Genomic DNA, 144,179 nt, shown 5'->3' with positions numbered 1-144,179 from the left:
ATGTGTGGAAGTTTGCCTTTAGCCAGCGGATAGTTGATTGCTGGAACAGACTTCCATCTGTTGTTGTGGAAGTTGATAGCTTAAATAAATTTAAGGCTGAACTAGACAAACATTTGGAGGGATCGGATGAATGAAATGAGAAGGGCTTCTTTTTTTGGCTGATGCTGTATAAGCTTGATTTCTTGCATAATATGCCTCAACTAATGCTAATTGTATGCTAGGCACTCCAAATATAGTGAATACGTTATCCAGGCTGCCTTTCATGGATAAAAGATATATCGCCCATGTCCTTGTTTAAAAATTGGAAAAGAGGTGATTGGACTGTAGGAAAAGGGAAGCAAATTTTCTGCTTCATTCACTTTTCCAATTTTTAAACAAGGGCATATTCATTATATTCACTATATCCGAATAAAGTGAATAAGATATTCAAACATACCTGTTTATGGTTTATGTTTGTATGATTTCTGTTTCTACACTAGAATTTGTGAAGAAAACTTTCCTAAAATTATGAAATAAATAAATAAATAACTTTTTTCATTCTTAATTGTTGATTTTTACAAATAACCTTCATCATCCTTTATGCCAAAATGAATTTGCAAATGTAAGGAAATTACCCTATTAGACTGGTAAAAGTCGGAAATAAAGTAAAAAGTGTTAATATTTCAGGCTTTTATCAACACAAACTGGTATATTCTGGGGATAACGTATGTAGGATTTGCTGAATTTCAGGCTTTTACAGTAACACATACAATAATTTCAAAACCTGAGTATAGCACTGGGTTTTCTATGATCTGTGGAAGCTTGAATTTATGTTCTTTCAGCGAAAACATAATACTCACATGTCATATGATAAAAAGTCATATAAAGTCATATAATAATATAATTATTATACTATAAAAGCATGATATCTGGTAAATCTGATGTTTTAATCAATGTGCCTTCTCACTAGAAACAATGTTTTATTATTTAATTTATATATTTTTTTTTTACCATAGAAGGAGACAAAGACCTCTGAAATAGATGGTTGTTTAATGTATCAATAAATTTATTAATCTTAATTATGAAAATACAATTCAGTGTAGTATAGCATGTTTATTTATCATATTGTTTATCGCTATTCACCATTATGTTCTTCAACTCCTATGTTTAAAGAAAGTCACATAACAACAGAAAAGGCTAAAATCTATTTACATCAAATTAAACCAATCTCCTCAAAGACATGTTCATGCTAACCCACTACATTCCAAGTTGTAAGCCACAAAACAGAAATTAACCACCTCTCCAAATAGTTTGCTCAGACCAGTAATATGAGGAAAAGGAAAGATGAGCAATCACAATTCTTTAAATCCATCAATGATGAATGAGTAACCTCGTAATATTACCAGCAATGGAGGGATATTTCAAACTTTTCAAAGAAAATGAGCAGTTTCCTTTGCAGACCACCAAGTTCAGATATTCCCATTAGTCAATGGAAGTGGCAAAAATTATGGTACTGTACTAATTTTTTTTCATGTTTCGCTTCACTTATTTTAACCCAACATCAAATTTCTGGACATTATAACTTTGCCAGATGAATAAAGAAGAGGATTTTAAAACCAACTAATGCAGTATTTGGTATATCTTTCCAAATTCAAGATCCCGTCAGGAAATACTTCAGAAAAGAAGCTAAAATTCTTAAGATCATCATCAAAAGTGACTAAAGATGATTTATAAGTAAGGACCTAAATAAAACAAACCAAATCTTTATGACTTAAGAATACCAAATCACCACAGATACTAAACAAATGTCAAACAGTTCATTCCAATGTGAGAAGTATGCTGATACTGTTTTTCAAGACTGGCAGAACTGCACATTTTTCTTCAAGAGGAGTGTTTCCATTTACGATAGGTTTCCTCAGCCTACAAGTTATTTTTTGGTAGGAATTTTTTCCTGCCATAAAGTTCAGGGTGTCTTGGTCAGTTAAACTTTGGGCTGTCATGCACTCCCATATTCCATCGATCCCTGTCCTCCTAGGTCTTCCTGGAGATATCCATTCCAGTATAGCCTTTGGATATCTGGTTTCTTATATCTGTTTTATATGTCCATACCATGTTAAACACTTTCGATGTGCATACACATCTGATGCATAGTATGCAAACTATGTTTACATAGTTAGCATATAAACTATGTTTATAGTATACAAACTATGCATCAGATGTAAACTATGAATCAGCACAAAAATATTTTGTGGCATTCCAGATATGATGGTCTAGAGATTGGTTTCTCCAACATTATGCTCCTGCTTACTCTGTTTTGCTTACACAAGTATTTCTGGAAGAAAACTGCATAGTTGTTGTCCCTTACTGTCCATATTCTGCAGATTAAACAGTCTGTATTGGTCATAGGAGAATGTCTTTGAAGGTTACACACATAACAGCAGCTAAATCCAGTGAGTACAAAGAAAAGCACATAGTCATAAATATTTTCACCACACTTCATACGAAGAGTGTTGCTACTGATCTCATTCCTATAACACTTTTAGTGTTACAGGAGTCACTACGAATGAGTTCAGTAGCATATTATAGAGGAGTGACTAACAAAGACTCAAAAAAAGAGACGCAAACAGAAACTCAACAGCACATAGTCATAAATATTTTCACCACACTTCATACGAAGAGTGTTGCTACTGATCTCATTCCTATAACACTTTTAGTATTACAGGAGTCACTACGAATGAGTTCAGTAGCATATTATAGAGGAGTGACTAACAAAGACCCAAAAAGAGAGACGCAAACAGAAACTCAACAGCACACTGCTTTTTCCTGTATCATCTTCATTCTTCTTTGAAACAGATATCATGACTAAATATTGTAAAATTTCAATAAACAATCATGTTTACAACTTAATAACCATTACTATAGTTAATGAACTTACAATAACGAAGGAAACTTATATAGCATTAACCAAAAAAAAGGGGGGGGGAAAACCTATGTACCTTCTTCCTTAAATTTATTCAAACTACTTACTTCCATAACACCAGATGGAAGTTTGTTCACATATCCAATCACTCTCTGGCTGAAAGCAAATTCTCACATCTATTTCCCAACCATCCTTTTTCATATTAAATTTATATTCCCCTTATGTGTGTCAGTTGAGAAAGGATATGGATGCCATCAGCATCATTTTACTCAATCCATAACACCTTAAACAGCTCAAGGCAAGTCTACCCTGAACTGTCTTGAAGTTTACAACCACATTTTCCACTTTACAACCAACTTTTCCTAATTAAGAGTACCATTTTGTCCTTGACTAATCTTGCTCCTCTCTGCACTCGTTCAAATGCACCAACATCCTTCTTGAAATTAGGCTTTCAGACCAACATGCAGCCTAATCACTGTTTTACATAACAAGGCAATTACTTGCCTGTTCCTGCTGAAAAAATTCCTGAATTTCACTGACAGAACCTATGAGCTATTCTAGCAGCTTGTCTACACTACTCAGAAAACTGACTGTACAATTCCCATAGGTTTCTTTTGTCTTCTAATACCTTGAGTGCAACTCAATATCATCTGCAAACTTAGACAACAGGCTTGATATGCCTTCATCAATATCATTGATAAATATGGAAAACAGTAAGGAGCCAAGAAAGCAGTGCCCATTTGTGACCACCCCATCTTCTGCCACTCATCCATCTATTTTTTCATAGCAATAACTTGCTCCCGATGCACACTATTCCACATAAAAAAGCCTTACATTTGAATGAAATTCAAAATTCACACTATTATTCAATTCTCCCAACATCAGTGCATGAATCACAAAAATTAATGTACACCATGCCAGACTTGTGTTACTTGTTGCTGTAGGCAATTCCAGCTCCATTTCTTTGTTACCTAAATAATATTCATTTAGCTTCAAACAATGTAATGTGTACATATCTTCTGTCAATAATGCAATGATCTGATGTTTGCTTCTCCCTTATGCATGTGTTTTTGTAATTAGTATATGCAGCGTATCGTAAATTTTATGTCACTGTTCATTTTAAAAAATGACCACAACAAAAAGAAGATAAGTCAACAAATACAGATTTACTTTGATGATTTCAGTAGATGAGGAAATGCCTGGATGAGCCATATTCATGGAACTTTGTTCCAATGAAAATGAGACTCTGGTTACAAAGCTTAAGTGAATTATAAAAAGCAATTTTTAATGTCTAAGTTTGCTGATCATACAGAAGTGGACATAGTGTTAATTGTAATGCAGCTCTGGGGAGTTTCCCTCAACTCTGCGATTTGTGATTAATGACAAAAATAAATTATGATAAATTAGGCTGATTGGTAACCACAAATACATAGAAATTGTCTGAGAGGAGAGAGAGAGAGAGAGAGAGAGAGAGAGGTCAGGACAGCTTGAATAGTGCATACCTCACCTTAAGAAGGATGTGAATCTGCTGCAATGGGTGCAGAAAAGAGCAAAAAGATTAATTACCTACTTGGTAATTAATCTCTACCAAAGAGGCCTTGAATTCTGCAAATTGCAACATTTGTAAACTGGGAAATTAAAAAGAGAATGGAATGAAGTATTTTAAATCTTTAAATAGGTCGAATAAACTAAATGTTGATGGTATCCTTATCTTTCTTAGGGAACACAAACATAAATTCAAATTGGAAAAGGATGGCCGCAAAAAAAGATGTACAGAAATATGCCTTCTGGTTCACTGATTGGCAGAAATATATCTTTGGCAATTGGCTTTGAATTGCCAAAGCCAATTCAAATATGTCAAATATGCCTTCAGCCAGATTCACATCAACATATTTGTAATGTACTTTACTTATTTTCTTATGGATTTTAATAAAAAAATAACACAATTCTCATTTCCATTGTGATTAATATAATGAGCAACTAGCAACTCATGATTTATATATTTAGCAAACTGATAACAAAAACATGAGCTCTTCAAAAAGCAATCACTTTTGTATGTGCAATGCACAAACTGAGAACATCTTTTTTATGTGTATCTGTAACATTGCTTATATATTCCTCCAGTCAACACACTTAATTCCAGTACTTACACTATGCAATATATGGGTAACCTGCGAGTGGTTCCTAATCTTTTGTCATACAAGTCAAACTTGAAGTTAAAAGTTCACCTAAATAGTTCCATGAGTATGCATCTGCCACCAAACTCAATAGAGTTCTTCCTAATCTAGCAGCACACTTGAAAAAGTGTTTGGAATATACCACTTGCCAGCGCTCGCTGGTTGGGAACCACTGTTCCATGTGATGGCATTATGAAAAAAAAAAATTAAAGTAATCATTGGTAGATTTCTATTTATGTGATTTAAATAAAATTTAGAATCACATGATGAACCTTTTGAAGAGTGTCAATTATAAACTTGATACGAAAACTGAAAATACAGTCACTAAGAGTCGAGTTGTTAATGGGGATGAAGACTGTAAGCACTTTGTGCATATACAAACACATATAAAAGCAAATAATTACAGAACTGAAAAGCAGTTAACGGCTAAAAAACCTCATATTAAGTGCATTGTCCTTTTGGGGGAGGGAACCCTGTGAATTGCACTGCAGCATGCTTGTGAATTCTACCTTAGTAAAGAGTTATACTGTAATTTGTTAAAATAGACAGTTCCATATTTTTGATTCCAAGATCTCGTTGATACTTTGGAAAAAAAAAAAAAATTTTGGTTTCTGCTGCTGTTGTAGAAAAACAATTATTTATTTTGAGGCCAAATAACACGTAGTTCAAAATAGTTCTAATTTGTAATTTGTCATGTTCTACCCAAGCAGCATGTCAGATACTACTATGAACATGCTTGTAAGCCTTCAAAGAGACAGCCTATAAGCATATTTAGAGTTTACTTACAGTAATACAATTGAATGAATGCAAGATGCAGCGATTGATGGAGTTAACACAGTTCCAATGTGGAATAATAAAAGGGTGGCACACAAGCATTCAGTCTGTATGTGACATTTCAATGACACTGAGGCACCTCCGTAGCCAGGTGGGAAGGAGCAGCAGTGCGTAGCACACGCTTCTTGATTAAACCGGGGTTCGAGCCCATCACCACCAAATACGGAGGATGCAGAAAGGTTAAGGAATGACCACCGCATATCCTGGAGCAATATGGCCTTAGTTGCTAATGCTCCTAAAAACCAAACAACAACGACACTGAAGAATCCCTAGGTCGATGACTGGTTTTATGTGATCTGCAAATGGAAGTGGATTGGTGCAAACCATCACAAAATGATCTGAAATACCTCTGAAAGCTAACAGAATGCAACAGAAGAACCCCACAAAAACTCATCCACTCGGAATGTAGGTTGATGTTGAAGCACACACAGTCCCTCAGTGAGATGATTGGGACACACCAGTACAGTGCACAGAACACTGCATGATATGAGTTACCATGATTGTGCAACAGTCTACGAGCCATTAATCACCATGACTAATTGCAAGATGCTTGGTGTAAAGCCCACCATTCTTGGACAAATGGAAAACTATGCTTTGTTGTGATAAGTCATGGTACATGATCTACCACTCTGACCAATACCAATGCAATGGTCTGGGGCTATTTTTCATGGTTTGGGCCATCATGGTTTTGTAGACAAAACCATGAATTCTAAGGTCTATCTGAACAGAATGCATTATCTACGTTGTGACAACACATTGGGAAAGGCCCATATCTGTATCGTCAGTACAATGCTCCATGTCACACTGCTTGCATTTTGATGGACTGCTCTGCAGACATTACCACAAAAGTTGGATTGCCAGATTTCAGTTGAGCGGGAGCTTGCTCACTTGACTGAATACATTCTGTCAAGTGAGAGAGAGAGAGAGAGAGAGAGAGAGAGAAGACTACTCGAAAAACATAGCTGAATTGGTTGCTGCTTTGAAGGCTGAATATATAGTTGATAGTATGCAATTAACACATTTTTACAAAATATGTTGACTGCATACTATGATCTGAGGTATATATTGCTATTTGTTTATTTTATTAAATCACAGAAGGGCTGTGAAATATGTTGCATTTCAATTTTTATTAAAAATCCAGGAGGAAATAAGTAAAGGACAAATATAAATATTAGTATTAGTAGTGCCAAACAGTGCAAGAAAGCAAGCTCATATAGCATCAGCCAAAAAATAAAATAATACCCCCATGACCTGTCCATCCCCTCTAACAGTTTATCCAGTCCTTCCATGAATTTATCCAAACTACTGATTTCTACATCAGATGGAAGTTTGTTACAATCAATCACTTGCTGACTGAAAGAAAAACTTCTTTCCTCGATCTGAATTTCTGCTCCCTAGTACGTATTCCAAGCAAGAGGAAGGATTCCATCAGCTTAAGCTTACTCAATACATTCAGAGCCTTAAACAATTCAATAAGATCTCCTCACAGGAACTTAGTATCCAGATGCTTCAATTGGCAGAACCAAAGCCTTTTCTGGTAAGAGCACTCTTTTGTTCCTCACACTAATCTCATTGCTCTTCTCTGCACCCATTCCAACTGATCCACATACTTCCTACACTGAAACTTCCAGACTTGTACACAGTACTCAAGATGTAGCCTAAGCATTGATTTATACAACAGGATAATTGCTTCAATATCCATGCTGGAAAATTCCTGTATATCACTGACAAAACCCCATGAGCTATCCTGGCAGCCTGTAGACACTGCTCAGAGAACTTCATATCTGACCACACAATTACCTCCAGATCTTTTTTTGTTCTCCACTACCCTCAGTGTGTTAACCATGCCGTTGGTATGTTAATCTAGTATAACAGCTATCCATATAAAGTACCTTACACAGGCCAATTAAACTCCACTTGCAGTTTCTCAACTCGCCAGCCTAATTTTTTTTAGATCTTGCTGCAGTAGCATACCATGATTACTGTTATAAACTATTCTTTGCATCATCTGCAAACTTAGACATTAAGCTTGGTATGCTTTCATCACTATTATTAAGAAATATTGAAAACAACAATGGATCCAGCACTAAATCCTGGGAGACTCCATTAATAACATTAATCCACAAAATAGCAGTGCCCATTATAACAACTCTCTGTCTGTTCCCACTCAGCTTCAATTCCTTTATCCATAGCAGTAACTTGCCCTTAATGCCCAACTGCTTCAATTTGAAAAGTAGTCTTTTAGATGCAACAGTATCAAAATCTTCCCTGAAATCTAAGTATGTGGTGTCAATTTTTTTTTTTTTTTTTTTTTTTAATCCAGATCCTTTGTTACGGGGTCATAGCATCCAATCACGAGTGGTCAGATAAGATCACCCCCTTAACAAATCCATGCTATGACTGCATTCCTGGCTAGATGGTCCTGCATTACTCTTTAACTAGGAGGCCTCTGTAGCCAAATGGTCAGGAGCGGGAGTACAGTAGCACGTGCTCCTTGAGTAGACTGGGGTTCATGCCCCTGACTGCTAAATACAGTCGATCTGCCAACTTGCACTGAACCAGCACGGCAGATCATGGTCCATTTCCATCAACATGAATTACTGAGGAAGCTTCCATCCTGCAGTGGGTTGATAATGGCAACAATTTACCTTTTTTTTTTTTTTTACCATTATTTTCTCTGGAACAGAATTTAATCTAACAGGTCTGTAATTACTCATGCCACCCTTTGATCTCTCTTTGGGAATTGGCAATATATTTACACATCTCCAGCCCATGGATGCCATAATATTTATGGCTTACAATTTGTTCACCTACTTTAATACACCCCAAAGGCCATTTGTACATTAGCTTCAACAATTTCTCCTTTACTTTCCTCTCAATTATCACAAAATCATTCAGCTAACTATTAGAATGTGATAAACTTTTGGCATCCCTACCCCTAAACAATTCCTCATGCATAATTGTAAGCAAGATACCTATTCAGTTTATCAACAACCTGAGTACTATCATCGACAACTAAACCATTCATATCTAGTGGACCAATGTCATATCTAATGGACTAATCTAATTTATCCCTTCTTTCTAGTGTTTACATAATAAAGTTACTTGTTGATTTTCTTTACACACTCTTTTCCCAGACTTCTCATAATATTCCTTAAACTGCATAACCTCCTTTGTGCCTTGATTGCAGATTAGTTTATATCTACTACAGGTTTCTAAATCATTCAATAATTTATACATATCCCACATATTCTTCTTTTCTGCCTATAGTCTCATCAGTTCATCTGACATCTATTTCAGTCTAAACCTTGAACAGTTATCTCTTAGTTGGTATAAACAGCTAGTAGCTTCTATGATTACTTCACGAATGCTTCCGATTTAGAATTTGCTGATTATAACATCAGTTGGTTCCATTACACAAAATTTAGACCGTTGAGATGACTGTAGCCACCTTTATGAAAGCAAAGTCCTTACCCTTAATGGCAGTTACATCCTTAAATAAATCCCACATCAATACAATGCCACCTTGTAGGTGGTAGATGACTTTCATCAACCGGTGAAATACCACCACTTTGCTTATTGGAGGCTTGAAGTGGTGAAACCCATATTTAGTCTCTAGAGCAAAGTTTCCGGCATCCCCCCATACTTCTCCTTCAACCCATGCACAGTACTAAGTACTATAGGTTCTCATACCTTTCGTGTTTGGGGTTTTCATAAAAAAAAAAAAAAAAAAAAAAAAAAAAAAAAACACTAGTAGGTGTTTTATCTACAGATTCTTAATTATATAATATCGGTGTAAATACAACATAGTTTACCCATAAATTTAATTACATAAGTAGTGGCGTAACGGCATCCTTTGATTTTATCTCATATATTGTGGCTAACTTCATGAGATACCAGGTATTGCACTACTTCGAAAAAATAACGCTTCTCTAGTAGAGGAGACTACTGTTATTTATTCTCAATGGGCGCCACCACCCACACGTGTTTTGGAGCTTGTTGGCTCACTCATCAGTGGGTGGGCAGGTACCCTGATAATGCAGACATGCCATCACGGTTGCAAAGTTAATTCCACAATATGAGAGATGCCAAATAGTGAAGATAATGATAATATTTTGAAGACTAAATGTACAAGGCATAATATGTTATGGGTGAAATTAACTATATAATATCAGTGTAAATACACCATACTTTACGCATAAATTTAACTACATAAGCAGTGTAATGGGATCGTTTGATTTTATCTCATACTGTGGCTACCTTCACAACAATGATACCACAACGTTACACTACTTGTGTAGTTAAATTTATGGGTAAACTAGTGTATTTATACTGATATTATATAGTTAATTTCACCCATAACATATTATGCCTTGTGCATTTAGTCTTCAAAACAGATTCTTAATGCATAAAGAGTCACTGCTGATAATCAGATCAAGAATACTTCATTCTCTCGTTGCCTATCTAACAGTCTGGTGTGGAAAAAATAAATTTACAATGGCCTTGCTAGTGTGTGAGTGACCAACCCACAATTTTCAGCCAATATCTGCAATGTTAAAATTTCACATTATAAGACAATCATATTTACTGGCCTGCTTTATCCTTCATTATACTCATCGTAGTTATTAGGCCTACAACACTCCTACATTCAATTTTTGTTTTTCCAAATGTTACACCAAACTGACTCATAATTGCACTAATCACCCATGTTAACCTGATGCATTGCCTTAAATGCATCCAGTTAACATAACTCACCTCACACCTGTCCTATCAAAGGCAGTACACGCAGTTAACAAAGCTAACAGTTTTCCAAACAACCTAACACTGCCTCAATAGCATTAGCAAATATTCTTGCACCCCTTCTATTTAAGTGTATCTCCTATCTCAGTAAAAACAGGTTGACAAACACAGACCACAAAAAAATTCCACCCCATGAGCCTTTCACAGTTGCTCCAAGGCCGAATCGAGTGGCAATTGTAAATGAAAATTTTAAAAAGTTAAGCATTAGCTAAAAACACTAAAAGTCAAGTTAAGTAATTTTTAATTAATTCATAACAAAACAATTATTTACTTTACACGTCTGTTAATCTAGCAAAGTAGTATCACATGTCCCGACAACCACCGCATGGAAATATTTATTTTTAGTGACTCACTGGTTGGAGATTACTATTTATTTTTTTTTTTTCCTTCTTTTTGGCTCCTTTAAATCTTGTACATGATACTTTTGAACTAATTTATATTGTTCTTCACTGTGTATAAACTGTGAGAGTCTGAGAAGCTTCGCAGTATTGTTAATGTTATTCCATTATGGCTGGCTACATCTAGTTCATCATGTAGTGGAAGGGTTTTTTTTTTTTTCCCATCACAATGGTAAGTTATATATTATCAGTTTTATGTTTGAATTATGATATTAATCCTGCAGTGGCGGTAATACACCTGTGAAGTGTAACTCAAAAATAATGAGTCCATGTTAATAGTTAGCTGAAGCTAAAACTCTATGATTTTCTGTACCTTCCTAAATATAGACAAGTGTTTACTTGGTATGATTTTTAAATTTTTATTTATCATTTCCCAAAGCATGATTGCACCCAGCAAGTAAGAGTCCCACCCCAATACTTTTGTTCCACTTTTAACACAATGTAACTCTCGCATGGGAATCCGACTGCTACTAGTGCTATAAAGCTTAGAATGTGTTTATTTATAGGGCAAATTATTTATAAAACTCTCAACGAGATCTAATGATTACGAACAGTTTCTAATAGTGATAAACCTACTTTTTGAAAGATTCATTTGGAATATTTGTTTAGTTTTGAATAATAAACAAAGAAAGCAATAATCACTTGGGATAGAGAGTTAATTATGAATAATATTCAAATTTTGCACACTTTAAAAAGTGTGGCAAATTTGAAATAAATTTTGAAAAAATTTGAAAATGGAGTGAATAATAGCATCCAGTATATTCATATTTTAAAATAATTTAAAACTAGCTATACATAAAATAAGCAGAAATATATGCACACATTTACATTTTAAATTTTGCATATTTAAATATTTTTTAAAATAGAAAATTGGAAGAGGCTGCCACCTTCATCATTATATTTTTTGCCTATTTTTTTTTTTTTTTTTTTAATTTTCAAGAGAATATTTTTTTTGTTTTTTTTTTTTTAAATAAAAGATGTACAGAACACAGCATTTTTAACTATTTAATTCTGTTACTGAAAAAAATGACCAAAAAATCGATTGTAAGTATTACAATCGATTATTTGGTCCTTTAGGCTGTCGCAGACAACCTCTCAGATATGCCAAATTGTGCCTGCTACCTGAGAGTCAAATGCTGATGGAACTGATATTCAGGTGACACTCAGGTCAAGTGCACCTAACATCGGCAAAGTCCAGTCAGTCTGTGACAGCCAAATCTTCTGCTTATACCTTCACAATGGTGAGACTGTAAGTAACCCTATGTATAACCCCTGAAGTGCAGAACCCACACAACATTGAACAATGCTGTCCCTCTGTGTTACCAGGCAATACAAGGAGGTAGATGACTCTCATCAACCAGTGCAATACCACCACTTTACTTATTGGAGGTTGGAAGTGGTGGAATCCATGTTCAGTCATCAGATAAGAAATGAAAAATGCATGGGATGCATATCGTGGCAGAGAAAAAAATGCATAGGGATGCATATAAATTATCAGGTGATGCAGAAGCCTATGGCAGATATAGGCTAGTCTGTAATCAAGTCACAAAGGAGCTTATGCAAGCAAAGGCAGATTATGAGAAATCTTTTGCAAAGGATGCAATGAAAAACAGCAAAGATTTCTTTACTTATATAAACTCTAGAAGAAAGGGGATGAATCGGGTTGGTCAACTTGATATCGATGGTTCAACTGTTGATAATTCTGCTCAGATAACTGACAAACTGAACAAGTATTTTGATTCTACATTCACACATAAGGAATTCTGTAGGGAAGTGGAAGATAGAAGCTTATTAAACTCTAACAGGGAGCTAAATGATTTTGCAGTAACTGAGAGCAAAGTGGAGGAGAAATTGAAGTTAAACATAAGAAAAAAAACAGGATGGATGGGATTAATCCAATTATATTAAAGGAAGCAGCAAAGGAAGTAAGCAAACCCTTAGCCATCAATTATGAGATCATTGTTGGACTCAGGTAACCACAGACTAGAGATTTGCAAATGCATTACCAATTCACAAAGGGTGACACGAGTAATTACAGACCTGTTAGTTTAACTTCTGTTCCAGGGAAAATAATTGAGTCACTGGTTAAAGAAGCATTGCAGGATCATCTAGACAAGACTCCAGTAATACTTCAGCCGCACGGTTTGTGAAGGGGAGGTCTTGTCTGACCAATTTGATTGGATACTATGATGTTGTCACAAAGGAACTGGATGCAAAAATTAATTTTGATATCATATACTTGGATTTCAGGAAAGTGTTTGATACTGTTGCACACAGAAGACAAATCGGAGCAGTATGGCATTAAAGGCAAGTTGCTACAATGGATGAAACGATGGTTGAGTGGGAGAAGACAGAGGGTAGTAATCAATGGACACTGCTCCTCATGGATTGATGTTATTAGTGGAGTCCCACAGGGTTCGGTGTTGTGACCATTGTTGTTTTCTCTATTTATCAATGCTATTGATGAAGGTATATATCAGGCTTAATGTCCAAGTTTGCAGACGATATGAAGGTAGGTAGGGTTGTTAATGACAGTAAGGATGGGACCCTACTGCAACAGAATCTAGAAATGTTGAGCAGATGGGCTGAGAGGTGGCAACTGAAGTTTCATGTTGACAAATGCAAAGTACTGCATATGGGTAGCAGTAACGTACCAACTGTGCGGTACTACACTCAGGATAGTGGAGAATGAAAAAGACCTAGGGATAATTGTGCAGTCAGATATGAAGTTTTCTGAGCAGTGCAAACAGGCTGCCAGAATTATACAGGAATTTTGCTAGTAGGGAAAATGAGATGATTATCCCGATGATCTTCGGGGGACATTCAAGTCATGCAGACCCAATTTCGGCAAAGTCCAGATAATCTGTGACAGCCAAATCTGCTTGCATCTTCACAATGGTGGGACTGTTAGTAATCCTGGGTATAACCTCCATGCACAAGTACACTGTGGACATGAACCAACATAAGCAGGGTTCGAGCAAACACCACATGAAGGAATGCCACCCTCTGTGTTACCAGGCAATACTAGGTGGTAGATGACTCTCATAAACTGGTGCAATACCAACACTTTGCTTATTGAAGACTTGAAGTGGTGGAACCCATATTTAGTCTCTAGAGCTAAGTTCCGGTCAACCCTTCCCCCATCTCTTTCATCATGCAGTATGACTGCATCATGGCGAGATCCAATCTTCCTTACATTTCGAGGGTACAGCTCTAAAACGGTGTTCGTAGGCCGGCCGCTAGTTAGTACACCGGACCGAGCCAATTGGTAACTCTTTAGGAGACTTCCGGATCAGCTAGTATATAATCTTACTACCTCAACTCTGCCAGATAGTGACTGGAGGGAGTCTGAGTAGTGTGTATGTGGGGGGGGGGTGTTGTTGAGGCCACGTTATGTCAAGGATCTGGGTATATTCTTACCATGTATATGCCATATCCAAAAATTTCATTACTTCATACAGCATGTCTCCTCCCACTTTTTCTTACTATTGAATACACCATGAATTGTCAAACTAATAGAGTACGCTTATCTGCGAAAAGATCTAAACCTCCCAAACACTTCCTAGTTCATTTCACAAATATATGTGGTCTCAATTCTAATCTCGACGATGTCCATTTCCGATTGCAGTCTGCCAAACCCCATGTACTTTTTATGATAGAATCTCAGTTATCGGTTAATTCAACTACTGCTCATCTCAGTTGTCCAAATTATTCACTGTATGATTCCTTTCGCCTCAAAGGTGGTACTTGTGCTTCTGTCCATTTCGATATTCCCTGTCAGACAATTGGTAATTTGGAATCTCCTCTCTTCAATCTTCTCTGGCTTAAAATCTCTTTACCTCACTGTGTCAAATTCATCTGTTGTGTCTACCGTTCTCCCAACTCCACTAATCACTTGGAGCTCTTTGACTTCCTCTCTTTGCAACTTGACCCTTGCTGATTTTAATGTTCACAAGTCCAGCTGGCTTCTGTTTTCTAGTCACACTGACCCAGTTAGTCAAAGTGCTGAGGCTTTTGCAATTTCTAATGACCTTGCACAGATTGTTCATTTATCTAAAAGAATACCGGACAATCCTAACCATACAGCCAACACGCTTGATCTTTTTCTGACAAACAACCCTCCTAAGTACACAGTCGAAGTGAAGTGGTCCTTTAGGTACCTCAGATCACAACTTGGCGATTGTCTCTTCTCCAATAGAGCCTTTATCTCATGGCTATTCCCAACCTCGTATTGTTTGGCATTACAAGAATGCAAAATGGGATGACCTGTGAGATTTCTTTTCCTTGGTCGGACTACTGTTTCAAAACTTCTGATGTCAACGTTTGCTCAGAACGTGTCAGTGAAATTATTCTTGTAGGAATGGAATCCTTTATTCCACACTCCACTCTAAAATCTCGTCCTTTATCTAAACCTTGGTTTTCCAATAAATGTGCTAAGGCTGTTCAAGAGAAAAATGTTGCATATCGTAATTGGCTTGTTTCTAATTCTTCAGTTTCATTTTCTGCCTACACCAAAGCTCACAACAATTGTAAAGCAGTTATTAATCAGTCCAAACTAGAGTTTGAACAGGCTAAGAGTAGAAAACTTGCTTCTTGCCCTAACGGTAGCCGAGCATTCTGGTCTCTTGCCAAAGCTATTGGCCGCAACTTTTGTCCATCTCTGCTCCCACCTTTGTCAAAACCAAATGGTTCTGCTGTCACTTCAGCCAAGGATAGAGCTGACCTCCCAGCATCCCATTTCTTTTCCAACTCATGTATTAATGATCTTGGTAAAATACCTCCCACCATTCCCAACACACCCCATTCAATGCCTCCTGTGATCTTCCATCAAAAGGATGTCAGAAGGATTTTGACAAATCTCAATGATAAGAAAGCTCCAGGTCTTATAATATTTCTCCACTTGTTCTCAAAATCTGTGCTCCTGAACTTACTCCTATTCTTTGCCGCCTTTTTTCACTTTCTTATTCCTTCTGCTTGGAAATTTGCTCATATCCAGCCAGTTCCTAAAAAGGGTGACAAGTCTCTCCCATCCAATTATCATCCCAATGCAATTACTTCTACTCTTTCTAAAGTAATGGAGAAATCAATTAACCGCGAACTCTTAAACTACCTAGAAACCTTCCATCTGATCAACAATCGCCAGTATGGATTCCGTCATTGTCGATCCACTGGTGATATTCTGACTTTTGTTACCCATTTATGGACAAATTCGATGGAAAAGTTTAAGAGTAATGGTAGATGACTCTCTGTCTTCTAACTTCTCCACTAATGCTGGTGTCCCTTAAGGTTCAGTTCTTTCCCCCACTCTTTTCCTCTTGTATATTAATGACCTTCTTCCACTGATTGGAAATCCTATCCATAGATTTGCCGGTGATAGCACATTGCATTCCACTTTCCATTTTGAAAAACCTTGCCCTGCTCAATCAGCTTCAACTTCTCAAATATCCACTGCCAATTCCTTAAATGCCGATCTCCAGGTAATTCTCCAGTGGGGCAAAGGTTGCTTAGTTGATTTCAATTCTTCTAAAACTCAGTCTTGTCTTATATCTCGCAAAAAGGATTCTTCTGCTCCTATGCTTATCTTTGGTGACACTCCGATTTCTAGGCAAAATGATATCCCTTTTGGGGATTACCCCAACTTCTAATCTTTCTTGGCACAAGCACATTACAAATATTGCTTAATCTGCATCTAAAAAACTTTGTTTTCTCTTTCGCTCTCGTCGTTACTTTTCTTCCAAACAGCTGCTGTTCACTCTGTACAAATCGCAAATTCACCCTACCATGGAATATTGTTCCCACATCTTGGGCAATGTCCCCAAAACCTCTCTCAGACTTCTAGATTCCATTCTGATGAGGACAGTTAGGTTAATTAGTGACTCATCTTTAACAGTCTCTCCACTCTGTCTCATTGATGTACTGTTTCTGTTGCATGCCTTTTCTATGGATACTTCCATGGACACTGTTCTTCTGAATTGTCTTCTATAATTTCAGCTCTCTCTCTCTTTCAAAACAGTCCAAACACATGCCGCCACCAGCCAACATCCATTTACTTTTTTTTTTTTTTTTTTTTATGAAAACCCCAAACACGAAAGGTATCAAAACCTATAGTACTTAGTACTGTGCATGGGTTGAAGGAGAAGTATGAGGTAAGGGGATGCTGGAAACGTTGCTCTAGAGACTAAACGGGTTTCACCATTCCAAGCCTCCAATAAGCAAAGTGGTGGATTTCACCAGTTGATGAAAGTCATCTACCACCTTTACTGTCGGCGCCTCCGTAGCCAGGTGGGCAGGAGCAGCAGTGCGTAGCACACGCTTCTTGATTAGACCGGGGTTCGAGCCCGTGATCACCAAATACGGAGGATGCGGAAAGGTCAGAGAATGACCACCGTATATTACCGGAGCAATATGGCCTTAGTTGCTAATGCTCCTAAAAAAAAAAACCAAATAATAACAACAACCTTTACTGTCCAACTTCAAACTCACAGAACCAACTTTTCACCTTCCTTGTTTATTCATTCAACTGCCGTTTCTGGACAACCTTCCTTCATACATGTTTCCTGAAAATTACAGTCTACAGAAGTTTAAGTCTAATATCAACAAATATCTTCTTTCGTCTTCTCAAACTCCAACCCAAGCAAGGTATAAGTACTATAGGTTTTAATACCTCTCGTGTTTGGGGTTTTCATAAAAATAAAAAACTAAGGCAATGGTCATGCCATGCCTTGAGTAGACTGCAGACAGGTCTGGAGGACTCATTTTAGGAAGGATGTAGAGTTGCTTGAACAAGTACAGAGAGAAGGGCAACAAGATTGGTGAGAGGGAAGGGATCCTCTTACCAAGAAAGACTTTTAAGTTCTGCAAATTGCAGTGTCTGGAAACTAGGAACCTGCAAGGTGATCTGACTGAGGTGTGTTAGGCTTTGAAAGATTTCATCACGTTCAATGCTGATGGGATTCTTCTTCTTACTCAGATTAAGAACCTGGGGTGGGCACCTAGGTAGTTTTGAATATTATCTCCCTTTTATTCTTGACTGATAGCAACAGAAATGTCAATCAAAAATTCAAACTGAGGAAGGATGGTTGCATGATGGAAGTTTGTTCCAACAATCGACCACTCACTGGCCTTTAGCCAGTGGGTGGTCGATCGTTGGAACAAACTTCCATCTGTTGTTGTTGTAGACCTGGGTAGTTTAAATGAATTTGAGAAAAATCCAAAAAACTATTGGAGGGAATGGACAGGTCATGTGGGAGGACTTTTTTTTTTTTTTTTTTATAAGCTTGCTTTCTTGCATTGTATGCCCTGTACTGCTACTAATAATAATAATAAAAATACAATAAATTTAAATTAAATTAAATAAGTAACCAATATCATTTGAACATTAATTCAAACCCTCCTTTAACTTTTCAACCTCCACAAGAGTAGGTGAGAGTTTATTCCAACAACCAATTATTCTTTAACTAAAAGAAAATTTTTGGATATCGGTCTACAATCGTTTCCTCTCAATTTAAATTTGATTCCTAATGTACGTCATATGACTAAGAGTAAAAATTCCTTTGGCATTTAGTTTACTCAATGTCTTTCAAGGCTTGAGTAAACTAAATTTACTCACCTTGTTCAGGTCACCCCACACATACATGGTTTACAAACATTCTAGCTTGCAAAACTCATCTTTCTGGATAATTGCAACTCTTTGTGTGCTTAACCAATCTCGTTACACTTCTCTTCCCTTTCCAACAGGCCTGTATCCTTTCTGAAATGGAGTCTCCAAGCCTGTATACAATATTCAAGATGCAACATAACCATTACTTTACCTGAAAGAATCATCACTTCATCTCTACTAGCAAAGTTCCTATATATCACTGCCAAAATTCTATGTGAAAGTCCTTTTAATTATCTAAAATTCTTGAATCTGGTAGTATTCAAGTGGCTCGTTATGCTAGGATCACTGCTCAGATGCAAGACCTTGTATTTTCCAGTATTTAAACCTCAGATGCCATTTTTCAGCCCATCCAACTAATTTATATAAGTATTACTGAAGTAGCATAGCCTGTCGTTAACCAATCTACCCATTTTTGTATCATCGGAAAACTTGAAATGCCTACATCAGTATCATTAATGAATACTAGTAAGATTATGAAAACTAAAGAAGAACCAAATCCTGTGAAGCCCTACTCATAAAATCAAATTCATGACGAGGAATAGCCATTTATAACTACCCTTTTGTAACATCTATCGCTTAATCCACATTATCCATCTATATTATCTTAATCCTATACTACCATATATCAGAATTATAGTATTCCTTTATATCAGTGATTCCCAAAATTTTTTGACTCGTGAACCCCTTTCAACACAATATTTTTAATGCGAACCATTAAGCCTGTATTCTCTGAAATCGTATAATATTTCTGAATTTTTATTATAAAATATTTCCAGTACTACATTTCTATAAGCGACCTTGCGTAATAATCAAAATTATTATTAAGTATTATTTATACTATGTAAAGCAGTTATTAATAAGTACAAACTAGATTTCGAACAGACTAAGAGTAGAAAACTTGCTTCTTGTCCAAATAGTAGCTGAGCATTCTGGTCTCTTGCCAAAGCTAATGGCCCCAATTTTTACCCATCTCTGTTCCCACCACTGTCAAAACCAGATGGTTCTGTTGCCACATCAGCCAAAGATAAAGCTAACCTACTAGCACCTATTTTTCTTCCAACTCATGTATTGATGATCTTGGTAAATCACCTCAAACCTTTCCCAGTTCATTCCATTCAAGGCCCCCTGTGGTTTTCCATCAACAGAATGTCAGAAGCATTTTGATGATGAATCTGATGCTAAGAAAGTGCCAGATCCCGATGATATTTCTCAACTTGTTCTCAAAACCTGTGCCTGCCCCTGAACTTACTCCTGTTCTGTGTTGTCTTGTTTCACTTTCTTCCAAAAGGTATTTTCCTTCTGCTTGGAAGTTTGCTCAAATACAGCCAGTTCCTAAAAATAGTGACAAATCCCTTCTACTCTTTCCAAAGTAATGGAGAAATCAATTAACTGACAACTGTTAAACTGTCTGGAAATCTTTCATCTGATCAACGATTTCAGTATGGATTCCATCAGTAAAGATCCACTGGTGATATTCTGGTTATTTTTATGTTACCCATCTATGTACAAATTCAATGGAAACGTTTGGTGAAACTCAAGTCATTGCTCTTGACATTTCAAAGGCTTTCGATAGTGTTTGGCATAAAGGTCTTCTAAATAAGCTTCCATCCTATGGTTTGCCAGCTGTTCTTTGTAATTGGGTATCCAGTTTTCTCTCTGATCGCTCACTGCAGGTGAGGGCAGACTGCTCTCTGTCTTCCAACTTCTCCACTAATGCTGATGTTCTCCAAGGTTCAGTTCTTTCTCCCACTCATTTCCTCTTGTATAGTAATGACCTTCTTCCATTGACCGGAAATCCTATCTTTTGCTGATGATAGCACATTGCTTTCCACCATCCAGTTTGAGAAATCCTGCCCTGCTCAAACAGCTTCAACTTCGAGTATCCACTGCCAATTCTTAAATGCCAATTTCAAAGTAATTCGACAGTGGGGCAACGAAAACTTACTTCCAATCCTTCCAAAATTCAGTCCTATCTTATATCTCGCAAAGAGGATTCCTTTGCTCCTATGTTTATCTTCAATTACGCTCCGATTTCTAGGCAATATCTTGGGGATTACCCTGACTTCTAATCTCTCTTGTCATAAAACATATTACAAATATTGCTTCCTCTGCATCCAAAAAACTGGGCTTTCTTTCGCGCTCAACGTTACTTTTCTTCCAAACAGCTGACTCTATAGAAATTGCAAATCTGCCCTACCATGAAATTTGTTCCCACCTCTGGGGCGAGGCTGTTCTTCTGAATTGGCTTATATAATTTCCCGCTCTCTTGTTCAAAGCATTCCGAACACGTGCCACAACCAGTGAACATCCTTTTACTGTCCAAGTTCAATCCCACAGAACCACCGTTTCTTCTTCCTCATTTATTCATTCAACTTCTGTTTTCTTGAACAACCTTCCTTCATATGTATTTCCTGAAAATTACAATCTACAGAAGTTCAAATTTAATGTCAACAAGTATCTTCTTTCATCTTTTCAACCTATGCACAGTACTAAGTACTATAGGTTCTAAAAAAAAAAAAAGTACCAATACATAACAATGATCCTTGAGAATAAAAAAAAAAATTAGTATGGAAAACATATTTATTTAAAAAAGGTTGTTTATGCATGGGTAATGCACTTCCATCATTTCTACTACCTAGGTATTATGCATGCATCGGTTGATTATATCTCGCATTACCCTGTAAACAACCTTTTACATACTTTTAGAAATGTAGTCAAGAAGTATATTTAGATTAAACCATGCACACCATCAAGCATCTCTCATATTGTGCAGTTATACTTCATAATTGGACTGTCACTATTGCAACAACAGGGTGCTTGCCCACCCACCGAAGAGGAGCCAATCAGATCTGAAGCGGTGCCGCCTGGGGGGGGGGGTCTTGATGAGGCCCTCATTACCACGAATAGGTAACAACAATCTTCCCTAAATGGGGAAGCATTGACTATTTGGGGGATTCATGAATGTTTGAGTTCAGTGAGTGTGAGGAGTAACTGCTCCTTTCCTCTTCCTCTCCTACTATCACTTTCCTACACCTTTTTCGCTTTCCAAAGTCTAATAGGGAAAGTATGTGGATAACAGAGTATCTTATCCCATACCATTCTTCAAATGGTGCCGTCTGGGAGGTGGTATCCACCGAGAATAAGTGACATTTCTCCACTGGTGAAGCGTTACTTATTCAAAGTAGTACAATACCTCAGCAACTTGTTGTGAAGGTATTCACAATATGAGATGCAATAAAACAATGCATGCATACTACCTGGGTAGTAGAAATGATGGAAGTGCAGTACCCATGCATAAACAACCTTTTTCATACTCTTAGACATTTAGTCAAGAAATAATTTTAGATATTTATTTAACATGACATACTGTAAGACAGTAAAGTAATTATAAGGAATTGTGGGAGATGTGGTTTCTTTTCTTGGCAATTCTTTAATTTTTATTTAATTTTATTTTATTATTAATTATATTTTGTAGTTTACAATAATATACCTATGTAAATCTAAGCAGATGCCATTACAGAATTTTAAAGTGAACCCCCTGGAACACTTTTGCGAACCCCTGAGGGTTCACGAACCACTGGTTGGGAACCCCTGCTCTATACTATAATTCTACTACTACACTATACTACCTTAATACATATTATCTCTTTATCCATAGTTGTTATGCCAGTGTTTTTTGAAGGTCAAAAGGAAAAATTACTCTATTAAAATTGGCAAGAAATAATTCAAAATTGTTCACTTTTTGATACCACCATTATTTTCAATCTGTGAAAAATCCATTCTTTTATATTAAAAAAATATTTTTTCATTTTTGTTTTTTAAATAAACCCCCCTTCTGCAGAGCTTTAGACATGTTTTTTTACCTCCATCCTCTGTTGTTATTTCAGAGTTTTGAATATTATCTCCCTTTTATCTTGACTGATGGCAAGAGAAATGTCAATCAAAAAACTCGTACGCTTCAACAACTGGATGCCAGCCAGACTCTTGGATGACTTGAAGCCAGAGAATATAACAATTAGATGTGCTGTAATAAAAAGTAAAGCGTATTTCAATAACTGCCCATGAGAGATGTCACTAATTTTAAATTCTTGTTTTTCACATGAAGTTATCAAGGATTGGCTTGCTTAACTTGATTGTGCATTTTTTCTGTATGCAGGATAATTAACTGAGATTCAAATAAAACACTTTTTTGAAAGTGTATTGGATGTTTCAACTATAAAGACAGAGTAAACAAAATGCATGAAATAGCTGAAAATTTTGTGGGGTTTTTGAGACCACAGCTTTGGATCTGTGCCACAATGCTCCATTTATATATGTTCATGTGAAAATGTATCAAAAGCTTCACTGATATCTAAGTAAATGATGTCAATGTTATTCCTTCTTTATCCAATTCTTTACTGATAACCTCATAGTGGTTAATTAGATCAGTCAGACATGATCTGCCCATAACCAAGCCATAATATGGTTCCTTTATAATTCCATGCCTATCCAGAAGCTATTGTATTGCATCCTTAACTACGGGCTTCATAATCTTCCCTGGCACAGAAATCAATCTGACAGGTCTGCAGTTGCTCATTTCACCCTTTGAGCTACCTTTGTGAATAAAAAAGACACTGGTATGTATCAAATCTACAGAGATATTGCCTGAATCCAAGGATGCTCTCGTACAACTAAAGGTTTGCTTGCATCTTTTGCTGCTTCCTTCAGTATAACTGGAAAGATTACCAGCTCTTGGTGACTTATTCACTTCTAATTGTTATAACTTTACTCTGGTCCCTTCTCAGTTAACAAAATATATTCAACCCTCAAAGAGTATTAGCTAGACCACTGGCATCCTCAACTTTAAAAATTTCCTCACATTCACATGTGAATGAAAACATTTATTCAGCTTTTTAGCAAACCAGTTCAGGATCATCTATACTGTTACCACAAATATTAAGTAGACCAATATGGGTTGGTGCCATTTCTTTTATTACTAATGCAATCAAAGGAATCTTTGTTGCATCTTTAGTAAAGACTCCTTGTGATCTGCCTTAGCCAGCTTAAGCCCGAGTAGCTTTATTATGGACTAATTTATATTTACTACAGAATTTCATTAGTACCATTGGTAATTTGTAATCACCCTATGTAACTTTCTTTCCTGCCACTAAGGTCATAATTCTTTTGTCATCCATTATGGTCTATACCTAGAGCATACTTTTCTGTTGATATAAAAAGCATACTAGCTATACTTTTCTACAGGGACTGATGTGGTAACTCTTGAAGTAATCCCATGAGGATCACTAAAGCTTACGAAAAAAAAAAAAAAGACACACAGCAAATTCCTGGTGTCTTTTTTTAAGGCTAAACTCGGAATGGTGCAAATCGGCTCCATGTACCAAGTCAGCCTAAGAATAAAATGAAATGAAGTGGAATAAAATAAATAAGATAAAACAAAGCAACACTCACCTCCAGCAGCATGGATGCATGATGCCCATCCCAAGAAGGTACACAGCCACACCCAAAGAATGAGCACCACTTTTTATAAATGAATAAAAATAGAAAGAACTGGGAACCAGAAACACAACCACTTCAAAGGGACATCAGAATTTATGAACTGCTAGAAGGATCATATTTCAGTAAATGTCCACTATCCAACAAAATATCAATGGATGTCCCTATATAATGTGAACCAAATAGTAAATAATAAATAGAACTCAAACTTAAGAAGTAAAAAGTAGGTCGTGGCCACCACCCCACAGGTTAAATAAGCAAACATAGCAAAGTGAATGCAAATTTCAATGTTAACAAATCGAAACCAATTGCAAATTACCACTGAACTAAATCATATAAACAGATTTAACATTACTATATCAAAATCAAATGATTAATTAAGTTTGAGTTCTACCTGTTACTTACTATAGGGTTCTGATCATGTAGGAACATATTTGGACTTTGCTGGATAACAATGACTGAAATACTATCCTTTCTGATGTTCACAAGCACTGATGTTCCCTTCAAGGGGTAGTGCTTATGGATTCCCTGTTCTTTCTATTTTCTATTCATTTACAAAAATTGATGCTCATTCTTGGATGGATATGGGCATGTGACTCCTTGGACTGGAGATTGTATGTTCACTCCACCGGAGATAAGCATTGTTATGTTTTGTCCTTATTTTATTTCAGTTTGTTTCATTTTATTATTAGACCAGAATTGGTACACAGGAACAAAATTGCATCTTTCCTTGAAAAGACAGCAGACTGTAATATAGTTAAAGTTGTAATGTTTATTGTAACATGGTTTAGCATTTCCTTTTTCATAAGTCTTAGCTCATTAACTTCCAGAATAATCTCCATAAACATTTCCCATTTATATTTCTTAAAGTTACCATTTGGTCCGACTGAAACTAACTTGTATAATATCTAAGACCACTGTAATCCCTCTTGTTGAAACAAAAACCCTTCCCTTTATCTTTCACAGTAGTTATTTCTTTAAATGGATCCTTCTCCAATGCAATGTGAACATTACTCCATTAGAAGGTTCTCAATATCTGATATATCCTTACTGAAAACCAGGTTGAGAATATTACTTTTTCATTTGCATCTCTAATAAAATGATGTAAGAAGCAATTATCTAGCAATTCCAGAAATACTAAGTAATGTGACCAACCCACAAGAAGTTACAGTCATCTTTGTTTTACCAATGTTTATATCACGCCACACTTGATTCAATATTTTTATCTATTGCTTATGCTGGTCTTCAATCTATATGCTTGACAATTAAAAGCAATACCCTCCTCCCCTTCAAGTATATCCCACATATACATCACATTATTCAAATTCTGCATTCAGAATATCAGGGCATCATGTTTCTGATATTCCTATATGTCTGCATCTGTTAACTTAACCATTACCTCAAATTTATCAACTACATTCCTAATATTAAGGTGCAAACTCATGAGGATCACTTTTTATGTTCATTGTAACTTCTAACACATCCTATGTAGTTGACAATAGCAGTAATTTCTCCAGAATTTTACTTTCTATTTCAGATTACAATTCATTTAAAACATCACTGCCATCAGAACATCTTTCTGCCACCAGAATGCTCTTTCTCTGCTGCAGGCTCACAAAGAACTTCTGAGGTTGCGTACAAGCAATACTTTGACCATTATCACAGATAAACACATATGTATTACTCTGTTCTCCCACAAATAATCACCAGTTCCCTGAACCATTATAGTCTCCTCAATTATGTTAGCAAAGACCCCTGCACCATCTTTGTTCAAATATATTGTCTTTACAAAGTAATTCCTTCTGTCTACAAGTCTGGACCATGCCGATAAAAATCAACCCCCTCCATCCCTGACGCAAAAAAAATCTTGTCTTGAGTTAATCTACAAGGCTTTCAGCATACAATCTCTCTTATTGTGGCAGGGCAGAACTGCAGATGCTGACTAATGACAGTTTTTCAAGATGGGCTTTCAAAAAGTCACCAGTTTACATGGAATTAATTTTATTTCCCACATGAATAATAATACTGTCTTTATCCCCTCCACCTTAAAAATTGACAGCAGCTTGTTAATTTTAGCTCCTGGTAGACATAACATGCCCTGGTTCTAGTCCAATACTTATTACAAAAAAATTTATCCATTTCCCTAACAATAAAACTAGGTCCTTTTGAACCACGGCAATCTGCACTTGATAATTTCTCCCAGAGGCCTGAATCAGGAGTACAATCATCTTACAGATCACTAGATACTTGAATCCCTGCAAGTCCTTAGTTTTATTTCTCTCTAAGGCATCCACTTGCTTCCCCTGCAATTTCATCTATCAATGCACCAAGTTTTACTTTTAGATCAGTATACTCCTTACCGAGTGGACAGGAGCGGGAGTGCAGTAGCACACGCTCTTTGAGTAGACCGGGGTTCAAGCCCCTGACTGCTGAATACGATCAATCTGCCAACCCGCACTGGACCAGCATGGCAGATTATGGTCCATTTCCCTCAGCATGAATTGTTGAGGAGGCTTCCATCCTGCAGTGGGTTGATAATGGCTGCAATTTACTTTTTTTTTTTTTTTTTTTACTCCTTACATCTAGGATACACAAGACAATGGGTTGAACTGGGAATGTCTACTAGATTTTGAATGAAATACATGCTGTAGGCTGTACAACTGTTGAGCCCATCAGTGATATCATGATTCCATCTGAATTATGATATAGTTGGATGACGTATTCAAAGTCAACCTTGTAACAACCATTACTGAGATAACAATTCAACTTTCAAAATATTACAGAATTCTATAAAACATTTTAGTTGTTAAATTAAAAAAATATTACAGAAGTTAAGTAGATAACAAAAATTAAGTTGCTATTTAAACTAATTTAAGAATTTAAACTTGCAAAATATAAAAAGAAAATATCTTGCAAGAATTAACTTTATAAAGGTAAGATATTAAAATTCACAAAATAACTTTATAATTTCAAAAATTAACTTTATAAGATCCAGAAATTGTATACAAACTGTTTAAATTTCAAATTATACTATTTTCAAACAAATGTGAAAGTCGTTCAATACTAGGGCACAAGTCACTGTGAAAGAAAGTCAGTCCTTTCTGCTATGAACATTAAGCCAATTACTAGGGAGTTTAAATCTTACAGGCCATAAAAAAGTAAATCATAAACGAGAATAGGACAGTCCTTCAAACTCCACAATCAGATTTCAAAACTAAATAGCATTAGCTATTTTATTTTATAATTATTAAATTACTATATATGATGGCAGTTAAATAGAGTTCCAAAGCACTGAAAAATCATCTAAAATTTTAAGGTCAACTAATATAGCAGATATAAAATCCTAAGTTTCCATGAAAGCTTAGGTTAGAAAGATGTGATTTATACCAATATATTTACAATTTATTGCACGCACGCGCACACACACACAAAGGTTATTTATGTGTATGTAAATGTAAAATTTATGTGTATGTGTCAAAGACACATACCAAAGTAAAAAATCATGGAAAAAATACATCTATAAACCTGTAATTGTAAGATAATTACAAGATATTAAAATATAAGGTTATTATAAGATAACATTAAGGTTTATTAATTAAGCAACAACCATTAACCGACCACATTTCTACAATGTCTAGGGTTGTTACTAACATGGACAGGAAATTGCACTCCTGGACAACTTGAATACTAACTATACGTTCTTCATTCATATACTTTTCACTCTCCAATTAATTTTTTCCCCACACTCTGAACTATTAGTTTATACAAGGGCAGTAGTGTCTATTCCTGTCCTAATTTCTTCTTCAGTTAGCTAAACTGCTATACCATTGCCTGTGACCACAACACATAACACGAACACAAAAATGAGTATATACAGTTAATACTACCATGCACCGTCTTTCAACACGATGCAAGATGGGACACTAGAGTAGACCTACTCAATAACAAAACCCATATATGCAGAAAAATTCTTATTAATAACATACATATATATACCCGTATACATACACGCTACCCCACCATTAACATCTAGACACCCCTCCGTTGATAGGTCACATCCTTCTCAAGCACTCCATGTATCAGACACAGCTATAATATACTTTTAAGCCTTTGAGGAGACAGCTGCACAATTGTGAATTCTAGATGTCAGATTCAATAGTTAACAGACTTCCGTGTGGAATGATAATAGGATGCCACATAAGCAATTGGTCAGTACGTGTTAGTTCAACTGCATTAAAGATTCCTAGGTTGACAACTGGTAATGTCATCTGCAAATTGAAGGGAACTGAAACTGTCACAAAAAGACCTAGAAAACCTCAGAGATGATGGAATGTGACAGGAGAGTCCTGCAAAGAATCATCTGTTTGGAATGCAGGTTGACATTTCCATGGCACACACAGCCCTAAGTGAGATGATTGGGACACATTTCAGCATCAGTACAGCATGCAAGACACTGCGTGATATAGGTTACCATGGTCATACAGCCATTCATAAGCAGCCACTAATCAACCCTACTAATGTAATGCCAGATGCCTTCCAACTTGCTATCTGGTCCACCACTCCTGAACCAATGGAAAGTTATGTTTTGGAGTGATGAGTCATAATACATGATTCACCTAACAGTCATGTCCGAGTATGGCAAACACCTAGAGAAATCTACCTGCATGACCGTATCGTCCTGACAATGAAGTTCTAGATTCCATTCAAAAGAGGGCGGTTAGATTAATTAATGACTCGTCCCTAATAAAGTCTCTCCACTCTTCTCATAGACATTCTGTTTCAGCTGCATGCCTTTTCTATAGATACTTCCATGGGCACTGTTCTTCTGAACTGTCTTCTATAATTTGCTGTCTCTCTCTCTCTTTCAAACCAGTATGAACACGTGCTACAACCAGTCAATATCCTTTTACTGTCCAACTTTAAACTGACAGAACCAAATTTTATTTTTTTTCTCGATTTATTAATTCTACTTCCACTTTCTGGAACAAATTCCCTTCATACATATTTCCTGAATAATGCCAACAAGTATTTTCTTTCATCTTCTCAACCTTCAACTCATGCCCGGTACTAAGTACAATAGGTTCTAATACCTCTCATGCTTGGGGGTATCATATAAGAAAAAAAAAAAAAAAAAAAAAGCTTGGCATCTTGCAGTTGAAGAGTATAAACATAAAATTAACACTAACTTTCAAATCTGATATATTTTTTAGGTCAAATAAGTTTTACAATAATTGGCATATACATATATATATACATAAAATCTATAAATTGTAATGTTTATCCAATTATCTTGTAGGAAAAGATACTTTTTCTAGTAAGAGTAGTTAACAGAGATCCCACATCAGACACACATATGGATATCTTCCATGATGCTGATAAAGCAAATTTCCACACTATCCTGCACCTATCCCGCCTCAATTTACACTTCGGCATTAATGACATTAAGAGTAGAAGATCTGTGGACTTACTTAACAAGTATGGGTCAATGTTGAAAAAAAAAAGTTGTGAGTTAGGGTTAAATTTGAAAGTGTCTGCAATTCTGCTCAGACATGATAAGAGGGAGTATATGATGAGAACCTTGTCAATCAATTTGGCCCAGCAGAGATAGTGCAAGGGGTAGAATTTTTCTCAGCATGGTCTGTGCTTGTTAACAGGAAATATTGTTTCTACAGGGATGGGATACACTTAAATAGAAAGGGTGCAAGAATATTGGCTGATGCTATCGAGGCAGGGTTATGTTATCAGAAAACTGCTAGTTTGGGGGATTCACAAACTAATAGATTAACAGTAGCCACAGGCAGAGGTGAAAGTGATTGTTGCAATGCTTCCATTGGAATGAGCAGCAGCCTGCGAAGTGGAGTACTGGGGATTTCAAGAGCTGCCGGGAGAAATCATGGAACAAGTAAATATATGGGTTGTGTTAGGGTAGCTAAGGGTAAGAATAAGTGTATATATAGTTGTATGAACACCAATGCTAGGAGTATAGTAAATAAATTTGATGAATTTGAAGTGCTGGTCAAGACATCAAAAGCGGATACTGTTGGGATATCAGATATGTGATGTCACATGGATATAAGCAGTGCAGAATTAGAATTTGGAAATTACAATGTGTACAGAAAGGATAGACTGGACATGAAGGGAGGAGGGATTATGCTGTTAGTTAAGAAACACATAAAATCTAAGGAAGTGCATCCAGTTGATATTGGTGGACAGTGCAATGTTGAGTCAGTGTGGTATGACATAAGCAATGGGAAAGGGAAAATGAGAGTAGGTGTATGTTATAGGCCTAATAAATCTGATGAGTATAATGAGCAATTGTGCAGAGAAATAGAGTGAGCCAGAAACATGTGGGTTGGTCACTCACACACTAGCAAAACTTTTGTTAATTTATTGGACGACTGTTTTCTACAGCAACATGTTTGAGAGACAACCAGAGGGAGTAATACTCTTGATCTGATTATCAGCAGTGATTCTTCATGCGTTAAGAATCTGCAGATAAAGGAACCACTAGGTACCACTGATCACAGTGTATTGATGTGGGATCAAGGGTAAGGGGAAGGGTTTTTGCTTTCGTAAAGGTGACTACAATGGTCTCAGAGAGGTTTTAAATTCCATACAGTAGGATCAACTGATGATGTTACCAATGGTGAATTCTAAATGGGAAGCCTTCAGGGACTTAATCATGGAGGGTACTAGGCTTTTCATACCAACTAAGAAATACTGTTCAAGTTTAGGCCTAAATGGATATCAGATGAATTAATGCGGCTCGTGGAAATGGAGAAGAAAATGCATGGGATGCATATAAATTATCAGGTGGCATAAAAGCCTATGGCAGATATAAGTTAGTCTGTAATCAAGTCACAAAGGAGGTTAGGTTGGCGACAGGGAATTACGAGAAATCTTTGGCAAAGGATGCAAAGATAAACAGCAGAGTTCTTTACTTATGTAAACTCTAGAAAGAAAGGGATGAATCAGATTGGTCCACTTAACGTAAGATGGTCTGACTACTGATGATCATGCTCAGGTAGCTGATAAATTGAATGAGTATTTAGCATCTACACTCACACATGAGGAGTTATTCAAGAGGGGAATGGCAGAAGTTTATCAAACTTTAACAGGGAGCTAAGTAATTTTGTAATAACTGAGAGCAAAGTGGAGGAGAAATTGTTGAAGAAAAACATAAGGAAGGCACCTGGGGTAGATGGGATCTATCCAGTTATATTAGAGGAAGCAAGGAAAGTAAACAAACCCTTAGCCATAATTTTGAAAGCTTCCTTGGACTTAGGGGAGCTCCCCATGGACTGGAGATGTGCGTGTCCCTAATTCACAAAGGGGGATCAAAGGGTGACACTGGTAATTACAGACCTGTTAGTCTAACTTCTGTTCCAGGAAAAATAATGGAGTCACTGGTTAAGGAAGCGATGCAGGATCATCTAGACAAGACTGCAGCTATAGCTCAGACACAGCATGGGTTTGTTAGGGGGAAGTCTTGTCTGACAAATTTTATTGGATACTATGATGTGGTCACAAAGGAACTGGATGCAAAGAATAATTTTGATATCACATACTTGGATTTCAGGAAAGCTTTTGATACTGTGGCACACAGAAGATTACCGTCCAAATTGGAACAGTATGGCTATGGCATTAAGGGCAAGTTGTTATAATGGATAAAAGGATGGTTGATTGGGAGAAGACAGAGAGGACACTGTCTTCTCCCAATCAACGGACACTGCTCTTCGTGGAGTAATGTTATTGGTGGAGCCCCCCAGGGTTCGGCTCATTGTTGTTTTCAGTATTTATCAATGTTATTGATGAAAGTGTATCATGATTAATGTCTAAGTTTGCAGACGATACAAAGGTTGGCAGGGTTGTTAATGACAGTGATAATACGCTACTGCAACAGGATCTGGAAAAGTTGAGCAGATAGGCTGAGAGGTGGCAACTGAAGTTTACCATTGACAAGTACTGCATATAGGTAGCAGTAACCCCAGAGTAAATATCAACTGGGTGGTACTACACTCAGAGTAGTGGAGAAAAGGAAATAGCGGTAATTGTACAGTCAGATATGAAGTTTTCTGAGCAGTGCAGTCAGGCTGCAAGATTAGCTCATGGTGTCTTGTCAATGATATACAGAAATTTTGCTTGCAGGGATAAAGAGGTGATTGTTCCCTTGTATAAGGCAATGGGTCAAGCCACACCTTGAGTACTGTATACAGGTCTAGAGGCCTCATTTTAGGAAATGAATACAGAGGAGGGCAACGAGATTGGTGAGGAGAACAAAGGGCTGGTGTTACCAAGAAAGGCTTAAGTTCTGCAAATTGCAGTTTCTGAAGACTAGGCACCTGCGAGGTGATCTAATTGAGATGTATAAGGCCTTGTTATCCCACATCTACAAGTTGTTCACAAGGGTCATTACTAACAGATTAGAAAGAATACTTGATGAGAATCAACCAAAAGAGCAAGCTGGCTTTAGGACAGGATTCTCAACTATGGATCACCTTCACGTAATATCACAGCTAATGGAGAAAGCAAATGAATATAAAACACCATTATGCCTGGCTTTTGCGGATTATGAAAAGGCATTTGACTCCATAAGGCAATGTTTCGGGCACTAGAAAGACAAGGCATAGATATCCCACATATTATGATTTTGAAAAAATATATGAGAGTGCTACCTTCTTTATTAGACTAGACAAAGACAGTAGGAAATTTAAAATTGAGAAAGGAGTTTGACAAGGAGACACAATATCTTCAAAGCTGTTTACTGTTGCCCTTGAGGAAGCTTTCAGAAGATTAGACTGGTTGCAGAAAGGAGTCAATGTGAAAGGAGAGTACCTAAACCATTTACGATTTGCAGATGACATTGTAATCATAAGCCACGATCCCAAAGAATTAGAGGAAATCTTAATCGGTTATGCACAGTTAGTAAGGATTTAGGACTAAAGTTGAATATGGCTAAAACAAAAGTAATGATGAACAAGTATGCCACAGAAAGGGAAATAATGATTGAAGAAGCAGTAATTGAAAAGGTGGAGTCATATACTTATCTGGGACAAGTTATTAGCTGTAATAATGATAAATGGCTGGAAGTCAAGAGAAGAATAAATTTTGGATGGATAGCATTCAGGAAATATAGTCACATACTGAAGAGCAATATCCCAGTTTGTCTGAAACGTAAAATAATGAACCAATGTATACTCCCCACCATGACTTATGGAAGTGAAACTTGGGCACTCACCAAAAGAATGGAAGAGAAGCTGAGAACTACACAGTGAAGAATGGAACGAATTACATTGGGAATCAGACTGTTAGATAAGAAGAGAAACACGTGGATTAGGAAGCAAACTCAAGTAAAGGACATTCTTATCAAAACTAAAGAACTAAAATGGTCTTGGGCAGGACACAGCTCGAAGACATGATGACAGATGGACTAAAAAAATAACAGAATGGTACCCAAGAGGAGCTAGAAGAAATCCTGGAAGACAAAGGCAGAGATGGATAGATGAAATTCATGAGTTTGTGGGTAGTAAATGGATGGCCAGTGCTCAAAACAGAAGGAACTAGAAAGTTGCTGGAGAGGCCTTCATCCTGCAGTGGATTGAAAATGGCTGATGATGATGATGAAGGCCTTGAATGGATTGAGCAAGCTCAATGCTAATGTAATTCTTCCTCTTGCTCAGATTACTCACCTGGGGGGACATAAATTCAAAGTGAGAAAGGACAATTGTAGAATAGATTGTGTGGAGATTCACCTTTAGCCGGCAGGTAGTTGATAGTTGGAACAAACTTCCATCCGTTGTAGTGGGGTTAGTAACTTAAGTTCAAGGCAGAACTAGACAAACATTTGGAGTGAATGGATGGATGAAATGGGAAGGGTGTTTTTTTTTTTTTTTTTTTTTTGGCTAATGATATATAATCTTGCTTTCTTGCATCATATGTGCTACTAATGCTAATGCTAATTTAAATTTATGCACCCTTTTGAGTGTTAACTGAGCAGGAGTAAGGATGCCAACACAAATTAGCTTACTCAATCAAACAAATATGTCAATCAGACCCAATTACAGGATACTACAATTAGCAAAACTGAAGTCTTCAATTGTAAGAGTATCCTTTTGTTTCCTCTCACTAATTTCATCGCTGTTCTCTCTACCGATTCCAACAGATTCACATGCTTCCTAAAATAAGGCCTACAGACCTGTATGAGTATTCAAGATGTGGCCTAACCATTGTCTTATACAACATGATAATCACCTCCTTATCCCTACTGGCAAAATTCCTGTGTACCATTGACAAAACCACTATTTGCACTATTAGAAGTTCATGTTTGGGTACACAATCATCCATAGGTCTCTTTCTTTTTCTGCTACTTTGGGTGAGGTATCACATAGTTGGTACTTTATCCAGACATTAAATGTTACCCATATAGAACGATTTGCATTTGTCAAACTTCAGCTGCCACTTCTCAGCCTAGCTTTTTTTTCTGAATCTTGTTGTGGCAGCACACCCCGACTGCTATCATTAATCAACCTGCCAACCTTTTGTATCATTCTCAAATTTAGACATTAAACCTGATAGGCATTCATCAATATCAGTAATAAATATTGAAAACAATGGGTCCAGCACTAAACCCTGAGAGGCACAACTAATAACATTAGTCCAAGAAGAGCAGTGCAACCACCAGCCGACTTAATCAACCATTTATCCATACCAGTAACTTGACCTTAACTCCACACTTCTTCAATTTTTACAGCAGTCTTTTATGTGCAACAGTATCAAAAGCTTTTCTGAAAGCCCAAGTACAAAAACTCCCCGACTTACGTAATACTCAACTTACACAAACTTGACTTTACGTAAGTTTTTGCCGGCTGGTGCAAACTGGAAAAAATATGGAAATGCATTTGGCATCTGTAGGGATAAATGGAGGTATTGTGAAAATATCGTAATGTGAATCCAATAACATATTGTTTTTTTTTTTTCGTTTTTTTTTTGGAATTCGTTCCAAGTCCTTGGAAGTTAAAAATTTTGCTATATTACTAAGCTATTTATCTCTCTAAAAGGTCAATTTTATAATGGAAATAGCACTACACTTTCATTATCTTATGTTCTGTTATAAGAATCAATTTTGAATGCCTTTGCAACATTTTTCTAAAGGACATTTCTGGAGGTCACGACCAAAAAACAATAAAAACAATTTGCACTTTCCAGTTTATGGGGCTTTTCTGTTAGCGCAATCTATTATACATACAGATAGTAAACGCGATCTTATTGCATTTGCAATAATCCCGATAACTGGAATTCTGTGGGTTTTTACGTTACAGTATTATGGCGAAATGTGTTCCTCTTCGCTCAAATCTTCACTCTTCATTCCTATTTACGTATTACAATGATGAAGGGAAGGGGACCAACAGAAAGAGCAAGTGCTAGCACTGCCAGGAAACAAAACAAAATTTATTTAGAAATGAAGATGAAAATGATTAAGAAGTATGAAGCAGGACAAAGTTTGTCATCTATTGCAAGGGAATTAGGTCTCGCGGCTTCAACAGTGAATACCATTTTAAAGAACAGTGAACGTATAAAAGAACATATCAAAGGATCACGCACTTAAGATCAACAGTGTTCAAGTGCTATATCGAAGATGGAACAGCTATTAATAGTATGGGTGGAAAATCAGATTCAGAAGCAAGTGCCCCTGAGTCCAATGGCCATTTAAGCAAAACATACATTGCCAAAGAGGGAAAGACAATGCCAGGTTTCAAAAGATAGGGCCACGCTCTTGCTTGGAGCTAATGCAATGGGAGATTACAGATTAATACCACTGCTTGCGCACCATTCTGGAAACCCTCATTCATTTAAGGGCATCAATAAAGCCACCCAACCTGTGCATATCCGATTGAACAAGAGAGCATGGATAATAATATCTGAGGGTTGGTTTAAATGCTGCTTCATTCCCGAGGTTGAAAAATATTGTAAATAAAACAATGTTCCTTTCAAGATTTTGCTTCTACTAAATAATGCTCTTGGACATCCTACGCATCTAGATGATTTCAATTTGAACGCGAGAGTCATATTTCTACCGCCAAACACGACTTCACTCGTCCAACCTATGGATCAGAGTGTTATTTCGAATTAAAAAGCATACTATTTATGCACAACATTTGCTCAGGCATTGTCTGCAGTAGAGGGTGAGAAAAACTTTACGTTAAGAGACTTTAGGAAATCTTACAATATTTACCACGCCATCTTAAACATTAATAAGGCCTGGGCAGAAATTACTATAAGTTGTTTAAATGGTGCACGGAAGAAAATATCCAGGCATGTAAAAGGCTTAAAAGGGTTTGAAAAAGACAAATCATATGAAGAGATTACAAATAAGATTGTAAAGGTTGCAGAGCTATTTCAGTTGGAGGTTGTTGCCAAAGACGTGGAGGAGTTAATAGAGGAAGAAGAGAAGGAATTATCTAATGAAGAACTTATTGACTTGAAGGAACTAATAGTGAAAAAAGAAAATGCTGACGAAGCTCAGATGAACCAAATGAGGAGCCAAGATGCTTCATCACCAGAGAGAGAAAGATGGCAATGGCATTTTACCAGTGATAATGGAGTCACTGGTTAAAGATGCATTGCAGGATCATCTAGACAAGACTGCAGCAATAATTCAGACACAGCATGGGTTTGTTAAGGGAAAGTCTTGTCTGACAAATTTGATAGGATATTATGATGTGGTTACAAAGGAACTGGATGCAAAAAATAATTTTGATATCATATATTTGGATTTCAGGAAAGCTTTTGACACTGTTGCACATAGAAGACTATTGTACAAATTGGAGCAGAATGGTATTAAGGGTAAGTTGCTACAATGGATAAAAGGATGGTTAAGTGGGAGAAGACAGGGGTGGTAATCAATGGGTGCTGCTCTTCTTGGACTAATGTTATTAGTGGAGTCCCACAGGGTTCGGTGTTAGGTCCACTGTTCTTTTGTATATTTATCAATGATATTGATGAAGGTATATCAAGCTTAATGTCGAAGTTTGCAGATGATACAAAGGTTGGCAGGGTTGTTAATGGCAGTATACTGCAACAGGATCTAGAAAAGCTGGAAAGATGGGCTGAGAAGTGACAGCTGAAGTGTAACATTAACAAATGCAAAGTACTGCATATGAGTAGCAGTAACCCCAGAGAAATGTACCAACTGTGTGGTATTACACTCGGGATTGTGGAGAATGAAAAAGATCTGGGGATAATTATGCAGTCAGATATGAAGTTTTTTGAGCAGTGCAGACAGGCTGCCAGATCAGCTTGTGGGGTCTTGTCAATGATATACAGGAATTTTGCTAGCAGGGATAAGGAGGTAGCAATAGTCAGGACACACCTTGAGTACTGCATACAGGTCTGGTTATCTAATGTTAGGAAGGATGTCCAGTTGCCAGAATGAGTACAGAGAAGGCCAACAAGATTAGTGAGGAGAACGAATGGATTCTCTTACCAAGAAAGGATTAAGTTCTGCAAATTGCAGCATCTGGAGACTAGGCACCTGCAAGGTGATCTGATTGAGGTGTATAAGGCCTTTTTGAGCAGGCTCAATACTGATGGGGTTCTTCCTCTTGTCCAGATTACAAACCTAAGGAGACTTAACTTAAATTGAGGAAAGACAGTTGTAGAATAAATGTGCAGAAATTTGCCTTTAGCCAGCGGGTAGTTGATTGCTGGAAATTCCATCTGTCATTGTGGAAGTCGATAACTTAAATAAATTCAAGGAAGAACTGGACAAACTTTTGAAGTGAATGGAGGGGTGAAACGGGAAGTTTTTTTTTTTTTGGTTGATGCTGTTTAACTTGCTTTCTTGCATCCTATGCCTCTATTAATGCTAATGCTAAAATTCTCTATTATAAGAAAATCTGATTTACTGGCATACTCTCTATCTCTACTGTTGTTTGTTACACTCATCAGGGTCATTAGGCATATAATAGACTAGACCCTACTACTACTACTACTCTCATTTTTGTTTTACCAGTGCTCATGTCACAACAAATGGACCTAATATTGCACTGGCTCTCCATGTTGAACGAGTGCACTGCCTTAGATTCCATGTGCTTCTTAACTAAGAGCACAACTCTTCTCCCACTTCCTGACCTGGCTGTTCACTGTATACTCCCCATATTCAAATTCTTTACTGCTTATGTTTGAGTGATACTATGCCTATGATAATCCTACAATGTTCAAGTTTGATTACTTAATAAGTAATGTAATTAAAATTCATCAAATTTGTTCCTATGTCCCTAGCATTAGTGTGCACACAAGTATACATGCACCTGTTTTTACTGTCAATAATCCTAATATAGCCCATAAATTTGCTTGTTCTACAAGGATCCCACCAGGCCTTGTACTACCAAACATCTTGCTTTCCAGGCTACTGCACATACTAAAAGAAGAAGTGCAAAAATAACTTATATCTGTGCACGAGTTGCTATTAATTTATTAGTCTATGATATCTGTGATATCTATTAATCTACGATATCTGTATCTACCCAGACTAGCACTTTTCCTTCCCCAACCTAACACTGCCTCAATAGCATCAGCAAATATTCTTACATCTATTTAAGCATATCCTATCTCTGCAAAAACAATCTCTCCTGTTAACAAACACAGAGCCTACCCCCATGAGCCTTGCATTGTCTCTCCAGAGCTGAACTGTTTAACAAGGTTCTCATATACTTCCTCCTACAGTGTCTGGACAGAATTGCAGACACTTTAAAATTTAATCCTAACTCAACTTTTTCTCAAATTTGCCCTATGAAGTTCTCAGATCTCTTACTCTTAACATCATTAGTGGCAACATATACAACAGTATCATATTTCATGCCCTTCAAAAAATATCTACTCTGCAACATCTTCATCCTTTGCTGTTGGCAGATATACCTTATTCCACCTATCCTTTCTGTGCAATATATTTCCCATTTCCCTGACAATATTCACCAGCAATAGCTATTTAAGTTATTCCAACTATCACAAACAATCAATGGGCTTCGACAAATTTTTTATGTTTTTATTTTTATTAATAACAAGATACACAACAGGTAACCATTAACAGTGTATTTGAGAGCAGAACAATGAACAGAGTTGATAACAATAATAAGAAATCCAACAGGAAGATAAACATTGATATAGATTCAAACATTAAAATTATATGTACAAAAGAGGAATGCATTAAGTTAAGTTACCAGTAAAACAAATAATAAATTAATTAATTAGGGAATAGAAAAATGATAAAACAAATAATAATAATAAACTACAATAATTAGATGAGAGCTAGTCACTCTGCAGTTCAAGAGAAGAGGCAAACTTGTGAATGGAGTTCAACAGTGATTGGGAGTTGTCAAAAAAGTTAATGAGAGAGTTATTTGCCGATTTTCTGATCCTGCTCAGTGGGCTGAACTTCATAAAGTCAGTGGTAGCAGAGTCAAGGCGAAACAGCATAAGATTTCTGACTTGTCTACAAGGAGCATTGAAATTGATTTTACTAAGGATATTGGATGCTTCATAAGTGATTACTTTGGCTAGAAGGGTGATGTCAGCAATAACTCTTCTAGTGCACAGAGGGCTCAGATGAAAGTAATCACACAGCAATTCATAGTATACTGAGTGATAAAATAGAGGATTATGGAATGTAAGGTAATGGACAAAATTTTTTTTTGGGCTGTTTCAATTTTGTTAAATAAAGTCTTTGTGTGAGGATTCCAGATGGGTGAGCTGAATTTAAGGATTGGCAGTACAAAAGTTTTACAAAGGATAATAGCATACCTGTAGTTTTTGAACTTGTAGGTATTCCGTTTGATAAATCCCAGTGTTTTGAATGTTTTGCTGGTGATTTTAAAGACATGAGCATCAAATTTAGCACTGCTGGAGAAGAGAATCCCCAAGCAGTTAACTTGGTCACACCTTTTGATGATCACAGAGTTAATGGTGTATTCCATATTTATTAGTTGTGGAGATCTGCAAGATGAGAAAGATTACTCTGCACTTCGAGGCCATTCAGAGATAGCCACAGAGAGAATTTATTGAGGGAGCATTGAAGCTGTTGAGAATCCGTAATCTCCTTCACTGCCAAGTAGATCTTAAGATAATCTGCATAGAGAGCAACTTGAAAACTGAACATTGGAGGTGCGGATGAATGAAGGAAGATCATTTATAAAAACAATGAAAAGTAGGGGACCTAGGGTGGAGCCTTGAGGTACTCCCACCAAGTGGTATAAAATGGTCCGAACCCACTGATAACGCTCATGGAACAATGCACAATATAGCTCCATAGCCGTGAGAGCAAAGGGTCACGGATACCATATAGCTTAAGTTTTTCCAGAAGTTGTTCGTATGAGACTTTATAAAATGCCTTAGATATATCTGTGTAAACTGCATCAACTTAAAAAGGTGGGTATCAAGAACTTCAGAAACCATGTTGATTCAGATCAGTGAAAGGACTGAAGAATTGGAAGAGATGTTTGTGTACTACTGCTGTTACAATTATATCATGTAAATTAAGTATATATAATACTGTAAATGAAAAGTTTATTATATTAAACTAAGCTTTCTACAGAAATAAAATTGAAATTAATCTTTATCATATAAAATGAAATATTTGATATTCAAGTTTATTCATGAGCATAATTATGAATAAATTCTCTATTAACAATTTTTTTTTTATTTATATCATACCATTAGTATAAAATTTCAGTATTTCTGTCTGTAACGTTTGTAATACATTTAATGAATTTTTTCTTTTTTTTTTTTTTTACCCTTCAAATTCACAAGTTTATGGTATTTACAAAATCTGTAAGTTAATAACAATGTAAACTGACTAATCGATTTTATATTTTTATTAATCTTACTGGTAGCCTACTGATTTAGTAAATGAGCAGACTTTTTAATGAAGCACCCATCAAGGTTCGTAAGTATGCAATCACAAAAAGTATATTGATAAAAAGTATATCGTAAGTTGCAATATATTTGCTTTTAAGAAAAATTAGCTATTTTCAATCATTTCAAATTTTATCCAAACTGTGCTAAATATCCAACAAGTCTTTTCAAGAGTGTTTCACTCCTACTAAACTAATTATATACGAATCATAAACACATAAGTATCTCACCTTTAAATTCTCAGCATGTTGACAATTTGGTGCAGCTTCTATTATTTTAAGTGCTTACTCATGTTTCAAAGATATGCATCAATTTTTTTTTTTACCTTTGGACACTTTTCAAAATTATTATATAAAATTCTTTATATCAATAATTATTTTCATATAAGCGAGAAAACTAAAACATCTCAAACTATTCAACATTGCACTTAAGGGGAGGGGGAAAAAAAAAAGAGCAAATATTGCATCTTGGGCTATCCATACATGGTGAACTGAGAAAGGAATAACACCTATTTTTATATTAATTTATGCTGGTACATCACAGTTACATTAGATCACTGTTAAAGAAACAGTAACAATAAAAAAAATAATAATAAATAAAAATTATAATTCCGATCAAAATTGTATGGTCCTTTAAGTGGACTTATTATAAAACTTTTATGACCTCAAAAATAAAATGCTTACCTGATTTGTTTTACACACGCTACATATCCAGTCCTCTGTTGGAACCTCTTGTAATGGAGGATCAAGGCACCCAAGGTGATATACAGCTGGGCAGGAGTCACAGCAAAGCAAGTCGCCAAGTTTATGACAAACACGGCAATGATCATCGTGTAATATATTACCTTCATTGGTTATGTTGTCCCTTGCATGTGCAGTAGCCAAAAAATTGTCACACAGAAACTGTAGTACTTTCAATTTATTTTCCACAGTTGTAAAAGGATATTCTATATTTTCTGATAAATTTAAAACACTATAATATTCCGGATCACTTTGTAAGTACATACGTAGTACCGCTGGCCATGTCATACTATCAGTAAAATAAAAGTGAATATTGATGGTATCCCTCAGATCTTGGGGGCCAAAAGTTGTACTACTAGAATCTTCTTCACGAAGAATTGCTTTCAGAAGCATAGTATGTGTCTCAGATAAAAGGGCACACTGTTCATCAGATATCAACGATGTACAAAAATCTTCAAAGCGAAATGGAGTTAACCGCAATATATTTCTGAAGTGTCTCAAGACTTCATAAATTCCAAGGGCTTGCATAAGATATTCTTTGGGTAAAAGTAAATCTTCGGATGATTTGGGAAGGACAAGAAGTGGTATTTCCCTTTCTTGTAAAAAAACAGGTGTTTGAGGTCGACGACTCCATCTTCTTCTCGCAGGCGTGGTACTGGAAATAGTACTAAAGCTGCTTTGAGAGTAAACACTAACATCGTCCGATTCATAACTCGCATCCGATTCATTGGCTTCTTCTTCCTGCTCCTCCTGTTGATACTCACTTTCATTATCACTCGATAGAGTTCCCAAATTGTACTCATCGTCTTCCAAAATATTCTGCAAAAATGTACGTGATTTTTGAGCCTTTTCTCTTAGTCGACTTTTATAATGAACCGATCGCCCAGACGGGCTACCCTCACCTGTTTTAATGGGGGCCGAGGAGCGCGAGCTATGATTACCCGATCCGGCGTACAAATATCGGGGCTTTTTCAATAAATTAAACCTATGCGAAAGAAGTGGTCGTTTCGGCGGCCTTCCCCGACCTCGCCTGCCCCTTGATGACATTATAAATACCCCTTGCAACTTCTGAAATCTCTACCAGTAAAACAACAAATGTTAATTAATTTCACATTTACCTCTGACACATCATTTGTCCCTTGAACTGTCCATGTTGAAAATTTTCGGAAGCCGCCATTGTCGCCATAGGCCTAAATGGTCACGTGACATATAAATGACAACGTCGTTATATTTTCAAAGTTATATGCGGAAACGAAGCGCATATATTCATACATAACTGACGGGAATCCCTCATTATACACAAGTGACACTTTATCATACTTATTTAATATCCTATATATATCCTGTGCGGTAAATATAATCCAACACCGAAATACACCATAGCTTTCGCTTCGGAACCAAACACTACTTCTTGTTAAAATACCAAAGAAACGCTCCCTGCCATTGGACGAATTTCTGCGTCGCCATGACTGCTTCCGTGTAAATATACGTGCTCTTAATAATACTCAAAAATTCCTAATGAAAACCGCTGAATTACACTGAATATCCGGGCACAAAAAATTACCACTTTCCGGTTTATAATCAAAATTAAAGAGTGTCTTCCACGGAACCATACTGCATACACGTTAGCCTCTTCCATTTGTACACCAATCCTAACACGCGTCTCACGTATTCAACCCATTATTCAACCTAAACAATTTGATCGGTTATTCAAAGCTTGGGTTCGAGAGCATTTTGACAACAGAGCAATGTAATCAAATAATCAAAGCAAACAGAATTTACTATCACATTGAACGGATAATGCAATGCTAATAACAGAATCAAATAAATACGGAAAAACCAAAATGGCATACAGTCTTCGGTGTTTGCAATTGCTCAAACCGTAAGGTTAATGGACGTCAACACTGCACTAATGCCCAATTATTAATAAATAAAAATTTTAAAAAAATTCTCATTCAAATAATTAAGAATAAAACAAACTGTAACAAAGCGTGTTACTAATTTCCATATTGATAACTGAAAGATTGACATATTTCCTTTATTGTCCAACTATTCTTTACAATTTGATTATCATCGAATTCACATATTGGCTAATAAACTCAAATACAGAAAACGTACTGGAGCAACCGTGCAGGACAGGTGCCACCGCTTACGGCGACAAATAGTGAAGAAGAAAATTTTATGAGTTACCTAAATGTTGTCAATTAAACATATCCAGTATATTTGGATTACAGCAGAAGAATTAAAGAGTTTGGACAGCGCAAGGCAGAACATAATTACTAACAATATACCAGAGCAATTTGGTATTGAAAAAGAAAAGAAAAAGTGTATCTCAAAGAGAAAATTCTTTCGACTCAAGATTTCAATTATTTATTTGAAAATAGAATGATCCACATGTTTCATTTATGTAATATAACAAACAATATAAAATTAATTTTAAAAATATATACTTATAACTGATTAAACTAACAAATGAAGTTCTACATTTACCTGTGCAACTCTGAACCATTAGTTTGCAATAAGAGCTGAAAATTCTGGGATCTGGGCCGCGAAATTTTTGGACGATATTCCTGTTCTCCTTTGCAACCATACCAAAACACTGATGTACATGCCGCGGGCAGGCCTGATTGTACGGCAATTTCGCCATTGAATAAGAACTATAATAGTAACTAGTATTAGTATTAGTATTACCATTACTAGTGGCAAATGATCAGTGTCGGACGAAGGTATTTCTGCACCCCGGACAGAATGATTGTTCGGCGCCCTTTTTATATATTTTTTCCTAATTGTTCTTGTTTTTGATGCCCCTTAAAGAATAGCACCCAGGGCAAGGACCCTGCTAGCTCGTACTGGTCTGCGCGTGTAGTACAGTGGTATCGTCACTGGGTGAAAAAGGCCTGGGTTCGAAGCCCACTAAAGTTGCGCTTTTTTCACTCTTTAGCTGAGTTAATCAGTCTCAGGCATAGATAGCATATCCCCCCCCCCACAGAAACTGGTGTTTTTTCGTCCAGCAAGACAGGTAAATCGACTAGAGAACACACGCAATTCACAGATACAATTACAGATAACCATAATATCATTTTTTTTTTTTTTTTTTTTTTTTTTTTGGTAGCCCGTGCCTTAATCCAGCACTACAAATGATGCAAGAAAGCAAATTTATACAAAATCAGCCAAAAAAAAAAAAAAAAAAAAAACTTCCCATTTCACCTATCCATTCTCTTCGATAGTCTGTCCAGGTCTTCAGGAGCTCACATCTGGCGAATTTGGGCTTGGCACTCACCCAGGGTTCAGAGCTGGATATCATCCTTCTTCGTTTTCTTGATGATTCCCTTCTCTCGAGCCGAGTTTAAAAGCCAGAAATCCAAAGCGATCAAATCGTACTTTGACAGGACCAGGTGCACCGGAAAGTCCCATATAAGTAGGCTGACCATTTTCAACGGGACAGTGCCATTCTTTGTTTTTTTTTTTATATGTCCCAGCCGTTCCGTCGTTTTAGTAAAACTATCATTTTTGTCCCGTTTAAAAAAAAAATTATAAAAAACGCTTAAATGTTGGCGCAACATAACCTATAGTCGTCATTATATCATAGGATGGCTGCCATCGGAGGTAGTGGTCGTTCGTGTAACCACAGGTAGAGACGCGTCGATCGATTGCCGAAAATTACTTCTACTGGTGGGTACCACCACGACTAAAAGAGACCGACAATTTTTGTCATAGGCCTTTAACATCAGTTCAACAAAGCGATGCGTGTCAGTAGTTAATCTGTAGTCGACATTTGGGTAGAAGTAACCCCAGAAAAAACGTACCAACTGTGTGGTACTATACTTAAGGTGGTAGAAAATGAAAAAGACCTGGGAGTAATTGTACAGTCAGATATGAAGTTATTTCGATTTCAAGAAAGCTTTTGATACTGTTGCACATGGAAGACTATTGTACAAATTGGAGCAGAATGGTATTAAGGGTAAGTTGCTACAATGGATAAAAGGATGGTTGAGTGGGAGAAGACAGAGGGTGGTAATCAATGGGAGCTGCTTTTCGTGGACTAATGTTTTTAGTGGAGTCCCACAGGGTTCGGCGTTGGGTCCACTGTTGTTTTGTATATTTATCAATGATATCATGAAGGTATATCAGGCTTAGTGTCGAAGTTTGCAGATAATACAAAGGTTGGCAGGGTTGTTAATGACAATAATGGCAGTGTGCTGCTGCAACAGGATCTAGAAAATTTGGGTAGATTGGCTAAGAAGTGGCAACTGAAGTTTAACCTTGACAAATGCAAAATGCTGCATATGGGTAGAAGTAAACCAGAGAAACGTACCAACTGTGCATTACTACACTTAAGGTGGTAGAAAATGAAAAAGATCTGGGAATAATTGTGCAGTCAGATATGAAGTTTTCTGACCAATGCAAACAGGCTGCCAGGGCAGGTCATGGGGTTTTGTCAATGATATATAGGAATTTTGTTAGCAGGGAAAAGGAGGTAATTGTCCCACTGTATAAGGCAATGGTCAGGCCACGCCTTAAGTACTGCGTACAGGCCTGGAGGCCTCATTTTAGGAAGGATGTAGATTTGCTTGAGCGTGTACAGAGAAGGGCAACAAGATTGGTGAGGGGAATGAAGGGACTCTCTAACCAAGAGAGGTTTAAGGTCTGCAAATTGCAGTGGCTGGAGACTAGGCGCCTGCGAGGTGATCTGATTGAGGTGTATAAGGCCTTCAATGGGTTGAGCACGCTGAATTCTGATGGGATCCTTCCACTCGTTCAGATTACGAACCTAAGGGGCCATAAATTCAAATTAAGAAAATACAGATGTAGAATAGATGTGCGGAAATTTGCCTTTAGCCAGCGGGTGGTTAATTGCTGGAACAAACTTCCTTCTGTCGTTGCGGAAGTTGATAGGTTAAATAAATTTAAGGAGGAACTGGACAGGCATTTGCCTGGAATGGTGTGATTTTTTTTTTTTTTTTTTGGCTGATGCTGCATAACCTCATACACTTGCTTTCTTGCATCACATGCCACTACTACTACAACTATTTTTTTGGTGTGCTAGTCGCTTGTCGCATACACACACTTGAAAGTTTGTATTTTATAATTTTTAAAGTTTTATGCCTAAAAATTTCAATTGTCAAAAAGGAGAAATTGTACATTTAACGAAAACCTTCTAAAAGAATTCAAATTTATTAAACAATCGGTATAGTGATAAAACAAAAGCCGTTTGTCAACATTGTAATGTTCATTTTTCTGTTGCTCATGGAAGTAAGAGTGACATTAACCAACATCTACGTAGCCAGAAACATAAGGATCCTGAGAAAACTTTAAAATCAGTTCAAAATTAGCTCGTTCATCGTAAGACAGGATTATTATTATTATTATTATTATTATTATTATTATTATTATAATTATTATTATTATTATTATTAGCCATATAGTCAAGGAAGCCTGAGGCTTTTGCTGCACCAGCCAAAAAAAAAAAAATTCTGAGTTACCCTGAGTGAGAGAGAGAGAGAGTCAGAAACAGAAGGGAATCAACAAGATAGAGAAGAATAATGATATCCAGCTCAGTACCCTGGATTTGCCAAGCCCATACCCACCAGATGTGCACCCCTGGGGTTGATGATGGAGAAGGTGATAAAATCTCAGCATGCGAAGCTCTTGTTGCCTATCATACTGTGTGCATCACAATAAGAGTTTTCGTATAAATGACTGGTTGTGAAAATTGATAAAAACGATTTACCCACCGAAATTTTCTTCCGCACGTACAAAATCAGAAGCAATAATTACTAATATTTTATCACTACATATACTGGATGAAGTAATAATGGATTTGTATGAAACTATAAGTATTACAAGAGATGAAACTGTTTCTGATTCTTGTTCGGTACTTTTTGCTAAACTGTGATTTAAAGTTAAAATTATAATTTTACTTCTTTACCTGGTGAAACAACCAAACTACAAAGTATTCTGTTGAAGAAAATAATAGATAAATTCACCTTACAAATCAAAATCGTTGCTCTGTGTGCCGATAATACCAACACAAATTTTGGAGGTTGTAAAAGAGTTGGTAGAAATACTGTATGGAGAAATATTGAAAATGAGTTGGAGCTATACAGTATTGGTTGTGGTGCACACATTATTCACAATTGTCTCCCGTGTGCTGTCTACTGTCTACCAATCGATACTGTTTGTTTTCCAGTTAGAATATTACAAATACTTTTTAATGTACACAGTCAGAATCGAAGAACTTAAAAACTTTTGTGAATTTGTAGGAGACAATTATGCAAAATTGTTGGAACATGGATATACAAGAATTTTGTCCATAGGCCTAATCAATTGACAGAATTTTAAGCATGTTCGACGGACTTCGTTCATATTTCTCTCTCAAGAAAAATATCCTGTTGAAATGTTGAAAAAATTATTTGAAGATCCCTGTTTGAAATTATTGTTTTCATTGGCAAGAGATCAAGTTTCAATATTCCAAACATATATTAGTTTTATTGAAAAAGATAAAATTTCAGCTGCAGAAGTAGCTATGAATATTGAGAATCTTACAAACATATTAGAAGCCAGAAAAAACGAAGTTTTTATAACAACAGCTGTTAAAAATAAACTAAAAATGTTTAATATACGGACGTTAAATTAGGGAGATCAAGTTTTTTGAAGTAGTTAGGAAATTTTTTATGAAACCAGCTTAGAATATGTAAACAAGAGGAATTGCAACTTGGGAAATACTGAAAAATTGAAATGGGTATTACTGAGAAAGGTACTGGATGGAAAGAATTCCAGAACAGCTTCAACGAGGAGCTTATTACATAAACAGGAGCAAAAGAAACTCGCATTTTTGATCAGTGGGCACTTATAAAAGCAATAGTTGTCAGGCAGTTGGACACATGGAATAAAGAAAATATTTCTGTATCTGATAGATGGGCTCAAATATTTTCTGAAATGAGTGAAAAATGTCTAGCTTTCCAAGATTTTAGTAATGATGTGGAATTTTTTTTTCTTTGCCTGCATCGAAGTACAGCTTCCGTGGACAGAATATTTTCCATAATGAATAGCATGTGGTCGAAGGAAAAATCCAGTTTTGTGTTGAAACCTTGAACGCCATGTGGATTATAAAGCAAAATTGTAATATGGAGTGTGATAAGTTTTACGAAAAAATCCAAAATTTGTTACACAAAATACGTTCATCCGAAAAATATTTTTGGTATGAACTTGAATAGGCCACTTGAGAAGGTGAGACCAGCTAATTCACATTTTCGCGGTTATGAAACATCAAATAGCTAAATTTTGATATATGACATAGTGTAAAAAAAATGGAGGTCCTAAAGTCTCTAAACTTTATTAGACAGTTGGACAGTAAACTTGAGTAGGCGAGACCTGCTACCCGGTATGACCTTGATGATGTGCAGTTTCCCTCCAAGTCGATCCTAAAACATTTTGTTGAATACCTTTTTTCTGCCCTTTCCAAACAACATTTCTTTTTCCCGTCCCTTTTTGGCTTCATGGAATTATGCTCAGCCTAACATATAAGGATAGCCCTTCAGTTTCCCTTCACCCATAACTTGATCTCCAAACCGTTTTAGCCAGATGTAGATATTCTTCTCACACTAATTGAAGGAATGCCTAGTCAAGCCAAGGCCAAAAATTCGAACTCCATCATTTGTGAAACACTACAAGCCAATCTCAAAGTCACCCTGCCTGCTGAAGCTGCTGGAAAAATACTGCTGCCGATATTCACCAAACAGATTCCGCCAAACAACCCTGCACAAATTCACTATACACTTCCACACAAATAACTGTGACCAATCTTCTAGAAATTACCAACAGAATCCCCAAAGCCTTCGAAAATAGAGAATAACTAGCAGCCACCTATGTAGACATCGAATCTGCATTCGATACAGTGCACCTCCCATCTCTCCTAAATCTACTAGAGAACCACTATCAGATAGTTTTCACCACTTATCTGATGGTCTTAGCTTTCCTCGCATCTCTGCTGCATAATCGCATAGTGAAACTGTCTGTAGATAACTCCGAATACGGCAAAGTCATCCTCGTTGGAGTCCCGCAAGGGACAGTACTCATTGCTCCATTGGCAATCTGAGAGCTGAATACCCTGGTATATGCCGACGACCTAAAGATACTCACGCCAATTAAGCCAAACCAAGACCATCACCAAACCCAGAAGAGCTAACGTATAGTCTCTCAGCAATATCCTACCTCACGCAATTTGGCCTACGCATCAATTCTGAGAAGTCAGAAACCATGGTATTCTCGCTAAAACAAAAATCCATCCAGCGCGCAAGGGAACTTCCACCCCGATTGTCCAATATCACATTGATCTAGGGATCAGATTCTACCCAAAGCTCTTTTTAGCCAAATATAGATATGCTTCTCACAAAAGCCGCTAGATTGAAATGGATATGCAAGCAGCACCTGCAACATGTAACAGACAAATCCACCACGATCAGATACATTTCAACAATAGTTTATCCTCTGCTACTCTACGGTGCAGAGGTTTAGGCATCTGTATCTCCCTCTGCCACCAAACCAGTGTACTCCTCGGGGTACTGGCTCCTCAGGTGGGCTTGCCACAAGCTACGCCTACTCCTCAGCTCCGAACCACCCCTATAGCCAACACACTCAACATCCCAAGGCTCACATGGCTCATTGATGAAAGGAGACTCGTCATTGCGGTCAAGCGCATGACTGGTCTCATCTATTATCCCTCCTTCTGGGATAATTGTACATGGAAGAACCCAGTGGTGCATCTGTGAGCAACTCCACAGCTCTGCCCTCTTCAGAGGGCAGAGCTGTGGAGTTGCTAAATTAAATGAATATAATTGTGCAATTCGATGTATACCCTTACGTATTTTGTAACTAATGGTCTGTACACTCACTTCATGTTTAGTATATTCAATTTATTTCTGTATTTCTAAATACTTTTTTTTAACTTATTCATTCTTATTTTACTCATTTTTATTTTATTTTATTTTATTCAGGCAACTGTGTCTTTATATTACATTGTTAACCCCAGGGCCATAAAGCACCTTCCAAGGCTTTTGCAGTACTTTGATCCAAGCCCGAGACGGGATTCGAACCCGCGACCTTTGGGTTGCCAGGCAGCCACTTTACCCACCCGGCTAGCCCGGTCGGCAGGAAACTGGGTGAAGATGAGAAAGCAGGAAACGGACTACCTGAGAAGAAGACGATCGAACAGTTCTGGAGAAATATCTGGAACAGTGAAGTAAGACATAACAGCAAAGCACCCTGGATAGAAGTAGAACGGAAGAAAACGAAGGACATACAAGAGATGAGAGAGTGGAAGATTCGAGAAGGAGAAGTAAAACAGTCAATCAGGAACACCCACAACTGGCGAACCCCGGTAATTGATATCATCCACAACTACTGGTACAAGAAGCTCACCTGCACACAAGCATTTAGCAGAGCAGTTCACTCGAATGATAGGGCACCCGGAAACAGTCCGGAAGTTTCTCACTGAAGCAGCCACATATCTGAAGCCTAAAGATGAAGATACAAGAAACCCGGCGAAATACAGGCCAATCACATGCCTCCCAACGATGTACAAGGTTCTGACCAGCTGAATAACTAAGAAGATATCAGACCACTTACAGAGTCAGAACATAATGGCCGAACAGCAGAAAGGAGGCAAGCAGAGGAGCAAAGGATGCAAGGAGCAATTAACCATAGATGCCACTTAGGAGCAGGAAAGGCGAAATGGACTACCACAATTAAGGTCGGGAACATCGCAAACAGGCCAATCCCCATTAGAAAAGGAATTTTTCAGGGAGATGCTCTGAGCCCACTATGGTTGTCTAGCACTCAACCCACTATCCACCATGCTCAACGGCAGCAAGTATGGATATAACCTCAAAGAAGAAAGAAATAAACCTGTACACCCTCACTCACCTGATGTACATGGATGACATCAAACTCTACGCGGCAACCGAGAAGCAACTCCAGCAACTACTCCGGATCACCGAAGAATTCAGCAAGGACATCAGGACGGAATTTGGTCTGGAAAAATGCAAGACCCACACAGTGCACCAGGGAAAATTAGTTTCCCGAAACTACCAGCTGCTGACTGGTAAAGAGATCGAAGCTATGGCAGAAGGAGAGACCTACAAAACCTTAATTTCCTTGTGTTGGAACACAAGGAAATCAAGAAGTGTCTGACCGAAAAATATCATCAGAGACTTAGAAGCCTGCTGAAAGCAAATTTGAACGGAGGGAACACAGTTAAAGCCATAAACACCTATGCAGCTCCAATAATAAAATACACATTCGGGGCCATAGATTGGACTAACACCGAGCTAGAAGATATCATGTGACAGACAAGGACAATCAGGGCCGTGCGGTAGATTTTCTCAGTATGATGCAAGTCTTCGAAATGCTGCCCCTATTTTGATTTCCCGTATTTTGATTTCACTGCTCATGCCGCCCCCTTACGGTGCCGCCTGATGCGGCCACCTCTCTGTATCATAGCACGGCACGGCCCTGAGGACAATGATGACCAAGAGTCGCCAACACCACCCGAAGTCAGCAGTGGAGAGAATAACAATAGCTCGGAAAGAGGGAGGAAGGGGCCTGATAGAGCAATAGAAAACAACGATAGTTAACCTGAAGGATTACTTCGAGAACAACACAGCACCACTCCACCAGGCCATAAGGAAGATAGATAAGTGGTATACCCCTCTCAACCTAAGCGAGGAAACCTCTCCCGCCCAAACGATACAAGAAACGAGGATAGAAAGATGGGCAAAGAAGACACTCCATGGCACACACACACTACAATGAACTCCATCAAGATCACATCGATATCATTGCTTCCAATGCATGGCTCATAAGCGGGACGCTCTTCTCCGAGACTGAAGGATTCATGCTGGCCATCCAAGACCAAGTAATCAACACCAGAAACTATAGAAAATACATCGCAAAGGAGTCCAGAATGTCAGATGATATATGACGATGATGCCACCTGGCCTCAGAAACGATCCAACCCATCACCGTGGGGTGCAAGGTCATCACACAGACTGAGTACACTCATAAACATGACCAGGTAGCTAGGATAATACATCAGAATCTAGCGAGGAAATACCAGTTGATTAAAGAAAGTGTACCATACTACAAGTACGGACCCCAGGCAGTACTAGAGACCCGAACCCACAGGCTGTATTGGGACCGCACCATAATAACGGATAAGCCCATCACGCACAACAGACCAGACATAACCCTGGTGGACAAGATGGAAAAGGCTACCTACCTGATTGACATAGCGGTGCCGAACACTAGCAATGTCCAGAAAACCCATGAGGAAAAAAATTAACAAGTACACGAACCTGAGACATGAGGTCAAGGAGATATGGCATATGCAAGAAGTATCAACCATCCCAATGTTTGATACTTCTTGTTGATACCATACCATACCATACCTTCTGGTTGATACCATACCATACCTTCTGGTTTATACCATAACAACAACCAGTATGGTACCAAAGACTCTACATAGCAGTCTAGTAGCAATAGGTCTCCCAGAGAACACCTACAAGGAACTCCAGAAAGTCGCAATCCTGAACACCTGTAGGATATTCAGAGATTTCCTCGACTGACAGTAATACCAGACATTACAACCACCCTGTGTACTTGATAGCAGTACCCGTCACTGAGTGGAATCCCCCAATCAGGGAGAAATAATATAAGAGCAACAACAACAACAATAATAATAATAATAATAATAATAATAATAATAATAATGGAGGGAATGAATGGGGGAAATGGGAAGTAGGGTTTTGTCTATGGGTTGACACTGACGATTACCATAGTATTAGTCTTAGGATTGGCAAAGCGGCAAGTAAAGAATGACAATTATACCAGCAAAAAGTCCTAAAAACTGAAATCAAACTTACAGAGATGATAATTATCTTGCAGCTGAATCTTCTGGCATTTTCCGATTAATGGGTAACTCAAGATTAAACCACTCATATAAGCAAAATAAGCAGTAGCATAAAATCCACGTGGTGGCAGAAAAGTCACCCTATAGACAATTGAACTTCTCCCACCCATGGGCATCTCTCCTTAATCGAAGGATGACATTGTTGTTGTAGGAGATTAACCACATCAGCAACTCCGGCAACATTTCGCTGTATATAATATTGCGTGTGTTCTGTGATTAGTTTGTTGTTTGCTGAACGAATAATCAGTTTCCTGGAAAAAAAACAAAAAAACAAACGTGAACTTTTGCCTAAGGCCGCCTAACTTATCCACGTTTTGAAAAAGGCCCATAAGAATTTCGCACCCGAAATAACGCGTCATCGATGCTATTCGAACTCAGGTCTTTTCCACCCGATGTGGGATTGACGGTGATTCACTTTGTTGTTAGTGCAAAATATTTATTCAGTTTTCGTCAACAGTATACCATTCATAAGCAGTGGCCCAATGCGGTTTATCCCGTTCCTTCATGTGTTAACATATAAACAATGAATTATTATAATGTACTTTAGCTTACCTAATAACCTTAATGACTTGATTCAGGCTACTCTGCAGTTATGTGCCACTGATCATTTATAACCATAGGGTTTCATGTTTTTTTTTTTTTTTTTTTTCTCTATAATAATGAAGTTTCTGTGTTCCATGAGAATTTATAATGATGCATGGTCATTTATAATGACCATGCATCATCTTCTCGGCTGCTAAGGTCATCTGTTCATCTGACATCAATTTAGGTGTAAACCTTTAACAAGATCTTTTAGTTGGGATGAAAAGCTTATCAGATTCATGTAGGCGAAAATGATTTCATTATCTCTTTGTATGACTGCATTTATCATCATTTTTCATGTCTGGCGACTACACTGAAAAAATTGAGGTAGATCTTCTTGAAATAGTTTAGAGAGGGCGACCAGATTGTTAAGGAGTACTATTCGTTGTCCACATGAAGAAAATGGGGGACCGCAATTAGAACCTTAGAGGGGGGATTTGATAGAGGTATATATGGCCCTGAAGAGAATCAGCGAAATGAATGGGAAGATAAACCTTCACTGCAAAAAATAGAAAGATTAAAGAGTACAAATAAAAAAATTGTTGGATGTCGCAGAGGTCTGCATCTCATGAACTTTATTTTCCAGCAACGTGTTGTTGACCATTGAAATTAATTACCTGCAGTATTGATCAAGGTTGTTAGTTTGTTAAAATTCAAAGCAAATTGGGTAGTTGTCATATTAGGGCTACTCGCACTCGCCAATAACTTTATACAATCGCGTGTATTGTCTGCAACTTGTGCGTGCGTTCCAGGGAGGTTTAACTGTTTTGCTCGATGAAAAACCCCAGTTTTCGGGAGGTGTGTGTGGGGGGGGAATTATTTATGAGGATTACCTGGAAAGTTATTTAAACTATCCATATGTATTGTGTCTGTAAATTTCTCGTGTTCTCTGGACGATTTGCCTGCTTTGCTGGAAAAAAACTTTGCTACCTACGTATGCCTGAGAGCGAAGAAATTTTCACGGTGTAAAACAAAAACCATTAAAGTTCCTCGCGCCCTCGACGAGATTCGAACCCAGGCTTTTCCACCCGGTGTAGGGAGGACGATGACGATACCACTGTGCTATCCCTGCAGATCGGGGGGAGAGGAAACCTTGCTGTCCTCGCCCGAGGCCGACTAACCCAGCGACGGAGTGAAAAAAAAAAAGGTCCGTAAAACATCCTCGCGTCATTGACGTGAATTCTAACTACGGCTTTTCCCAACCGGAGTGAGGAGAAAGGTGATGAAAACCGCGGTACTATCCTCGTGGACAATGCTCTGGACACCAGTTTTGTTCAGAACGTTGCAAAGCAAACATAACAGATGGGATAAATTTCAAAGTGAAAATACCTTTTGAAGTATTAGTGACAGTTCCATAAGGAGTATTATTAGACCAGAGGGCTTACCACAGCTGAAGATGATTACAGCAGCGCATTTTTTCATATTTGACACTGCTTGGGATATCGGTTGTAATGCCAACAATGTTGAAAAAGATTGCATGTCGGATATAAAACTCCCGATAGGTGAGGAAAAGGCCAGGGTGTAGAGTGTTGAGTGATTTTAGTGTCGTAATGTTGAGTGATTTTAGTGTCAAAGTGCGTGTAATATACATTGTGGGTATGAAACAGAACACTGTCAATGCCAGAAGTTTAAAGGTATATGGATTTTGTATATGTGTAGTGTCATGTGCCGTTGTTCCTCTGGTCATTTAACCAATAGTTCCCAACGTTTCCCACACTCCGGCACGTGGAGGTAGACCAGGTACACCAGTATTATAGTTATTTCCTCTGAAAAAAAAAAAAAAAAAACGCTACAGATAGAGGTCAGCCAAAAGGAGTACTGTTTATGCGATTTGATGTTGTTGTTATTAAGTTTTTGGGTGTAGTGCTCAAGCAATTTAGAGAGGATTCGGAAGCTGGTTGTAAGTTCGCCGAGGGGAGGGAGACTGAAGGCTGGGGGAAAAAGACAGAGATAAGGGGTCCGTAGAGAAATGACCCCCCAAAACAATGGAGCAGGCCCATGTCCCACTAGAGGGAAAGAAGGGGCGGCGAGGGGGGGAAGACCAGGGGTAACCACCACCCTGCCCAGGAGTGGAGACAAAGAACCACGCAAGCGAGCATGCGAAGGAAAGCTTAATGGCGTCAGGGTCTGCGCGAGTAGCACAGTGGTATCGTCACCGTCCTCCCCACACCGGGTGGAAAAGGCCTGGGTTCGAATCCCGTCGATGACGCGAAGAACTTTAATAGGGTTTTTTCGCTCCGTGGCTGAGTTAGTTGGTCTCAGGCGTAGATAGCAAGGTTTTTCTCCCCAGCAACTGGGGTTTTTTCGTCCAGCAAAACAGGCAAATCAACCATAGAACATACGCAAATTACAGACACAAAATACGGGTTAATGTATTTAATTATGGGCAACCCTAAAATAATAATTTTTTTTGAATGGCGTCAGGATCTGCACGGTAACACAGTGGTATCGTCACCGTCCCCCCACACTGGTGGAAAAGGCCCGGGGTCGAATCCCGTCGATGACGCGAGGAACTTTAATGGGCTTTTTTCACTCCGTGGCTGAGTTAGTAAGTCTCAGGCGTAAATGGCAAGGTTTTTTCCCCAGAAAACTGGGATTTTTCTTCCAGCAAACAGACAAATCGACCATAGAACACACGCAATTTACAGACACAAATACGGGTTTATATAGTCATTTACAGGAAACCCTATTATAATAATTTTTTTAATGGCAGCAGCTGAACTGTTCTGGTGGATTGTCATACCTGGGACAAAGGTCCCATTCTGTCTTCTTTTTCAGAGTCTGACGAGTCTGAAATGTCAGTACTTGTGGTCACACTTGGGATTGTACATCAAGTGTCCTGTCCAATGTATACTAGTCAGTACGAGTTCGGAGCTTTCAAATCTGCCGGTACTTGAAGGGCATTGGTGTGTGGTTATCACTGGACTGTGTCACTAGCAGGGGTCTTTCCTGGGATTTTTTCCCGTTTGCTAAGTCATAATTAGAGATGTACGTTGACTGCAGTCTGACTTGGGAGTGGCTTCAGGGATCCCGTCCATTTAGTCACTGGGTCAGCAGAGCTGCATAATATCAGAGTTAGTGAAGGGTCTAAATCAGGAAGGTCCAAAACAGTGTTAAGTCATTCATGGGACAGGTGTCCCATCCAAATATTGATGGTAGTCAGGTTGATCGTCGTGCTTGAATTTGGGCAAGATGAGTTAGTCAGGTGTATGTTGTCGTTCCAGTTGTAGGGATCTTTTTGTGAAGAGCTCCTGGCAGTATTGCAAGGCCTTGTACTTTCTGTTGCTGTCCAACAAGTAATGCTCCTGGTGTTTTGAATTAAAGTTAATTCTGGTAATCAGAATGTAGCGAAGGTCCTCATACAAAGGCAGTCATACATTAGGTGACTCCAAATCTACAGCTCTCCGCAGCGGTAGAGGGGGTCATCAATAATTCCAAGACTTTAGAACCTGGCTCTGATGGATCAGTGACCTGTTAGCATGAAAGTTGCATGCAGGCCAGGGGAGAACCATGAAGGAGACGGGATATACCTTGTTGATATGTAGAATAAATTTCCTAGTGATATCTCATTTAGTGGAGTTAGCCCATATATCTTCCCAGATCTGCTGTAAATGGAGGCTAAAGCGCTTCTTTTCAGCCTTCAAGTTGTTAGTGGGATCAATGGTATGGTGCATGAAGGTCACCAATGTGCCCTTTGATAGCTGGTAGAGTAACCCGCATCATATCACCTCCAGGCGCCAAAGGGAGGGCGCCTGCCAGCACCTGAAGGGCATTGGTTCTGACAGTACGGCAGGCCCTGGTAATGGTAAGGAGGAAAAATCTTTGAATAGTTTCGAGCTTCTTTCTATTTACTGCTATTTTTTCTCTCGAATACCATGTCCCTGCAGCATATGTAATCGCCCATAGTAATACTGATCTGTAGAACAGTGAGAGAGTGAGGCGGTTGAGGTCCCAATCCAGCTGCTTAACTCTGGCGACCAAGGAAGTATAGTTCCTTAACTTTTTCTGCAAGTGTTTCACATGTGGGAGGAATGTAAATCCTGATCCAGGATTATTCCTAGATATTTCAATGTCTGCGCGGGTATCAGAGAAAAAGGCGCAAGTTCGAATCCCGTCGATGAGGCGAGGAACTTTAATGGGCTTTTTTCACTCCGTGGCTGAGTTAGTCGGTCTCAGGCGTAGATCGCAAGTTTTCCCCTGGTGTTTTGGCCAGTAAAACAGACAAATCGACCATTGAACACACGCAATAAACAGACATCAGACACACACAGCAGGGATCTGTTTTGGGTCCTATATTTTGGAACATAGTTTTGGATCAGTGGCTGAATAGGCCTAGCGCCTCCAGATGCCTGCAGGTGGCGTACGCGGATGACCTGGTTGTTGGAGTTCCTGGTGGGTCTAGATTGATGCTGGAGCAGAGAATACGAGATGTTCTGGAGGACCTTTCTGAGTGGGCCTCCTTAAACAAATTAAAAATTTCATCTAAGAAAACTAACTTCATGGTGTTTAAAAAACATTTTGATTATAACCGTCCGCCCAGAGTATTGTTAAATGGAAGACAAATTCCTTTTGTGTCTAGCACTAAATACCTAGGAGTTATTCTGGATGATAGGTTGGGATTCCATTTGCACGTATCACACCTCAATGATAAAATCAAGAAATTCACGTCTTCGGTGATTAGAATCTCCAAAAAAGAATGGGGACTTAACAAACGAACGATGTCACTGTATTACAAAACTATCTTCCTGCCGATTGTTGCTTATGCGGCTGGTGTGTGGTCGGGATCAGTGATTAAAGTAAAAATAAAAAACAAACTCCTGTCATTACAAAGATCTATGTTGTTGGCCCTATTGCATGCCCCGAGGACGGTATCTACGGCTGCACTACAGGTAATTGCTGGATCTATTCCTCTTGATCTCTACATTGCATATCGTGGAATGTTATTAGCTATGAGAAAGGAAACCCCTGCTAATTATTTGGATATTTCCATCAACCTGGATACCAGTGTTAAGGAGGAGAAACTTAGAATCTGGAATGAACTAATAGAGATTTGGAGGAATTGGTGGTTTTCGTCGGAGGTGGGAGTAATAACTAGGAATATTATTCCTGCTGCGGACTTTACTACTTCTAAAACAGTTTCGTCATGGTTTTGTCCTTCTATGTTCACCAACTATGTGCTGACAGGACATGGGTCCTTTCGAGACAAATTATGTTCATGGGGTCTGGAGCCAGATCCGTGGTGTTCTTGTGGTGAGGCGGAGACTTGGCTGCATACACTGTTTCATTGCCCATTTTATAATGTTGAGAGGCGTCGTCTTTTCGAACTGATTCCCGATCTAGCTGAAACAACGTGCAGGAGTTTGTGAACGGAGTGTCTAATTTTCAGGCATTGCAGGTTTTTGCTGCTGCAATGTTCTTTAGGAGATCAATTATGAGGAACCTATCAGAAAATGAACTGGCAGTGTATGTTGGGAGTTTTGCTTGATTGCATCTGGGCTTGGGAGCCTCAGACCTGGAAGCTTTATGTCAATAGTATTGCACTTTCTCTTTTGGGTGTAGAAACAGGTTAATGTTTCTAAGTGTTACTGTTAGTTAATGTCATTCTAAGTGTATGTATTTGCTATTTACATGTAAATATTTGTATAATGTTGCTTTTGTCTCAACAAGTATACATTGTTCTTAGTTGGAAAATTTTTTTTTTTTTTTTTTTTTTTCCGCTGGTCTCCAAGTTTGGGCAGCCTTGGGGGCAGGATTGTTGGCACCTACCAGTATAGCACTACTTCCGGTAGGTGCGGGATTTGTGCATTACAGCACACTCCGAGAATGGTTGATCCAGGTGTTGGTTAATCCCTGGTGGCGAAATGGCCTGAAATAACACTCTTTTTCAGGCCTGTTTTGCAGACGTTCTGAGATTTTACAGGAGTAAAAGGTGGAGATGGGCTTATGTCTAGGAGCCACCCTTCTTATCAGGACACACACAATCAAATGTACAGAAAGACTACAGTATATATAAGAGTATGTATATAAATCTGTATATAAATATTGTATATAAATTGATTAATGTATATTAGAGAATGTATATACAGTTGTGTGTTAATAAAAAAAAAAAAAAAAAAAAAACACAGCACATGGCAGATGAATTTAATTATTCGGGTGGCCTAAATATAATAGTTTGTTTTTTGGGTTTTTTTTTAGATATTTCAATTCAGTAGTGAAACGTATTGTGGTCTCGTCTCTCTTAATTTGTGGACGTCTTCTGAGGGAGCCTTTCAGTAAGATGGAATTAGTCTTCATTGGAGAGATTTGAAGATTATGTTTTGTAATATCGGTTGCCCAGTTTTGTAATATCGGGAGAGCCTGAATTGCAGAATTTTCTAGTTGTGTTCTGCAGTCTGCAAACACGGCCAGGATCAGATCATCTGCATATCCCTGTGAGATCACTTAATTCAGGTTAGTGGTAAGGAAGTCATCAATACGACATTCCAAATGGGTGGCCGCAGTACTGAGCCTTGGGGACAGCCCCTTTAAACTGTCGTTTGACTCTCCAGTATGGTGCATTGATATTTATTTCTCTGGTTGTGAGGTAGCTTCTTATAGTGTTATAGAGTTTACCGGGAAGACAGGCACGCGTAGTCGGGTGAGGACGCTTGTTCATACTCACGGAGAATGGAGGGTGCCCCCACCTCCCCGTAGTTTACATTGTCGTGTGATACAGTTCTCTGTAAAGGCCAGAAATTTAAGTGTGTAGATCTTGTGGTGTGTGTGGTGTTGTGAACCCTTGTTCCTCTGGCCATTTAGCCGCCAGACCCATGCTGATGCCAACTTTACCCGCACCTTGCCCCGTGGTGGCAGACCAAGTAACCAGTAGTTTGCATTTTACTCTGGCAGGTCCTGCCACCCAGTTTACTTAGATTTCAGTGGCTAGAACCTAAAAAAAAAAAAAAAAGAAGAAGAAGAGAGAGAGAGAGAGAGAGAGGGGGGGGGGGTTGTGATGATCGCTGGATGGGGAGAACGCTAATATTGAGAGGTCGAAAATGTGGGCGAATTATAATTTACACAAATTTAGATTTTGACGTGTGGGGTACGCTAGCGTGCAGATATAGGGGGGGGGGGAGACTGCAGACTGGCAAAAGAAAGGGATCAATAGTGAAGACAAGGGACAAGGTATTCTTGTGTTGATTGCGGTCTCCAGGGTTACCCGTATATACCGCTGTAGCATCTGTAGGTTGTTTATAGCAGGCAAAGTGTGTGCAAGTGTGTGTGTGTGTGTTGTGATGGTTGTTGTTTGCCGGCCCTGGAGTCTTAGCAGCCGGGAGGCAGGGAGCAAGCTACCTGAGTCCCGACTCCCGTCCCTAGCCACCTGGAGGCGCTCCAGGAACTATCTAAATTACACTAAGTGGGATTCCAACAAGTGGAATCCCGGTTATAATAAATAAGGAATGGGGAGGAGAAAGTGGAAGAAAAGAAAGAAAGTAGAAGAAGAAAAGAGAGCAAAACACTCTCTCAGGAAAAAGAAGAAATAGGAAAGAGGAAAACACTAGTTGGAAAATCTAACAAGCGAGAGAGCTTGAAGAGGTAAAATTTTGAAGCCCGAATGCTTGTAATTTTGAAAGAAAGATTCCCCAAGCCGGGAAGGAAGCCCAACCTGCACCGACAAGGGGAGAAAGAAAAGTCTCAAGGAAAGAACATAGGTAATGTTCTTTCCTTGAGACTTTTCTTTCTTCCCTTGTCAATATAGGTGAAACATAGCAGTAAACATATTAAAAAAATTACACTGCATAAGCAGAGAGTAAAATATACAATATTTACAAAATAAGTAATTAAAATCTTAGCTGAAAAACCAGTCAACCAAGAAATTAACAAAAATAGTCAACCAGAAGAAATGCAAAAACATATATACAAAACACAAAGAGACAATTAATTACAAGCAACAATAATTCAACAAACAGAACTCACCCAAGGCAAAACCAATAAATACTGTACAAATAAATTAGTTAACCGAATCAAAAGCAATTCTAAATTTAAATCTAAGTATAACAAATCTAAATCAAAATAATAAGTTAAGTATTAAATAATAATTAAGGAATATGCAGAGAAAATGTCTCTGCACAAAGTAATCTAATCTATTACATATGTACATAACCAGCAAGTGTAAAGCTGCTACACAAGCTGCGAAAAACAAAACTGTCTCAAATAACAAGGACAGGCAGTATTAACAATAATGCATAGATAAGCATTAAAAAACAATTCAATCTGCAGGCTGAACAAAAGCTAAAACTATACATTTCCACTGCAACTGGCAGTAGAAAAGAAAAATAATAGCAAGACTGGAGGAGAAGAACAACGCCTCCAACCAGTCAGCCAACAAAGCAATTGGATCTGAGAGGGCAGGGAGAGGTCCATCCCACCTCTCAGAACCAAAAACCCATTTACAACTAAAAATGCTAGACCAAGAACTATATGGTACTAGCAAAACCCCAATTGATTGCAGCTGCAATCAGGCAGGAAAGAAAATACAACAAATAATCAGCCCCGCAGGAAAACAAAATTAAATCAAAACACAAGCAGCAAGAGAAGCAGCCAGCAACTACAGCAGTAAAACAGACTAGAGAGGAAAATCATCTCACTCAACCAGAACAGCCAACAGAAGGTTGGATCTGAGGGAGCAGGGAGAGGTCCATCCCACTCCTCAGAGCCAAACAGACAACACAAGAAGAGAAAAACTGTCTCTTCAACATAATCATGAGCTAACTACACAAGTAACGTACAATACAAACACTTAACATTAACAACTGCTGATTCAAAAACACAATAAAATCAGTTACTCTCAATTTTGAGAGCAAACAGCAAATCAAACAAAAGCACCATGATATTAACAAGATAATTACAGTATTTAAAAAATACATACAATTTAACACAGAAAATCATTTCAGGCAGCCCGGACAGAGTTCGAAGTGGGAGAGGGGAGGTTCATCTCCCCTCTCCCACTTCGAACACTCGACCAGGCGAAACCTGAAACGAGTCTCCAGGAAAAGACGCAAAAACTCTGCGTCCAAAACACAAGGTAATTTAGGCAAGGAACAAACTCCTCTCAGAAAAAAAAAATGAATACAGTAATATATATAAATATTGAGAACAAAAATTTACAGAACAAATAACAAAATCAAGGATTATTCCTTGATAAAGCCGCTATACTCCGGAAGACACTATTAGCAAAAGAAGAGAAGGCAGAAAGAGAGTCCGCCGACCCGACCAGGCGCCAAAAATCATCTAAATTATATACATTTGTACAGATAGACAATTTTTATCTTAAATCCACATATAAATTACAATGTAGGACAATATGTTCAACCTCAGAGCCACAAGAGCAGAGAGGAGAGGGGACAAATCCAAAATAGTGAAGACTGTCCCAATTGAGGTCCGTGGAGCATGCCCATGCCCCACCTGCGGGAAAAAGTAGGGGGTGGCGAGTGGCAGAGGAGACAGGGGTAGCTGTCACCTCTCCCCCTCGCCAGGGGAGGGAAAGAAAGTGGGCCAAACAAGGGAGCCGGCTCAGATCGCCAATAAGGCTTGTCACCAGTATGACTGCGATTTGGTCGCAGCTACGTCGGATCCATGGGTTTAGGGATCCAGGACAGGTCCTATCAATGAGTTGGATAGTAAATTCCTCTCCAGATGTTAGCACACCAGTCACCAGATGTGAGTCACTCTCCCACTCATCAGATGTGAGCCCCTGCGATCAATGTGTGTATGTATGTGTGATGTGTTGTAAAAAAAAAACAAAAAAAACAGGCCTTTTCGCCACCAGGTAGTAGGCACTATCTGAATACCTGATACCTGGTCCCCATCTCTGGGACATGAAGCAGGGTCTGGGTCTACTGCTCTGTCAGTACAATTTGAGCTAAAAACTTCCGCACCCACCAGAAGCAATGCAATACCGGTGGGTGCCAGAAATCCTGCTCCTAGGTTGCCCAAACCGGGAAGCCAGGTTTAAAAAAAAAAAAAAAAGATATATATATATATAGGGTGTTTCAAAAGTGATTATCAATAATTTAAAGGTGAACTGTACAGACTACAATATGCAAAAAAGCCAAGTAAATATGAGTCCTTAATTGAATCGTTTTCGAGATATTGCACATTTCTAGTTGGGATCCACCACTCAGAAGGTGACAAGTTGGGATACACCACTGACTTGTTTGTTTAGGTTAAGTTATGCTCATTCTCTCCCTTTCCCCTTTCTCAATGCTCTGAGACGTAAGTATAAGTGTGTTTAGGGTCAAACGGCACAAGGGGTTCCCCCCATCTCCACGTAGTTTACATTGTGGGTGAACCAGTTGACTGAAAAAGCCAGAGATTTAAAAGTGTATGGACTTGGTATATGTGTGATGCCTTGTACCGTTGTTCATCTGGTCATTTAGCCGCTGGGCCCCTACTGAGGCCCAACGTTTCCCCACTTACGCCCCGTGGAAGCAGACCAGGAACCCAGTAGTCTGTTTCACTCTGGCAGGTCCTGCCACTTAATTTCCTGAGATTTCGGCGGCTAGGACCTTAAAAAAAAAAAAAAAAAAAAAAAAAGACAGAAACGCGTCGACGTAGGGGTAGAATCGCTTAGTTTTGCTAGGCCAAGTTATGGGCGTAAGGTAATTTAGATATGTTAAGTTTTTGGGTAGGGCTTTCGCTAGCGTATAGATAGAGAGGGGGGAGGCAGAAGGCTGGGGGGAGAAAGACAGAAATATGGGGCCAATAGAGTAGGTAGCTCCAGTTTTCAGTGGGACATGCCCATGTCCCACCAGAGTAGAAGATATAGGGTGGAGAGGAGAGGAGGACGAAAATGTCCCCCCCCCAAGGAAGTAGGTTTAAAGGTGAAGGGGGCTAGAGTGCCCTCTTCAGATCGCCATATGGCTATTGGCAGCTATTGTTTCAAGTTTCTTTACTCATGGGGCAAGCTCCGTCCTTGTGCTTGTGTCCCTCATCTTTAGTTGCAGCCTTTACATTGTGCTGGCTGGTGTCTCAATAGTGGTACTTGATGTCAGTCATTGTAGATGGTGATTAATGTCCTTCTCCTGATGAAGAGGTCTTGTGCGAACTGGGATAATGCTCTATATTCATCCTCAGTATCTATGAAATGGGATTCCAATCCTTTTGGTAGGTATCTTATTTTTGTTATAAGTACCCCTCTGAGGTCTTCATATTGTGGGCACTCATACACTATGTGATTCCAGCTTTCTGTCTCCCCGCACGTACAGTTTGGGTCCTCAGTGAGTCCGAATCCGTGCAGCTTCTCATTGTAGGGTCCGTGTCCTGTTATTAGATATGTCAAATGGTACCCTGGGAAGTACCAGGTCGGCTGTTTTGGGTAGATTTTCTGGAGATCAGGTAGATATCTTCTGGTTATCTCACCCTTGGTGGTCTCCGTCCATCTTCTCTGCCATAATTTTAGCAGGTGGTTCTGTAATCTAGTTTTTTCCGTTTTTAGGTTGTTCGCTGGGTCAGTTGTGTAGTCCAGATGTGTGGCCGCCACTCCCCTGGATAGCAAGTATAACAGACCTGTGCGGACGACCTCCAGGTCCAAAGGAAGCGCTCCAGCGAGTACCTGTAGTGCTGGAGTACTCACTGTACTACACGCACGCGTCGTAGTTAAGAGTATGGTCCTTTGGATCATGTCCAGAATTCTTCTATTCACTGCCAGTGCAGTTTTTAGGAACCAAATTGCTGAGGCGTAAGTAATTGCTGGGAGAAACGTTGTCCTGTAATATAGCGTCAGGGCTCTTTTTTTGAGTCCCCAAATCTTTCCTAGTAACTCTGGCTACCAGTGCAGAATAGCTCCTGATTTTTTTCCTTATGTACTTTAGGTGCAGCTGGAACGAGAGGTTGTTGTCCAGTACCACGCCTAGGTACTTAAGTTGGTTTACAAACTTAATGGTGACATTGTCAATTTTTATTTGCGGTGGTCGTCGCAATTGCAGGGTTCCTTTAAGCAGGATTGAAGAGGTCTTTGTGGGTGAAATTGTTAGCTGGTGTTTTGCGGCCCATTGCCGGAGTTGCTGCAGTGCTTGGTTTGCGTGGGTTTCCAACTGGGCCCGGGAATCCGCTCCCACGGTCAATATCAGGTCATCAGCGAATGCTTGTGTCCTGACGGGTCCCAGATCCATCACTAAGAACTCATCTAACACCATATTCCACAGGAGTGGTCCCAGCACCGTACCCCTGCGGACAGCCTCTGTGTACTTCTCTTGTGACCTTATGGTATTCTACATTGATCTCCACTCTTCTATGTGATAAATAGTTTTCCATGACCTTGAATAGGTTTGTTGGCACCCGTGCCTCCCTCAACCTCGCCAGGACGCTTGGCCACCAAAGTGAGTCAAACGCCCCAGCAAAGTCAACCGAGATGAGAAGCAGGTACTTGTTTCTACATTCTTGTACCGTCCTGAGTAGGTTTCCCAGTGCGTCCACTGTCGAGGTCCCTGGCTTGAAGCCATACTGATTCGCGGCATGGAGTCCAGCTTTTCCGTAGTGGGCAATTATTCTTCTGTGAAGTAGTCTTTCGAATACTTTACTTACCACCGAGAGCAGTGCGATGGGTCGATATGCATCTGGGCTTTCTGGGTTTTTTTGGGGTTTTTTTTGGAATTAGTTTTAAGTTGGCCGTTTTCCATGCATTTGGAAAGTGGCCGGCTTCCAGGCATCTGTTGTATAGGGTGAGCAATAGGTGCGGTGCGTATTCAACAGTTTTCTTTAAGATTTCAGGCTCAATCATGTCGAGACCTGGGCATTTCTAGCTTCATACTCGACTAGCTGCCACGCTGAGCTCGTCATTGGTAAAGGGGGGCTCCATTGCCTGATTGGTGTAATTGGCATTGCTCTCGCATATTTCGCTCTGTGCTGTTAGCATCGGCATCGCTGGTTTCTGGTAGATTGTGTCCAGTATATTGTCCATCGACTGCTCCCAGGTCGTGGTAAGGTTTCCCTGCCGGGTCCTGGTGGTGGCATTCACCTTCCCTCTGGGCATTTTGTTGGTGGTTACCTTGTAGACTAGGCCCCAGGGGTTAGTGTTTCCTTCTGTGGATACTAAGAGCTCCCAAGAGCGTCTTTTGCTCTTCTTAATGGCATCAGTATAGCGGTTTCTTATCTCCCTATATTGTTGTCTCAGGACTTCGACTTCGTTTGCAGGCCATGATCTGCGGGCCCTCTGAAAGTCCTTCCTTGCTTTTATCATTTGCCGCCGGAGCATGGCAATTTCTCGAGTCCACCAGGGTACTGCCCCCAGTTGGGGGTGTTTTTTTCTTATTGCTTGGTTACTGATAGTTGTCATCAGTTCCGTAGTAACTTTCTGCAGGTCGTCCGGGCTGTTCAATGGGTTCAGGGTTAGTGGGTTACTGTTGATCGCTGTGGTCAGTAGTTCTTTGAATAGCGGCCAGTCCGCTTTGGCAACTGCATATCTATGGCATCGTTGGTTGATTGTTGTTGCTCTTGTCATTGTTCTTGTTATTGTGCAAGTTATAACTCGGTGATCCGAGGTGGTCCAGGCTTCCTCCACCCTCCAGTCGGCCACGTGGTTCGCCAGGTTCCTAGTGGCTAAGGATATGTCGATTGTGGCCTCCCAGAGGGTGTTACAGAATGTCGGTAACTGGTGTGGCTGGTTTAGGACCGTTAACTGTGATCCTGTCAGGTAATTCTCAAGCTGCTGTCCGTTTGCTGTCCCTTTTCTATCATCTGTAGCGCTATACCATAGCGGGGAGCGGCAGTTTACATCCGCGCCTATTATGATTCTTTCGTTTGGCAGGATGTTCTGTAGGTAGCGTAGGTAGTTGATGGCGATCTCTATTTCTTGTCCCGGTCTACTGTATAGAGCCACCACGTAGAGGGAACCCAGTGCTGTGATGAGTTGGGCACAGGCTGCCCAAGCCGTGCATAGTTGCGTTATTCTTGTTGCGGTAATATTCTTGTTTCTGACCAATACCGCCGCCCACGGGGTGTCTTCTTCTGTGTGGATCACTTTATATTGTAATGGGTAGCCCGCCACCTGCCTTGCATGGACATACGGCTCCTGTAATATAATAACGTCTATGTTCTCTTCATCGGCCTTGACCCGAATCTGGTCAGCCACCGCTTTTGCTCGCTGGGCATTTGTTTGTATCATTTTTATCATGGTTGTGTTATATTTCTTAATTTTTGTACCCATAATCGATTCTGTTTTGGTAGGTGCTCTTGGCTTTTATATAGATTGGGCAGTTAGGATCCCTGATTGAGTGTGTATATTCGAGTTTCATTGTTTTACAATTTGCGCATTTGGCTTCCTTGTCTTTGTGTGGGCATTCTTTATATTCGTGACCCTTTTCAGTGCAATGTCCGCATGTTGGGACTGTCTGGGAACAGACGTGGGTGGAGTGGCCGAACTTACAGCATCTAAAGCATTTCGGTACTGCCACCCGCTCACGAAAACGATAGCTTCCCCATTCTATGTAGACCCTTGTCCGGTCCTTTAGGACTTGCCACGCTTCCGGGATTAGTTCCACACTCCAGCTGTTTTTTAAGCCTCCTCTCGCCTCTATGTGGAACTTTGGTGTTATCACTTCTTGCGGCTGCTTGTCCGGGATCTCGCGTTGGAGGTTTCTGTGGTAGAGTTCTTCAGCTATCTGGGTGGCTGTAATTTCTGGGCTAACGTCATAAATTAATATATTTGGTCCCTTCCTTTTGGGCGGCTGGGCCGTTAATCCAAGGGCTTCAATCTTGGGGTTTTCAATGATGCTCTGGATTTCTTGCCTCGTCTCTGTCTCTATTACCAGTCCTACGTCTCTCATCTTTCTCATCCCTTTTATTCGTGTTAGCTTCAGGTCCTCCTTCATGTTATTTATTACTTTTGCTGAGACGTAGCAGACATACTAGTACTTGCTAAAGGATTTGTTTGTTTGTTTGTTTGTTTTGGTTTTATTGGTGCATTAGCTACTAAGGCTATAATGCGCCAATTTGCTAAAGGATCGTCAACATGGAAAGAGGTTACAGCAACGAAGAGTATACGGACATGCACTTCATGTATGGTAAAACCAACGGCATTGCGCTCGTGGTTGCACGTTTGTACCAGAAAGCATTTCCTCGCCGACGGCAGCCCAACAGGTGCACATTTATCAGGGTACATCAATGCCTTAGAGAACATGGGCGCTTCGCATATGGACTACGAGCAGATAGGCCCAGAAGCATAACAACTGATGTTGAAGAAAGGGTGCTAGAAAGAATATAAAAAAACAAATTAAACTATTATTTTAAGGACATCCAAATTATGGAATTCATCTGCCGTGCTGTGTATCTAATTTCTATGTTCTATTAGCATTAGTAGAGGCATATGATGCAAGAAAGCAAGCTTATTCAGCATCAGCCAAAAAAAAAAAAAAAAAAACACAACCACTACTCCCATTTCACCCCTCCGTTCGTTCGAAATACCTGTCCAGCTGAGCCTTAAATTTATTTAGGCTATCAACTTCAACAACAAGCGATGGGAGTCTATTCCACAAACCAACTGCCCGCTGGCTAAAGGCAAATTTCCGCACATCTATCCGACATCCGTCCTTCCTCAATTTGAATGTATGCCCTCTCAGGTGATTATTCTGAGCAAGAGGAAGAATCCCATCAGCATTGAGCATGCTCAAGCCATTCAAAGCCTTATACACCTCTATCAGATCACCTCGCCGATGTCTAGTCTCCAGGCTCTGTAATTTGCAAAACTTAAGCCTTTCTTCGTAAGAGCAACCCTTTGTTCCATTCACTAATCTTGTTGCCCTTCTCTGTACTCGTTCGAGCAGCTCTACATCCTTCTTGAAATGAGGCCTCCAGACCTGTATACAGTACTCAAGGTGTGGCCTGACCAATGCCTTATACAAGGGAATAATCACATCCTTATCCCTGCTAGAAACATTCCTGTATATCATTGACAAGACACCATGAGCTACCCTTGCAGCTCGTCTGCACTGCTCAGAGAACTTCATATCTGCCTGCACAATTACCCCCAGGTCCTTTTCATTCTCTACCACTGTCAACGTAGTACCACAGAGTTGATACGTTGATCTGGGGTTACTGTTTCCCATATGTAGTACTTTACATTTGTCAATGTTAAACTTCATTTGCCACCTCTCAGCCCATCTGCTCAACCTTTCCAGATCCTGTTGCAGCAGCATAGTATCAGTAGTGTCCTTAACAACCCTGCCAACCTTGGTATCGTCTGCAAACTTGGACATTAAGCCTGATACACCATCATCAATATCATTTATAAATACAGAAAACAACAATGGACCCAACACTGAACCCTGAGGAACTCCACTAATAACATTAGTCCACGTTGAGCAGTGTCCATTGATTACCACTCTCTGTCTTCTGCCACTCAACCATCCCTTTATCCATAGCAGCAATTTGCCTCCAATGCCACACTTCTCCAATTTGTGCAGCAGTCTTCCATGCGCAACAGTATCAAAAGCCTTTCTAAGATCCAAATATATAATATCAAAGTTATTCCCTGCATCCAGTTCTTTTGTGACTACATCATAGTATCCAATCAAATTGGTCAGACAAGACCTGCCCTTAACAAAACCATGCTGTGTCTGAGCTATAACTGAATTCTTGTCCAGATGATCCTGCAGTGCTTCTTTAACCAGTGCCTCCATTAATTTTCCTGGAACAGAAGTTAAACTAACAGGTCTATAATTACTTGTGTCAGCCTGTGATCCTCCTTTGTGAATTGCGGTTACATTTGCACATCTCCAGTCCATGGGTACCTCCCCTGAGTCCAAAGAAGCTCTCATAATTATGGCTAGGGGTTTGCTTACTTCCTTTGCTGCCTCCTTTAATATAACTGGATAGATCCCATCCACCCCTGGTGCCTTTTTTATGTTTATCCTCAGCAATTTCTCCTCCACTTTCCTCTCAGTTATTAGAAAATAATCTAGCTCACTGCCAATGTTTACTTCACCTACGACATTCCCCTTCCTGAATAACTCCTCATGTGTGAATGTAGAGGCAAAATACTCGTTTAGATTGTTAGCCACCTGAGCAGGATCCTCAACTGTTGAACCATCAACATCCAGTGGACCAATCTGATTCATCCCTTTCCTTCTTGAGTTTAAATAGGTAAAGAACTCTTTTCTGTTTTTCTTTGCGTCCTTTGCCAAGGATTTCTCATAATCTGCCTTTGCCTGCCTAATCTCCTTTGTGACTTGGTTACAGACCAACTTATATCTATCATAGGCTTCCATGTCACCCATTAATTTGTATGTATCCCATGCATTTTTCTTCTCTGCCATATGTCTCATTAGTTCATCTGACAACCATTTAGGCCTGAACCTTGAACAATATTTCTTGGTTGGTATGTAAAGCCTGGTAGCTTCCAAGATTAGTTCCTTGAATGCTTCCCATTTTGAATTTGCTGTTGGTAACATCATCAGTTGGTCCCACTGTATAGAATTTAAATACTGTCTCAGACCATCATAGTCGCCTTTACGAAAGCAAAAACCCTTCCCTTTGCTTCTGATGGTAGTTACCTCCTTGAGTAAATCCCACTTCAGCACACTGTGATCACTGCCACCCAGTGGTTCCTTTATCTGCAGATTCCTAATGCATGAAGAATCACTACTGATAATCAGATCAAGAGTATTACTCCCTCTAGTTGCCTCCCTAACATGCTGGTGCAGAAAACAATCATCCAATAAATCCACAAAAGCCCTGCTAGTGTGTGAGTGACCAACCCCACAAATTCCAGTCAATATCTGGGAAATTAAAATCCCCCATTATAAGACTCTCTGATTTACTGGCCCATTCTATTTCCCTGTACAGTATCTTATTATACTCATCAGAGTCATTAGGCCTATAGCACACTCCTACTCTCAATTTTGATTTACCTATGCTTATGTCACACCAAACTGACTCGACACTGCCCTGTCCATCATTGTCGACTGGCTTCACTTCCTTGGATTTTATGTGTTTTTTAACTAATAGCATAACCCCTCCTCCCCTCCTGTCCTGTCTATCCTTTCTATACACATTGTACTCCCCAAATTCCAGTTCTGCATTACTTATATCTGTGTGACACCACGTCTCTGATATCCCAACAATATCTGCCTTTGATGTTTTGAGCAATACCTCAAATTCATCAAATTTATTTACTAAACTCCTAGCATTGGTGTACACGCAAGTATACCTGCACTTGTTTCTATTCTTAGCTACCCTAACACAACCCATGTGTTTACTTGTATCACAATGACTTCCAGCAGTCTCTGAAATATCCTGCATCTTATTTTCCAAGCTGCGGCTCATTCCAATAGAAGCAGTGAAAGAATGACTTTCACCTCTGCCAGTGGCTACTGTTAATCTATTAGTCCTTGTATCCCCCCAATCACGCAGTTTTCCGACCCGCCTAACACTGCCTCGATAGCATCAGCAAACATTCTTGCACCCTTTCTATTTAAGTGTATCCCATCCCTGTAGAAGCAGTCTCTCCTGTTAACAAGTACAGACCAGGCTGAAAAAAATTTTACCAAGTATACAAATTTGTACATGCAAATTTTTGCAAATATACATGCAAAAATTTGCAAATTTTTGCAAGTATACATGCACCTGTTTCTATTCTTGGCTACCCTAACACAACCCATGTGTTTACTTGCACCGCAATGACTCCCAGCAGTCTCTGAAATATCCTGCATCTTGTTTTTCAGGCTTCTGCTCATTTCAATAGAAGCAGTGCAAGAATCACTTCCACCTCTGCCAGTGGCTACTGTTAATCTATTAGTCCTTGTATCCCCCCCAACTAGCAGTTTTCCGACCCACCTAACTCTGCCTCGACAGCATCAGCAAAAATTCTTGCACCCTTTCTATTTAAGTGTATCCCATCCCTGTAGAAGCAATCTCTCCTGTTAACAAGTACAGTCCAGGCTGAAAAAAATTCTACCCCTTGAGGCCTTGCACAATCCCTCCAGGGCCGAATTGATCGACAAGGCTCTCATCATATACTCCCTCCTATCGTGTCTGGGCAGAATTGTAGACACTTTCAAATTCAACCTTACTTCACGACTTTTTTTCAACAATGACCTGTACTTGCTAAGGAATTCCGCCGGTCTCCTACTCTTAATATCATTAGTGCCAATGTGTACAACTATATCACCTTTTGTGCCCTTAAAAGATGATATCCGCTCTACAACATCATCAACCTTTGCCCCTGGCAGACATACCCTGGTCCTATTCCACCTATTCTTTTTACAAAGCATGTTCCCCGCTTCCCTGACAATAGAGTCACCAACAACTACTAGTTCCTGTGGGACCAATAAGGACTTGTACCAATAAGGACTCTCCCTGGTATGTCCAAACTGCAGGTTAAGAAAAAAGAAAGCTGATCATTCCTTCCGGGATGCAAAATGTCCTGAGTACATACGTGCTCAGGAACTGACTAAATAAAGAACCAACTACACCTAATACATTCAATATGTCCATTATGGATAATTTAAGTTCAGGATTTAAAGTTGTGCAATTAAATTGCCAACGATCAGCTTCGGTAATGAGTGACGTATCTAAATGAATTGTTGAACAAAAAATCTGTCCTAGGATTACAGAAATTATATTCCTACAAGGGAAAGGTTAAGGGACTCCCTTTCCAATGCAAAATTGTGCAGTCCACACTCAAATTTCTGGTGAGGGTAGAAGGCCTTGGTTGTTACAGATCCACAAATTACTGTTACAAGAATAAACGGACTTTTGTCTTATCACGCAGCAATGTGCCTGTCGGGAGGGTTTCTTTGGACAGCTGTATTTAATCTCACTCTATATGCAGTGTTCTCAGGGTAACCAACAGATCGAGCCTTTCTTGAATTACCTTGAAGATGCTTTAATTAAACTTTCTGGCATGAAAATATCATTTTAACCGACGCAAATGCATCTTCTACTATGTGGGGTAGTCCCTCAACTGATTCCAAGGGAGTGTTTTTGGAGGAATTCGTCTTGTCAAAAGAACTGTGTCTCTGGAACGCTCCAGGCCAAATTCCAACATTCGTTTCTGCCTCCGGGCAATCTTTTATTGACATTTAAATATTGATATTTAAAGTACTTTTATTGATATTTAAAGTACTCCCACCGAAGTCCCAGCTGACTTGGCGAGTATAATTGCCTGCCAGAAAGGATGCCAGCACCAGAATCTTCCCACACCAAAATACTGGAACAAACTCCGCCCAAGGTTGGTAATACCATCCTCAAACGTGAGAGAACCTGAGGTCGCCTCATCCCTGTCCTGATCTCTCATTATCGAGAGCCTCTACTTGTTCACAGCCGGGAAGCAAGGCTCCCTCCTGTGAGGATAAACATTACAACCTCTCCTACCATCCGTGTAATGTTCCAGAATATCAGGTCCTTAAGAAATAAACTTAATACACTGGAAGAGATTCTACTCTCAAACTCATTAGACATATTGTGCCTCGCTGAAACGTGGTTAGAGGCGAACCAGACAGATATCAGCTGCTCCATTCCTGCAGGCTTTCTTGTACTGGCTGCCTCTCGCGATAACCGCAGAGGGGGTGGAGTTGCTATAATTTTCAATACGACAAAGTTCTCCATCATACACTCTGTCTCAAATATCTCTCAAGACGTGGAAGCCTTAATGATAACTCTGGAACATCAAGGTACCACTATAGACGTCGCATCCCTGTACCTTCCTCCAACGCCAACTATGATGGCCATTGATGCAGCCACTAACTGGTTAACAAATAATCTCCACCCAGCAGCCACTCACATAGTATGTGGGGACTTCAATCTTCCGCCATCTACCCAACACCTCAAAAGTCGTCTCACAGAATCTCTCCAATCAATCCAAATATTCCAAGTTAACTACCAGCCAACGAGAGACCGAAACCTACTGGACATAGTCTATTCCTCGGCAACATGCCAAGTCGAAGAAACCACAGCCGACATGTTTCAATCAGACCACCAACCAATCATATTTACAGCTCTTCTACCCAAAAAATATTTCAATACCCCCAAAACCAAATCTGTGAAAAAGGTCACTGCCCCAAAATTTCTGAATCCAGCACTCTGCATTGAAGCCGCATCCACAGTCCCGTGGAACATCTTAGATGGATGTGAACTGAGCCTCGCAATCGATTTAATGACCAAATGGATCAATACCATAGCCCTTCACACCGCTACCAAGACAGTCACCATTACTCCGCACTCCAGAGCATGGTGGACTCCCCAGCTCAACCAAAGTTTCCACTACAAACAATTACTACACGCCAAATGGAAAGCTTCCGGCGATGTCCAAGACCGCATTCCATTCGCCAAAGCCAGGACCGAATTCAACAGAAACAAATCAGCTTCAATTAAAAAGCACCTCGAAAGAACCCTAAAAAGGGGAAAACCATTCTACAAAACAAAGGCTAGTTCTTCCAGCAACATCGACCCAATTGACTGGCTCAACTACGTCGCCAGATTTTCTAATCAACCTCCAGCTCTACCTAATCGGCCACTCCTCAACCGCTCTCATCTCACTGATAGTCTCGCTACGATCCGAATTTCCAAGCAACAACTGATGTAGGCCATTAATACTCTCCCTCTCACAACAACCACCGGTGACGATGGCATCCCCAAGTTCATAATCAAATGTTTAAGTGTCTTCATCATCGACTCACTCCTCAACCTATACAACAGATGCCTCGAAGTTCATTTCTTTCCACCCCAGTGGAACAGGTACTCTGTCTGGCCCCTTCCTAAGCACCAACAATCGACGCTCCCAAGCCAACATAGGCCCATCGCTTGCGCCTCTGTATTGCTAAAAATTCTGGAGAAAGCATTGCTACCGTCTGTCACCCATCAAATTCTCCGTGACAGTCCTCAGCAAATACACTATGGGATATCAGGAAGGTCAACTATAACTAACCTTGTAACAACCACTCTGCACATCTTAGATGCCTTCGAACAAAGACAGGAATTGTCAGTTATATATCTTGACATCCATTCCGCTTTTGATGCCATCTGTATACCTAATCTCCTACGTCTCTTAGAAAACTACTTCAATTTTCGCGGCGATGTTCTCTGGTTCCTAGAATCTCTCCTATCGAAGAGGACCCTTGTTCTAAAGATCGGAACAAAGACCTTCACGCGCCACATAACTGCCGGTGTACCTCAAGGGGGGGTCCTGTCTGGCATTGTCTTCTCAGCAATCATGGTGCCATTTGTGACCAATAAGTGCAATTGGATCACATATGCTGACGATGTCAAGCTCCTTACTAAAATATCGCCATCCAACTCGGCAGCCAAAATCACTCAGCAAATCACTAGCAAACTGCAGGACATGGCTGACTACCTCAATACCTTCAACGTCCAAATCAACCCCCTAAAATCAGCACAAATAACTTACTCTCTAAAGGGCAGCCCAACAACGTTGGAGCCTGTGCTTAACGGCTCCTCAGTTCCAAGTGTTCAAACACACAAAGATCTGGGGATCGTTTTCGACTCCAAACTATCTTTCAACGATCACATAAACCTCATACAGTCGAGGCTGAACTCACTACGCTGGGTCGCCAAACAACAGCTGCTCCACACCACCGACTCACAACTGGTAAAAAGATACATCGTATCAATCCTTTACCCGACAATACTGTATGCTTCAGAGATATGGGCCTCGGCCGCCGAATCCAACATCAAAAGAATATTCTGTGCCGAATTCTGGCTTCTAAAATGGGCCAACAGCAAACTCCACCTTCCCCCAGCTCTCAGATCAACGCAGTTAGCAGAAGCTCTTCAACTACGCAGGCTCCGGTCCTACATCGCAGAAAGAAGGCTGCTGTTCACCATCAAGATGGCCACCGGTAAAATTACAGAGCCGAACTTCTGGGATCACTGCTCTTGGCGCATTCCTCCTCCTTATCTCCGGTCTTCAGCACAGCTGCTAGCAAACCGTAACCGGCTAGTACTAACTGACAGATTCCTGCCAAAGCAAATGCTGCCCTCACTGCAAGCCATCGACGGGGACCTCCAAGAAGTGGTCAATAATAAAAAATACAGGAAGGGTATCCTCGTCGAACTGAAAATGTAAAACTGTGCTTTGTTAATAATCTGATTTATCTTTTTTTCTCATGTGTATCTCTTTTGTAAATATGTTTTGTTAACCCCTGGCACCACCATGCCGTGACGGGACTAATTGTATGTCTATCATTGCTGCAATTAAAGATTCTATTCTATTCTATTCTATTCTATTCTATTCTATTACTTTATCAAATAGAGCGCTTGGTCGTTACCTAGCGGATTGGAAAGTGCATTCTTGTTGGTCTTGCAGCGATCGCAATATTATTATTTCATTTAATATTGTCTCTTCTTTATCTCCTGACAGTCATAGATTTAATCATGATTTTCCAAGATATAAAACTGCTCAAGCTGACTGGAATCTCTTTGATCAGAACATTAAAGAAGCGTTTTGCTTGGAAAATATCCATCGTATCGGTTATTTGGCTCTGAAGTCAAGCTTGATGAAATGATGCATACTATTGGGGTTATTTGTGATAGTTCTCTAGGAAGGAAAAATAGGATGCATAACTCAGTCCCTTGGTGGTCACAATCTCTAATTGATCTCATAAAAACATAAAAAACTCTAGGAAGGATTTACAACGAGCTAGAAGAAACAATACACCTTTGGAAGAAATTGCTAGCTAAATGAATTATACAGGAATGCCTGTAAAATATATTTCAACTCCACTTACAGAGAGAAACGTTCTCTGTAAATGGAGTTCGCTCTGTGTGGGAAAGCTTTGTTAAGTCCTCTTTGGATAAGGATCCATTGGGTTTGCCGTGTAAACTCGTAATTGGCAAATTACATCCAGGGGAAAATTTCTCGTCTGTTTTGATGGAAATCAATGAAATCCATGAAATCCATCTTGGATTAGTTGATCAAGCAAGATTATACTGCTCCGGAGAATTCTGAACAAACAAGGCTCAGAGCAGGGCCCTCATATTCGAGGGCCCTGCCCAGGAGCAAGAATTTACGCAGGATGAAATTGGTTATGCTGTCTCCTCTATGAAAGATGAAAAGTGTCCAGGATTGGACCTTATGGAAGTTGCTGTAATGAAGAGAATCTGGACTTGTTGTCCACTGTTACTTACAAACCTCTTTAATACGTTTGAGGGTGTTTCCCGGTTCCCTGGAAGCATGCCAACCTTAAAATTCTTCTCAAAAATCCTGGAAAACCTGAAAATTTTACTTCGTCTTATCGTCCCATTGCACTGCTTCCAGTTTTCGGAAAGGTTCTAGAAAAGTTTACTGTTATGAGATTCTTGGAAAATTATCATAGTAAAAACTTGTCATATCAATTTCAGTTTGGCTTTGTGAAAGGCAAGTCAACTGTGGATGCTATTAGATTGGTTTTGGACTCGGTTTCTTCTTCTGAGAGTAAATATGTCCTCGGTCTCCTTGTGGACTTCAAAGGGGCCTTTGACACCGTTTGGTGGCAGAGTGCCCTGGCAAGGTTCTTGGAGTCCAAGGTTTCAATTGACCATAATCTACCACGCTGGTCCATTGTGGGTTGGCAGATCGACCGTATTTAGCAGTGAAGGGTTTGAATCTCTGTCTACTCAAGGAGCGTGTGCTACTGCACTCCCGCTCCTGATCACTCGCCTTCGGAGGGCCTGTTATGACAGATTCGAATTCAGCGCACCACAACACACACTGCAGTTTCTGTTGCACGGCTATTACTGACACTGGCTGAGGTGGTGCGCGTAGGAGTCATTCTGCGCATACTCACGGCGCAGGAAAGGCCATTGTTGAGGTGTCAAATAAAACTTAGTGAGTTACCGCACTGTTTGCAGTTACGATCACAGCAATCGATCAAATATTTCCGAAGATAATTAAAACGGAAATCACGACACCTTTTTCGATGACGGTGTATATCAAATATTTAAAATTGCTAAAGTGAATGTATTCAGAATTGCATTCGCTTTCAAATGTTAATTTTTACAGCCATTCCTGATACTGAAACCTTTTCTTTCACAGTCTGACTTCTAACATATAACGGCATTCAAACTGGTTGTAAAAGAACCAATAAGAAAGCGTTTTTTGTAGTTTCCTGCTTCCCTTCAAACAACAATCGTATATCCCGACCAGTAATAAAAAGATAATTTCCAGCAGCTTTTCTTAGGCTTGTTGGGAAGGAGTTGTTGATAATACAGTTTGACTTGTTGTTAAGTAGGTTTTAACATTTGAAATTCTTGGTTGTGTTTTGGTCGGGGGGAGTAGCGTTTTTAACGGCTTAAAAAGAGTTGAGGTAATGAAAATTAAAGGTTTTCTTTTTACGGAAGTCAATTTTTGAAGTCTAATGAAATAACAGAACTTCACTGCGTTTACGAGATGCCCAAAACATTCGTGCAGATTATAGTTTAAGTTAGACTAAGCTTTTTATTAGCTTTTTATTTTTATAAGACGGCAACGTGTTTCATTGAGCAAAGAAGTTGCAGTCCGTTGATTATGAACAAATAGAAATCTTGAATGGTTTTCATGAGCAGGAGCACGAGGCTTTGTAATTAAGTTCTTTTTACTTAATTTGATTTTTGGTGCTACTCCTGAAAATTTTTGAAATGAGGAAGTTTCATACTTAGCTACTCAGTTGCGTAATATTCGCCTTCTGAATGAGCGGAACGCCTTCTGGTTCGTTATGCAGATCTTTAAGTACGCACGTTAATTGCCTTTTTATTTTAACTAGTGTACCCCTATGAAAAGTTCTGTATCCTGAGCCTTGTGTAATAACGTACACTACGCTATTATTACTCATGTATATTCTCTTTCTTTATGAAATTAGTATGAAACTATTTTGATCCTTTTGGGTAGTATCTTGTACTTTCCAAAGTTTTTTTTTCAGCTTACTTAGTTATTCGTGGTTATTTTCAAATCTTTCACTCTTTTCATACATGAAATTTTTTTTTTTTTTTTTTTTTTTTTTTCAGAAAAAATGTGGCTCCCTCGTACGTGGGAGTTTACTGCCATTTTATTACTCTTTCTTGGAGTATCTTCTCAAGAGGGTGTTCCAAACAGGAATCTCGATGATTACATTGAAGGAAGACTATTGGAATTCCGACTTCAGCTGGATCGATTATTTGAATCTGAAAGGATACAAAGGAAACGAGAAATTGGTTCTAAGATTGATCTCTATGGTTCTAAAGGTGAGGAAACTGGCTCAAAATTGTTTCAGTAAGTGGAAATGTTATTCAAAAAGGGGTTAATTTTCAGTTTGATTGCCCATGAATCTGTGCGACATGGAGTTATGGGCACGTGTAGGCACTGCTTCTCGCTGATGGGTAGATGTACTACAGTGAATAATCAATGGCTTTGCCTTACAATGTGTTTAATTTCCAGCTGTTTTTACGTAATTGTTTTATATTAACGGAACTAAGTGAAATTTGTCGTTTTGTACGACTTCAGCAGGATTCAAGTGAAAAAAATATGCCACTAGTTTTTTTTTTTACTACGGTATGCCAAAGATTAACCGAATTAATGAGCAAAAAATAATCCCACCATTTTTTTTTTTTCTTTTTACTTGAATCCTTTCCTTTATTTGTACAAAATAACCATTGTTCCTGAGGTACACTGAAGATTTACTTAGGCAAAAAATGCTGTCGGTTGCAAAACATTTACTCTATCAGAAAATTGCTGATTAGCAGCCAATCATGGTGGAGCTACATATGACTTTTCGCACAGTCAATGACAAAAGCCATAAACTAAACTTTAATTCTGAGACGGCATTTTGCAATGCCGCCGTTTGAGTATTCCGTTGAATCTTAATATTCATACAAGGGACGTGCACAGATTGGGAGGTGGGGAAAGAATCGAGGACAACCAAGTTCTACAGTGACCGCGTTATAGTATGGGCAGTCTACTTAAGAGGAGAGTAGATAAGTTTGGATTAAGTCAGTGGTTTTCAACCGGGGTGCCGCAACAATAATTCAGGGGTGCCTCGTAATTTGGGTTTAAGTTACTTAACTTATTTTTTAAAATTTATGTTTATTTCCTTATAAAAAGGTGTACAGCATCTTAATTTTGTGTTGATCCATAATTTACTTAATACATCCATATAAAGAATAAAATTATTATATATTGTGTGTGTGTGTGTGTGTGTGTATATATATATATATATATATATATATATACACACACACACACACACTTACACAGAATTGGATCTAATAAGCAGAAAATTGAGTAGGGGTGACACAAAATAAAATGACTTAGGGGTGCCGTTATTAAAAAAAGTTGAAACCACTCGGCTAAGTTAATGCTTATGTAATTTGTTTATATAAGCAATAATCTGACAGGCTGAGATGGATCTGGAAATATTACTTTATAGAAGCTTTTGTCCCTACGTCATCCTCTATAGTCTGCAGAATTGATTATTTTGGTGCATTAACTTGCCCGTCATCCTGTTGGTTCAAATATTACTGCCATGAGACTATTCTGGCTAAGAATCTATTTCTTTTTAAAATTTATATTTGGCTTCCATTCGTTTTTTTTTTTTTTTTCATTTTAAAAGAAATGAAAAACCGTTTCCATGATTATACCGATTCTGGTTTCATAAAAATTGGCTAACAAATTTTTCTGAAAAAAGAGCAAAATCCTTTAACTGAAGGTGCCAGGAATCTACTTCACATACTAACCTTCCTCCGGACTGAGGACTAATCGATATGTGTGCATTAAGATTAATTCAGGGAATGCACCCTGTAAAAAAAAGGTAAAGGCAAACTACAACCAAAATCAATCCACTGCACGGTGGAAGTCTTCTCGACGATTCATGTTGAGGGAAATGGACCGTAATCTGCCACACTGGTCCAGTGCGGCTTGGCAGGTCAGCCGTATTTAGCAGCCAAGGGATTGAACCCCAGTCTGCTCCAAGAGCGTGTATCACTGAACTCCTGATCACTCGGCTACGGAGGCCACCTGTAAATGTCCTTCAAATATATGTATAGCACACTTAACGAAAGAAGACTCAATACTAGTGCCCTCCGAAACTTTTTTGTTCTCAATTCTTCAGAAATTTTCCATTGGATGTTTCTGAAGATTAAGATACTGCTTTTTCATATTAGAAATTTACTAGTTACTCAAGAGTTGATTTCTATATATCTACTGCATTTGATTTGATTTGTATGCGATTTATATATAAACTAACATATGAAGCTGAAAAAATTAATTGTATTAATTGCTGTATCTGGGATTCTCTATTCTAAGGACTTATTTTCTAATTCAGCATTTTGCAAGTTACGGGGGCCAAATAATGACATTTATCTCAGGCATGGGTCTATTAGTTAATAATCCAGTACAATAGATTTATATATAAACTAACATATGAAGCTGAAAAAATTATTAATATGCCAGGGCAGGAAAAATTGAAATTGCCATGGTTTTGGGTCGTGGAATCCTAATTCCATTTTATGGAAGAGCTGCCATACCCTTCACTTAAGTCTGTGGATGGCTTTAAATATTTTTAAGTACCAAATATTTAAAATTACTAATGGAATTTCAAACCGAAATATTGCTTTTCTCTTCTTTTTAGAAGAGATGAAACTAGAATGATGGCTTAGATCTTTAGTCTGGTCATTTTGAAGTTCATTTCAAAGCAACCTCGTCTTTTCTTTGCCGCTTCTCACGCACGATGTTTATCTTCAGAAATTCATGATTAAGTTCTACTGTCCACCCGTATCTCAAATACAATAGGAATCTTTCACTTCAATAAGTTAATCCGTCGATCAACTGACGTTCCTGCAGTATACCTAGTGTTTAGAATACTACATGTTTCGAAAGTCAACCACGAGTGGTATGGCTAAATTTAATGTAAAGGTTGTTATTAATAAATTATTTTAGAATAAAATTGAGTAAAGCCTTTGACATTCCATTAATTTCTTACGATATTATTAAATTTCCTCTTAAACCCTTTATTTAAAACATGGCAATTCTCATTGTCTTGTGTGTTCAACAAACTGGCAATTATATTGCAAATTAGATATCTCATGTTTTAATTCCATGTAGTAGGTAATGAACTATGCAACAAGACTGGGGTGACATTGTCCTTAGCTGCATGACATGAGCCTATATGTATACAAATTTAACATTTCAAATAATGAACATTTGACTAAGACGTGTAAATTAGGTCGAAATTGTATTAATTGCTGTATCTGGGATTCTCTATTCTAAGGACTTATTTTCTAATTCAGCATTTTGCAAGTTACGGGGGCCAAATAATGACATTTATCTCAGGCATTGGTCTATTAGTTAATCCAGTACAATAGTTGATTCTGGTAACTGCACTTGGATGCAGTCACAACTATCTTAATACTATCAATCCTAGAGCAAAAAAGCTTGCTTAAAATCCATTAATGAAATCCCTTGTAACATCTTTGTAAACTCCTTTCTGTTCGAAAATAGTCTTCACCTTCGCTGTTTTTCCTGCATTTATAGGACATGATTTGCGAACTTCATGAATTGTAAACATTTTCTAATGCTATATCTTGTCAATGTGGGCTACCCGAATACTTTCCGCATATTTTCAAGTACATCTTTGAGGACTAAGATGACTTTAAAGGTGGTAGTTCCAAGTATCTTCTGTACTCCGGGAACTATTCATTGCTTCTATCAATTTCCAGGCCCTTCAAAACCTGCTTTGCTGTTTTAATCGTAGGCAGGATTTTAATGTAAGCCATCAAATAGTAAACGCAGGCAAATATCTATTGCCTTGCCTGTCGTATTGACCTGAACTAAAATCTTCCTGCTTCCATGAATATGCCAAGTAGGTTTAACGGATGTATTTCTTTGTGTGCAGCATCTACAATTCAACGCACTCTTCATTGTCCATAGTGATGGTCCAACTAGTTGCTTCTAACTCCAGTTGGGTTAACACTTATTTTGAACTTGTTCTGGCTTTGCTGGACTAGTTAGTTATATGATAACTTTCTTGTTCCGTTGAAGGTGTTGTATTTGATGGGCTGTATTGAGTTAAGACATGGTCTTGCAGTATCCTTGGCACTCTGGTCAAGAGTGCATACCCAGGGTTCAAGCCCCTGACTAGTAAATACGGTCGATTTTCAAACCTGCACTGACCAGCGTTGCAAATCATTCCCTCAACGCGAATTGTTGAGGCTTCCATCCTGCAGTGGGTTAGTGTAGTGTTTAGTGTCAAACGGCATGGTGTTTTTCCATCTCCGCATAGTATACATTATGGGTGTGGAACAGAACATTGTCAATGCCAGAGGTTTAAAAGTGTATGGGTTTTGTATGTGTAGTGTCGTGTATGGTTCTTCCTCCGAACATTTAGCCGGTGGGCTCCTAATGGGTTCCAACATTGTCCACACTCTGCCCCATGGAGGCAGACAAGGTACACCAGTATTATAGATGTTTATTCTGGCAGGTCCTGCCACCTAATTTCCTGAGATTTCAGTGGCTAGGACCTAAAAATCCTACGGATAGGGGTCAGCCAAAAGGATTACTGATTATGCAATTAAGTTTTTGGGTGTTGGGCTCAGGCAATTTAGAGATGGTTCAGATGCTAGTTCTAAGAGAAGGGGGAGGAAGACTGCAGGCCGGGGAAAAGACAGATAAGGGGTCCATAGAGAAGATGACCCCCAAAAGTGGAGCAGACCCATGCCCCACAAGAGGGATGGTGAGGGGCAGGCGAGCAGGGGTACCTCCCGCTGCCTGGATGGTGGAGAAGAAACATGCAAGGGAGTGTGGCAAAGAAAGCTTAATGGCAGCAGCTGAGCTGTGCTTTGGAGTGTCATAGCTGGGACAAAGGTCCCATCTTGTCTTCTCTTTCAGAGTCTGGCAAGGCTGGAAGGTCCAAAACAGTGTGGTCATTCATGGAACAGAGGTCCCATCCCATCAACGATGGTAGTCGCTGACAGTCCAGCTTGAATTTGGGCGCAATGAGTTAATCAGGTGTACGTTCGTTCCAGCGGTAGGATCTTGTGAAGAGTTCCTGGCAGTATTGCGAAATGACCTTGTACTCTGTTGCTGTCCAACAAGTAATGCTCCTGGAGTCTTGAATTGAAGTTGATTCTGGTAATCAGAATGCAGCTAAGGTCCTCATACAAAGGGCAGTCATACATTAGGTGAGACCAGCTCTACAATGGCAGAGGGATAATCAATAATTCCAAGACTTGAGAATTTGGCTCTTATGGATATGACCTGTTAGCATGAAAGTTGTGTACAGGCCAGGAGAGAACCATGAAGGAGACATGGGATCAACCTTGTTGATACGTGTAATAAATTTCCTAGTGATAACTCCTTTAGATAGAGTTAACCCATCTATCTTGCCATATCTGCTGTAAATGGAGGCTAAGGAATTTCTTTTCAGCAATGAAGTTATTAGTGGAATCAATGGTGTGGTCCATGAACATCACCGATGTGCCTTTTTTGAAAGTTGGTAGAGGAGCCCACAATGTATCACCTCCAGGTCCAAAGGAAGGGCAGCTGCCAGCACCTGAAGGGCTTTGGTGCTGACAGTATGGCAGGCTCTGGTAATGGTGAGAGGATAAATATTTTAATAGTTTCAAGCTTTCTGTTCACTGCTATTTTTGCTCTCGCATACGATATCCCTGCAGCTTATGTAATCGGTAGAAATTCTGCTTTGTACAACAGCTAGAGTGCATCGGTTGAGGCCCCAATCCCGACACATAACTCTGGCGATCAAGGCAGTATAGTTCCTTAACTTTGTTTGCATGTGTTTCAAATGTGGTAGGAATGTAAGTCCTGAGTCCAGGATTATTCCTAGATATTTTAGTTCAGTAGTGAAACATTGTGGTCTCGTTTATCTTGATTTGTGGACGTCTTCTGAGGGACCTCTTTCAGTAAGATGGAATTAGTCTTCATTAAAGAGACTTGAAGATTATGATCACTTGCCCAGTTTTGTGATATCTAGAGCTTGATTTGCAGAATTTTCTAGCTGCAGTCTGCACACACGGCCAAGATCAGATCATCTGCATAGGCCTGGGAGATAACTTCATTCAGATTAGCGTTGAGGAAGTAAAGTACAACATTCCAAAGGAGTGGCCCCAGCACCAAGCCCTGGGGACAATCCCTGTAAACCTGGCGTTTGACTTTGCAGTATGGTGCATGTATTTCTCTGGATGTGAGAAAGCTTATGGTGTTATAAAGGTTTCTGGGAAGACAGGCACGGCTTAGTCGGCTGAGGACGCTCCGCCACCAGAGTGAGTCGAACGCCCCAGCAAAGTCTATGGCAATCAGAAAATTTTCTATTCGAGTTTGTGGCAGTTGAGGATATTCTGGAGTGCGTTAACTGTAGAGCATCCTTGTTTGAAACATCTACTAGCTTGTAGAGGATAAATTTGCTGCATTATAGTGTACTATAATTCTACTGTGTAGTAGGTATTCAAAAAACTTGCATAGCGCAGATAACAAAGCCATCAGTCTATAAGAAGATGGGATTTCTGGAGGCTCGGTTGGGTTTTTCAGAATCAAGCGCATGTTAGCTATCTTCCAATCGGATGGGGAGTCCTGTCTGCAGGCAGTGATTGAACAGGTCGAGAATGAAGTATGGGAATGCTCCAGTCTTCCTTATAAAATCTGGTTCAAGTAGGTCCGGTCCTGGACATTTATTGTTGCTGAGTCTATCAGTTTCGGTGTGCAGCTGAACAGTGAAGGGCGGCTCCTGATGTTCTGGACAGTATACTGTTGTGCTGGCAGAGTTGTTAACTTGTACTAGGATCCATTGCTGGTTGGATAATTGTATCCAATATATTATTGATGGATCTGTCCCATGAGGTTATGTTACCTTGAGGGGTTATTGTTGCTGTCATTACCACTCCTCTTGGGAGTTTGTTGGGTGTGATTTTAGACTACACTCCAGGGATCGGTGTTTCGGTTGTGGAAACTAGTTCCCATAACGTTTGCTTGAGTTTCCTGATAGCCGTGTATATATTTCTAGTCTCTGTATTGCTGGTGGAGAACCTCTGCAGCTGGCCAGGACCATTGCACTCTTTGGAAGGCTCTTCTGAGGCACTGGAGTTCTGGGCCCCACCACCACAGGACAGTACCAGGAATGGGTTTCTTCCTAGGAATGGCGCAGTTGCTAGCTTCTATAATTATATTTGACTTTTCTCTGGTAGGCATCAGGATCAGTGGGATGGTAGCTATTAATTTGCAGCTGCTGGGCTAAGAAGCGCAGATTCTCCGAAAATGTCCCATTTTACTCTGTAAATGCATATCTTTGAGGGTGAATCTTGGAGTTGGGATGTTATCCAAGGATCTTGTTATCTGGTATGTTATGGTCCTGTGGTCAGAGGTGGTCCAGGAATCCTGGACGGCCCAACCCACGATGAAGTTTGATATTTCCTGTAGCCAAGGTGACATCAATTGTGAATTCCTAAGGGTATTACAGAAGGTTGGAAAGTTGTTAAGCCTGTTTAGAACAGTAAGTTGGGAATTTGCCAGAAGATCTTCAAGTTTTTGGCTGTTTCTACAGCCATGCCTGTCAGCAGTAGTGCTGAACCAAACAGGTGACCTCCAGTTGGTATCAGCACCAGTGATCTTCATTTGGGAGAGTTAAGGACGATCTCCAGATACCTCATATATGGAAGTATATCAACCCCTGGTCTGTTTGAGACTATAAAAATTTCCCAGGGGACTGATGTAGGCACATGCCACCCAGGCTGTGCATAAATGGTGGATTTTGGTGACTTATGTCAGGGTTCCTAGTTGCTACTGCAGCCCAGGGGCTTCTTCCTCAACTTGAGTAATTTCATATGTGAGGAGTACCCCTGACCTGATTTGCATAGGTCTATGGTTCCTGTAAGATCAGAATATCGAAGTTGTCTTCATCTCTTTTATTCTTAGCTGTTCAGCTACAGCCTTTGCCCGTTGTGCATTTGATTGGAGTATGTTCAGGACGTTGGACCATAATCGGTCTTTGATTGGTGTAAAATATTCTCCTTTAAATATATCGTGACATTTGTTGTCACGGATGGAGTGTTCGTGAGGCATCTTCTGTCCATTGCAATTTGCACAGACGGGCAGTTTTTCTTTATTAGGGCACGTATTATACTCGTGGCCCCTTTCAGCTCTGTGTGCTGAAAGGGGCCACTAGTAGCAGCAACTTGCGTGCAGGTGTGAGTGGTGTGTCCAAACCTGCAGCATTTAAAGCATTTGGGTACAGCCACGTGCTCTCTGAAGCGATGGCTGCCTCAGTTTATGACTGGAACAAAGAGGTACTCTTACGAAGAAAGGCTTAAAGTTTTGCAAATTAGTGTTTGGAGACTAGGCACCAGCGAGGTGATCCGATAGAGGTGTATAAAGCCTTGAATGGTTTGAGCATGCTCAATGCTGATGGGATTCTTCCTCTTGCTCAGAATAATCACCTGAGAGGGCATAAATTCAAATTGAGGAAAGACAGATGTAGGATAGACGTGCGGAAATTTGCTTTTAGCCAGCGGGTAGTTGGTTGGTGGAATGGACTTCCATCCCTTGTTGTGGAAGTTTATAGCCTAAATCAATTTAAGGCTCAGCTGGACAGGTATTTCGAACGAACAGAGGGGTGAAGTGGAAGTGGGTTTTTTGGCTAATGCTGCATAAGCTTGCTTTCAGCATCATATGCCTCTACTAATGCTAAGTCTTGGTGAATGACTGTTTGCCAAGCAATATGGGCAATTTCAAAAATCCAGTTTACACTGTTTCCATTCCTAGACTTTGTATGGTACTTGGAGTGAATTTCTTCAGGGTCGACGTCTGGGAGTGTTCTCTGGATATTTCTTCCTTATAGCTCGTCCCGCGCCTGAGTAGGGCGAGATCTTTGTCATCGTTAAAGACGATAATGGAGGGTGCTGGTATCTTTGGATTGTTTATAATATCAGCAGCTTCTTGGCCAGATTCAGTTTCTATAATAACCCCCACATTTCCGGTCTTTCTAATTGACTTGATCCTAGTGTTTTGGAAGTCTGGTGAATTCTGTAATTACTGTCTGTTTTACTTCCTCGGTGGCTTTTGTAGATTAGTCTGGGTGTTAGCCTGAGAACAACCAAGTGTGGTTCCTTTATGAGTCTTGTTATTGGTGCCCTATTTATGTTAGGTGAACTGGGTTTTGAATTTCTCAGCATAAGAGCAGGAGCGCTGCTGGTTTTTGATTTCGGTTCTACTTGATAGGCCTCTTAACTTGGCCTGAGCCTTCTCGTTTTCAATGTGGGAATTTAGTAAAATGAGTTCTATCTTACCCCAAATTTCAATTATTTTTCCTCTGAGAGTAATTTGATTGCCAGATTTGGCCATTAGTGTTTCTATCTCTGACCTGAGGACAAACTTGATCCGTAATGGATCCCTCGGGGAAGGTTATCATATAAAAAAAAATGCAAGGTAAATTGGCCTCTATTTGTTGGGTTGTCTCTGGTGGTAGTGGTTCATTGTAGCCCTTAGTACCATTCTTAAGGACACTAGGATGTGTAGCGTTTGTATCAATGCGCGCTCGAAAGGTAGACTTGCAGGGCTGGTCAGTCTTCTACTTGTTGGGTAGAATCATTCTCGTGTTCCAACATTTCTTCCTTGGATGGAGATATTTGAAAAATGGAGTAAATGGCTGCTGCTTGCCTTACTTTACCTTGTAGTATCCTTTATCCTACTGCGACTTTTTTTCCATCTGTTTGTGCTGTATAATGTTCTGTCTGCAGAGTGAAAGGAAATGAGATTTGACGGCACGGTATTCTCTTGAATGATTCAAAGCTCCACTTGGACATCCAATACGTGTTTGTAGATTCGCTATGATTCGTGCTTGGTTCTGGAGCAGTTGCATGTGACCGCCTTCCTGGTCACAGAGGCTGGAAACAACTAATCACTCTGCAAAAACACTTTTGGGTTTTTAGTTCCTATATACATCTACCAAAGCAGAGTCGAACTCATGCCACCTTACATAAGATACTAAGCATTTATGATCTTCAGTAATGTCAACTTAGATCTTGCCTAAATATAGAATTGGCTGTCAATTTAACTTTCTTGATATGTATTAATTATAAATCGAGAAAGCAAAGTTCTGCAGTTCTAAATTGTATATAAAATTAGTACTGCAGTCTAACTTTACGTATACAGCGATTCCTCTTGCAAATTCACTTCTGTAGAAAAATACAAAAACGTGAACTTTAGCATGGACACTGATCTTGTATACTAAATCATGAGAGAAGTCTGCAGTTACCTTTTTTTTTTAAGGTCTCAAAGCATTTTTATGAATAATGCAGTTAAATGAAATCGACCAAGTGCGAACTCTCACTTCCAACTATTATATCTCACCCTGCAATGGGATCTGCAAAAGGATACAACATTGCTGAGGCAACCAATGTAATGGGCTTGGTGTAAGTTGGTTGCCTCAGCAATGTTGTATCCTTTTGCAGATCCCATTGCAGGGTGAGATATAATAGTTGGAAGTGAGAGTTCGCACTTGGTCGATTTCATTTAACTGCATTATTCATAAAAATGCTTTGAGACCTTTAAAAAAAAAAAAAGGTAACTTTTTTTTTTTTTAAAGGTCTCAAAGCATTTTTTTTTTTTAAAAAAAGGTAATCAAGAATACCTGATATGGACTTCTGAACAGTCATTTTATTACTCACTCCGTTAACCTTCACCTGTCTCTACTTCCAAATTTCATATTAGAAACTGCGATCAACAGAAGCACTTTAGATAGATTATACTAGTGTTAAATTGTGCTGAGAGAATGTATCGACTCTGGTGTGGCACAGAAATAAGCAGCTACTGAGTTTTCGGTTTATACTCCAGGAGAACCACAGTAAAGATGTAATTCATTCAGAATATTGCTTACTTTTATTCAGTCACTAACTAAAATTTCTGCTGTTGTGGAAAGGCTGGAATACATCTGCATCCAGTACTGAAGTTGCCTAGGGGGCCCCCTTATTATAACCAGACGCTTGCATGCGGATACTATTTTAATGTAATAGGCTCAGTAAACTTGCAAAATTGATAATTAGACTTAAAGTATGCATAATTAATCATTCCAAGAGATTACTAGTTAATCTTAGAGCTGAATATAATCTGCTTTAACATTTACAGTTTTGATCGAAGAAAAATTCGTGATATCGTCGCCTACAGCAAACTATGAAGTAAAATATGCAGCTCGTCGTTGGAACTCAGTGCATTTTGAAGGTAAAGATATTCTTGTAATGGCAGATGAATCTCGGCTGGCGCTCTTCATTTGTAATGTGCTTGAGATAAGAGAAATGGCATCCGTGAAAACAAATAATCAAGTATATGATATAAAGGTAAGTCAAACCCTTGAATTTCAATTCTATTACTGCGCAAATCTTAATCTCACGCAAGTGAGCAACTTTGCTTTAAACAAAAGCAGTGTAGGTGGCTAAAGCTAATTGTTATTTGTGTGAAAAGGGCATCTTCCCTTCCTCCTTTAGTTCATTTCCATTAGGGCCTCTGACTACGGAAAAAGTTCCGGTAAAGCAATTCGCTCAAAACAAGTGATTGCAGAAAAGTTTAATATAGTATTTTGACATTAATTTATAACGTTAAACAGTCTAACATCTGTAAATACACACGAAATTGAAAGTTGGGTTATGCATGGGTACTGCACATATTTCATACTGCCCACATAGTATGACTGCATAGTTTAATTATCTCGGATAGTAGAAACGATGTATGTGCAGTACCCGTGCATAAACCAACTCCTTCATTCTTAGCATTTAGCCAAGAAATATTTTTAGATAAATGAAATTAGTAATTTTTTTTACTTTCAGACACCAATAAAATGCTATTACTATAGTTCAAACTTGGGATAAAGTCTTTACAATCACAATTAACACATCTCTTACCAGAGTTCAGACAATTATCAGGCTTCTAATTGTTCATTTTTCGAACACCTTTGGACTGTAGCTTTTCGACCCAACTTCCTTCAGGCTTGGCTACCCTCTATGCCACTAACCAAGTGAGACTCCCACCAAAACTCAACGCCCTAAATCTATACACTACTTTCTGCACTACCTATCATATATCCAAATCTCGTTCGTTTTTTTTTTACTCCCCCACGATTAATCCCTAATTTCAAAATTTCCCTTAGTCCATCTGAATGCTTCGCTATATTTGGCCTTCAACCTAATGTATGCTCTTGCCCCTTCTGTTGTCAGTAAAGTGTAAAGTGTGTTAAGTGTCTAACGGCACCAGGGGTTCCCCCCATCTCCGCGTTGCTTTCATTGTGAGTGTACCAGTTCACTGGGAAGGCCAGAGATTTAAAAGTGTATGGATCATGTGAGTGTGTTGTGTTATGTACCGTTGTTCTTCTGGCCATTTAGCCGCTGGACCCCAGCTGGGGCCCAACGTTGCCCGCACTTCGCCCCGTGGAGGCAGACCAGGTAACCACTAGTTTAAATTTGCACTCTGGCAGGTCCTGCCACCTAGTTTCCTGGGATTTCAGTGGCTAGGACCTTAAAAAAAAAAAAAAAAAAAAAATTGCATGGGAATATTGCGCTAGAATTAGAAAAGCTAAAATGGTGGGCGAACAGCGTAATTTAGACACGGTTATTTTTGGCGTGTGGGGCATTCGCTTGCATACAGATAGAGTTGGGTAGGGAGAATGAAGACTGGAGGGATAAAGACAGAAGAATGGGGTCAATAGGGGAGACGACCCCAGGTAGAATCAGTGGGGCATGCCCATACCCCACCAGAGGGAAGAGTGGGGTCGGCAAGGAGGGGAGGAGACAGGAAAGCCATCACCTCCCCCCCGCCGGGGTAAGGGAGAAGAAAGGGCCGAACAAGGGAGCCGGCTCAGATCACTAACATGACGTGTATGTAGCAAAGCTGTGGCTTCGTCAGGTCCATGACAGTGTACAGTCCATCAGTTGGTCAGTGTTGGGATAGGATCTCATCCACTGCTGTTCCAATAATCAGGGTGTCAGTGTGGGATTGTGTCACTAAGTGGATATAGGTCTCATCCAGTAAAGTCCTAGGCATTGTTGTCCGTTTCAGTTGTCAGAGTTCCAGTGTCGAGTTTAGGGAAGTTGTGGTAATGCTCGTAGTCTGCAGAACAGTTCGTGCGCAAATTTCGAGAGGGCTCTATAGTACTCCTCCTCCGACAGTACAAGATGTTCCCGATCCTTCGGGTTGAAACATATTTTTGTTATAAAGTGACATCTTATATCATCAAAGAGGGGGCATTCATGCATCAGATGTGTCCATGTCTGATTTTCACCGCAGTGGCATAGTGGTGATTCTTTTATTCCGAAGGTCGAAAGTTTGGCATTAAAGGAACCATGTCCCGTTAGAAGGAAGGTGGTGTAGAGCCCCGGTGAGAACCAGGCCGGCTGGTGGGGGTAGACTTGGGTAACGTCCGGGATAAATTTCCGGGTTATGGCGCCTTTAGTTGATTCTGCCCATCGGGACTGCCAGGTTTGCCGGAGATGGTTGATAAGACGTTTTTTCTCTGTTGCTGTTGTTGGCTGGATCGGTAGTGAAGCCGATGCAGGATACACTTTTACCTCTGGACAGTTGAAAGAGCATGCCGCAGCGGACAATTTCCAGGTCCAGGGGGAGTGATCCTGCCAGGGCCTGCAGCGCATGAGAGCTGACAGTGCAGCATGCTCTTGTGATGGTGAGCAAGATGCTACGCTGTATTGATTCTAATTTCCTTTTGTTCACAGCCGTGGTTGCTTTGTTGTACCAAATCCCTGCAGCGTATGAGACGGCAGGGATGAAAAAAGCCTTGTAAAAGAGAGACAGGGTCCGTTTCCGTAGTCCCCAATCTTTTCGTGTGACTCTTGCTATGAGGGCTGAGTAGTTCCTGATCTTTCTCTGGAGATAGATGAGATGTGGGGTAAAGGATAAGTTTTTATCCAATACGATTCCGAGGTATTTTAGTTCTGTAGTTAGTTTAATCGTGGTTCCTTCTATTTTGATTTGTGGTGGCCTTCTCGTGTCGAGAGAACCCTTGAGGAGTATTGAAGATGTCTTGGTTGGTGATATTGTAAGGTGGTTCTGTTTCGCCCACGTTTGCAGGGAGTCAATTGCCCGGTTTGCAGTGGCTTCCAGTTGTGCCCGGCTGTCCTCCTCCAGCATCAGGACGAGGTCGTCTGCAAATGCTTGTGCATCTGCCCCATTGAGATTCTGATTGAGGAAGCCGTCCATCACCAGATTCCAAAGGAGTGGCCCCAGGATTGAACCTTGTGGGCACCCCCGGAAGATAGGCCGAGTAAGTTGAGAGTAGGGAGCACATACTGAGATCCTTCTATCAGATAGGTAGGTTTTGATACAGTGGTACAGGTTATTGGAGATATTTGCCTCCCGGAGTCTGCCGAGGACACTTGGCCACCAGAGTGAGTCAAATGCCCCGGCAAAATCGACAGAGATCATTAGGAAGTATTTGCGGTTACAGTTAGCTGCGGTTATTATGCGTTCCAAGGCGTCTACAGTGGAGCAGCCTCTACGAAAGCCAAATTGTTTGGGGGATCGTAGCCCTGCTTCTAGGTAGTGGGTTTCTATTCTGTTGTGGAGTAAGTGCTCAAATAGTTTGCTCAGTACCGGTAATAGTGCTATAGCTCTGTACGACTCCGGAAGTTCCCGTGGTTTTGTCGGATTCTTCAAGATCAGTCGGATCCGTGCAGATCTCCAGTCGTGAGGAAAGTAGCCTGCAGAGAAACAGTGATTGAACAGATTTAGGATAGTTGTTGGGATGTATTCTACGGCCTTTTTTACGATCTCTGGTTCCAGATAGTCTTCACCAGGCATTTTCTTGTTTCGTATTTTGGCGGTCGCCAAGTAGAGGTCTGCTAGTGTGAATGGGTCTTCGCGTTCTACTGGGTTGTAGTTTGCATTTTCTTCGCAGAGACGGAGCTGCTCCAGGGAGTGAGCTGTCGGGAGTTGCCGAAAGGTGGTATTGAGGATATTGTCTATTGATTGGTGCCATGATTTTGTATAGAAGCCAGCAGGTGTTTTAGTTGAGGGAACTACCTCTCCTTTGGGTAGCTTGTTCATTGCGACTTTATATACAATCCCCCAAGGGTACTCGTTCCCGGTAGTTGAAACTAGCATTTCCCAGGATCGTTTCTTCCGTGTTCTGATCAAGGCAGTGTATTCATTCCTGACCTCACGGTATTCCTGCCTGAGGACCAGCACCTCTGCTGCCGGCCAGGATCTTCTTGCTCTTTGAAAATTTTTTCTGCGTGTATTTACCTCATGTCGGAGTCTCTGAAGCTCCGGGCACCACCAGGGGACCGCGCCTGGGGATGGTTTCTTCCTTCTGATGGTTGCGTTTGCAGCCTCTATAATTATGTTTACAATGGCGCGTTGGTGTTGGTCCGGGGTAAGAGTTGCATAGTCAAAAGTTTGGACAGAGCCAGTCAGTGCTTCTTGAAATTGTTCCCAGTTGGCCTTGTCCACGGCGAATCTGTTGATGGTTATTCTAGGTGTGGGTTGTCTGTTAAGGGCACGGTGCATCTGGAATGTAATAACTCTGTGGTCAGAGGTTGTCCAATCCTCTCTGACCTTCCATGAAGATATATGTCCAGCAATGGAGCGGGTAGCAAAGCTTACATCTATTGTTGCTTCCCATAATGTGCTTGAGAACGTGGGCGGATTGTTCGGCTGGTTTAGTATTGCCAGGCTATTGTTGGTGAGGAATTCTTCGAGGCGCTGGCCGTTAGTAGTACCACGTCGGTCAGGGGTTGCACTGTGCCACGCCAGCGACCTGCAGTTAACATCTGCACAGACTATTACTTTGGCGTTGGGGAGCTCATGGAGAACGTTTTGCAGGTAATGTATTGCAGGAGGATGTCTTCGCCAGGTCGACAGTATAATGATATTGCATAGAATTCTCCTAATGGGGAGATGATTTGAGCACAGGCAGCCCATTTATTGCAGAGATGAGTTATCTTTGTTACCGTGAGGTCAGGATTGCGAACTATCAAGGCTGCCCAGGGGGTATCTCCGTCATGCTGAACTATTTTATACGTGAGGGGATAGCCTTTCACCTCTTTCTTGTGCGTGTAAGGCTCCTGGAGAAAGAAGACATCAAGATTGTCTTCATCGGCCTTCTTCTTTAGTTGCGCGGCAACAGCTTTAGCCCGTTGTGCATTATGTTGAGCAAATTTCATTGTGTTTACATTATTGTATTTATGAAGAGTTCCCATAATCGGTTCTTGATTGTTGAGCACTTTTGGCTTTTATGTATACGGGGCAGTTTCTGTCTCTAATGGAGTGATCTGCTGGTAGTTTTAAGGCTTTGCAGTTTGCGCACACTGGTCGGGCGGTTTTATTAGGGCAGGAGTTGTAGTTGTGGCCTATGTCTGCACAGTGCCCACAAGTTGGGGAGGTTTGTGGTTGCACACACGTATGTGTGGTATGGCCGAATCGGCAACACCGGAAGCATTTGGGCACAGCCGCGTGCTCTCTAAAGCGGTGGCTGCCCCAATTGATATAAATCCGTGTCTGTTGGCTGATTATCTTCCAGGCTCTTGGGGCTAACTCAATCACCCAGTTTGTGGCGTTACCGTTTCTGGGCTTTGTCTGGTATTTAGGTGTGATTAGCACCGATGGGTCAATATCTGGAATGTCGTGCTGCAGGTTTCTTCTGTAGATTTCGTCCTGTAGTTGGGTTGGAGAGAGGTCACTTCCAGTGTCGTAAATTACAATACTCGGTCCCTTTCTCTTGGGGATCTCTGCATGGAGACCCAGGGAGGGCACTTTCTGGTTTTCAATGATTTTATTCGCCTCTTCCTGTGTCTCAGTTTCAATAATAACGCCGACGTTGCGAGTCTTCCTCATCGATTTTATTCTGGTGGTTTTAAAATCTTCACCAAGGTTAGTAATTACCGAGTTTTTCACCTCTTCGCTGGTATGGTGAGTCTCTGGTGTGGCTGGCCTTAAGATGACCAGATGTGGGCGTTGTAGTAGGGGCCCCTTCTTCCTACTGGGGGCAGCAGGAATCGGCTGTTGCTCTATTGTTGTGGTCCTCAGCGCTTGGGCGTATGTGGGGACGCGCTGTGGCATTTTGTTCGCCCCACAACCAATATAAGCCTGGAGCTTTGCTGTTGCTCTTTCACTCTCTAGGAAAGTTTCTATCAGGAGTGTATCCAGCTTATTCCACAAGTTGACGATTTGGGCTCTAAGCCCTGTGGTCACCCTATTGGTTTGCTCCTTGAACAGTGTTTCCAGAGCAGCCTTGAGGAACATTGATTTTTCATGTACGGTGCCCTCTGGCAGGGTGGGATCCAGAGGCAGATCCGGTTGTTTCTCCTCGCTGGCGTCTTTTTGACTTTGTTGGTTGTCGTGTATTTCTTTTGGCTCCTTAGGCTCAGTGTGTGAGCGTGTCTCCCACTGCAAATTTGGCACTATTCCCTTCCTATTCTTTCTCTTGCTTGTCGCCCCAGAGCGGGGGTCCACCGCTTCATCCTTGTGTTCGATGATTATGGGATCATCGTTTGGGTTTTGCTGCATGGTGTCCTGGTTATTATCAGGTTTTCCCTCCATGTCGGGTAAAATCCGGATTATTGAGCCGATTCGGTTTAACGGGGTTTTGTGGGTTCCCGTGAGAGGGCTCGTGAAAAGATGCAGATTGTCGCCGGTAGCAGGTCTGTAGGTGGAATAGCGGCTGAACAGTCCGTCAGCGAGGTTTGTGCTGGCCCCCACTGTCCACAGGTGGGGGGGGAGAAGAAACAAATGTTAGAATGCACCTAGAGCAGTGGAATTAGTCCCCTATAGCGTTTTTGGGGCTGCTGAAGATGATGGTGATGCCAAAAGCACAATAGAATTCACTGGAGAAGAGTTTGTTCCTCACCATGAAAAGTTTATGGTGGGGGGGGAAGTTCACTAAAAACATATTTCTCAGCTGTTTAAGACAGTTAAAAGCACAAATTGTTGTAGCTCTCTTTAACCCCGATAAAAACACTGTTGGTTCACCCTCCCCAGTCAAGTGCACACTACCAACGTGGCCTCCGCTTTATAATCGGTGCCTCTCTATGGCCCTGCTGCCAGCCACATGGTGACCATTGTAGTCTGGCAAACAAAGGACACAGATAAAAACGCTGGTAATTTGCTAAATTCCCAAAAGTTTGCAAAATTGTCTCACCTCGGTAATCCTCAGATGAATGTCTTTCGACGGGAACACTTTTTTTGGCGAACTAAACACTTAAAACTCATATTTTAACACAAAAATCAGGAGCTCGTAAAAACGTGTATACTAGTCACTAGTCTGCAGCGCCCTCCTCTCTGTTGTCAGTATTCTACTCTAACTTACCGCTCTAACTTATTTTGCAGAATTGTCTTTTTTACTCATTTGTAAAGATACTAGGTATATAATTTTCGCTATAGAATGGGGTATTAGTAATCGAAAGCTTACAGCAGTTTAACGCAATTATGTTACTTTCGATTCTGACTGAATGCCAGATGTCATCGGAAAGAACTTTCATATTACCGATGAAAGTTAAAATTGCAGCCTGCCTTGTCAGCTTCAGTTTTCTTCCCGGGACATCAACTTGAACACTCCTTGCCTTCTATTTCTTGTAGGCAGATATCGCTGGTGTCCACTTCGGAAAAATAAAATGGTTTTTGATTCTAACCGTACTATTGGCACAACTTCAAAATTGAAATAGGTATCCCATCAGCTTGTAGTCTTGCAGGCAGTAGCTAGTACACTTTTTAAAGTGTACATGGAGAAAGCATCTAGTCATCTCTACAAAGACAGTTGTACATGTTACCAGATTATGTACAAAACTAATCGAAGCGTTCCTTGTCCCACAGTATTCAGGTCATTCCAAAAGACGATGGATCTTAACTCCCTGATATGTATCGCTGGCTATACACAGAAGCTTCCTGCAAATTTGAACTGTCAAAATGAAACGGTTATTTACCAGAACGCGCAGTTTTAACCATGCGTTTGGGTAAAACTCGATCATCTTTCGGATGATCTGGCTTTTAGATTTTAGGAAATCCAAAAGGTCCGTATGATAGATTAAACTCATAAGTATCACAGCTCAAAATCGCGCTAATTCTTGTAGCTGGCACACTTTACTATTTTAGTTGGATAGTAGTGGTCACGGCTCTCATCATATACTCCCTCCTATCATGTCTGCCTTCCAATCAGAAGGAAGACTCCTGTTTGCAAGCAGTGATTGAACAGCTCGAGGATGAGGTATGGGTTATGCTCCAGTCTTACCTCTGGTTCAACTCGGTCTGGTCCTGGACATTTATTGCGGAGTCTATTAGTTGCAGTGGGCAGCTCTTGTGTTCTGGACTGGATATGTTCTGGCAGAGTGCAGTACAACCATAATGCCAAAGATGTTTGCAATTATTTAAATGAAAACAATTAACCATATTTGGCAATCACACATGGTATATTGTTTAAATGTACCAAGGTACACTTAAACATGTGTGCTACTGCAGTTTTGTACTTGACCACTCAAGCTCCAAATGGGAAAATAGACTAAAAGTATCATGTTATATTTTATGTCTAACTTTTTTTTGCAGTATTAAATTTTTCTTTTTGGAAGTTTCTGAATTATACATTTTAAATATTAAACTTGACTAAAGTACTATAATCCTTTTTAGTAAACTGTCAAACATTTGTCTTCCATGTAAAATAAAATCAACACTGTCATGTATCCGACTTGCATTTGTTACAATTAGGAGTGCCACTGTTGCTGAGTTACCATAGACACTTAAGACAAGCATGTTAGGTCCATTCCTACACATAGGAATGGACCTAACATGCTATTTCAATGTATTCATTTAATGTAAATTTATTTACACAAATACCACTTAATACATTTTTCTAGGCCTAGGTAAACGTGAATACATTCTCTGTATAGCCTGAAGTAAGAATTTGCAATTGTTTTCTCATAATGGCTTTCAATGGCCACTATCTTGCCTTACATTCCCCTCGCTACCATCCATAACTTGAAGCTAGTATTAATGATGCTGCAATCTCTAGTGAATTTTGTCCTGCTACACTTACAGTAGCATAGAATATGGCGCCTTATATAATCAGTAAAAATTGTCTCAATGCGTTTAATCTAATTTCCTGGAGAAATTAGACTGCATAACTTAAAGGGCGATAATGAAGATTTATGGGACCTTAGCTCTTTGTCAACCAATGCTGGAAAGTGTGCTACATATGAGGGTATATACGATCACATGCTTGGTGACCATGGTTCTAGTATGCTTCACAAATAAATACGGTGATGTTTCTTTGTATTCTAACTTTTGAACTCTTGACTCGGAATATGAACAGAATCTATTAGAATGGTATAATTTGGATGAGGTAGGCTGTCACTAATGTAAAAGCGGTAATGTGACGTATGATAACACTGTCATTGATATCAATCATTCTCTTAAGAATTTCTGTTGATAGTGAAGAAAATTATAGGAGGTTGAACATGAGGTGGTGTCAAACTTGGTTAAATTCAATAAGACCACCTGCAATTTGCTTGTTTTCTGATCGATTTGCCTCTCGCTGGGCAAAACCCAGAGTTCTTTTTAACCTTGCTGTCCATGCCCGAGACCATCGGCTTTGGAGGGAAGCCCTTAAGTTCTGCCATTAACAGGATTCGAACCCGGGTCTTTCCCACATGGTGTGAGTAGTCAGTAATTTATCGTGCCTACCCGCATAGACTGCTTATGTATGCAGTTCATTTCTCAGATCAAGTTTGAGTGCAATTGCATTATGAAAGTTTCAGAATAACCTTAACCAAGCTAGAATTATAAAATGCTCAATCATCACGATTGAAGCTTAAAGCATTGCACTGAACACATGCCAAGGGAGATGTTTCAACATCTAATTCTGTTAGACATTTTAGCTGGGAAATTAGTTCTAGGCGTTTCAATGTGATCAATGAAGTTACAGAAATTAAAGCATGTGGCTGCATAATGAACTCCGATGAAGCCACTTAGTAGTTGCAATGCTTTTTCAATAGATCTCTTCAACAGAAGACCTTAACCTGATCTCGGGTAACTGAACAAATTTATTTGACGCTTAAGTCAAATATTTCAAAGGAATTGTCCAATTTTAAGTTTGACGTGAGTTTGTCTGCTGCCTTTCGCCCTATCGCTTAGTATTTGATTAAATGGAGCTTATGGTTAACTCAAGCTTTGTAACACAACTGAAATCGGCCTTATGGTATAAGGTTTAATGAAATATACATTAATTTCTGGCGTGATCTAAAAACTAAATGGTGTTTACCACCCTGTTCGAAAGGTCAAATTCTATCTTAAACGGTAGATGGTATGTGCTTTCCCATCATATCCACTCCCGTTTACGTTGTAAACGGGAGTGGTTGAGTTGAATATGACAACCATAGTCTCGAATTGATAAAGGACCTTTGCCTTACTTTACTTGCAAACACCTAAAGTAATGGATGGTTTCCTTTTATTTTTATATCAAAGGTTAATCGGCCATTTTGATTTAATCTTAAGTGGGAAAACTACATATGGTAGTTAAATGGAGGTGATTATTCCCTTGTATAAAGCAATGGTCAGGCCACACCTTGAGTACTGTATACAGGTCTGGAGGCCTCACATCAAGAAGGATGTAGAGTTGCTGGAACGAGTATAGAGAAGGACAATAAGATTAGTGAATGGAACAAAGGGTTACTCTTACGAAGAAAGGCTCATGTTTTGCAAATTAGTGTCTGGAGACTAGGCACCGACGAGGTGATCTGATAGAGGTGTATAAGACCTTGAATGGTTTGAGCATGCTCAATGCTGATGGATTCTTGCTCAGAATAATAACCTGAGAGGGCATAAATTCAAATTTGAAAGACAAATCTAGGATAGATGTGCGGAAATTTGCCTTTTAGGTAGTTGGTTGGTGGAACAGACTTCCATCCATTGTTGTGGAGTTGATAGCCTAAACAAATTTTAAGTCTCAGCTGGACAGGTATTTCGAACGAACGGAGGGGTGAAATGAGTGGTGTCCTTTATTTTGGCTGATGGCTGAATAAGCTTTCTTTTTTGCATCATATGCCTCTGCTAATGCCTGAAGTTCTATTAGCCTCCCCCACACTGGGCGGCAGAGGGCCGGGTTAAAATCAGTCAATGATGAGAGTAACTTAATTTCAATGTTTTCATTGTTGATTAAAAATTAGTCTCTCCGGTGTTGATAAGGGTTTTCACCGGAAAATGGTTGTCCAAACCAAGCAAATGAACTAGAGAACACCATCTATGCCCATGTTAAAAAAAATGGGCAGATTCATTAGTTTCATAACCAACCCTAATCAGTCTTCCACTAGTTCTATTTCAGCGATTTTCGAGCATCAGACCAGAACATTGCCCGGCTTGTGATAAGAGTTGCGTGTTTCTGTGGTTTACCTGTATGTAAAACCATGTAACTTTCGCTTGAGACCGACTTTGGCTACCTTGTGAAAAATCCCCAAATTCATATTTATTTCTAATATGTAAGTAAAATTCGATCACCAGAAATTATTTTGGCTCCCCGCGACCACCATTCCTTTGATATTGATAAATATATCAATCCACGATATCGATATTTATTGACTATGTATATAAAGTGCTTAGCATCATAATACACAGCCATTTCTGAATAAACAGAAAATTTTTAAGGTGGCATCGTTTTAGGTTATTTATTGATTAATATTTATTGATTAATATTTATCAATCCACGGAATGGTAGTCGCTTACACCCGTAGTATGTGCACCATTTATCAAACACAACCCTACAAATGCTGACACGTGCATGTAAATCCTCGTTTCACTGCGTTCTGAAATGTTTTAAGCCTTCATGATCTTCGGAATAGTGCTAGTAACTAAACTTTGGCATGCAAATGTCCTATTTCAAAGCCGTTGATGGCGAGGATTGCGTTAAAGAATGAACATTCTCAATATCCACCAATGAGCTCATTCATTCCAACACAGTATCTTAATCTGTGCCTTCCAAGCTCTGGAAAACTAATTTGTCAAGTCTTCCGTGCATTCTGTATTGTATTTACGAAATGCTAGTAATTAACTTGTTAAATCTTGATGGCACAATGCTATCAACATTGTCTATCGATATTTTAACATCGTTGGTTTCGTCATATTTTTTTACGCAAAACGCTGTTCATAGCCGTGTGCCATATCTGGGATGGATTCGATTTAGAATCGACAAGCTGTTCTTCAGCGTCTGGACGTCGCAAAGATTGATCCTGTGATTCCAACGTGTTATTCCATTTCCAGTCAATATATATTGAGAATTTACGTTTTTAATTTTCATTGCCTAATCTCAGTGCTCCAGAATTCCAACTGCATGTTTGGAGCTTTTCTTCCCTCATTGAACACCCAATTTATATAACGGAAGTTTCTTATGTAAGAATTAATCTTTAGTGTAGTTTGATATTAATTTTCGATTTTAGGTGAATTTTACCAAGTTGGTGTTTGTATATAACCAAATTGAAATTAGTGCATTGTTCAATTAGTGAATCTTCCATAGTAAGGCTTTTGACACCAAAACCTTTAGTTGCACCATCTGTCATTGTACAGTTCATAACTGGGTTGTTACTTATTATACACAAGGGTACTTGTCCACCCACAGAGGTCAAAAAGCCATGAAATAGTGCAGTCTGGGTGGTGGTATCTGCCAAGAGTAAGTAAAATTAAAAATTATTGTTTATACTCCAGCATGACCAACTCTGAATTTTACAATAAATTAATCAATACAAATGTTAATCTTATTTAGCAGTCACAGGCTTGAACTGTGGTCCACTCATGTGCTGCTACACTTTCTCAACCACTTGGCTACATCAGTCTTCATCACTGAAGCATTGCTTATATTGAGGTAATTCAATATCAGGGCAACTTGTTGTGAAGGCATTCACAATAAGTCATAACAAACTATGCTATTTCACCTACTTCAGTGATTTGCTATAAACTAAAATGCTTTGCACTAATTTATTAGTTCTAAAACCTTTTTAGTCTTTCCAGGTGAAATTAAAATGTGCTCTGATATTCCTGTCACTGCCCTAAACACTTGTGCACTACTTTAACTAGAAAGACTAGGTGTGTGTATGTATTCTCTTGTTTCAGCAGCACTTGAAGATATCTTCAATATCCAAATATAAGGCTGATTGTAAAGGTATGTTCAATACTACTGTAACAAGAGAATATATCCACATGTCCCTTTCTACCTATACAAGCTAAAATTTTTTAAATTTCTAGCCTAGAGATTGGCAAACAGTGACATACATTCTTTGTCAGAATAACAGGTGGAGTTAGTGCCCCACTATCTAGCTGTGATAGCATGCCCTTAAGTTATAGGATTAACTAGGCACAATACCAGAGAACTGTTTACAGGCCATATTAATTTTTCATAAATGTCTGTCATGATCATACTATAAGTAACTGCATTCATCATCCATATAACATATGGAGAACCACTTTCCTTTTGACAGGGAATAGTTGGTGAATTAAACTTGGACAAATAAAAACTGTCCAGTTTTTTTTCTTAACCTGTTATTGCAGTCTTTTAGTGTATGGTTTGTCATCTTCAAATCACTTCCTTATTTAGGCTGTTGGCAGTGCCATCTCAAGTTTGAAATACTTGAATGGCCTTACCTTTTTTTTTTTCTCTCTAAGGTGAGTTTCTGTAATGGGCAGTCAATGAAGGAATGAAACAAAGCTACTTCAAGCCCTCTTAGATACAATGGAACCTCTTTCATTTGGAAATGAAAGTGGGCTCCAAATCTTATCTTTATTAGATAAGCCTAATTAGTGTAGTGGTATATCATAGTGCTCTCTTGCTAAGAGGTATAGTAGCAAAAGATCCCATTCTATAGGGTTAACAGAATTATGGAATTAATGTTCCAAATTCACAATAGTATTTCAGTTGCACCAGTTTCCATTCAAACAAACTGGATGGGTTTAACTGTTGCTTGAAGTAGTTTACTACCAAATACTTATGAGCAGAAATGCAAAAGGCTGTTCACAAGGAACAAAATGAACTTGTCTTGCCTGCCACATTCCCTAAGTAATGTGGCATATTATAGTCCATAATGTTGCCATCCTAGTTATTGCTTCAAAAATTAATTTGGTTTATTAATTAGTGCTAAATAAGAAAGCAAAATTGATCATCCAGAGATTCCATAATCTCTTGATTATCCCATTTAATTTATTCAAAGTAACCCCCCTCAACAGTAGACTAGTGTTCATCTTGTATGAAAGCAAACTTCCATGCATTTATACTGTAACTGTTGTTAATTTAAATTTGTCCCTTATATTTGAAGATTATCAACATTTTGGTTTACCTAATCCATTGATCCTTAAACATTAATTGGATCTCCTTACAGGTGGAAAGTTTGTAGATGCTGCAAATTATAAAAATGAATTATAAGGTAGGAGTGTTCTCCACCTTGCTAATTCTCTTTCCATTAAGTTCAAAGAATTTGCATTTCTAAAATGCTTTACAAAAATCTGTAAGCAGTACTCAAAGTGTGGCCTAACCATCCTTATACAATGGAAAAATTGCATCACTTCTGCTAGAAAAATTTGTCTATTGATAAAGATGCATTCAATTGAAAATTATGCAAGAAAGCTTATACAGCATCAGCCAGAAAACCAACACTGGACAAGATGGTTTGTCTAGTTCTTCCTGGAATTTAATGTTCCCAGAGCAGTTATTGCATGTATCCTTAGCTACTTTGGTAGCTGCAATATGGATTATATAGGTTTTGCACCAGAGCTTCCACAATAGGAAGCTTGGTTCTAGGAATCAACGACCTGCTGGCTAGAAGCAAACTTTTGGATATCTATTCTTCAAATGTCCTTCCTCAATTTGAATTTATGCCTGTGTATAGTCTGAGGAAGAATGAAGGCTTCAGACCTGTATGTAGTACTAAAGATGTGACCATTGCCTTATACAGAGGATTACTTCCTTATCCCTGCCAGCAAAATTCCTGTATATCATTGACAAGATGTCATGAGCTGCTCTGTCACCCTGTCTATATTGCTCTGGAAACTTCATATCTGCCTGCACAACTGTCCCTAGTCTTTTTCTTTGGAGTATATTGGTATATTTCTTTGGAGTTATTGCTACCCATATGCAGTAATTAGCATTTGTTCAATGTTAAACTTTAGTTACCACTTCTTAGCCCATCTGCCCAACTCTTCTAGATCCTTTTGCATAACAGTCATTAACAACCCTGCCAACCTTTGTATCATCTGCATACTTGGACATTTAAGCCTACTATACCTTCAACATCATACCCAAACCCACTAATGGGCCCAAGTCTAAACCCTAGGGATTGGACTAGCAACATTTGCTCCATGAAGAGCAGTGTCCATTAATTACCACCATTTTCTCCACTCAATTTCTTTATCCATGGCAACAACTTGGCATTAATGCCATACTACTCCAATTTGTATAGTAGTGTTCCATGTGCAACAGTATCAAAAGTATAGTATATGATATCAATTATTTTTTGTATACAGTTCTTCTGTGATAACAATGACCAATTAAATTGGTCAGACAGGAATTTCCCTTAAACCAATACAGTCTGAACTGTAACTGCACTCTTCTCTAGACTCCATTTTCCCTGGAAGAGAATTTAAACTAAGTCCTCTAATTACATCTGTATAAGAGATTCCAGTTCATAGGATCTCCCCTGAATCCAAGGATGCTGCCATAATTATGGCCAAAGGTTTGCTTGCACATCCTTTGCTGCCTCCTTTAACATAACTGGATGGATCCAGGTATGTTAAAGATCCCAGATGCCTTATGTTTAACTTCAATTTCTCAGCTGCTTTACTCTCAGCTATTACAAAATCCTTTTTGGCCTTTACTTATAGCTTAAATTTGATTTGCCTTGTGAACTTATTTGACTCCCAATTATTACTTTTAGTAATCTCCCATACTTTCTATGCAGAGGTAGAGGTGAAACATTTATTCAGATTGTTATTATCCTGAATAGATAAACTACTGGTCTATATCTAGTGGGTCAATACAATTTTTAATCCCTAGTCTTTGCTAGAGACTTAATCCTGGTTTAGCTTGCCAAACCCCTGTTATTTGATTGCAGACTCCAAGTTTATACTTGGATGCATATCCTGAATTGATATGAATAATTGCTCAGTGACCAGTTTTGTCAGTTGATCTGACAGTCTTAGTTGGTATATAAAGTCTAATAGATTTGCATACCTTTTCTAGTTTAGAATTTTAAGGAGTCTCACAGAAGAAATATTATCTGAGACTGTTTAAAAAGCAATTCTTTCTATTGCTTGGATAAAGTAAATCTCACAGCAATATGCTAACCACTGCTATGTAATTAGCATTAGTAGAGGCATTTGATGCAAGAAAGCAAGCTTATGCAGAGTCAGCCAAAACAAAAAAAAAAAAAAATAACCACTTCACCTCTCTGTTTGTTTGAAATACCTGTCCAGCTGAGCCTTAAACTTATTTAGGCTATCAACTTCCATGACAAGGGATGGAAGTCTGTTCCACCAACCAACCACCCACTGGCTAAAGGCAAATTTCCTCACGTCTATCCTACATCTGTCCTTCCTCAATTTGAATTTATGCTCTCTCAGGTGGTTATTCTGAGGAAGAATCACATCAGCATTGAGCATGCTCAAACCATTCAAGACTTTATACACCTCTATCAGATCACCTCGCTGGTGCCTAGTCTCCAGACACTAATTTGCAAAACTTAAGCCTTTCTTCATAAGAGCACCCCTTTGTTCCATTCACTAATCTTGTTGCCCTTCTTGTTTCTCTGTACTCATTCCAGCATCTCTACATCCTTCTTGAAATGAGGCCTCCAGACCTGTATACAGTACTCTAGGTGTGGCCTGACCATTGCCTTATACAAGGGAATAATCACCTCCTTATCCCTGCTAGAAACATTCCTGTATATCATTGACAATACACCATGAGCTAAGCTACTCTTGCAGCTTGTCTGCACTGCTCAGAACTTCAGGTCCTTTTCATTCTCTACCACTTTCAGTGTAGTACCACAGAGTTGATACATTGCTCTGGGGTTGCTGTTTCCCATATGTAGTTGATCAATTTGGCTCTGGAAAGATTGTGCAAGGCTCAAGGGGTATAATTTTTTTCAGCCTGGTCTGTACTTCTTAACAGGAGAGACTGCTTCTACAGGAATGGGATACCCTTAAATAGAAAGGGTGCAAGAATGTTTGCTGACGCTATCAAGGCAGTGTTAGGTGGGTTGGAAAACTGCTAGATTGGGGGATACAAGGACTAATAGATTGCCAGTAGCCACTGGCAGAGGTGAAAGTGATTCTTGCACTGCTTCTATTGGAATGAGCAGCAGCCTGGAAAATAAGATGCAGGATATTTCAGAGACTGCTGGGAATCATTGGGGTACAAATAAACATAGGTTGTGTTAGGGTAGCTAAGAAAAAGAACAGGTGCATGTATACTTGCATGTACACCAATGCTAGGAGTTTATGAAATAAATTTGAATTTGAGGTATTGCTCAAAACATCAAAGGCAGATATTGCGGGGACTTCAGAGACGTGGTGTGACACAGATATAAGGAATGCAGAACTGGAATTTGGGGAGTACAATGTCAATAGGAAGCGAGGAGGGGTTATGCTATTAGTTAAGAAATACAAAAAATCCAAGGAAGTGAAGCCAGTCGACATCGCTGGACAGTGCAGTGTAGAGTCAGTTTGGTGTGACATAAGCATTGTGAGATCAAAATTGACAGTAGGAGTGTGCTTTAGGCCTAATGACTCTGATGAGTATAATAAGAAACTGTACAGGGAAATAGTGGGCCAGTAAATCAGAGTCTTATAATGGGGGATTTTAATTTCCCAGATATTGACTGGAATTTGGGGGGCTGGTCACTCGCACACTAGCAAGGCTTTTCTGGATTTATTGGATGATTGTTTTCTACATCAGCATGTTTGGGAGGCAACTAGAGGGAGTAATACTCTTGATTTGATTATCAGTAGTGATTCTTCATGCATTAAGAATCTGCAGGTAAATGAACCACTAGGTGGCAGTGATCAGTGTGCTGAAGTGGGATTTACTCAGAGGTAACTACCATTAGGGGTAAAGGGAAGGGTTATTGCTTTTGTAAAGGTGACTACGATGGACTGAGACTGTATTTAAATTCTATACAGTGGGACCAACTGATGTTACCAACAGCAAATTCAAAATGGGAAGCATTCAAAGAACTTATCTTGGAAGCTACTAGGCTTTACATACCAACTAAGAAATATTGTTCAAGGTTTAGGCCTAAGTGGGTGGCAGATGAACTAATGAGACATATGGCAGAGAAGAAAAATGCATGGGATACATACAAATTAACACATGACACAGAAGCCTATGATAGGTACAAGTTGATCTGTAACAGAGTTACAAAGGTTAGGCAGGCAAAGGAAGATTACAAGAAATCTTTGGCAAGGGATGCTAAGGAAAACAACAAAGTTCTTTACTTATGTAAACTCTAGAAGGAAGGGGATGAATCAGATTGGTTCACTTGATATCAATAGGTCAACTGTTGATGATCCTGCTCAGGTAGCTAACAAACTAAATGAATATTTTGCATTGACATTCACACATGAGGAGTTATTCAGCGAGGGGAATGCCAGAGGCATATTCAACTTTGGCAGTAAGCTAGAGAATCTTGTAATAACTGAGAGTAAAGTGGAGGAGAATTTGTTGAAGATAAATACAAGAAAGGCACCTGGGGTGGATGGGATCTATCCAGTTATATTAAAGGAGGCAGCAAAGGAAGTAAGGAAGCCTTTAGCCATAATTATGAGAGCTTCCTTGGACTTAGGGGAAGTACCCATGGACTGGAGATGTGGAAATGTGACCCCAATTCACAAAGGAGGATCAAAGGGCAACAAGTAATTATAGACCTGTTAGTTTAACTTCTGTTCCCAGAAAATTAATGGAGGCACTGGTTAAAGAAGCACTGCAGGATCATCTAGACAAGACTTCAGTTATAGCTCAGACACAGCATTGTTTTGTTAAGGGGAAGTCTTGCCTGACCAATTTGATTGGATACTATGATGCAGTCACAAAAGAACTGGATGCAGGGAATAACTTTGATATTATATACTTGGATCTTAGAAAGGCTTGATACTGTTGCACATGGAAGACTGCTGTACAAATTTTAGCAGTGGGGCATTGGAGGCAAAGTGCTGCTATGGATGAAGGGGTGGTTGAGGGGGAGAAGACAGTGGTAATCAATGGACACTGCTCATCGTGGGCTAATGTTATTAGTGGAGTCCCTCAGGGTTCAGTATTGGGTCCATTATTGTTTTCTGTATTTATAAATGATATTGATGATGGTGTATCAAGCTTAATGTCCAAGTTTGGACATTAAGCTTGATACACCATTATGGTGTATCAAGCTTAATCATAATTATGGCTAAGCAAACCCTTAGCCATAATTATGGCTAAGGGTTTGCTTACTTCCTTTGCTGCCTCCTTTAATATAACTGGATAGATCCCATCCACCCCGGGTGCCTTTCTTGTGTTTATCTTCAACGGTTTCTCCTCCACTTTACTCCCAGTTATTTCAAGATTCTGTAGCTTACTGCTAGAGTTGAATACACCTCTGGCATTCCCCTTGCTGAATAACTCCTCATGTGTGAATGTCGATGCAAAATATTCATTTAGTTTGTTAGCTACCTGAGCAGGATCATCAACAGTTGACCCATCAATATCCCATCATCAGTTGAGCAGATGGGCTGAGAGGTGGCAAATGAAGTTTAACATTGACAAATGTAAAGTACTACATATGGGAAACAGCAACCCCAGAGCAACGTATCAACTCTGTGGTACTACACTGACAGTGATAAAGAATGAAAGGGACCTGGCAGTGGTTGTGCAGGCAGATATGAAGTTTTCTGAGCAGTGCAGACGGGCTGCAAGAGTAGCTCATTGTGTATTGTCAATGATATATAGGAATTTTTCTAGCAGGGATAAGGAGGTGATTATTCCCTTGTATAAGGCAATGGTCAGGCCACACCTAGAGTACTGTATACAGGTCTGAAGGCCTCATTTCAAGAAGGATGTAGAGATGCTGGAACGAGTACAGAGAAGGGCAACAAGATTGGTGAATGGAACGAAGGGGTGCTCTTACAAAGAAAGGCTTAAGTTTTGCAAATTCCAGTGTCTGGAGACTAGGCACCAGCGAGGTGATCTGATAGGTGTATAAAGTCTTGAATTGTTTGAGCATGCATCAATGCTGATGGGATTCTTCCTCTTGCTCAGAATAATCACCTGAGAGGGCATAAATTCAAATTGAGGAACGACAGATGTAGGATAGACGTGAGGAAATTTGCCTTTAGCCAGTGGGTGGTTGGTTGGTGGAACAGACTTCCATCCCTTGTCGTGGAAGTTGATAGCCTAAATAAGTTTAAGGCTCAGCTGGACAGGTATTTCAAACGAACAGAGGGGTGAAGTGGAAGTGGTTATTTTTTATTTATTTTTTTTTTTGGCTGATGCTGCATAAGCTTGCTTTCTTGCATCAAATGCCTCTACTAATGGTAATGCTAATTTGATGCTTCTAATTAAATTAACTACATGATTTTGGGGAAGTTCTAGATAATGGAGTTGCTGAAGTATTAGTACAAGAACATAATTAACTAGTTGGTTCTTATTTTGCAACTCTAGCTGAATGTTTCAAGTACTTATTAACAAATTTTTAAAGAACAAAGTACCAATTTATTAGTTTAGTAACTAATTTAAGAATCTTCATGAAATTTGTTTGTGGATTGAGTATTTGTCAGATTGCCCACAGTTTAAAGAACCCAAACTAATGGGCCAGTTTAGAGCTTAAATATACATAGGGACATTTACTACCCTAACTTTCAAATAGACTTCAGTAAATTCATTTCATTTGTGTGAACTTCATGAACATATAATATACACCAGGAATAACTTTTCAAAAGTTGATTTAACTATCATTATCACTACAATAATAACTATCTTGGTTTTTAAATTAGGTAGTTAACATGTCTTAAGTTTAGCAATGAAAGCTTTTGTCAACCTTTTTTGCCAGCCAACAATTTTTACTAATTTTAATAGAATTAATATGCAACTAATTAATACATTATTTTCTAATACTTAAATTTTCCAAAAATAAATTTCTAGGAAGAAATTACCCTAGAAAGTTTCTTTACTGGAGTAATTGCCTTTCAAATTTTGAAGAATGCTCTACATTTAACACTTTTTTAAACACTTATTCCATCAATGGTACTCTATAAAAACCTACCATATTAGACATGTCTTTGGATGTTCCAGTGATGCTCAGTTTAGAGCAGAGTTTCCCAACTGGGCTCTAAATGGACCCCAGGGGTCCATAAAAAAAATAGTATTTTGGGGGCCCATAATATGAGCTAAGGGGTTCCTGATAAATTATTATAAATAAAATTTTTTAAATAATGAAATGAACTAATGTCATAGAAAAGTCCAGAAATTTGCAGTTAGAAGATGCTCTTATTTTCTGGAACCTTCTTTAGTTGATGCAAAAAAGTTTCTTTCCATAAATTCTTGAAGAAAACATTAGTCGGTGCTTAAATAATCTAGAAAGGCAGTCATTTCATTCTATAGTGAGTAATAAACATTGTTGTGGTGAAACCTATTTGTGTTATTGAACATTTGTTTAGTGAACTATATTTCCATTAGTACCTACAAGCATTTCTAACATTAAATATTATAGGTTAATAATATTGTTTTCAGGTTACCCATGGCTCATGCAAAGAAGAAAACAAGACAATATTTGACTGAATGTTATATGGTTTTATTGAATCACCAGAGTATCACAAAACCAATGTGTCTTATATGTATGACTGTGCTGTCTAATGATGGCATGAAGCCAAGTAAGCTTTGTCACCATTTGGAGACAAGGCACAGCAAAAAAGAAAAATAAATCAGTGGAGTATTTCCAAAAACTAAGACAATTTTTAAGGAAAAACAAGCAAGCAATAAAGATAAGTTTATTAGCATATGAAATCAGCAAAATCTGGAAAGCCATATAGCATTGGTGAAACTGTCATCTTGCCTTTGATATCAGTTGTAATTTCAACAATGTTAAACAAAAATGGAAGTGAAATTACTGAACCTTCCTTTGAGCAATAACACTATATCCAGATGCATTGATGAAATGTCTGAAGATGTAGAAAATCAACTTATTGCTCAATTAAGAGTGAAACAGTTTGCAATGGAACTCTGAATCAACTTTGATTGGCAACGAAGCACTTTTATTGGCATATGTAAGATGTATGGATGATAATCAACTCGGAGGAAATGCTTTTTGCAAGATTCCTCAAAACAGATACTAAAGGTGAAACAATATTTAAGGAAGTCCAGTCTTATTTTAGAGAAAAAAATTCCACTTGGAAATTTAATGGATTGTGCTACTGATGGCACTCCTTTCATGGTCAGTAGGTACAGAGGGTTTATCACTCATTTAAAAAATGCATTGCCAAAAGTATTTTGCCTACATTGCTTGATTCACTAACCTCATTAAGGGTAATGCTCCTCAAGATTGTCTCTTTTGCAAATTTTGTGATGAAAATGAATGATTTGATTATGTTGTACTGCATACAGAGGTGCAATGGTTGTCTAAAGGCAATTGTCTTTGTTGCCCTTTGGGACAGTATTGTATCATTTCCAAACAAAAAGGAGATTGGAAAACAGTTGGTTGCCATGAAAACATATTTTACCTCATGTGTTTGAAAAACTGAATTCTCTTAATAAGCTGCAGCAAGGACATAATTGTGATTTTAATATTTAGCAAAGAAGCCATTAATGCATTCCTGGGAAAACTCAAATTATAGTCTTAATATCTCACACCATGTATTTGACCAGTTTCCAAACCTTGCTTCAGCTAGCAGTGATTTAAAAGATGATTGTGTTGTGTATGTTGATCTTTTAAAAAAAATTTATGAAGAAATGCAAGTTCAGTTCAAGGACCTACTAGAACTGAACATCCTAGATTGGGTGCTGATTCCATTTGTGGTAAATGTTGCTGATGTTGAAATTGATTTACAAGAGGAACTTGTTGAATTGCAGTCTGATGACAGTCTGAAGTCTTTTCAAAAAAGGAAAGCATGATGTATGGAAGAATAGTGACATTGCATGTAAATATCTGCTTTTATGGGAGGAAGCTAAAATGTCATTGTTTTCCCATCTTATCTTGTGGAATCTGGCTTTAGTCATGTAACACAGTTGTTAACAAAGAATCGTAATCACTTTGATATAGTAAAAAGAGGTACTCTTAGTCTGACTCTCACAAAATTGGAGCCAGATATTAAAATGCTAATATCAAAATATCAGCCACAAGGATCTCATCAGTAGGGCATATTTAATGGGATACTATTTAATAGCCTTAGGAATAAATTTGTTGTTTGAAATAGTTTTACTAATTCTGTCATTAAAAGTAAAGGTTTCAGTTTTATCAATTAAAATTTTCAAAATTTGTAATTTACATTTTTTATATTATATTGGAGTTGTTTAATTATTAGCTTTTACTAACCTACAAATATTTCATTTAGGAATATTACATGTGGGGGTCCACAGTCATAAAGTTACAACTCAGGGGGTCCACAAGCAAAAAAGGTTGGAAACCCTTGGTTTCCCAACCAAGTATTGCTTGAAGGTGATCTTCACTATGGCTGTGCTTTAAGTTAAATGGCTTCAATTGTTCCTGAGTTCAGTAGAGTAGTTATCTACTAAAATTATTTCTTATAGGAAAATATTAATCCCATTAAGATTAATGTTTCATAAGGTTCTTCCTTGAGTAGTAAGATCCTGAAATGTCAGGAAGGCTTTGATCATTACTACTAAATCAGTATGATATGACCCTGAAAGAAAGGTCCAGTCTTCTCCAAAGCTGACAAAATGTATTTCAGAAATTGGTGCCTTACATGATGACAGTATCCATATAAACTTAGCATTTTTTGTTCCACTTAATGTACTAGCTAGACTTGGCTTCCTGTGGAAAGTTTACCCCCCCCCCCCAAAGTTTTTAAAATTTTCAACTTGCTTGTTCAGAATAATCTTTAGCAATTCTAAAACAAGCATCAGTAATGCTTGTAGAAACATGTTTTGGTTTATAGTTTGAAGGATGCTTCCTTCAAAGCAAGCATCCAAATAAACTTTCTAAATACTGTACTTTCTCAATTTCTTGATACATCAAGATCCTGGCCACTCCTGTTCAAATAGTTTCCTATACTAGGAAATTAAATAGCTCTTCAGTCTTCTTTATTAAGAAACTGAATCATTTTAGACTTCTCTACATCCTATAGAACAGACAGTGGTCTCTGAGATTGCCATGCAATTTAAATCTTACATGAAATAACCTTTTTTTTTTAATTAAAATGTTATGGATTGCTACACAAAATGGGTGTCAGTTCTTCTTTTCCTTTCATGGGAAGGAAATTAAACTGCCCTGATAGTAATATCAGGGTGTAAAAGTTCTTGCTTTAATTAAAGTAGTAATTTTATTAATATATTTTATTAGCTACTATTTTAACTTTCAGCACTGTACTCCTTTTTGACTTAGTAATTTAAGATTTGTACCAAGCATTAATTTGAACTAACCCAAAGATGGGTCAATAAATAGAGCATTATAAGCTGTAACATCTTTACCTGGCAGTCTTTCAACTTTAAAAAAACTTATCTAATATAACACATTTTTCTCCAGCACTTTCTAGGCAGCAAATGCAGTCTAAAATCAGGAAGCTTGCATTAACATCAGTGTCAAGTGCCTTCCTTCTGTGTGAAGGTATATCTGGCTTAATGTCAAAGTTTGCAGATGGCATGGTTGTTAATGACAGTATGCTACTGCAATAGGATTTAGAAGAGTTAGGCAGATGGGCTAAGAAGTGGAAACTGAAATTATACAAGCTACTGTATATGGGTAGCAGTAACCCAAGAAAAGTACAAACTCTGTACTCCACTCAGGGATTTGGAGAATGATGACCTGGTTGTCATTGTGCAGTCAGTTATGCAAGTTCCCTGAGCAGTGCACATGGGGTGCCAGAGCAGGTCATGAAGTCTTGTCAATGATAGTTAGCAATTTTGCTAGCAGGGACAAGGTGATTATCTCATTATACAAAGTAATTATCAGGCCACACCTTCAGTACTGTGTACAGGTCTAGAGGCCTCATTTTAGGCAGGATCTAGAGTTGCTAGAAAGAGAACAGAGGGGTGCTCTAACCAAGAAAGGCTGCAATTTTCTACAAATTGCAGCATTTAGACTAGGCACCATAGAGGTGATCTGATGAAGTTGTATAAGGCCTTAAACAGGTTGAGCAAGCTCAATGCTGATAGGATTATTGATCTGGATTACAAACCTGAGGGAGCATGGATTCAAATTGAGGAAAGACTATTGTAGAATAGATGTGTAGAAATTTGCCTTTAGCCAGCAGGCAGATGATTGCTAGAATAATTTCTATCTCTTGTTGTGGAACTTAGCCTTTAAGTAAATTTAAGGCTGAGCTAGACAAGCATTTGGAGAGAATGGATGGGTGAAATTGGAAAGCTTCTTTGGCTGTTGCTGCATAAGCTTGCATTGTATGCCTCAACTACCAAACCATCTTATGGGTAAGGTCAGGGCTATAGGGAAGATGAGACATTGTTCCTCCTCAACTGGACTAGGGTGTTAGAGCCCATCACCACCAAATACAGAGGATGTGGAAAGGTCAGGAATGACCACTGCATATCCTGGCACAATGACCTTAATTACTAATGCTCCTAAAAACCAAATAACAACCTCAACTAGACAATCTGTTTCTCTGCTGTGTGCAGGAATTTTTCCTGATGACACTGTCCTGCTTATTCAGTCCAGAGTTTTTGGAGATCAATTAAACTTTACCATGGACAGGCATTCTTTGGTTACAATTTTAAGAAATTGGCAAATTAAGCCACCTTCCTTGGTGGCCATAAATCTTATCAATGATTTGGAAGGTTGATTTATTGTTAAGTGAATATGAAATGAGCCTATTTCATGGATTTTAGTTTGAGTTATAATGGAAGAGCCATATTTCATTTGTGGTTAACCAATTTAAAGCACTCAGGACTACTAGTACAACTCTCTAGAAAATATTTGCAGATCTTTCTTTACTGCTGTCTCTTAGATAAGTAACTTATACACCCATTGAACAATTCTCTCAATCAGATGGTCAAAATGCTTCCCCTAGTGATTTTTTCAATGTTCATTACTTGTTTGGTGGTTAAAGTGTCATTTTGAATGATCTGGTCAAAGTTTGTCTTCAGTGTTTACAACAGCCAGTCTTCTGGATCTTCCTTTTTCAATTGCTTTCCTGAAACCATTGGAGTTGTCTCTAGGCATTACTTCAATCAACTGTCTGGTCCCCATCAACTACCAGGAGTTTGAATATATATGGTTAACTTCACCTCATTTGAATAAGAACTACATAACACCACAAACAAATGTTACTTTGTCCATTCAGATTTAAGAATGGCAGGAAAATGATATTAGTGGCAATTGGTAATAAAAATATATATCATCAGTATAAAAGTATATATAAATTTCTCCCTTTTGCATATGAGTAATCATGTTTTACTTGTTCTCAAATTTAAATAACATGAAAAACATGATTCTGGCTTGGTATCAAAATTAACTTCTGTGACTCAATTGTATTGGTTAAGTTCCCCTTATGACCTACATCCATCCTTTCCATTGATGAAATATCTCTGTATTATAAGCTTGGTGTGATCTTAATTTTGAGCTTCTCAGAGAATATATGCTAGACAATGCTAACCCCTAGCATTATCACTGTAACAGTTATTGTATCCATATAACTTCACTCAAAGATTTAAGCTTTTTTATAGAAAAAAAAATCTAATTACCTGTAATTAGATAGTCTAAATAAACTGTACTTTATTTTTTATAGGCATTTGTTGATAGGAGTAACCTATGGGTGTTGGCAGCTCATGAGGCTGATTATCACTACTTGCAACTATATTTGGCTACTAACTATTCTTTAGTGAAACAGCAAAGGGTATTATTGAATGGAAGAGCAGTCCTTGATACCTGCAGCAGTAAAAATCATGTATACTTGGCTGTTGCTACTCAGATACCAGCAACTAGTTATGATGTATCAGTTAAAACCACCATGATGTAAGTATTTGTCCCATATACCTTATCTAATACCATACTGAGGTTGCCAGATGTTTTTGACTTAGTCTTTAAGCAATTAAGACTCTTGCTCTAATAGAGCACAATATGCTATGAACTAATTCCAATCTTAAGGGATAATTTTCTCTGAACTTTAATCTACTTAGTGTAGATTAATCAAAGTTATGCAAATTACAATATGTATATTGAGCATCAGCAAGACTTTTCTGATTGCTAAAATATAGAAACTCTACCTTGAACCTACTTTATTCAAGTAGGATTTCTTATTTTAAATGTCATTGGTTATGCATTACAAAAATTATCTTGGTGTGAGCTTCTTAATGATCTTCAATGAAAGATCTTACATCTTAAGATCAGCAGTACTGTGCTATCATTAATAGCACAGATTATGTATTTGGAAAGTACATTATACTGTTAAACCATGGGACCCTTTATCCACTTATGGATAAGGGCTACAATTTTGCCCTTAAATCTTTTCCACTGAGGTCCAATTTTGTCCAAAAATCAATGTGACAAACCCTTCCACCTAAAGTCCCCTGCATTCACAACTAATCAAGCTTGAAAAGTAGCTCTTCAAACTTTTAAATACCAGTGCCTATGCTTTAGCATAGGCAACTGGAATTGAGTTAGAACAAAGTGCTCTAATGGCCAAAACAGAATTAGCATAAATATTACCTCTCCATGATTATACATAGTCAAACCAATTAACTTTATTGCACTATACTTGAGTTTTGCAAAATTTAAAATAAGCCTTAACCATATGTATAAAATCTTTAGTAAGAGCACATAAATCATCACAGCTAGCTGCCATTGTTGGCCATGTAATTAATGTGACCAACAATGATGCAGGTAATTATTTACCTGTGCATTTGTAGTGATGTAATTGCCCTGCCCTCTTCTCCCATTGGCTCAAATAAATATCACTAGGACAACTTAATGTATAAAGAAAAATGGGCACCCTATACCTCTTCCTCCTTTATTATATTGATATGAAATGTAATTTCACTTATACACCTTGTCATGTCACCCAACAAAGTAATATCTAATTTTTAACATTAGATAAGACATCTGTTAATTTTTAACATTGACAATTATTTAATCATTGACATATATAGAAGTCAGCATTTTAGAAAACTTCAGAGGTGTCAGCATCTACAATCATTTTTTCATACTGAAACCCATAGTATAGTCTAAGATCTCTTTAGATATAAAATAACTTTGGTTTCATAAAATACTTATTCAGGTGATTATAAGAAGACTTGACTTAACAATCCAATTATAGCCTTTACAGATGGGAATCCAGCCAGTTTGATGTAGTAGCAGCTGCTGAAACTACTGATCCTGTTTCTATTGCCATGTGGGATATGGTTGGTACTCTTTATGTTTCTGTAGCAGAAGATAGGAAAGATTCTGTTGGCTCTCCTGTATTTGTGTATGATGCCCGTAAGTATTTGCTTAACAATACAACTTAATTACTCCTTTAACTTCTCATTTTCCTACCAAATGGCCCGGACCGGTTTTTAGTACCATTTAGTGCTAAAATTTTCTTCACAAATCCTTTAATTTATCTAATGAAATTATCAACTCAAATTTTAAACCTGATGTAAATAGTTATTTTAACTGCTTGATTCAAACTAGAATTCTAGTTTTTTAAGCTGAAATTAGTGGCCAATGTGTCTTGACTAGAAACTTAGTGCTATCTATAACTTGAATCAGTGTTACTAATCTGTAACAGTACCACAAAAGGTAGACTGAGCCAAGAGAATGAATTTATAAGTAAAAAGAACATTTATGTAACTGGTGCATGGAAGTGTTAAATAACATAGGTTATGTTGCAGATGACATGAATGACTACTTTGCATTTGTAGGCCCAACATGTTGAGTACCTTAAAGGTAGCAAAAGAATTTAATTAGGACATAACAGGTTGTAAATCTCCCTTGGATTGGAGAATTGTGTGTGTCCCACACTAAACAAATCTAGTAACTATAAACTAGTTAGTCTGACTTAAGTGGCAGGGAAATTCAGATAATGCTAAAGAGTACAACATAGGATTATTTAGATTTACAATGCCAAATGTAAGTTTCCTTTTTAAAGTAAAAGCCATCTTGAATAAGCTGGACTACTTTAAATCACTCATGAGCTGAAGTTGGAAATAATTCCAACACTGCTTAAATTTCAGCAAAACATTTGAATCAGTCCTGTATATGAACTTATTATGCAAGCTATTGCTATTGGAATAGCAGTGTCCTTGAATGGCTATAGTGCAAGCAGCTGAGTGTTATATGAATAATGGTTATTCTTCAGGTGAGGTTCCCAAGGATTGGTACATGGATCACTGCTGTTTTAATTTTTATTCAATAAAATGGGATATTTCTATGTAATGATCAGAGCAGTTTCAGGATGACTGTTCAGGTATGGTCAAAGTGGTAGCTATGTTTAATGTAGCCAAATATGCTATTTGGGAAATGGCAATAAAAAAACTAACTTGGTGGATCTCTAAAAACAAGCTAGCATTAGTAGAGGCATATCTTTCAAGAAAACAAGCTTATATAGCATCAGCTGAAAAACTTCCTTTTCACTAATCTATTTTGTTCCAAATGTTTGTCTAGTTCTGCCTTGAATTTATTTAAGCTATCAACTTCCACAACTATTCTAAAAGTTTTTTTCTGTTTGAATTTGTGCTCTCTCAGCTTTGCAGTCTAAGCAAGAGGAAGAATCCCATCAGCATTGAGCCTTCTCAATCCATTTAAGGCCTTGTATACTTCAATGAGGTGTCTAGTCTACAGAAGCTACAATTTACAGAACTTAAGCCCTTCTCTGTACTAGTTCTTGCAACTCCTCATCCTTCCAAAAATGAGGGTTCCAGACCTGTATGAAGTACTAAATGGGTGGCCTGACCACTCCCTTATACAAGGAATAACCACCTTATACCTGCTGTCAAAATTCCTGTATAACATTGACAAGACCCCACAATATCATACTTAGCATGATATCATACTCTGGCAGCCTCTATCCACTGCTCAAACTTGCTGACTGCAGTTACCCCCAGGTCTTTCCTTCTCCACTACCCAGTTAGTACATTTGAGGTTATTGCTACCCATATGCAGTACTTTGGCAAATACAATTTAACTTCAGTTGCCACTTCTCTGCCCAACTTTTCCTGATCCTGTTGTAGCAACAGTATACTGTTATTAACAACCCTACCAATCTTTGTATCATCTACAAACTGACATTAAGCTAGGTATATATTGATACCAGTGTCAATATCATTGATAAATATAAAACAAATGGGCCAAACACAACCCTGAGGGACACTACTAATAACATTTTTATCTATATAACAGCAGTATCCATTGATTACCTCTCTTCTCCCACTCAACCTTCAATTTATCCATTGTAGCAACTTGCCCTTGATGCCATACTACTCCAATTTGCATAGTAGTCTTCCAGGTGTAACAGCATCAAAAGCTTTCCTGAAATCTAAGTATATGATATCAATTTTTTTGCATAGTTCCTTTGTGGCCATATAGTATCCAATCAAATTGGTCACACAAGACCTCCCCTTAACAAACCAATGCTGTCTGAATTATTACTGCTGTCTCGTCTAGATAATCTTGCAATGCTTTAACCAGAGACTCCATTATCTTCCCTGAAACAGAAGTCAGATTAAGTCTAATTACTCATCCTTTGATCTCCTTTGTGAATTGGAAATACATTTGCATATCTCCAGTCTGTAGAGACTGACTCAGAGTCAAAGGATACTCATAATTTTGGCTGAGGGTTTGGTTACTTCCTTTGCCACCTCCTTTAATATAACTATATATCCTATCTACTGCAAGTGACTTATGTTTAACTTCAATTTCTCCTCCACTTTGCTCAGTTATTACAAAATCATCTAACTCCCTTTTTGTTTGAAAATCTGGCTATCTCCTTAACATGTGAATGTAGATGCCAAACTACTCATTTAATTTGGCAACTATCAGACTGATCATCTACTGTCAAACCATTGATATCAAGTGGACTATCCCCTTTTACTTTATATAATTAAAGTTTTTGCTGTTTTTCCTTGCTTCCTTTGCTAAAGATTTCTCGATCACCCTTTGCTTGCCTAACCCCTGACTTGATTAGAGAATGGTTTTTATCTACCAAGGCTTCTGTGTCACCTGACAATTTATCCATTTTCTTCTATGCCACAAGTCATTTGTTCGTCTGACATTCTTTTGGACCTTAACCCAGAACTATTTTTTTAGTTGGAACAAAAAGCCTAGTAGCTTCCAAAATTACTCTAAATTCTTCCCATTTAGAATTTGCTGTTGATAACATTGTCAGATGGCCGGTCCCACTGTATAGAATTTAAATCTGAGACCACTGTAGTCACTTTTACAAAAGCAAAAACCCTTCCCTTTACCCCTGATGGTACTTAAATCTAAGTAAATCCCACATCAGTACACTGATCACTGCTACCTAGTGGTTCCTTTATCTGTAAATTCTTAATGCATGAATGATCACTGCTGATAAAGTCAAGTGTTACTCCATCTTCTCACCACTCGAACATGCTGCTATAGAAAACAATCAACAAAATCCTTGCTAGTGTGAGTGACAAACCCACAAGTTTATCTGGGAAGTTAAAATCTGCCATTATGAGACACTGATTTACTGGCTCACTACTTCTGTATAATTTTTCATTGTTTTCAGCCATTAGGCCTATAACAAACTCCTACCCTCATTTTTGCTTTCCCAGTGCTCATGTCCCACCAAACTTACTCAGTATTGCATTGTCTATCTATGTCAACTGGATGCACTTAGTTTCTTAACTAACAGCATAATCCCTCCCTGTCTATTCTTGCTGTATACATTGTACTCCCAAATTTGAATTCTGCATCCCTTATATCCAAGTGACTCATCTCCAATATCCCAACAGTAGTTGGGAGTACAATGGGGCCTCTACTTATGATGAAATCAACATCCAATATACCTTCTATAGGATTGTTTTTATTTTAAAGACCAATTTGCTGGTACTGGTGGTTTTCTGATATAGCTGGAATGGGTAAAGATTTTCAGACATGTGGTGCACAGAACATCACTTGTATGATTGTTCAATGCATGGCACATGGAACATCACTCATACAATTGTTTCAGTGTTGAATGACATAGGTGAAGGATCCAGTGCTGAAAAAAGTAGCTGAGACCTTTAAAATTGAATTCCAAGAGTTTGTTGATCAGGAGGACTATCTTCCCCAGCACATCTTACATTGACAAAACTTGCCTCTTCTGGAAGCAAATGCCCTGGGGAACATTCCTCACTAAGGATGAGGCTAGCTTACGTGGGCATGAGTATGAAAGAGGCTTGCTCTCCTGTTGGGTGCCAAATGCCTCTTGATCTTTTAAGCTAAAGCCTTTGCTTATATCACTCTAACATCCAGATTATTTAAACAAAAGGTTGAAAAGGCATGCTGGGAATATTTTGGCATAGTAACAAGGCCTGGGTTACAGGATGTCCTTCAATGAATGGGAGCTTGAAGTTCTGTCCTTCAGTAAAGAGCTTATCTAGGAAAAAACCTTCCTGTGAAGGTACTGCTCATGCTGGATATTGCACCAGGCCATGATCCCAACATTGTTCAATCTCTTGAGGCACAACTTGACCTTGTTCAAGGCAAATTTTTGCCATCCGACACCACTTTTTCAACCAATGGACCAGCAAGCAATTGCAAACTTAAAGAAAATCTATGCCACAAATGTTTACAGGCTACTTTGCAGCAACCTCTAATGAAAATGCTGTTGCCCTCAGATTGAATTCATAGTTCAACATGCTGGATTGTGAGACTGATTGTAAGTTCTTGGAATGTTTCACCAGGTGTTTAAATTCAGCTTTTAAAAGCATCTGGCATTTAATTATCCATAATGTTGACCTGATTTGCAGATGGTACTTTGACAATTGATTTGTTACTCTTGGTAAATCAATGGATCTGGAGGTTGGTGATAAGGATGTGGAGAACCTTATTGACACTCATAGGTATGAGCTAACAGAGCAGCTACAAGAGTTGGAGAGTGACATGGAAGGAAAACCCAAAAACTCAGCTGAAGAGTTTCTTGTTGTGGGTGTTTAGAGAAGTGATAAATGCCCTGACATTAAACACTGAACTCGTGTGCAAAATAGATGAAGTCATTTCTTACTTCAGGAAACTATAAAAGTCAGTCTACTTTGGACACTTTCTTTGCCAGTAGCAACAGACTGAAAGTACACCTGACAAATGATAGTCCTGCCACTATTCATTTCATAATCTCTGCACCTAGTCTAAGGTAAATGCTAATGTAATTGTTCTTTTTTATTTTAAGATGTTTTATAACTATTTTATCACATCTTTATAAAATAAGTTAATGTAAAAAGGATGTATAACATAAATACCTATCGTGTTGGGAACAAATTATAGGAAATCAATATATTATTGGTTTCAAGTTACAATATTTTCATCATACAATAGGTTTTGTGGAACAAATTATCATTGGATATTGAGGCTCTGCTGTAATAGTTGGATAAAGTTCTCATAGCAGTGAGAAAGGAAACAATGATTTATTCTGTTAGAGGTTTAAGGCAGTTATAAGACCACATTTTGCAATAATGTTTAAGTATAGACTGCAACTAAAAAATCCTTCTTGAAAGGTGGAAGGATCAGAAAAGGGCTTCTATAGGAGGGCATCTTTCAATTTAAGCTAAAGGTCTTAAACTATATCTTCAGGTACACAAGGATCTGAAAAGTGAGGGTAGACAGTTTTGCAGACTCCAGAACTGTGCCATAAACTATAAGAAAAAGTTTAGACTAAATTGTAGGAAGATTTTTAGCCAATGTTCTAATTTACTGGAATTAACCTCCATAGGTGGTTAAGTAATAGCTTTGAAATTCAAAGAGTACCTATATGCATTGTTACGAGTAGATCTTTAGTTTATTATAGCATTTGCCCAAGTATTTTCTTGCTAATACATAATAGCAGATGGCAGTTACCAGAAGACTTCAATACAAGTAGTATATAAATAGGGGCTGAAGGGAAATCTCATGGAGCACTAGTCAGAATAAGTGCTCTATATGTAGAGCACTTTTGAAAAAGCTTAAGGTACATTAAGCTATCTTAATGTATTTACTGAATTAAATATGGTTGGAAATAGTTTACTAAACTCATTTCAGTAGAGAACTTAAATGAGTTGATGAAATTCATAAGTCTTATAACCAAAAATACCTATACAATAGGTCTGAAAGACTGACCTGAAGCAGGCACACCCATAAACTTTTTTAATCTCTCCTATTCAGAATTGATCTATTGGCTTTGTTTAATTTTTTTTTGGACCCTGAAATCAACTTTCCCATAGTTGGGCTTCTTTGGCTAATCTCTCCAGTTCACTTGATCTGAAATTTGATTTTACTTTTGCCCTGAAGTTTAGAGCAGCTCTTAATTTATTACTGTAAATATAAACTTGGCACCACTAATTTACATTAAAGTTGTAGTACAGTCAGTGTTGATCAAATATTGGTATAAACTGAAGTTTTCTTAATAGGAATCAAATGTGAACTTCATGGAGGTTAAGTGATCCATATAAGATTTATTTTAATTTCCATTAGTTTATCTTATGAAACTGTTTACTACTCTGTTAAACTGCTTTGTTTTAAACTAGGTCATTAGGATTGCTTTTCTTTTTTCAGAGGAAGAAGCACTAACACTAATTCAGCGCATTCGTGTGCAGCCAACAAAGGTTCTTAGTTTTTCAAGGGGCAACAGCCGTTATGTTATCTTTACGGGTATTTCTGGTCTTCAGATCTATTGGTGGATAGGTAAGAATACCTTACCAAAAATATTTTGTTATTTAAGTATTTATAACTTAGAACAAATAAACTTTCATTTACTTGCAGGTGATCAATTTGTGAGACGACAAAGCCTCGAGTGGATTAAGATACTTCCAGAAGCCCCTGTAGACCTTGCTGTAATCACCTTAAGAGACAAGGAAGTGGCCATAATAGTTGCTTTCCATGTATGTATTGACTAAACTTGATCGCTTAATGAGCTTTATCATTAAAATAACATTACTAGCGACATGTTATGTGGAAAATTATTTCCAAAACCATGTTTATTGGCAGATAAGTAAATGCAACGTAATATTGCATTATCTGTAATTTTAGATTCCATTAACTTAGCAAAAGCATTTCTGAATGTTCCTTAGACAGATTTAATGATATAACTACTGAATTCCTTTATAAATGGGTTATTTCACATTACCTAAACCAACTTGATAATCCAGTTAATTGCTTAAAATAGCTTCTCCCAAAGGCTCAAGATCTGATAAAAATCAGTCCAACTTGATCTTGGTATAATATTGCCAACATTAGGGCAGATTAAAGAAAAATAGTAATTTAAGGATGTTTAGCATACTGTGCTTATGGCAATAGTTCATGATTCTTGAACTAATCACTGTCTGATTATATAGAACAATCCTTAATGTTTATCTCATTCAGTGGACAGCTGTTTTTGCTTTTGGTCTATCCACTAGATTTTTTTTATGAAAACCCCTAACACGATAGTGTGGTGCTTTGAGGTTGTCAAGTTACCCCTCAATAGAATAACTATAATTAGCACCCCATTAAAGAACTGCCACTCAGTTTACTATATTTGACAATTTAAGGTTCATTTCTAATACTAGACCCATATTGACCAAACCAAGCTGGCACAGATTAACAGGAGATCATGCTACAGAGAATATCCAGATTCTCTGGAATTTGTGCTCTTAGTTTTATGAAACATAAAGTTTATAATTTAATGTATTAGTAACTGTTGCTCTCTAATCATTACTTACCATGATTAGACTTGCAACACCTTTACTACCTTATGTTAAAGGTAGTAAAAAGAACAATAGCTCAAATGTTTCTGACACTATTTACATGAATAGATGAAATAACTATTTCAGTATAGTTATAATGTATTTATAATTTCAGTTAGTTATAGTTAAATAACTGAAATAATTATAGTTACTGCTATTTCAGTTGAAAAGCAAAATTTGCTTTCTTGGCAGTCTTTTTAAATAGATTCATTTATTCTGGTGATGCTATACAATTTCCCACTGATTTGTATCAAATGACACTGATATTAAGTGTTATAGTGCACATGTACTCAGTGAATAAGTACTATAAAAGTAGACAATGAACTTAACTGTTTTATTGGCATACTGAACTGTGCTATTTACAACATTGCTTGCATTTGTTAAGCATATGCTGTTGAGACTTCATAGTTTGTGTTGTTCTGTGCACAGAACAAACTTAACCTTAATTTGAACAAGTCTGCATGAACTAACTTCCATAAGTATCAAAACTATGGTTTATAGTACTTGACAAAAAGCAAGCAGTACTAAAAGTTCAGCTGATATGAATCAGTCAAGTAGTGCTTTTACTTGTGCAGCAGTTTTCAGAGTTATAGCACACCACTCATGTGGTGGCAAACATTAAATATTAGCAACTTAGAACTATAGAGAAGTTTGTTTTCATTGAGGGTGGTCTTCAGCATAGAACTTGGTGCTCAGTCTGTATGATTGCAATTGAATGCAAGCAGGTTATAAATTGACTGACCTTTATATGTACCTCCTGTAACAGGCTAATTAGAAATAAAGTACCAATGCCATGGTTGTCTTACAAATTGCTGTAATATTGCAAAGTCAGCCCATTATGTAAGTTTTGACAAGTGCTGCCCTTTACAGTAGAAATGGCATTGTTATTAAAATGCTATTTTGAACACTTATACTGAAATGAAGTGAACATACATACTATTTGAAATCTTAAGTTAAGGATGTCATCTGTTATACCTTCCCATTACTACCTCTATCCTGTTCTAGCCTTGCAGTCTTCTACTTGCTTCCCTCTTGCTCTGTCTAGGTTTACTATATCTGATAGATTTATTTAGCTAATCCTCATCTTGTTCTATATACTTGTGCATCTTAAATATCTCATGCTTTACTTTAGGATGACCAAAGTTCTTTGTGGTCTTTTTTTTTCCATCTTTACTCATTTAACAGAATTCATAAATACCAAGAATTTGTATTGGTTACCTGTTATACATTAGTTTTCTAAACATGATAATTTGTCAGTTTTTCAGCAATGACTTAAGATTTTAGTGGTTTGTTTAATGGCAACATGATCAGCATATAGCAATCTGAATGCTACCAAACTATTAAGAAAGAGATATAGATAGATAGATATAAAAATTAATTTATGTGTAGAATGTAGTAGGTATATATCTATTATTTAACTAATGCTAATAAAGAAAATACGGTGTACCCTGAGAGCAATATATGTTGAATAAAGGGGGAAGAGAGGAAAATAAAAGAGTAACGTTATAAACAAGAAGAAACAAAGTGCGAATTTTGAAAAGAACGACCAAGGTAGAAATAGCATTGCAGTATCTTTCATAATTTGTGTCTTCTTCAGAGGTCATCCACCCAAATTATGAAAAAGAACAGCAATACTCTTCTGTTTCTGACATGTTCTGTATGTCAAAAAACACATAAGTAGCCACGTGGTAGAAATTAAAAATAAATTTTGAAAAAATAAAATATAAGGAAGGAAGGTAGTGTCATTCGGACACCACCTTCCTTTGTCTTTGCTTTTTTGGCGGGCTACTTACTTCTGTAAGGTCATCCATGTTCTGTATGTTATACTTTAGTGGCACATAATAGTTTTGCTTTACTTATATTTTATTTTTTCAAAATTTATTTTTAATTTCTACCACGTGGCTACTTATGTGTTTTTTGACATACAGAACATGTCAGAAACAGAAGAGTATTGCTGTTCTTTTTCATAATTTGGGTGGATGACCTCTGAAGAAGACACATAAATTATGAAAGATACTGCAATGCTATTTCTACCTTGGTCATTCTTTTCAAAATTTGCATTTCATTTTTTCAAAATTTGCACTTTGTTTCTTCTTGTTTATAACGTTACTCTTTTATTTTCCTCTCTTCCCCCTTTATTCAACATATCTCTCTCAGGGTATACCATATTTTCTTTATTAGCATTAGTTAAATAATAGATATATACCTACTACATTCTACACATAAAAAATATAATTTTATATATACATTATGGTTGTAGGGTACCTTTGCTCTTGCAGTGTCCCTGATCCATAATTCATATTATCGCTATTCAAATTCATATCCTATTTCTCTACTAAATTTAATTTTATTATTTGCAATTATTATATACAAAGGGTACTAGGAAAGTTTTGCAATATGACGCAACAATGAATCACAGGAAGCTGCATGTTGAGACATGTTCATACGTGCATAGTAGCCGCCGCGCCAAGTCGATGGGCTCAGTTATTCATTAGTAGTGAGAGTGTAAAGTGCTTGCGATGGCATCGTGGTCACGAAATAAGATAAGGACAGTTTTGCGGTATAATTTTGTTCGTGGTTTAACCATAGACCAGTACTTAGAAGAAATGACTCTTGCACTAGATGACGATTATCCACATCGTACAACGATATTCCAGTGGTATAGAGAATTCCAAAGGGGAAATTTCACTCTGGAGGATTCTGAGAGGCCGGGAAGGCCACGAACGTCAGTTACGGAGGAAAACGTTACTGCTGTGAGGAAAATGCTTGACGAAAACAGGCGAGTGACCTACCAACAGATAGAGGATACTTTGGGCCCAAATGCACCAGCAATTCGTTCGATTCTGCGAGATCATTTGCACGTGAAGAAACTTTGTTCTCTCTGGGTGCTGCATCAACTGACTGAAGAGCAGATGACATGACGTGTGACTTGGTGCCGGGAGATGTTAAAAAAGTTTGATAAGGGACAATCTCAGTATGTGAACAACATCGTGACAGGTGACGAGACTTGGCTGTACTATTACGATCTGCCGACCAAGGTTCAAAACAAAGTTTGGGTCTTTGATGATGACGACACACCCATAATTGTCAGAAAATCCCGATCTGTAAAGAAGAAAATGATAGCTGTATTTTTCAAATCGAGTGGGATTGTGGAACGTGTCATTTTGGACACGCAGAAGACAGTCACAGCTAAGTGGTATACTGAACAATGCCTGCCTAAAGTCATTGGATCTATGAAGAACCTGCGGCCAAAGTCAAGAATGGACACCTGGTACCTCCATCACCAAAATGCTCCAGCTCACCGCGCCAAAGCCTGCACCGAATATTTGACCACGACAGGACTGAAACTTCTCGAGCACCCTCCCTACAGTTCAGACCTTGCTCCCTGTGACTTTGCACTGTTCCCGCATGTGAAAATGAAGCTAAAAGGGAGGCGGTTTTCCAGTGATGAGGACCTTCTACGGGCTTGGGACAAAGAGTGTGCTTTACTCCCTAGTGAAACTTGGCAGAACTGGTTTAAAGATTGGTTTCGGAGGATGGAGAGGTGTATTGAATGTAGAGGAAATTACTTTGAAAAAAATTAAATAAACAAAGCTGTATTGCAAAACTTTCCTAGTACCCTTTGTATATAGTAAATACAGCTCAAAGTGTGGCATGACCCCCTTGCCTTGTACAATAGGATAATCACTATTCCTGTGCATCATTGGCAAAACACCATGAGCTGTCCTGTCTACCTGCATTGCTTGGAGAACTTAATGACTGCAGTTACCTCAGGGCATCCATTTTCAACTATCCTGATTGTAGTAGCAAGTTGTTACTGCTACCTATATGTATACTTTGCATTTGGCAAATTTAAACTTCAATTGCCATTTCTCAGCCCATATGCTTAATTTTTCTAGATCCTGTTTTAGTAGCACACTGTCATTAACCACCCTGTCAACCTCTATAATTTCTAAACTTGATAACTAAGCTTGATAAGCATGTGCATATTAATACATAGAAAACAAGGGGCCAGCACCAAATTCTAGGACTTTACTTTGCCCTACAAAAATGTCAGTCTTCTCCCACTCAAACCATTCTTTAATCCATAATATTAACTTATCCTTAATACCACATTGCTATAATTTATATAGCAGTCTTGTGTGAGTATAGAAAGATTTCCTGAAATCTAAGTACAGTAAACCCCCCACTATTTGCAGTATCTGTATTTGCGATCGCTCATTTAATATAAAATGAAACCTAAAAAAATGAATTTTAAGGCGCTGTGAATATTTTCCGCCATAAAAAAAATTGGGCATGGCTAAAATTCTTTCCTAGTCAAAACAGCACCCAGTGGGTGGGGGAGAGGGATGACAAAATTGCAAGCGTGGATGTTTCTTGCTAATCCTTGTTCAGTATGTATTATACACTTGTCATGGAAGGTTTTGTCATTGCTTTTAATTTATATGCTTATAAATTAATCAATTTATAAATTGATATGCTTACAAAAATGATAAATCTACCATTTTGCAGTGTAAAACAGACTTTCAAGTGTGTTAATGGAAGAAAGTGATTTTATTGTGGGTTCTTTCTAACCCGTACAAAAAATGGCTACGAATAACAAGGGAATGAGAAAATATCAAAGGAGGTGATGACATTAGCGAATAAAATTTGAGTTATTAGACAATTTCTAATGGTAAAAGTGTCTCCTCAGTGGCAAAACAAAATCAATGAGTCAACAATACAATCAATGAAAAAATCTGCTGTAGTGTCTGTGAAAACATGCTAATTGCTTCAAAAATTTGCTCTAACTCGTGATGTTAAATTAGAAAAAATGGAAAAAGCTTTCCATCTGTGGATAGAAGATGGAACTCAAAATAAAATTCCATTAAGTTCACTCTTCATTCGTGAAAAGGCAAAACTCCTTTATCAACACTTTAGCGAAACTGGTGCTGGTGGGATTTTTTTTGCTAGCAAAGGCACTGGTTTGAAAAATTTATTTGAAATTTCTGAATATTACAATTTAATATTAAATTGTTTCTTATTTTCATTTCAATGCAATATGCTTGCATTTCACTATGTACATAGTCATATCATGAAGGTACATATAATACATAGACAATTTTAGACTAGTTTTTCTTATATTTCATACTTTGGAATGGAACCCCTTTATTACTATGGGAGCCATAACTCACTTTGGTATTTGCAACATTTCTCAGGAACGTAACCCCCACAAATAGTGGGGGTTTACTGTACTTTTTTTTTTTGCATTTAGTTCCTCTGACTGTAATGCATTTAAAGGAACTGGATGTAAAAGACTGTCTGGCCATTCAAATTGGTCAGACAAGATTCCCCTTAAACCTATGCTTTGTCTGAAGTAAAAACTCAAGCATGGTACTAAGTACTATAGGTTCTAATACCTCGTGTTTGGGGTTCTCATAAAAAAAACTACAATCCTGTTTAGATGGTCCTTCATTACTTTAACCATAATTCCATTCTCTTCTGTAGATAAGAAATTAAGCTAACAAGTCTAATTTTCCTTCTGAATTGGACACTTGATCTTTCCCTGAGTCCAAAGATAGTTCCTTAATTATATCTAAGGGTTGCTTACATCCTTTGCTGCCTCCCTTAATATAATGGGATATCTCATCCATCCCAATCGAAGTTGTTTGACTTAAACTTTCCTCTCAGTTGATAAAAAATCACTCCATATTAGTTTTAACCTTGCATTCACTTTACAAATTTGCCCTGCAGATGCAAAATTATTCAGTTTGCTCAATCTGAGCAGGATCAACACTTGAACCTTTAGTATCGTGGACTGATTCATCCCTCTTCTAGCTTTTTAGTATCGTGGACTGATTCATCCCTCTTCTAGCTTTTTATAAGTAAAGTCTTTGCTGATTAGTTCTAAGCCTTGAACAGCTTGGTATGGAAGACTTTGTTTCTAAGCATTTCTCTGAAATGCAACTAATTTAGAAATTAGTTGCTCCTATGTACTTTTTTTAAAGAAAGTATAAGCCATTTCTTACTTATGGCAGTAAGATATAGCTGTGAGCATCCCATGTATCAAACATGACACATTATGCATTAGTTGAGGCATATGATGCAAGCTTATACAGCATCAGCCAAAAAACCCATTTTTGCCCATCTGGTCACTCCAAATATTTGTCTAGTTCAGCCTTAAATTTACTTAAGCTATCAACTTCCACAACAGATTGAAGTCTGTTCCAGCAATTGACATTGTGCTAAAGGAAAACTTTTGAACATCTATTCAACAACTGTCTTTCCTCAATTTGGATTTGTCCCTCAGATTCTTAGTCTGAGCAAGTGGAAGTATCCTGTCAGCATTGAGCCTGCTCAAACCATTTGAGGCTTGATACACCTCAGTCAGATCACCTTGCAGGTACCTAGTCTCCAGATGCTGCAACTTGCAGAACTTAAGCCTTTCTTCATAAGTGCACCCCTTTGTTCCTCTCACCAATCTTGTTGCCCTTCTCTGTACTCATTCTAACAACTCTACATCCTTCCTCAAATGAGGCCTCCAGGCCTGACCATTGCCTTATATAAAGGGATAATCACCTTGTGTCTGCTAGCAAAATATATATATATATATATATATATATATATATATATATATATATATATTATTGACAACTCCATGACCTGCTCTGGCAGCCCATCTGCAGTGCTCAGAACTTCATATGACTGCACAATTACCCCAGGTCTCTTTTATTTGCCACTTCCCTGAGTGTAGTACCAGAGTTTGTATATTTCTCTTGGGTTACTGCTATCCATATACAGTACTTTAACATTTGTTAATGTTAAACTTCAGTTGCCTCTTTTCAGCCCATTTGCCTAGATTGCAGTAGCATAAATGTCTTTAGTATCATTAACAACCCTGCAAAACTTTGTATTATCTGCAAACTTGGACATTAAGCCTCATACTTTCAATATCATTGATAAATACCCAAAACAATGGGTACAGCACTGAACCCTAGGGAGTCTGCTAATAACATTGTTCTACATAGAACAGTGTCCATTTATTACCTCTGTCATCTCTCTCAACCATCCCTTTATCCATTGCAATAACTTACCCTTAATGCTGTACCACTCCAATTTGTACAGCAGTCTTCAATGTGCAACAATATCAAAGGATTTCTTGAAATCCAATTATGATATCAATTATTTTTGGCATCTGGTTTGTGATTACATTGTATCCAATCAAATTGGTCAGATAAGCTTCCCCTTAACAAACCCATGCTGTGTCTGAACTATTGCTGCTGTCTTGTCTAGGTGATCCTGTATTGCCTCTGTAACCAGTGACTCCATTTTTTTTTTTTCCCAGTACAGAAGTTAAACTAACAGGTCTGTAATTATGTTGCCCTTTGAACTCCCTTTGTCAATTGCAGATACATTTTCTCATCTCCAGTCCATGGGACTTCCCCTTACTAAGGATGCTTATTCAGGGGATGATCAGCTACTTGAGCAGGATCATCAATAGTTGAACCCTCTGTTAAGTGGACCAACCCGATTCATTCACCTCTAGATTTTACATAAGTAAAAGCTTTGCTGTTTTTCTTTGTCCTTTGCCAAAGATTTCTTGTAATCTGCCTTTGCCTGTCTAACCTCCTTTGACTTGATTAGACTAGCTTTGGCTTGTTGCCTAAATTTATATGCATTCCATGCATTTTTCTTCTCTGCCACAAACCCTTGTTAATTCATCCAACATTCATTTGCTATGCTACATGTAGTAAGTGCCTGAACCTTGAACAGTATTTCTTAATTGGTATGGAAAGACTAGCCTCCAAGATTGAGTCCCTGAAGGCTTCTGATTTAGAATTCACTGTTGGTAACATCAGTTGATCCCACTATATAGAACTTAAACTGAGACCTCTGGAGTCACCTTTACAAAAACACTTTCCTTTGTCTGCAAATTCCTAATGCATGCATCATCACTGCTTATAATCAGATCAAGGGTATTGCCCCTCAAACACTTTGCTGTAGAAAACAATCCTCCAATAAATCCACAAGTCTTGCTAGTGTGCAAGTGACTAGCCCATGGTATTAAGGGTAAGTTGCTACAATGGATAAAAGGATGGTTAAGTGCTAGAAGACAGAGGGTGGTAATCAGTGGGTGCTGCTCTTGGACTAATGTTATTAGTGGAGTCCCACAGGGTTCGGTGTTAGGTCCACTGTTGTTTTGTATATTTATCAATGATATTGATGAAGGTATATCAGGCTTAATGTCGAAGTTTGCAGATGATACAAAGGTTGGCAGGGTTGTTAATGGCAGTGTGCTACTGCAACAGGATCTAGATAATTTGGGCAGATGGGCTAAGAAGTGGCAACTGACATTTAACCTTGACAAATGCAAAGTACTACATATGGGTAGAAGTAACCTCAGAGAAACGTACCAACTGTGTGGTACTACACTTAAGGTGGTAGAAAATGACAAAGACCTGGGAGTAATTGTGTGGGCAGATATGAAGTTTTCTGAGCAATGCAGGCAGGCTGCCAGGGCAGGTCATGGGTTTTTGTCAATGATATATAGGAATTTTGCTAGCAGGGAAAAGGAGGTGATTATCCCTCTGTATAAGGCAATGGTCAGGCCACGGCTTGAGTACTGCATACAGGTCTGGAGGCCTCATTTTAGGAAGGATGTAGATTTACTTGAGCGTGTACCGAGAAGGGCAACAAGATTAAGGGGAATGAAGGGATCCTCTTACCAAGAGAGGCTTAAGTTCTGCAAATTGCAGTGGCTGGAGACTAGGCACCTGTGCAGTGATCTGATTGAGGTATATAAGGCTTTGAATGGGTTGAGCACGCTGAATTCTGATGGGATCCTTCCACTTGTTCAGATTACGAATCTAAAGGGGTATAAATTCAAATTAAGAAAAGACAGATGTAGAATAGATGTGTGGAAATTTTCCTTTAGCCAGCGGGTGGTTAATTGCTGGAACAAACTTCCATCTGTTGTTGTGGAAGTTGATAGGTTGAATAAATTTGAGGAACTGGACAGGCATTTGGAGGGAATGGTGTGTTTTTTTGGCTGATGCTGCATAAGCTCATACATTTGCTTTCTTGCATCACATGCCACTACTATAAGTTCCAGTCCATATCTGAAAAGTTAATTCCCCATTACATTTCTGAAGCTGAATGTAATTTAGCTTCAGGACCATCCCTCTTCACCATCCAACAATTGGCTAATGTGGTGGCACTCCATTTGCTCTTGTATCTTTGTTCCATTGCTGCAGTGTCTTGATGGAAGTGCTCACCATGTTTATCACTGACAGCACCACAGTTTGGCAGGAAGAAATACAGCTTCAATGTCAATGTTGTCATTGAAGCTGTTGCACCCCAGTTTTTTTTGTAAGTGAAGAGATCTTCCATAAGAAACTTGTAGTTTCTAGCTTTATTTCCTAGAAAACCAGTAGAAACATTTCAAAGGCTTTCCACACAGATTTATAGCTATCACTAAGGATATGTTCAAACTTTAAAGACAGTTTCCTTATTTGTGGACCAACAAATGCCTTCCTCAACCTTCTGTACTAAGTCTTGAATTTCTCACAGGTATGTGAATGGAAGATTTCACTTGCAAAGTCGTAATTTTTCATGATCCCCATTTTTCAGAAGTGATTCGCCTGTTTCTTAGACTAAACCTGATCAGACTTGATCACAACATCAGGCTGTCCAACTAGCCTATAGATTTTTATTTAGTTCAAAACAAGTCCACCTCAAGGTTTTGAATTTGCAGGTCAGTCCTATAGGTAATCAATTTGAATGGCCTAAAATGCTTTCTAGCTTGTTCTTGCTTCTGAAGTATGCCCAAATAGGAAATGTAGTGATTCAGAAATTTAATTATTTCAATAAACTGGTTCTTAAATTACTAAGAATACTCTTCTTGAATACTGACTTCAATCAAGAATTTGAATAAATTTATGTAATGACTACAAACCTAGGTTCCTCTTATTGAATGACTTTCTCTTAAGCTATACAATAAACATTTAACTAAGCTGGTACCAAACCAGCTATATAGGCAAATTCTGGTCTTCATAATAACCACAAATGATTGGTTAATAGAAGAGTGGGGTATACTATTTGGTATTTAAATCTCATTTTAAAACTAATTTTTTTACCAGTAGATCTAAGTACAAAAGTTCTTTCAAAGCTATTTTTACCAGCTGTATACAATTGAGATGCCCTTCTATATAAAGGGGGTTTACTTGATTTATATCTTTTAACTGCCAACCAAACTTTCAGCAATTTTAAATTGCTGAAATATAATTCTAAATTTCCTAATTGGAAACTGCTGTAGAATTAACTGCTTTTCATTAGTAGCTTCATAGGTTACTTTCTGGTAAAAGGTTCCTTGTCTTTATTATTAGGCAAAGTCTCTCCTTGTTCATGTTTTTATATGACACAAACTAATTTGATTTAGGAGTTGATCTTTCTAAAAAGATCTTTGTCCATTTAAGATCCTGCTGTCTTCAGTCTCAACATCTGAGTTGGTGCAAATACTTTGCATCAGCTGAAAGTAGAAAGTTCAGTATTAAAGCCAGTTTGGTTTTATTTTGGAATCATAAAGAAATCCTAAATTGTAGCCAGATATTAAGTTTAAATAGTACTGAATATTTATCCTGCATTTCAGTACTTGTTTTTTATTTTGCATAAAAAATAGTCTAATTTATTTTAATTGTTAATGTCGACAACTTTTGTAACACTTGGTATTCTTTTCATGCCTTCTCAAACAGGTACAAGATTGCAAGGTATAGGCAGTTAACTGCCTTGTCTAGATGTGGCTTGAAACCAATTCAGTGGAATACTAGCCTAATGTTTGTTCCTGTTGAAACTGTACACAATCTCCTTCACTAATTTCAGATCTATATCCAAAGAATGCCCAATTTTATTTAAATTGACTCACTAAATTTCTTTTTTAAATTTTAAAACTACAGGTAGCCTGGTACCTCTAGGCTCCTTATTAGGCCACTTCTACCAAACTATTCTTTTTACAGGACAAAATTATCTTCTTTACAGAAGATAATGCTGCATATTATGTTGAGACATCGAGAGTTGAGTTAGGAACTGTGTCCTTAGAAGCAGTGCATGCTTTACAAGCTACAGAGAGCTATTACTTATTATTAGTTTTTGATACTCCTTCTCCAGAATACTCTTCAGTGTGGAAGATAAATACATCTTCAATACAGAAAAAATGTAAGTTTAATCTCTTAAATTAATTACTTAAATTAAATTAATTTAAGTTAGTTACTTAACTTAATTTAAGTATCTTTTGTAGTTGGTGATGCCACTCTTGATCCACTACATGAATGTCTGAAAGATCTTAATGACTCTCTCAATCATCTTGCTGAAGAAATTAATCTCATAGGTCCTATAGAAAATCTGTGGCTTACCAATAAAAAGCAATATGTGACTACTGAAGTAATTATCAATGGTATGTAACTTTTATTTACTAAAATAAACACTAAACAATACCTAAATCTTTTTAGTGGTAAAATAAAATTGTGTTATATAGAAGCCATATTTGGCTGATGCCAAATTTTGCATACCTATCATGGTTAGGCAACTTAATTAAATTGTTTCTCTTGAGTGTCATCCAAGAGAATGCCATCAGCATTCAGTATAATCAAACTCCACTTAGTATTAATTTAGTTTGACTTTAAGAGGAATTTATAAAACAACCTTTATGTAAGGGTACCCATTAGTTATGAATTCTCTTTACAGAAAAAATTTTCAAATAGATCTATCCTAAAATTGGCCTTTAGGCCTATATTGAAGATGTGGTTTAACCATTGTATGGTTGCCAACTGAAGTTTGGAATGAATCTGTCTGAACTTGCCCATCCTTCTTTTTAACATAACACTTTTGTAAAAGTTATTCTATTTTGCAAGAAATAATTAACAATTTAATTTCTAATTGGCTTTCATATGGTGAAATATATTGCAAAAAATAGAACTTCTGGTATTAAAGCTTCACAAACTTTGATTTAACATCAAATTGCAGAAGACTTCCTAAATATTTTTATTGTGAAATCTATAAATCTTGTGTATTTAATCAATTTCCAGTGACAGGAACATGTAATCATATTTCTGCAAATGGAAAAACAGGCCATGCATAGAAATAAATATCATTGGTCATATTTCAAATATTTATTTATATTATCTATCATAAAACAATCTTCCTAAGCATCTCGTGCACATTCCCAGTCAAGTGATTCTTGATGTTGAATTTTTAGTGGGACACTAAACAGGCTTTGTTAGCAAAATTGCATTGAAAAGGTAGGGAAAATGGATGCATCTTTTCAGTTGCTGTAGATAGTTCTTTTACTTCTCCCTCAATGACTACATTAAATGATAACTATAGAATAGAACTGAAAGCATCTGACATTCCTTAATGGTCTCAGTATTAATGCCCTGTTATGATAGGCCTAAAGTAGAGCTGCATGAGTATTAAGTGACCACTTGTGATGGTAAGTTGTCATTTGACTATCAAAAATCAGTGGCACTTGATATTTATCTTGTGCACATTCCTTGTATATGCACAAGGAATGTGCATATATTGGCTGTCTTGTGTTACACTTAACATCTCTCCCTATGGAGAAGAGGTTAGTGATTTCTGAAGAATTCTAGATAAATTTAGGCATATTATTCAGATTCCAAAACATTCCCCCCCCCCCCCAGCTTGAATAAAACTCTGAACATATTTGTAAATGTTTAATATGTAAACTTGCTATACCACAGATTTTTAAGTCTTCCACTTTAATTAAATGAAAAGATAATTCTGATTTCAGTATTTCTACTGCATCTCTGGGTTTAAAATATGCTAAATTGCCAATTTTCGCTTGGCAATTTAGCGCTGAATGTAACTATGGTGCAGTTTCCAACTGAAACAGTGCTATGATTAAAAAAAAAAAAAAAAAAAAAATAGCATACAGAAATTGCCTTTGCCAAAGTTAAAGGCAAGAATTTAAATTTCAAGAGGACTTAAGTAACAGTATCTGAATAAAAGCACCTTGAACATCAGTTCAACTGTAGTGTTTTGCTGTGGTGATAGAGAATATCTGAAGGTAGAAACACTAAACATGAAAGAAATCATTTCAGGTTAAATTAGGGATTCAAATTGAAGGAAATTTAGTTTCTTTAAAAATGGAAACTGTTTAGAGAACCTGATAGTCTACCATTCAACTGTAGATAGATGGTAGTTAGTCTCAAACAAATAGTTATGCAATATCTTTGCATCAAAAGAGATTATACAGAAAATTGTACAAAAATTTTCTATTCAGAAACAGGGAATTAACCATTGAAGTTAAGTGTACAGTCCAACAAATTTTGAATTCAAGACATGAACAGATCTTTACACATTTTACAAGATAATGACATTTCATGGTAAAAAATATGGAGGAAACAGTTAATGTTACAACTTGTGCTACCAAGCTAAGAAGAGATTTAAAAAAGCTTTTGGATACTTAAAATTAAGATTTTGATAAATTCAGGGTAGAAGCTTAAAATTCTAAAAGAATTAAGAGGACTAAGACCTTGCCTTTTGTCTAAAAATAGACAATAGGTGAGGCTGAATTTTTCTGAGAAACAGAAACAAGCATAGTATATCTGCATACAATTGATAATCAGATTTTTATAAGCATTAACTCCATGTAAAGTCATGAATGGGGTAAGGTGGGTAAAAGTTGTTGATCCCAAGAAAATGAAGGTCCATCTTATTTACTCTTTTTGTGAATAAAAAAGTGAATTAGACAAGTCTTAATGGGTTGCAGTAGGTCCATAAAATGGCAGACAAGTAAAGTTACTTGATAGCTTTACAGTAGGAAAAAAGGTAAAATCTGGAGAATATGAAGTAATTGGATCACTAAAACAAGTTATGGTGAGTTTTTTACAAGAGCTGACCTAAAAGTGGTACACTCCAGGAGAGGATGGTATATAATCAAATTAAAAGGCTCAATTATGAGTATCAAACAATTGGTAATCTGCAATTCCAGTAAGTACCTTGAATCAAAGTACTAAAATCTCCAGCCCAAACTCTTTGTTAAAGGAGTAGTCTAATTATAGGCCAATAATAAAGTCATGTGGTTAAGGATATACAATTTTCAGGACCACTTCAAGAAAAACAGTTGCCACCTACCTAAAAATTAGTAATATTAACTGATGCAATACAAAAATATTGCTTATGTTTTGCTCACTCTTTAGTGAAGAGCTGGTGGACCATCAAACCAAAATGATCAAGTAAATTTGTCCCTATTGTGTAACAAGGGTAATTAAGGGTTTGGTGTTGGTCCCTCCTATTTCTAACTTTATTCAGTGAGTAACCAAGTTTAATTAGAAGTTGATTTGAAAGTGAAGGCATTTCTAAGTCTTAAGAAAGACTTGATGACATAGCAAATGAAGTTAAATGCATATATAGTTAGGGAACAAGTTCTCTTCTAAAATATAGTTAAGCAATTAAAGACAACTTGTGTTACAACTTAAACTATAGATAGAGCACTATGGAAAAACAGATTAAGACATTACTAATGTGGACAATTGGCCCCAATATCCCTCATTCACTGGGATGTGAATATTGATTTGACATGTTTATTGTCAATCTAGAATAGATTAAGTTGCTTGCCAACATGGCAGAGGCAGAACATCTGGCCAAATTAAATAAAATTATACGGTTACTTTATAGGAATAGAAAATTCCAATTTTTGAATTATTTTCAAATAGGAAACTTTCAGATAATCCTGGATATCTTTAAAAAATAAAACAAATTAGTCAGAACCTGTCAACTGAGGCACTGTTGGTTTCTCAACAAAGGACCACTATACACGGAAGCATTAAAATAAAATGCCAGTCATGCTTGCTTAGCATTCTTTTTAATTCCCTACGGGAATACTGGCTGAGCATTCTCAGCCAGGTGAGAAATGGCTTTCTGGCAAAGCTTCAAAATACTGTGGATAGCAGGGCCACATTTATAACAGCTAAAATTGCTGAAAGCAGTCTACAACACTTAATCATTGTTTGATATCTCCTAGATAGAGAACTCTGCTGAAGATACATCTAGGTCTTCATTCTGAATTATTTTGGTACACAATGTTTTTGGATTTTTAGCCAGTTTCATATCTGTTTCTTACATTATACATAAAGTTATTTGAAATGCATTCTATGTATGCAGCAGTTTTTTCATTTGGTGCTTTCAAACTAATTCAGCAAAGGATAAATTTTGTAACATCAATTTTCAAGCCCATTGAACAGGTCCATCTATACCCAAATAGTATATAGGGATTTGAGTGGCTGCCTCAATGGACTAATATTATTAGTGGTCTTAAAGTTGTCATACCTTGTTTATTAAACAATTTGTATCTGCTGATGATACAAAGTGTTCACAGGCAGATTTCAAAACAGCAGTTGGTGTGCTACTGCAGTAACACAAGCAGATAGGCTGAAAAATGGCAATGAATGAAATTTGGGTTACAGAATTATACTAATTGGATGGTAAGATTCTGAAGGTAATAGAACAAGGGATAGGATCTGCTCAATTCTGAACTGTAGGGACTGTTTTATCTAAGTGAGACAATGTCTAGCATGAATCTTGAATACTGCATAAAGGTTTGTAAGGATATGGATCTAGTAGTAAGTGCAGAAATTCTTGTTAGAATACCTTTTGTGCTCTAACAAGACTCTTGTTTCAGTTGAAATAACTTGATCCAGTAGGTTAAGGTTCTCATTTCCCTCCAACACAAAGATGAACTGGATAGATGGTTCCATGATATGTGAAAACTTGGCTTTCTCACATTTGTCTAATCAGTTTCTTTGGCTGAAAATATTGGATAGTTACAGTGAACTTTAGTCTGCTATTAGGAGGAATCTTAAACTAAGATTAGACAACTACTAGGTTTTGGCTGATACTATAAGCTTCCATAGCTTTCCACTAATACTAGTTTTCCAATACATTTAGGGTGACTTAACATCAATTTTAGAGGTTTTATACTTATTATAATAAGTATAACAGACTTGACCACTGTAGATCCTGCCCACAGTTTGGCAATCATTCCAATCTTTTTGGATAAGAGCATCTTTTTTTAGCCAGCTTCTGGCTAAATGGTAAGTTAGTAACACAAATCAAAAAATAGCTCTCAAAGGTGGAATTTAATTTAGTGAGAATACTGTCTCTAACAAGATGTAGATAATTTATTAAATTCTAATTGATATTAAGTTTTTAGTTTCTTGTGCTACATAACTGACTAATGAGTTCTATAAGAACTCATTCTTAATTATGCTAATTAAGAACTAAAAGCATTGGCTAAATGGTAAGCCCCAGAGCAATACAAGCAAACTTATCTTAAGACACTTGTAAATTTCAGATTCTTAAGAATGAGCTGACTGCATACTTATGGTATGATGTAGATTGTTCTATACTTAACTCTTAATTTGCAGTTAATTCTAGGGTGAATGAACTATCAATTAAGCTTTGTTTCATTAAGGAAACTTATCTAATATGAACTCTGAAACTTAACCAGGAAACTTCCTTTATAATTGAAAGGGAAAAGTTTATTTAGATGAACCAAGAAAAGCATCTAAGCTCACTAAATTCCATATAAATGAGGTGAATATATGCTAACTTAGTGTAAACAAAGTCTGATTCATTTTATCATTGACCAATAATAGAATGGTTAGTTAAGAAGGGCCATTCCTTTTTATAAGGAATGGTACTTAGATTTTCTGATCATTAAATGAGTTAGGACTAACTTTCCATAAATTACTTCTATTGGAAAGTTGTGATTTTTACTGCAGTAAACATTCAGCT

At 38.4% G+C, this 144,179-nt stretch overlaps 2 protein-coding genes and 1 long non-coding RNA gene across 3 annotated transcripts in view; 2 read left to right on the top strand and 1 right to left on the bottom strand.

The window, feature by feature from the left end:
- E(bx) (nucleosome-remodeling factor subunit NURF301 E(bx)) overlaps positions 1-43,779 on the bottom strand; it is a 693,176-nt gene extending 649,397 nt beyond the window's left edge. Inside the window, exon 1 of the mRNA XM_090382976.1 lies at positions 41,853-43,779. Within this exon, the coding sequence (XP_090239102.1) occupies positions 41,853-42,956 (1,104 nt within the window). The 5' untranslated portion in view covers positions 42,957-43,779. The remainder of the gene's footprint in view (positions 1-41,852) is intronic.
- A 15,398-nt stretch (positions 43,780-59,177) lies between these two features.
- On the top strand, positions 59,178-126,399 carry LOC150079159 (uncharacterized). Its single transcript, XM_090382975.1, has 7 exons — positions 59,178-59,709; positions 80,413-80,628; positions 91,508-91,716; positions 118,280-118,506; positions 119,807-119,967; positions 126,220-126,348; positions 126,386-126,399. Exons 1-7 carry the CDS (start codon positions 59,178-59,180, stop codon positions 126,397-126,399), a joined length of 1,488 nt encoding a protein of 495 aa, XP_090239101.1.
- A 78-nt stretch (positions 126,400-126,477) lies between these two features.
- Positions 126,478-138,813, top strand: LOC150079158 (uncharacterized). Its single transcript, XR_016547572.1, has 3 exons — positions 126,478-126,545; positions 138,380-138,578; positions 138,661-138,813. It is a non-coding gene; the product is annotated as an uncharacterized LOC150079158 (long non-coding RNA).
- The last annotated feature ends 5,366 nt before the right edge of the window (positions 138,814-144,179 follow it).

The sequence above is a fragment of the Mastigoproctus giganteus genome, chromosome 10, assembly GCF_048544385.1.
Source record: "Mastigoproctus giganteus isolate SK-2022 chromosome 10, ASM4854438v1, whole genome shotgun sequence".
Lineage (NCBI taxonomy): Eukaryota > Metazoa > Arthropoda > Arachnida > Uropygi > Thelyphonidae > Mastigoproctus > Mastigoproctus giganteus.
Note: the sequence above shows the minus strand (reverse complement) of the source record. Positions and strands in the feature narration are given on the sequence as shown.

Excerpts from the sequence above, each read along its gene's own strand:
- LOC150079159 (XM_090382975.1), top strand. The coding sequence starts at position 59,178 with ATGTCACTGTATTACAAAACTATCTTCCTGCCGATTGTTGCTTATGCG. Across the intron at positions 80,629-91,507 it reads TGATCTCTATGGTTCTAAAG|TTTTGATCGAAGAAAAATTC; the intron begins GTGAGGAAACTG and ends TAACATTTACAG. Across the intron at positions 118,507-119,806 it reads TCAGTTAAAACCACCATGAT|CCTTTACAGATGGGAATCCA; the intron begins GTAAGTATTTGT and ends ATCCAATTATAG.